This window comes from Mercenaria mercenaria, chromosome 1 (genome assembly GCF_021730395.1).
Source record: "Mercenaria mercenaria strain notata chromosome 1, MADL_Memer_1, whole genome shotgun sequence".
NCBI classification, from domain to species: Eukaryota; Metazoa; Mollusca; class Bivalvia; order Venerida; family Veneridae; genus Mercenaria; species Mercenaria mercenaria.
In genome coordinates, this window is record NC_069361.1 from 101,981,848 (window position 1) to 102,105,584 (window position 123,737).

General features: G+C 34.9%; 3 protein-coding genes across 4 annotated transcripts; 2 read left to right on the forward strand and 1 right to left on the reverse strand.

Moving 5' to 3' along the window:
• Positions 1–3,297: 3,297 nt before the first annotated feature.
• On the reverse strand, positions 3,298–79,548 carry LOC123528637 (rab3 GTPase-activating protein non-catalytic subunit-like). Its single transcript, XM_045308514.2, has 32 exons — positions 79,148–79,548; positions 76,048–76,260; positions 74,195–74,279; positions 73,332–73,455; positions 72,987–73,088; positions 70,743–70,842; positions 70,239–70,337; positions 68,615–68,760; positions 68,102–68,181; positions 67,610–67,699; positions 67,188–67,327; positions 64,968–65,089; positions 63,831–64,030; positions 63,170–63,252; positions 61,606–61,670; positions 60,761–60,851; positions 60,312–60,442; positions 59,697–59,955; positions 57,803–57,900; positions 56,981–57,077; positions 55,780–56,190; positions 55,002–55,148; positions 52,821–52,927; positions 48,381–48,447; positions 47,914–47,984; positions 46,371–46,406; positions 16,018–16,156; positions 12,996–13,144; positions 10,937–11,026; positions 9,537–9,773; positions 8,232–8,390; positions 3,298–7,183 (listed from the first exon to the last, which is right to left on the reverse strand). The coding sequence occupies exons 1-32, from the start codon at positions 79,266–79,268 to the stop codon at positions 7,040–7,042; spliced, it is 4,203 nt and encodes a 1,400-aa protein (XP_045164449.2). The 5' UTR covers positions 79,269–79,548; the 3' UTR covers positions 3,298–7,039.
• Positions 28,076–44,196, forward strand: LOC123528645 (carboxypeptidase D-like). Of its 2 annotated transcripts, none has more exons than XM_045308526.2 (9): positions 28,076–28,216; positions 29,463–29,649; positions 30,193–30,290; positions 30,557–30,729; positions 31,442–31,629; positions 34,960–35,136; positions 38,006–38,158; positions 38,340–38,485; positions 42,565–44,196. In XM_045308526.2, the coding sequence occupies exons 2-9, from the start codon at positions 29,487–29,489 to the stop codon at positions 42,748–42,750; spliced, it is 1,284 nt and encodes a 427-aa protein (XP_045164461.2). In that variant the 5' UTR covers positions 28,076–28,216; positions 29,463–29,486; the 3' UTR covers positions 42,751–44,196. The 2 variants fall into 2 exon arrangements, with proteins under 2 accessions (XP_045164461.2, XP_045164469.2); XM_045308534.2 differs by lacking the exon at positions 28,076–28,216 and adding an exon at positions 29,030–29,049.
• Positions 79,549–79,611: 63 nt separating the features above from the next.
• On the forward strand, positions 79,612–120,382 carry LOC123545350 (DNA repair protein XRCC3-like). The gene is made up of 7 exons (XM_045331675.2): positions 79,612–79,756; positions 84,773–84,898; positions 108,878–108,961; positions 110,101–110,223; positions 113,014–113,159; positions 114,760–114,972; positions 116,366–120,382. The coding sequence occupies exons 1-7, from the start codon at positions 79,699–79,701 to the stop codon at positions 116,609–116,611; spliced, it is 996 nt and encodes a 331-aa protein (XP_045187610.2). The 5' UTR covers positions 79,612–79,698; the 3' UTR covers positions 116,612–120,382.
• The last annotated feature ends 3,355 nt before the right edge of the window (positions 120,383–123,737 follow it).

Genomic DNA, 123,737 nt, shown 5'->3' on the forward strand with positions numbered 1-123,737 from the left:
GACTTAAACTCATCAAAGTTGCATGCAAACAAAATAATATTTTTTCAATATATAGACCCAAAACTGCACCAGAGGCCACCATTTCATGCCTGCATTTCAAAATTTCCAGGAGGGAGATGCTCCCGAGCCCATAACAGGAGGGAAGTATCCCTCTATACCTAAACATATAGACCGATGCAAATGCACTAGAGGCCATTATTATGTCTCCCACACCACTGTGTGGTGGGAGACATATTGATTAACTCCTGTCTGTCCATCCATCCGTCTATCACAGATCTTGTCCACACTCTTTAAGTCGAACAGTTCTCATCCAATTTTCCCCAAACTTGAAAAAATGTGTTTGCCAATAAGTCCTCATCCAAGTTTGATAACAAGCCAAATCAACCCAGGCACTTTGGAAGTATGGCCCTTGAAACATTGGTTTTTGATAAACAAAGCACTGAAAGTCTGATTGCATTGTATTTGATAATCAAAGTTCTGGAAGTCTGATTAGGTTGTATCAAAGCTCTGAAAGTCTGATTGGGGTGTTTTTGATAATCAAAGAACTGGAAGTCTGATTGGGAATTAAGAATATATAGGGAGAAAGGTTTACGCTTGAACATTTCCGTCCGATCTCATACTACTATTCTGATGACTTGGCAGCTGTGGGAGACATGTGCTTTTCTCAAAAGCAGCTCTAGTTTCATACCTAATTTTCAAAAACTTCCAGAGGAGACACATTCCCCCTCCCCAAATAGGAAGGAGGTATTATACCAAACAGGAAGGCGTTATCCCCTCCTGTACTTCGAAATTTAGGCCCAGAAATGCACAAGAGGCAACCATTTCATACCTAAATTACAGAAATTTCCAGGGGAGAGCCCTTCCCCTCTCTCCTCACTTTAGTCTTACTAACAGTAGGAAGGGCTAACCTCTTGTACCTCAAAATTCAGACCCAAAAATGCACAAGAAGCCAGTATTTCATAACTATGTTTAAAATATTTCTAGGGGGGAAACCCTCTGAACCCCTTCTATACCTTTACATTTAAACCCAATTGCACCTGAGGCCACCATTTCATACCTATGTTAAAAAAGAAAATCCAGGGAGAGAACCACCTGACCCCCTTAACAGGAGGGAGGTATCCCATCATGTACCTCAAAGTTGTGACCCAAAAAGGCACTAGAGGCTTCTATTTTATACCTATATTCCAGAGGGAGACCCCGCTGACCAACCTAATAGGAAGAGGGGACCCTCTTAATACCTGAAAATTTAGACAAAAATATGCATCAGAGGCTGCCACTTCATACATATATTACAAATTTTCCAGGAACAGACCATACTGACTTTCAAATTTTACATCAGGTGTATGGCATCATTTTTGATGTTAGTTTCATGTGACTGTGTTGTTGTGTTTATCATGTTCTTTAATTATAACATTTTCAGTTTTACTCAAGCTAAAGAACAAATTTATACCATTGATAATTGTTTAAGTGTAGATTTTTATGTAATAAAAAGACATTTAGACTTGTATCAAGAAGCATGCACATGTTTATTTGCAGAATAGTATTTTGCTCCTGGGGCATGCATTATTCATGCTGCAGAACCGGTGCATATTTCTTGTTGAAAATCTAATAACTAAACACAGACATATTCAAATACCTTAGACCTTAAAGGCTCATAATGCCTATATTCTGTAAAATATGCAAATATCTTGTACTTTAAAGACACTCAGTGTCTACATACTGTAAAATATTCAAGTACCTTGGACCAGTCAAGCACTTTTTGTCCATTTACTGTAAAATACTGAAATAACTTTGACCATAAAAGCTCTCAGAGCCTATATTCATTAAAAATGTAAATATTTTGGACCAGTCAAGCTTCTATTGTCCATTTACTGTAAAATAATGAAATAAGTTTGACCATAAAGGCTCCCAGTGCCTATATTCAGTAAAATATTCAAGTACCTTTGATCAGTCAAGCTCTTATATTATGTCCATTTACTGTAAAATACTGAAATAACTTTGAATATTAAAACTCTCAGAGCCTACATTCAGTAAAATATGCAAATATCTTGGACCAAGTCAAGCTCTTATTGTCTTTTTACTGTAAAATATTTTTAATAATTTAAAATGTGTTTTTGTAGTAGTACATTTTTATCTCTAAATATTATATGATTTTTTTTTGACATTTTTGCGAGTAAAACAAGTCAGTGAAAGTACAGAAAAAGATAAATGGATATGCTTAAAAATATTGAATTAATAGACTTTTGAATAAACATCTCTGTTATGAATTATCTCCAATAAATTATTTGTTATCATTTAGTTACGACCTTGTTGCACTAAGTTTTTGACAATATTTCCACACATTTCAGCGCAACATGGTCGTAACTGAAAAACTTTCAAATAACTCCTCAGTGAACATTTTTTTGACATTTTTTCCCATAGTATTGTAGTTATTATTGTTATTTGATAAAAATAATATAGATTGTATTGTTTTTCATTACATCATTTGAATACAAAAATGTTATTTGCTTCTCCTGTAAAGTTTTCAAAAAATGAGTTACGACCGTGTTGCACTGACCCATCGAATGTTTTTCTTTGATTTGACCTAGTGACCTAGTTTTTGACCCGAGATGACCCATTTTCGAACTCGGCGTAGATTTCATCAAGGTTATCATTCTGACCAATATTCATGAAGAAGAATTGAAAAATACAGCCTCTATTGCATACACAAGGTTTTTCTTTGATTTGACCTAGTGACCTAGTTTTTGACCCAAGATGACCAATTTTCGAACTCGGCTTAGATTTCATCAAGGTTATCATTCTGACCAATATTCATGAAGATTAATTGAAAAATACCACCTCTATCGCATACACAAGGTTTTTCTTTGATTTGACCTAGTGACCTAGTTTTTGACCCAAAATGACCCATTTTCGAACTCGGCCTAGATTTCATCAAGGTTATCATTCTGACCAATATTCATGAAGATTAATTGAAAAATACAGCCTCTATCGCATACACAAGCTAAATGTTGACAGACGCCGGACGACAGACGACGGACGCCGGACATCGAGCGATCAGAAAAACTCACCTGAGCATTGCTCAGGTGAGCTAAAAAATAAGTTAACAAATACGTGTATGTGCAAGTACGAAGGTGAGTGAAACAGGACCATAACAGACCTCTTGCTTTATATATGACCATTGGTTCTTTTCCTCGCTCTGGCCAACAGAAGTTTGTTCCTATATTATGTCTGATAGATAGCAATCAAGGATGTTATTTCCAAAGCTGCTGTGAATGCCAACAACAAGAAACACGAAAATTCAGTGGTATCATTTTTCTTTATTTTTCATTTCAAATAATGACACCCATGGCAATAAAAAGTTATGCAAAACATTATTACATGAACAGTAATTCGGACAAGTAAAGCTAACAACTTATTGCACATGAAAAAACTATGTCTTTAATCTCCTTGTCCAAAATAAAACAATACACAAATCACCTATAAATTAAATGTAAACAACATATTGTTTTTTTTTTTACAAAAAAACACACCTAACAATATCTAAATATATGCATATTTCTTTTAAAATGACATGTTACTTTAATACAATATTTGGTAGTGTTCTATACGTAAATATATTTTGGAAAACTGAATGTATTAAATTTCAATGAACAATTTGCCTATTTTTCACAATATATTCTAGCATAAACCTGCTGTTCTTGTCACTTTTCAATGGCATTTCAATAGAGTAAACGTATGTGCACAAAGGGATTCTCACGCTCGCATACTGTTAAAACACCTTTTTATACATGCATGTTTGGTGGCAAACGTAAATGGCAAAGCATAAAGGTATTACGGCCCCAAAATGGATAATTCAAAAGGAAAATGACCTCATCGTAATAAAACAACGCAAAAATTCCAACACATTTATTGGAAATATGACCAGTTTGATTGACCATATATTCATTTAATAGTTTTTACGTGTTTTGTGCAGTCCTGTGTTCAATCAGTCTCATTTTACAATTTAAAATCTTAATTTCATAATTAGTGTGAAACAGTATCTAACACATAGTTAGGTGTTTTCACTAGCTGTCTGAAACAAAACTACTATTAAATCAAGTTATCTAATGAAATATCTTATTCTACTGCAATAACAGATACTATTAATCCTTAGCCTGCTGGCGGCAAGTGATTCTGCCTTTGCGACCAGTGCAGACCAAGATCAGCCTGCACATCCGTGCAGTCTGATCATGGTCTGCACTGTTCGCTATTCAGTCAGTATCTTTTTGGTAAGCACCCCTTTCGATAGTTAATGGTACTGTCCAAATAGAAAGATGGACAAGTTCATTATAAAATTTAGCAGGGTAAGGGTTTAATGTATTTCAGTTTACTAAATATGATTTACACTTGTCTATGCAAGTCTAAAACGGTTTCACTTTTTTCTATGTGTGTAAAGCTAAAAGTATTTTTAAAAACAGCTGCATGTCTTCATGAGTTACACCATTCTGTAAAGGTAAAAAAACAACTGTTGTCACAATTTACAACATGTTGTAAACACAAATTTACACCATGCTGTAAAGAGGCTAAAATACCACGAAATGAATAGTCAGGTTCTTGTTTTAAAACAAGAATTAAAAATATTTCACTTAAGAATTGGTTATCTATGCTCTCAGATTTCTCAACTCCTACATGCAACTGTAAAATTTCACAAAAGAAACAGGGGTAGACAAAAAGAGAATGCAGACCCCAATTATGAATCTATGACTTTTCAATTAATTGTCAGAAATTAAACAGCACTACCTCAGCCACGTTAACACAACAACAAAATACATTTTGTTGAATATGTAAACTTAAAAATTTCTGTAGAAACAAAACAATATGACCTTTCAGTTCTCTTAAGTATTGGGTCAAACCAAAAGCCTGGAGGTGACTTCAAAAAGAACAGTCTATTAATTTTACAACAGAAAACAGCAGTTAATAGTCCTTATATATATTATATATGTGATTTGTAACTCACAAAAACAACAACTTTGAATGATATACAAATATATTAAGATATAAGCACCAACTCCATGTATGTAAATCACTATCAAGCTAGAAGTATGTAAGAAGCATGCATAAGATATTTGTAAAGATCTGTGTATACATATGGTCTTATAATGAATGACTGACTGGTATTACATTAGTTCGTTGTGTTGAGAGCTTAAAGTGGTTCTGCACATTCGGATCAAAATATCTTCTACATTGTATAATTTGACTGAACCTTCATTTTTCAAAATTTCAAAATATACTAAAAATGTCTTAGAAAATTCAGCAAATAAAAAAAAAAGGTTGTGTGCTTGATTTGTTGCTACAATGAGTTGAAAATTTTGGACCTCCGACAAGTTTCCATAAGGGTGTCTATGGAAATTTCACAATTTTGATAACATTTTCGAACTTAAATTTTTTTTCTAAAATGTAGATTTTAATGAAAAATTTCAAAGTTGTAAATAAACATACAGTCCACAATATGAAGAGATTAAATGTATAAGTCTGTGTGCTTGGTTTTTAGATATTTGCCCTTGATTAAAGAGGTCCACACATTACACGCCAATTTTAAAACATTATTATTGATTTATTCAACGAGTCGAACATTATAATGTGATATTTTGTCTTTGAAAAGGTAGTAACTTTGCTGTTCTAATGAATTTAGTCATGGATTGCCATCAATTCATAAAATGATATTCATTTCCGTATACGGAGTACAGGCTTTATTCTACTTTATCCCGATAAATGATGTTACGCCATTACTTCTGGTTTATCAAACATGCAGAACCATCTTTATATTATCCTGCATTTAAAAAGCTCAAAAATGAAATGTTTTATATATAACTGATGATTTTCCTGGTATATACATTAATCATATGAGCCATGCCATGAGAAAACCAACACTGACCAGTTTTGTTCAGCAGTTGTGAACTTCTGATATAAGAAGACCAAGCTGATAGAACTAACATTAAAATAACAATGTCCCCTTTAAGCAACTAGTTTTTTTTTGTACAATCGTAACTTCAGTTGGAGATGATAATTTACAAACATTTAAGCTTTGGTATAATCGGAGTCTCAACACAAAGCCAGATGTAATCAGGGTCAAAATCTTACCAGTATTCTAACCTTGAAAATTGTAAGTTTATTACATTCTTTTCAGTGAATTATCGAAATATTTTAAGAGTGAAATATATCTGGTATTATCAAATATATTTTCCACTGGTAAGAAACTGTAAAATAGGTAAATTTAGTCAAAACATGAAATAAAAAGAAAATTTGTTTGTTTTACAAAAAACATCAAAATATCTTTCACTCATGTACACCGTATCTCACGTTTTCACTCGTGAACATACTGCATCTGGTGTTCACCTGTGAAAGATATTTTAATAAAACACTGAAACAAACAAGTATCCTCTATATAGTATTGTGGATGGTTTCAAGACATTAAGTGTAGACAAGGTGTGAACATAGTTTCAACATCAACCATATAACATCTGCAAGACCATTTTGTATACGGTTCCCTAGAAGCTGATCCATGGCAATGTGAACACAGCCTCAACCTAGGCTTGTACACATTCCTTCAAAGAGTCTACAAGTTCATGTTGAGAATGGTTTTCTGACAAACAATCCAATGACAATGTAAATGGACCTTCAACCTACGACTTGTTCTACCACAGATGTTGCAAGTTCATGCTGAGGATGGTTTTCAGATACTTAATCGTTGATAGTGTGACCAGGACTAGTTTTCTTGTTTTTCGGCTTCAACCTAAAACCTGTAAAATTCTACTACAGAAGCTGCAAATTCACTTTGTAGATGGGTCCTATAACAGTGTGAACAGGGCTTCAACCTAACACTTGTGCACAGTCTACCAAAGAAAGCAAGTTCATGCTGTAAGTGGTTTTCTGACAGATAATGTAATGACAATGTGAACAGGGCTTCAACCTAACACTTCTGCACAGTCTACCAAAGAAAGCAAGTTCATGCTGTAAGTGGTTTTCTGACAAATAATCTAATGACAATGTGAACAGGGCTTCAACCCAAGACCTGTACAAGTTCAACTAGAGAAGCTGCAAGTTCTTGTTGAGGATGGTTCTCTGATAATTGATTTAATGTCTGTGTAACCAGGGCCTGTATATCACTACATGGTACATCTGGATAGACAAGTAACGCCGAGTTCTGAAATGATAATGGCATAGTATTACATCATCTTCATGACGAATCTGGACAAAATTCACTGTTAATACTTAACAAAAGTATTCTTACAATATGACATTATCAAGAAAACCAATGTGTTCAAAATCTTTGATTCTGTATGAAACAGATTATGCTACTACTCCGATAAATCAACCATCATTGTTGATAAGAAACTTTGAACTCTCAAATTTCAGTAAATTTCAACATTTAATATTTTTTTAAGATACATAAACATAAAAGTGAAAATTAAATATTAGAACCATTTTTAATATTTTGAAAAAATGACCCCTGACCAACAGGTAACAACAATTAAAATTTAAAGTATTTTGCCAATTTTTCTCTTGATCTGAAGTCTTTAAAATGTTACCAAAAAGTTAAATTTCTGATGAATGTGAGAGACTTACATCCTCCAAAAAGTTAGGCAGATTTCAAACAGAATTGTTTTAGGTCCTTTGTACTTCTGGTCATAAGAATATGAAACATTTAGTGTTAAATAAATGATTTAATATAATTAGCTTTTATCACTTCCCCTAACTTATGTAACAACAAGAAACGCGGCAATGCCACGAAACCAGGTTTTCAACACTTTTCATAAGAATAAAAAAGTATACTGAATCACAGTGCACCACTTTAAAGCACAACCCTAACCCTAACCCTATTTTTAGAAACAATGACCTTGACCTTGATCCCTGAAACCCCAAAATCAATCCCAAGCTACAACTTTATATAAGTTTTCTATACACCAAGTTTCATCATGATAGCTCATTCCTAAGTTAAGTTATTGACCGGAAACCTTTTTTCTATTTTAAGTAACAGTGATCTTGACCTTGACCCCAGAAACCCCAAAATCAATCCCAGCCTTTGTCTTGATATAAGCTACATACATACCAAGTTTTATTCAAATATCTTTACCGAAACAAAAGTTATTGACAGGAAACACCAGTTTGACGCCGCCGCCCGCCCATCCGCCCGCCCGACCAATGACATACCCCAATCTAATAACTCAGGTTTTCTTTGAATTAAAACTAACCATAGATTTCAGCCATGTTGATAGCGCTGGGTTCACATTTGACATAAGTTCCACAACCATTTGAGCATCTAACTTGCTCAGTTTCTGAGCTACACGTTGACCAACTATAGTAAGGAGATCTTGTCCCAGTGAGTCCCTGTCATTCACAGTCAGTAATACCTAAATACAGAATGGAAACACTTTCAACTGATTCTTAGGGAACTCTGTAAAATGAACTCTAATTTTACACAACTGTATATATACTGTGACAATATTTTAATTCTGTGGACAAGAAATTTTGCGGTTTCAGCCATAACAGCTGTTTCATTGAGATATGAAGTCAAAGACTTTGACTTTAAACATGAAACAAATGGGAATTTTACTTGACCTTTTTTTTTTCATGTATTGACCTAACAAGGAAATCCATGAAAATTAGTCTCCCGCAAATATTAACCTTTACCCTGCTAAATTTCTGTAATGAACTTATCCATCTTTCAATTTGGACAGTACCATTAACTGTTAAAATGGGTGCTTGTCAAAAAGATACTGACTGTATGGCGAACAGGATACGCAGGCTGATCATGATCTACACTGGTTGTAAAGGCAGAATCAATCAAGTCCAGCATGATAAGGGTTAATGATTTCACAGTATACTGACATAAACTTGTACACAGTCAAAATGACATAATTATATTTCGTAAATCGAAAACAGTAAACAAGCCGTTCTTTCTTAACCAAATCATTTTTCAATTTCAGCAGCTCAGACAATTGGGACACTACTGTAAAGTTTTTTGGGTACAACTATTTGAAGTATGAGTCATAATGATGTTAGAGCGGACACAGTGGTCCAGCCTGACTACAAAATGCACCTCCAATTAAAAATCACTAACACTGGGATAAGAGTCTGATGTATGAGTGCTTTACACCCAGCACATTAAAGAACCAGGGAAGCTTCCGGAATTGGAGCGTAATCTGTATCTTGCATTATCTTACTACTAACATTTATAGCATTCTTCTGGAGGAGCTGCCCATAATGGTTACTGGTGGAGACTATAAATCAGCTTACATACAAACAAACAAAACATAATCATTTGGCAAAGGTTTTCCCCATATCTCATACTTTTCTGGAGTTTAAGATCTTGATGAAGTTAGGAGGTAAAATATTGGAAAGTAGGTATCATGGGCAATAAAAATAATATTCTGATAAGGGAAACTATAAATGGATCTATTGTATACTGTCTTTAATGGCACAGCTGTGGAATCTTACATGTATCTTTTTTAATAATTTGCAAGCAAGAAAAATTGAAATATCTTTGAGAAATATACCTCTTCAGCAAGTTTATCAAAGCCAGCAGAGTATAGTGTACAAACATGATGTCTCTTAATGAGGTCAAGGTCAACACCAAACTCCTCTGCTAATTGTAGAACGGTTTCTGGCCATCGTCCAGCCTCTGTTGTACGTAATCTGCTTGTATTGGTGGCAGAAGCTGATTCTGCATCAGTTGTCATGGAAACCAAATCTCTCATCTTCATCACTGACAGACTTACAATACGTGTCAGGAACTAGGTGATGAAAGAGAAAAAATAAAATACAGAAGTTAAACAAGAGGAACATTTTAACAAGAGGGCAATGATGGACATAGCCTGCTCACCTGAGTTTTACAACTCGCTTGAACAATACTGGTGGAGGGTCTTGCAAGGAAAAGATACGAAATTTATTTGAAATAAAAATTTTGCATGGATGACCTAGATTTGAATGCAATTGGAAGATGGCCACACAAGGAACATTCCTGTGAAGATTTATTGATGAAAGTGCCTTGCTGGTTTAGGAGGAGATGTTCTTTAACCAAATTGTGGATGACATATAGAGAAAACATGGACATTCAACAATCCTAAAAGCTCACCATGAGCTCTTCACACTTAAGTGAGATAAAAATCTATTGCAACAAGAGAGGCAGACTGTGGTAGATCGGATGAAAACTGTTTGACTTAGAGATCAGACAAGGCTAAATTCGCAGTTTTTTGAGTAATTCAAGGGCCATAATCCAAGAGTGCCTGGGGCGATTTGGCTGGTTATCGAACTTGGCTGAGATATTATGCCCACAAACATTGTCAGCAAGTTTGGTGAAGATCAGATGAAAACTGTTTGACTAAGAGAGCGGAAATGCTTTTGGATGCCGACCGCCCGCCCGCCACGGGTGTTCACGATACGCCCCGCTCTTTCAGAGACGGGCGTATAACAAAATGGTTTAAGTTTCAAATAATGCTCAAGCTAAGACAAGTCTGACAGCAAATACCATTGTTTGGTTTTTGATATCACCATTGTTTTCTTTTACTTTTATTATAATCTATTCATGTTCCCTACAATATACTATGATAACCTGATAAAAGTACAGAAGACAAACAAGTGAACTATTCTCATACACATATACTAGACAATGTCCAGGTAAACGAAAACAATTTGCATGAGAACACCACATATGTTCAACAAAAGTGCAAAGATGACAGAAATATTACTAAACCTAAAACAAATACTGCAAGATTTTTCTATAACTCAATAAGGTTCACAGGTTCATTTAATATATACTAATTTATTTCTATGCCTTCTTTTCTTGCAATAAAACAGTACTTACTGGTACAACAAATACTCTTACTTATGTTTGCCCCTTGACAACAGTGATGAATTTACAAACTGATAAAAACAGATTAACAATAAATTTACATACTTGTCTTCTCTGAGTGCCTATTGAAGTGTCAACATTCTGTGTTGGTAACAATGGATGGGCATGCAGGTCTTGAAACAACCCATGCTTCCCCTGGATAGATAAGACAAATTTCAAAAATATATATTGTGAAATTGTTAGTATTAGTGGGGGATTTATTTTGTGGATCTTGTGGAAATTTAATTTTAATAAAGAAACAAACTTCCCATTCACTTCATCTACATAAGTTAACCTCTACCCTGCTAAATTTCTAAAATGGACTGGTCTATCACTCAATTTGGGCAGTGCCATTTATTATTCGAAGGAGTGTTCAGAGTTCACAGAAAACTTACTGAATAGCAAACAGTGCAGACCGTGATCAGCCTGCATGGACGTGCAGGCTGATCTTGGTCTGCACTGTTTGCAAAGACAGAATCACTTGCTGCCAGCAAGCTATAGATTAAAGTCCCAATAAAATAGCTGGTTGGCTAAAACAATAAAATTTAATGTTGATTACATGACATGAATTTACAGTATACATAATAAAGGTCTTGTCAGACATAGAAGTATTCATTAACTGCTCTTCAAGAGGCCAACAATATATGTACAGTATAGGTTTAGCAAATTTTGTAACAAATAAAAATATGAAATGTAAACATGCCAGAAAAGTTAAGTTTTTTTTATTGATTTAATACAACTTTACAGCAGTATTTCAGTTATGTAACAGTGGTCAGTAAACTAAATCAGTGCTCCTAAATTCTGTGCCAGTACTAACTTGTCCTCTACAAGCTGCAACTAAGTAACTGACCACTTTCCCTTATGATCCAAAGTTGAAAGACAAATGACTTTATACATGCTGTGGGCTCAGCGTTTAACTACTGTATCTTGTTCACTGTATCTGTCAAATTGAAATTCAGTGACTCTACCAATAATGCCTGAAGTGGTCTGCCCCCATCATTTACGCTTAAAGTCATCATATAATCTAAACATTGTTGCTGTGCCTTTAACTCCATCAAAACAAATAACTGCACATTAAAATTGGTCATAGAAAAGAGTTAACAAGAGCACCGCCTTGCGGGTGCTGACGCTCATCTGATTTTTTTTTTGTATAATAGAAAAATTGTCCTACCCATGATTTTTTAAGTCCAAAAAGGACCATAAATCTTGCAAAAAGCAGGATGGAGTTATGTCTCTTGATGTACAGAGTCAGCTTATGATGGTGAACAACTGTTGCAAGTTTCAAAGCAATAGCTTGAATAGTTCAGGAGAAAAGCTGACCTAAACATAAAACTTAACCAATAAATCTGATATTTTCTAAGTCCAAAAGGGGCCATAATTCTTGCAAAAAACAGGACAGAGTTATGTTTCTTGCTGTACATGGTCAGCTTATGATGGTGAACAAGTGTTGCAAGTTTTAAAGAAATAGCTTTGATAGTTTATGAGAAAAGCTGACCTAAACATAAAACTTAACCAAGAAATCTGATTTTCTAAGTCCAAAAGGGGCAATAATTCTTGAAAAAAGCAGGATGGAGTTACGTTTCTTGATGTACAGGGTCAGCTTATGATGGTGATCAAGTGTTGTAAGTTTCAAAGCAATAGCTTTGATAGTTTAGGAGAAAAGTTGACCTAAACATAAAACTTAACCAAGAAATCTGATCTTTTCTAAGTCTAAAAGGGGCCATAATTCTTGCAAAAGCAGGATGGAGTTATGTTTCTTGCTGTACAGGGTCAGCTACTGATGGTGAACAAGTGTTGCAAGTTTCAAAGCAATATCTTTGATAGTTTAGGAGAAAAGTTGACCTAAACATAAAACTTAACCAAGAAATCTGATCTTTTCTAAGTCCAAAAGGGGCCATAATTCTTGCAAAAAGCAGGATGGAGTTATGTTTCTTGCTGTACAGGGTCAGCTATTGATGGTGAACAAGTGTTCCAAGTTTCAAAGTAATACCTTTGATAGTTTAGGAGAAAAGCTGACCTAAACATAAAACTTAACCAGGCAACGCTGACGCCGTCACCGATCAAGTGATGACAATAACTCATTTTTTTAAAAAATCAGATGAGCTAAAAATGCAAAATGACTTACCTTAGAATCAAATAAGGAGAGTACTTTAATTGGTTTAATATTGAATGTTATCACAGCATTGATCACAACCGCTAGTTGATGGTGAAGTTTCAACAGCCCATAATTTGTAGCCTTCTGATCTATAGCTAGTTCTACCAACGATACAGTTCCTGAAGAAAACAGACAATAAGTAACTTGTAGCCTTAAATCTATAGCCAGGTCTATCAATAATACTGTTCCTGATGTAAACATACAAAAACGTAACTTTGATATTTGGCCACATCTACCAATGATACTGCTTCTGAAGTAAACAAACAACATTAAGCCTTCCGATCTATAGCCAGGTCTACCAATGATACTGTTCTGGAATTGAACATACATTAATAAGTCGCCTTCTGAACAGTTTCTGGCTCTACAAATGATACTTTTCCTAAAGTAAACATACAATAAATAATTTTTGGCCTTATGATCTATAGCCAGTTCTTGCCATGGTACTGTTCTGGCATTAAACACACAGTAACAAGTAGCCTTCAGATCTGTAGCCAGCTCTACCAATGATACTGAAATTAAACATATTATAACCTGTAGCTTTTGCTATCCTTAGTTAGCTCTACTAATAGTACTTTCCCTGAAGTAAACATGCAATTAATAAGTTGTGGGTTTGGATGTACAAGATCTGAAATGAATAAATCTATAATGTTGCCTTTTCATTTTTTTTTTTTGATGATCTGGTTTTCTGACTTTCCAATAGTCACAGTTGAAAATGGCTGTTGAAAACTGATGAATCACAGGTGGAGGACATATGATTTCAGTCACAATGACTTTTATCAATCATCATGGAGAACATCACCCAGGAATCAAACTCAGTACTCTGTGATCATCAAAACTCTCCACTCTCCCTACTTAGCAGGTGGACAAATAACACCAACAACTGGTACACTAACAACAGACTGTATTCCTATTCCAGAGTGGCTAAATACTGAAAATGGTTATGATGACTCACATTTTGCAAGTTTTCCAGTGTAGTTCAATGACTGGTTCACTGGTCTATCACTGACTGTATTCAAGACAGACTCAATACCAACACCTAGCACATTGTTTAACCTTTGACTATATTTTACATTCAGTAGTTGCATCGAAGACTGGCTCAATGGTTTATATTTGGTTATATTAGTTTACACATGACAGTATTTCACAGTGGTTCAATACCAAAACTGTTTCACTGGTTTTTAATACATTTCACTGTATTTCAGAGTGGCTAAATACTGAGAAAGATCAGTACACTGATTTACCTTTGAAAATGGTTCAATACTGAAGAATAATGTCAAGCCTTACCTAAGACTGTATTCCTGGACTTACCTTTGATTGTATTTTTGAGTGGCTCAACTATAGTGGCAAACTAGTGTCTTGACTTACCTTCGACTGTATTCAAGACTGGCTAAAAGTTGAAGACTAGTGCTGCTTGGTTGCGTTCTATGCATCCTAAGGATCTTTCCACAGATTTTATTAACAATCACAACAGCAGACTTTTTGTGCTGTGTGACAACTGTAAAAACCTCCACATAATTGGACTCAGTGTTATTAAATTTTCTGGCTCACTGTTATCATAAAGTACATTCATTTTAACTATAATAGAATTCCCCTTAATTAAGCCAGGGCCAGGGGGGAAGAGGGGTGCTGAACATTTCATTACCTCTCATGAACAGACTTGACAGACCACATCAGTCTGCTATTATGCTGCTTGATTGTGTTCTATGCTTCTTAAGGATCATTTCATACATCTTATTACCTTTGACTGTATTCTAGAGTGGCTCAATATTAAAGACTAGTACTTTGACTAACCTTTGACTGTATTCTAGAGTGGCTCAATATTAAAGACTAGTACTTTGACTAACCTTTGACTGTATTCCAGAGTGGCTCAATATTAAAGACTAGTACTTTGACTAACCTTTGACTGTATTCTAGGGTGGCTCAATATTAAAGACTAGTACTTTGACTAACCTTTGACTGTATTCTAGAGTGGCTCAATATTAAAGACTAGTACTTTGACTTACCTTTGACTGTATTCTAGGGTGGCTCAATATTAAAGACTAGTACTTTGACTATCCTTTGACTGCATTCTAGAGTGGCTCAATATTAAAGACTAGTACCTTGACTTACCTTTGACTGCATTCTAGAGTGGCTCAATATTAAAGACTTGTACCTTGACTTACCTTTGACTGTATTCTAGGGTGGCTCAATATTAAAGACTGGTACTTTGACTATCCTTTGACTGTATTCTAGAGTGGCCCAATGTTAAAGACTAGTACTTTGACTTACCTTTGACTGTATTCTAGAGTGGCCCAATATTAAAGACTAGTACTTTGACTAACCTTTGGTTGTATTCTAGAGTGGCTCAATATTAAAGACTGGTACTTTTGACTTACCTTTGACTGTATTCTAGAGTGGCTCAATATTAAAGACTGGTACTTTGACTAACCTTTGACTGTATTCTAGAGTGGCTCAATATTAAAGACTGGTACTTTGACTAACCTTTGACTGTATTCTAGAGTGGCTCAATATTAAAGACTGGTACTTTGACTGTCTTCTAGAGTGGCTCAATATTAAAGACTGGTACTTTGACTAACCTTTGACTGTATTCTAGAGTTGCTCAATATTAAAGACTGGTACTTTGACTGTCTTCTAGAGTGGCTCAATATTAAAGACTAGTACTCTGACTTACCTTTGACTGTATTCTAGAGTGGCTCAATATTAAAGACTAGTACTTTGACTAACCTTTGACTGTATTCTAGAGCGGCTCAATATTAAAGACTAGTGCCTTGACTTACCTTTGATTGTATTCCAGAGTGGCTCAATATTAAAGACTAGTACTTTTGACTAACTTATGACTGTATTCCAGAGTGGCTAAAAAACTAAAGACTAGTGCCTTGACTTACCTTTGACTGTATTCTAGAATGGCACAATATTAAAGACTAGTACTTTGACTACCTTTTGACTGTATTCCAGGGTGGCTAAAAAACTAAAGACTAGTGCCTTGACTTACCTTTGACTGTATTCCAGAGTGGCTCAATATTGAAGACTGGTACTTCGTTAGTCTCACAGTTTGCTTCCATGATGATGTTAAAAAAATCACAGATACAGCTTACAAACTGAGGGAGTCTTGTTTCTCCTATACCAATATCCTGTCAAACAAATATAAACAGGAATAAATAAAATATTACTATTAATGCAAAATACATATACTCAGTTCCAAAAGAAAGTGTGCACTTTTTAAGTTTAAATATTTCAAAAAAATCCCTGACGATTTTGTTTCATTTTTTCATACACTAACTCTCAGGTATTACTCAAAATCTAAAATGCACACCAATTTGTTTATGAACTGATTTAAATCTTGGTACCAAACATTATAAGTTTTCGAGAAACAAGAAGCTGCGTTCAATAAACGCTTGATGCCCCCGGTGGCATCCTTGTCGATACAAAGCAACCTAAGGTCAACGAGGTCAACTTCAAGGTCAAACTGAGATCAGGTGATGTCTGTAGATGAGGAATGTTCACAGGTTACACCTGTCATTAGCCATATCATTGCAAAATAGCTTGTGCCTGTATTTTTTTCAACATACTGCCTGAGCAGGGCAATGTTTCTCTTGTATTTGAAAAGGGATATAGAAAATTATCACTAACTAAAGTAAAATGTGCTCAATACACTACATCTGTTTAGAGACCATTTCCATAATGAGACCACTTTTTCAGTTCTTTTTTGTGTTGTTAAAGAGCAAAATAATGTTGTATTAAGAGACCATTTGTGTTAAAGAGACCACATTTTGCTCTTCCCTTAGATGGTCTTGTAATTGCAAGTTGTACAGTACTTTTTAAAGACAAGCTATATTTCTCTGACAACTTGAGCATTCTGCACATACTCTTGTGTCAATGGAGTGAAAAAGAATACTTTTCTGGAATATTTAGAATTCAAGCAAACTGTTCTAAACAGTAAAAGTGGAAAGGCAATGAAACCAGGTTTTCAATGTTTGATATCTGGCACTTTAATATGAATACAAATGTACATTATACTGTACACCTGTAATGTATATCACAATTTTGAGGACTAACTGGAGTTTATAACACTATCCAACCTTTGTCTCAGTATAAGCTATGTGCACACCAAGTTGGTGACAAAGGTGTACCCAGACTAAAGATATTCAGTGAAAACATTTTTCTTGTTTTAGGTCCAGTGACCTTGACCCAAGCAGCACCAAATGCAATTCCATCTGTCATCTCTATCTAAGCTACTAACAAAGCAAATGTCATCACTTTCAGTTTCTAGTGACAGTCACCGTGACCTTGACAAGAGTAACCCCAAATAAAATCAAAATCTTTATCTTGATAATTGTTATTTACAAACCATGTTTGGTGACAATTGGTGTACAAGAACTTAAAATACTGATCGGAAATTATTTTTTATTCTTTTACAAACAGTGACCTTGACCCTGATCCCAGTGGCTTCAAAGGCAATTCCAACAACTGTCATCTCCACCTTAACTACCTACATACCAAGTTTCACCATCAAAACACATTCTGAAGTTACTGAGGGAAAACAGCTTTTCTTTTTCTTTTTGGAATCGTCTTACATCTGTAGAACGACCCGTTTATTTTTTCAAATTAACATATACAATATAAAAAGCAGTATAAAAGAAGATATAAATGTATAGAATGTGTGACAAAGTATTATTCAACATTTGTTACATTACATGTATTTCAAAAAGGTTTTCAAAATAGGTAGTCTTGTATTTCTTTTTTCCAAATAGTCTATTAGAACAATAATATCATTGTACAGGACATTACTAATATTTAAATATTTAGTTCGTCTATCGCTAATAAAATAGGTTTTATATATGCAATACGAAATGGTATTTAATAATAAATTTACGCCTTGATACTCTTTAAGTTCAATTTTATAACCAATGACGATACTTTCTAAGTTTTTAAACGATCTCGAAAACCCACATTTTTGAAGACGTTAGAAATGATTGTCCAGAAATTTATTAGATATCTGCAGTCTAGGAAAAAATGCGAATAATCCTCAATACAGTTACAGTGTTTACAAAACGGATTATCAAATATATTCCAAGTAAATAAATTCAGATTTGTAGCAACAATACGATGGATAAGTTTGTACTTAAACTGTTTTACTTTGTTGTCTAAAGTGACTTTATTTAAAACATAATAGAAGGACCTCCACATAATGTGTTTACCAAACTGCTGTTCCCAGTATTTATGGATATATGGGCGTTCAAATTTTCTTTTAGAAGTATATCATATATGATTTTATTTGTCATATCTTTTAAAGGTTTATTAGGTTCAATAAATAAAGCTAATTCTGTCTTTACCCTTGTTGAGTACGAATCTTTTGATTTTAATTTCGTTTTCCATGAATTTGGTATTGCCTTCTTTATGATTTGAGTTTCAGCTATCCAGTTATGCTTAGATTTGAGAAGAGTTAATATTTTATTAACATCAATTTCTCCAGTATTTGAGATTATATCATTAACGAAAATGATCTTGGAGTCTATCCATGACTTAAATATAAGACATTTGCCGCTATATTTTATGAAACGATTGCCCCAGAGTAGTTGTTTACGTATTTCTTGAAAAGATTCTAATTTAGTTGTATCGATTTTGCTTTTATTGAATTCAATCCATACATCTATGAGTGTTTTATAAAAATTAGGAATAGTGTATTTAGTACGTGGTAGTGACTTATAGGAATCTAAGTTCATGAAAAATATCAGAAGATTCTCTCCATATTGATTTAAGAAAAACTGTGGTATAGCTTTCCAATTCGCGTTTTCATGTGATAAAAGATTGTGTACCCATTTTATTTTCATTGTTATTGAGAATATATTTATATCTATCATGTCGAGTCCCCCATCACATTTATGCCCAATAGTAATGTTTCGCCTGATTTTATCGTTTTTACCATCCCAAAGAAATTTGAAGAAGAGTGCATTTATCTTACTTAGAACATCTTTTGGAGTTTCTAAATTTTGTATTAGATATGTAAATTTTGGTAACGCTAGAGACTTGATTACAAGAATTTTGCCATAAATTGTCAAATTTCTTTTACTCCAGTTATTAAGAAGTGATTGACATTGCAATATTTTATTTTCCCAATTAAGTTTATCACATTCTTTTCTGTTATTTCCAAAGATTACACCTAGTGCTTTGACAGATTTATTTGTAAATTTGATGTCAAATTCTTTTGTATTTTCATTATTCTTCAGTTTTCCAATCCATAAACCTTCAGTTTTTATTTTATTCAGTTTTAAACCAGAATATACACCAAACTCATCGATAATTTGAACTGCAAAAGGAATTTCTGACTTGTCTTTCAAGAAAAGTGTAGTATCATCTGCTAGTTGAGTAATTTTCAAGTGCCTAATTTCTTTATCATTAATTGCAATTCCATTTATATCATGACTTTTACGGATTTTAACTGCCATGATTTCGGCTATAATAATGAAGAGTAAAGCTGATAATGGACATCCTTGTCGTATACCTCGTGAGATTTTAAAGAAATCAGATTTCCACCCATTATTAATTACGCATGAGGATATATTTTATATAATGTCTTTACCCAATTAATGAAGGATCCTTGAAAGCCAAATTTGTTTAAGACATTAAACATGAAGGCCCAATTTACTGTGTCAAAAGCTTTCTTAAAATCCAAAAATAGAATAGCACCATTAATTTCAATTAGGTCTGCGTAGTCGATAATATCTTGAATCTGACGAATGTTATAACCAATATATCGATTTTTTATGTATCCTTGCTGGTCAAGACTAATTATTTTTGGAAGGACATATTGAAGTCTTTTAGCTAAAACTCTAGCTGCTATTTTGTAGTCAATGTTTAATAACGAGATCGGTCGCCAGTTTTCAATATTTTCGGGATCGCCTTTTTTGTAAATTAAGGAAAAAACACTCTGTTTTTGAGATCTAGACATTTCGCCATTTTTAAAACCTTCGTTTAGGGCATCAACGACTAAATTACCAAACAAATTCCAAAACTTTACATAAAATTCAACGGATAAGCCATCTAACCCCGGACTTTTGTTTAGTTTCATTTCGTTAATAGCTAGAGTGCATTCTTCATGTGTTAATAAACCTTCACATTTGTTTGCAAGCTCATTAGTTAACTTGTTTTCTAAATAAATAGCATCAAGGTATGATTGTGAATTTATATCGCTTGTTTCAGAGCTATATAAGTTTTTATAAAATAACACTTCTTGATTTAAAATTTCACTTTTGTCTGTTATTATTTTATTATTGACAACAAGAGAGTTTATTACTTTTCTACATTGTCGCGACTTTTCTAAACTGAAAAAATATTTAGAGTTTCTTTCACCTTCTTCAAGAAAGGATACTCTAGAGCGAACCTGTGCTCCAATTGTTTTGAGATTATATATACTTTCAATTTCTTGTTCAAGTTCTTGTATTCTGTTTTTTTGATTAGTGTCAGGATTAGGTATTTGAATGCACTTTTTAAGTTCCTTTTCTAGTTTGAATAACTGGTTATGTCTTTCCCGTGATACTTTTTTTGAAAAATTAATAGAAGACTCACGAATTTCTAACTTGCAAATTTCCCATTTTATTTGCTCATTTTTAATATTTGAAGCTAATACGGAATTTATTACTTCTGAAATGTACGAAATATAATTTTCATCATTTAATAAGGAATTGTTAAATTTCCAGAAGCCTGGTCCACGTTTGTCAGGTACTCTTAATTTCAAAGAGATAGCTAAGTGATCAGTGTATTGTATTTGGGCTGGTCTAATATCAGTTGAAAGTATAAGGGGTACAATATTTTCATCAATTAACCAAAAGTCTATTCTACTCCTTTCCATGCTATTTTTTCTACGCCAAGTAAATTGTTCTATTTTTCCATTTGTTTGCCTCCATATATCTATCAAATTATGAACTTTAATCAATTTTGTCAGAGTTTCTACTGGAATATTCTTAATGTTATTTTCTTTTTGAGATCTACATACTCTGTCATTTGTTGTTAAAGTATCATTAAAATCTCCACCTATTAGTTTAAGTCCTTGACAGCTGTCTGAAATTAGATCACTTAAGTTATTGAAGAATGTATTTCTGAGTTTTTTATCATTTGGTGCATAAATATTTACGAGTGTATACGTATTATTATTCAGTTCAATGTTTAAAATTACGTATCTACCATATGCATCATAAAATTCATCAATGAGTTTATAATTAATGTGTTTTAGAATAAAGATAGAACATCCCCTACTGTTTGTTGCTCCAAACGAATGGAATACATCCCATTCAGAAGTTTGTAAAAGTAAATCTTTTCGAATAGTTGGTGAAAAATGAGTTTCTTGTAAAAAGACTATTTGTGCCTTTTGTTGCTTTAACCATTCCAGCATCCTTGACAATTTTTTTCTATCGTTTAAACCTTGTGCATTTAAAGAAATAAAGTGATTGTTTGAGAAACTTAGTTTTGATTCACTCATTAATATCAAGTACTAATTTTAAAAGGATGTCTTAAAGTATACAACAATACATATATAATAAATAATAGCCATCGTAAAGCATACATACGAAAAAAAAATACTTGTGACATTATTTACAGTTTCAGCAAGAACTATTAAACTGACGACCTGCCGAATACTATATGTTTAAATATTTCTAAATATATCCAATAATATAATGTAACGCACGAAAACTTCGTGGAAGGCGTAAATTGTTACTATTAATGTTACTATTTGTCCGACACAGGGGTACGTATACTTTATACTGTTACACATATACTGTATTCTTATATGTGTCATAAACGTAATTATAGAAAACAGCTTTTCTATTTTTAATAACAGTGACCTTATCCATGATCCTAGTGACCCTAAATGTAATCCCAATCTTTTTCTTGATTAAAGCTACCTTCAAACAAATTTTGCTAAGAAAAGGTTCATTCAAACTAAAGTTATCGAGCGGAAATGATCTGCCCAACACCTCCTGCCCCAACAATGACATGATACCCCCATTCTAATAACCAGGTTTTTTGTTAAAATATATACTCTCAATAGACCCAGGTACAAGAGCTGAACAGCAAACTATTTTATTCCTTTGGCAACAATTTTCAAAGTTAGAACACTGTTTGAATAGTAAAATCGACATATAATGAAAATGTGTCACCAGATGTGTATCAACTTAAAACAGTAGACAGTCTAAAAACATAAAGGGCAATAAGTATGGAAATAAAATATTAGTCCCTTCACTAGTCTAGAAATGTGAAACCTTTGACAAAAGATGCTTCAAAATGATGGACTAAGTAATGCTAGATAATTACCCTGATTTTTTAACAAGTATTACTTTCTGAACAAACATCACTGTGACATATAAATTTCAACTCTGAGAAATGTTTCTGAACAATGTTTTTTTTCTACCATTTTTTTGTGTTCTAAAACTAGGGAGTTTTGGAGTGGAGGGAGGGGACAACAGGTTACTTTTTTCCAAAGAAAAGGATCAACTGGTCTCCCCCCCCCCCCCACCCCACATATGAAAGGTCTAAAGCTTTTATGTGTTTTTAGCTCAGATGGCCTGAAAGGGGCTAAGCAGAACTACTTGAACAAACTCGAAAGAGGTTCATGCATGTGGATTATTTGAGGGTGGAGGGAAGTGAAATGTGTGTGTGTGTGTGGGTGGGGGGGGGGGGTGGCTAAGTGTGCCACTCCATCTTACGCCAAACAGAAATAAGACTGCTCCATACATGTCAATGCAAGTGAGCTTGACAAAAACAACAAAAGTTGTGACAATGTGTACTAGGTATTAAACTTCTGTTATATGTTAACAGCATATGCATATTAAGTTGGTTTTTTTTTTATATCAATTTCACACTAATGATTAAACAAAGTGCAACTAATTTACAATTGTTCATGGTGACAAACATTTGAAAAGCATTATGTGGACCAGTGTCATGTAAAGTTAAAATCTGTGTCACACACTTTTATTAATTTTGTCTTATTATTGATTGCATACTGGAAGTGTCACTGATTCCATCCAAATTATGTATATAAAGAAATGGTTTTTAGTTCAACTATTCAAAGAATAGGTAGAGCTATTAGACTCATCCATGCGTCGGCGTCCGCGTCAACATCTGTGTCGGCGTCCCAATTTGGTTAAGTTTTTGTATTAAAGCTGGTATCTCAGTAACCACTTGTGGGAATGGATTGAAACTTCACACACTTATTCACTGTGATAAACTAACTTACACTGCACAGGTTCCATATCTCTATTTTGCTTTTTTACAAAATTATGACCCTTTTTTCGACTTTAATATTCATTCGACGATTTAGGCTGTTGAATAGTTAAGTGTTGCTGTCCTCTAACAGCTCTTGTTTTTGATATTGTTTCTTTTTTTTTACATTTAGCATCTGCAACATACCACATTGATCCTTATAAGCACTTCTCCTCTATTCAATGCCCATGTATGTTTTCACAACAAAAAGTGCAACTTACTAATAAACTTTGATAATGTGGCAGTTGACCTCAATACAATCAACACTGTTTATTTTTTACAATACAGGTAAATCCAATAATTGCTTTACAATAGATCTGTGACGGATTATCTTTGAACACCCCTGGACTTATTGGACTCAACTGCCATATTATCAAAGCTTATTAGTAGATCTTTAATCCCTTTAAAATGTGAAACTTAGGGCAATAAATAAAATCAGAATTTATGAAACAACAAAAGTGTACACCGTGGGACCATTCAATTCTTAACTTTAACAGTTAAATTTCAAATTGTATAGATAATTCCTTTACAAAAGAAAATAACACCAGTGTGGAGTTAATTAGAATCAATACAGTTATCATTCGACAAAGTCCGTGGTACTTGTAGGTTTTACTGTGAAATCATTAATATTCGTGGGGGACTAATTTTCGTGGATTTCGTTGTTGAGTCAATCCACAAAATTTAATCCCAACAAACAAGTGAAATTCCAATGAATTTAATGCTCAAAATTTGAAATCCACAAATTCATATCCCCATGAAATTGCCGTTTTGACCAAAACCACGAAAATTCATGCCCACAAAATTAAATGATTTTACAGTATCTTTGTCATGCACTGCAAAAATGCATATCAGCATCCTACAAAATCTCACTACTAGAGTTGATTTTCCAGCAAAGCATGCATTCAATTCAATACAGATGTTGATGCAACTGTCATCCTGTGGTTGAAAAGGTGACAGCGGTGTTGTATTGCCCTTCTGTAGATAAGACAGTTAAATACCGTCATATTTAGGTATACCTTTCTTCAGGTAAGTAACTGACCATTATTAAGTTATCATGTACTTTTTGAACACTAGTTTTATACTATGACTTACTTCAATAAATCTTCTCTGTCAAGTATTTAACTAAGGTGTAAACAAGGACAAGTTGCTCTTGAGATATTTTAGTTATTGTAGGTACAAATAAAAGAGGATAATCCAAGTAATGATTTACAGGTAAGAAACTAATTATTTAGGAACAAGTGGCAGTGAGCAGTTACAACTAAACACAGTTTTTATTTATAAGTGATACCCATGAACATATTTATCATTTGTTCCTACAATGGCCTGGCACAACATGAAATTCTCTGATTGGTAGGAATACTTCCTGTAAAGTGTCTTGAACTTCAGCCAATGGATGATGAGAAAAAACTCTGACAAGAATGTCAGGACAGATTCTATATACATGTATGTCGACATTAGGTCTTAATAAAATCAAAAGGCATAACTCAGTGCATGAAAAACCATTCCATTGTGTAACCCATAATATATTTGCAAAAATACATATCACTCCTGTATTTCATTCAAATCTCATCAATAGTATAGCAGAACTAGTTCAGACAAAACATATTCAAAAAATTATCATTAAAGGGCCATAACTGAAGCTTCCTGTGAGTTTTTTTGAAATCCTGCAATGGCTTCTGAGAAACACCTTAGATAAGACTTTGGGACGGCCAGCAGAATGGAACCCTCACCCCTTTTAGTATAAAATATACTACTCTCAACAATAAAAATTATTGTCAGTAAATATCTACAGTGAAAATATATGTTTAACAGAAACAGTTATTTCTGCAATTTTTGGGGGACATTATAAGGTATGAATAATGAAAAAGAAAAAAAAACTGAATACATATCAAACCATTTTTCTCAAAAAGGACACAAAACATTTTATGATCCTTCGAAAAAAAAAAACCATAAAAAAAAAACCACTTTGGGAATTTCAAAAAGACCCACCACTTGCACATTTTCTTATCACTATTACTAGCATCACACTGCCACCCCACTTGAGGGTCCTGCAAAAAGTGTTCTGTCATTGCAGTGGGATTTCTTAAGTGATACGTTTTATCAAAATTATTTTTATTACAAACCTTCAAAATATTCCCCCTTTACCCAAACACATTTTTGTAACCTTTTGTAACCTTTTTACCCAGTCGAGAAATGCAGATAAATACTCTTCTTTTGGTATCTGTTTCAGACACTGACAAATAGCCCTGCCATGAGAACTTCTGGACTTACATGTCTTTCCAGAAAGCATTTTCTTAAGCCTTGGAAATAAACAAGAGGGCCAAAATGGCCCTAGGCCACTCACCTGAGTAACACACCATAAAGGTGTAAACATGTTTTACCCAGTGATTTCATGGAGACAAATATTCTGACCAATTTTCATTAAGATTGGAGCAAAAAAACGTGACCTCTTGAGTGTTAACAAACATTTTCTTTGATTTGACCTAGTGACCTAGTTTTTTCCTCACATGACCTCTAGATTTGAACATTTTGAAAACAAACATTCTGACAAAGTTACGGGAAGACTGGAGCAAAAAAGTGGCCTCTTAGTGTATACAAGCTTTTCCTTTGATTTGACCTAGTGACCTAGTTTTAGCCCCACGTGACCCAGATTTGAAATCATCCAAGAATTCATGACAACAAATATTCTGACCAAGTTTTATGAAGATTGAGTAAAAAATGTGCCCCTTAGAGTGTTCACAAGCTTATTCTTTGATTTGACCTGGTGACCTAGTTTTTGACTCCACATGACCCAGATTCAAATTTGAACTAGAGATCATCAAGACAAACATTCTGATCAAGTTTCATTAAGATTGGGTCACAACTGTGGCCACTAGTATATAGAGTGTTCACAAGCTTTTCCTCTGATTTGACCATGTGACCTAATTCTTGATCCCACATGACGCAGATTCAAACCTGACCTAGAGATCATCAAGACAAATATTCTGACTAAGCTTCATAAAGATTGGGTCACAACTGTGGCCTCTAGAGAGTTTTTCTTTTGATTTGACCTAGTTTTTAACCCACATAACCCAGATTCGAACTAGACCTAGAAATCATCATGACAAACATTCTGACTAAGTTTTATAAAGATTGGGTCAAAACTGTGGCCTCTAGAGTGTTCACAAGCTTTTCCCATGATCTGGCCTACTGACCTAGTTTTTGACTCCCCATGACCCAGTTTCATACTAGACCTAGAGATCTCATGACAAACATTCTGACCAAGTTTCATGAAGACTGAGTCACAACTGTGGCCTCTAGAGTGTTCACAAGCTTTTCCTCTGATTTGACCATGTGACCTAGTTTTTGACTCCACATGACCCAGATTCGAATTTGACCTAGAGATCATCAAAACAAACATTCTGATCAAGTTTCATAAAAACTGGGTCACAACTGTGGCCACTGGAGTGTTCACAAGCTTTTCCTTTGATTTGACTTAGTGACCTAGTTTTTGACTCCACATGACCCAGTTTCGAACTTGACCTAGAGACCATCAAGACAAACATTCTGACCAAGTTTCATATAGATTGGGTCACAATTGTGGCCTCTAGAGTGTTCACAAGGCAAATGTTGACAGACGACTGATGACGGACAATGACCAGTCACAATACCATACCTTGAGCACTTTGTGCTCAGGTGAGCTAAAAAAAGTCACAGGGACTGAGTCAGGTGAATACTTTTATGCAAATGGTTTACAACTTCCACCTTTTCAGAAGCCAAAAAAGACTTAACAACCTCGCACTTGTGCAAGGAAGCGTTGCCATGTATAAGATGAACTCCTGATCATCCTTTGCTTGGATGTTTCTTATTGTAAAACTTTTTCACTTTCTTCAGTACAGAGTTCTTGTAGAATCGTCCAGTGACTGTATGACCAGATGGACAAGGCACTTGAACGACTGGCCCACTAGAATTGAAGAAAATTGCGTACAACATCTTTTTCGAACTTAAGGTTCTCTTGGCAATATAGGGGCGTTTTTGATCTTTTCACTTCCATTGCTTATTATCAGCCCTTCTCTGTGGCTGAAACATGTGCATCCAGGTTTCGTCACCTCTTAGCAAGTTAGAAATAACCTGACTATCACAGACTTTGTTATATTGTTTTCAAAAGTTCCCGGGCACATTTAAGGCGTTGTTTCTTTTGCTCCTCAGTAAGCAAATGAGGTACCCATCTAGCGCAAATCTTTCTCAGGTCCGCTTTTTCATAATAATTTGCACACTGCCTTCTGATATGCCAGTACAACAGTTACTGGCTATACCTTTCACTGACAATCACACATCCTGTTCAACCACAGCTTTTACAGCAGCGATGTTTGCCTTGGTAACACAGGTTTTAGGCTTACCAGAACCGGTATTGTCTTCGACAGATAATTTCCCAGCTTTAAAAGCTTTAACCCACCTAAAAACTGTGCGCATTGAAATGGCCTGATGTCCATATATAGCACACAATTCATCAAATATCTGCTTTGAATTTATATCAAGCCTAATGCGGCATTTAATATAGCTAGAATTTCAGTCTTTTCATCCTTTTTACAATGTGACAAGTAAATTGGTCAGTGTATATGACTGCATATATTTCAATTTGAAATAACTCGGTCATTTGAAAAGCAATTTGAACTAAATAAATGGGTATCAGTAGCTATTGGACACACTATTCAAGTGCAATGAAGCGTTTTAAAAAATACCTTGGATAAAACTACGGAAGCCCATTAATGACAGAACTTTTTGCAGGACCCTCGTACTACCTGAATATTATAACCTATATTTATCCTAATTTTACAGGACACCTGCAGCTATCAGTTCAAGTGTTGTATGTACTGGTGACAGGTACTTCAAACTACTAATAAATAAATCAAGCTGAGTAAGGGATAGACCGGACAGGAGATTCAATTCATAAGGTAATTTCAATATTTTGGATAATATTTGCTACAAATTAATTGTTACTTCTAAATTTAATTTTCATCACTTTAACACAGTTATTCTATAAATGTCAGTATTAAATTCAAGCAAATTCTTTATTTATATGACGTTTTACCACAAATGTTTTTAATGAAAAGAAATTACAAATATTTTCCATTTCTCTTTATTTTCTTTAATATCTTTTCATGGTTTTTTAATCCTTTCAAAAAATCCTACCATTTTTTTAATAATTTCTTGAGAGTTATTTCATAATAAATATCTCAGTTTTCTTTTACCTATTTTCAAAGTTATAATTATCACAGCAAAAAAAACAACAACAGGAAAACAACAATTTTGTTACTTTCAATGTCACTGATCAGTGTTTTCTTAGAAATGTTTTTTTCTCCACTTAATTAACTATTTTGAGAAGAAGTTTGTCATCCCAAATATCTTTATGAAAAATTACAGTTACTAAGGTACATATCATAATTATTAGATAAGAACAGGAAATATCATATACACCTTAGGGTTTCAATCGACAAGCAAGATTCATGACCCACAAAAAACCTAGAATCTGCCCTAAGCAGTTTTGAATGTTTATTAATTGTCAATTAACTCCACAGCCATTAGTCACTCATCTATGACATTAAATTACTTTTCTGTTTCTGATACCAGTTTTATTATGTATCTAAGTTTTAAATTTTTATTTTTGAGATTTGCATATATTATGAGGCAATTAGCATAAACAACCTAACTGACAGATAAATCATCATATGATCTGCTTACCTCCCTTTTTAAGTATTTTCATGCTTTGAAATAAATTTCCGACACTGTAAGTATAAAATTATCTATTTTGGTTGTAGATTATTTTTCAGCTGTGTAATGAACATCAGATTTCTTATAACTTCTTAAATTATCTTTAAGTTAATGATATTATTTATTTCTTAATGTAGTGCACCAATAATGAGAATTAATTATTTCTGTACATCTACGTATTTGTATTTCCGCTTTGCAGCTCAATAAGCACACGGCTTCTTGTGAAAGGGCAGACTACAGAAAAAGCATACCAAGAATATGAATTGAATGGATACTGTCAATAAGTCATTATGAATGTACTACCTTGTAATAAAATTAATGATACTGGACATAGGCAATAAATCATAGAATCTGATATACAGTAGTTTGATATAGTATTAACCTAAGATAAAAGTTTATTCTAACACGGCGCATAAAATTTGACAAAAGTTTCAGTGCAGCCAGACAGCCAACATGATGAAAGTCTGCCTATATGTGATGCCATTTGTACTGGGTATAGTCTACGGCTTGGAGCATGTGCATCACAACAACACCATGATGGCGGAGTATCTTGTGCAAGTAAACACAACATATCCAAGCATCACCAATCTGTACAGTATTGGCAAATCTGTGAGAGGTTTGTCTTCTTATATTTCAATATTAGAACCAAACAGCTCCTTGAAAGAAACTATAAATTCAAACAAGTTTCACAAGTATACACACACTATGATGACTTTGAAACAAAATACTTAACCCAAGTCAAGTCCTGCAATGAGCTGAAATTAAGTTTGGTGTTACAGAGAAATGACATTTAATTTTTGTTACATCAAATTGTGAACTTAAAAGTACAACAAAATGAATGTACCGTAACTCCTATTTGAAACTTATTGAGCTTTTGATAGTGGTGGAAGGCCCCAGATGCCCCTCAGGGCTTTGTTTCAGGCAACAGTGGATCCCTAGGTAGAAGTGCCTACCTTCCAAAAGCAAGCTTACTGGCTTCCTCACATGAAGAATTCTACATTCCAAGAAAGGTTTCGAACCCAAATAGGTGAGGTGCTGGTGTTTAAAAGTCAGTGACCGCCGACCATTACAACTCAACAACATATGCCAAGAATATATAAAATATTTCAAAATAAGAAAGCATATACATTTTAAACCAAATTTCTGTAACCTTTCACAGGAGAAGACCTATGGGTTTTGGCAATTGGAAAGAATGTTCACAATCATGTATCGCTACAACCTCATGTTAAATACATAGGCAACATGCATGGAAATGAGGTATGTTCAGAGCACTGTCATAAAACTTAGAAATAATAGTTTTGCATTCCGCATAAGTTCCAAAAAAAGTATATTATCACTTTCAAATCAAACAAGCAGATTACTTTTCGAACAAAAACTACATAAAATCATTACAAGTATTCATAATTTAGATACAATCTAGTAATCAAAGATCACAGTACAATTTCCCCTTTAAGGTACCGCTGGAATTCAAGCTGAATCATGAATTTGCCTTGAACTATAGAAAAATTTAAAAATAACTACAGGTTGTCAGCAGAGAACTACTTTTACATTTGATTGACCTTTATGTGACCTCTTATGGAACTAACACGACCTTGACCTCTTTCCTGGATACAACTGTTGTGCATATAATGCCCTCAATGAACCCTGATGGATATGAAGACTCTGTGGAAGGTCAGTGTGGAGGAGTTACAGGCAGGTAAGGGAAACAATGTTAACAAAATATTAAAACTGAAAATTTTACTTAAAAAAAGCAATTAGGATGAGTAATCAGTAAAGAGCTGTACTGGTAATTGAACATATGCATGAATTCAAAGTTTCTTAAAGGCTCATAATGCCTTTGTTTAAAACGTGGCTGCCATATTATCTGTTATGAACATGAAATATATTGATTTCTTGTTAAATTCTATTGGTGATAATTGTTTTTTTGTTGTTGATTTTTTTACACTAAAATTTGGGAGCCAAGACCATACAGCGTTATAACGAATACCGCGGTATATCGAGTAGCGTTATAACGGGTTCCGAGTGTACTTGTCAAAGGTTTGACTGATGAACATCATAGAAAATTTATTGAAAGTATTGTTTTTGATAACCTCCCTTTATGGCACTAACTGTAAAGGTTCATGTGCAGTATTAAACATAGCACTTTTCTAACCATGTACAATGTAATTACACATAACATCTATTTGGAAAGATGTTTCATCTGTTTTTTAACATAAAATTTAAAGTCTTATGGAACTTTAATACAGCTGCAAGGCCCCAAAGCTATAATTGTTAATAGCTGATATGTTTGTAAATACTTTCCATACCGTCAGAAAAAAAAATTGCCATATATTCAGATCTATCCTTTTGAGACAAACTGTTTACTACATTGTATGATCTTTCCTAATGTATTTCAATTTCCTTTTAAGACAAAATGCAAATAACATTGACCTTAACCGGAATTTCCCGGACCTTATGCACAATGACAGCCAAGGTGTGATCCAACCAGAAACGCAAGCTGTTATTGACTGGTTGCCAATGTACAATTTTGTGCTCTCTGCTAACCTGCATGGTGGAGCATTGTTGGCTAACTACCCTTATGACAACTACCTGAACAGTAAGTAATCACATAATTTTGTATCTTTTCATAAAACACAATCTTTGACTACAGGGAAAACTGATCAAAGTTTTGACAGACTGAGATTTATTGTCTTAAAATGTTTAAAAAAGGTGAACAATTAGATGTATGCCTCCCAGGTCTTCAGCACTTGGGGTATAACAAGAGGGCCATAATGGCCCTATATCGCTCACCTGTTATCATGGCACTTAAGGACAAGTAGGTAAAAAAATCATAATCAAGATCAATCAAAAGAATTATGAGAAAATATAGTTGAAATTTTCTTAAAGTTACTTCAAATAAAACTATTTTCAAATCAGGCCAGTAGTTTCATACAAGACGTTTTTAACCAAAACCAAAACAAAAAATCTTACAAGGTACAGATATGTCAAAATACACCTAAAAATTGGAGGTACTATCCTTGTTGTACCACAGAAAAGTAGTCTCCGTTTTTCCCTATGGCCAATAATAAACAAGAGCACCGCCTTGCGGGTGCTGACGCTCATCTGATTTTTTTTGTGTAATAGAAATATTGTCCTACCCATGATTTTCTAAGTCTAAAATGGGCCATCATTCTTGCAAAAAGCAGGATAGAGTTATGTTTCTTGATGTACAGTGTCCACTTATGATGGTGAAAAACTGTTGCAAGTTTTAAAGCAATAGCTTTGATAGTTTATGAGAAAAGTTGACTTAAACATAATACTCAACCAAGAAAATGATTTTCTAAGTCCAAAAGGGGCAATAATTATTGCAAAAAGCAGGATGGAATTATGTTGCTTGCTTTACAGGGTCAGCTTATGATGGTGAACAAGTGTTGCAAGTTTCAAAGCAATAGCTTTGATAGTTTAAGAGAAAAAGTTGACCTAAACATAAAACTTAACCAAGAAATCTGATATTTTCTAAGTCCAAAAGGGGCCATAAATCTTGCAAAAAGCAGGACGGAGTTATGTTTCTTGCTGTACAGGGTCAACTTATGATGGTGAACAAGTGTTACAAGTTTTAAAGCAATAGCTTTGATAGTTTAGGATAAAAGCTGACCTAAACATAAAACTTAACCAAGAAAACTGATTTTCTAAGTCCAAAAGGGGCAATAAATCTCGCAAAAAGCAAGATGGAGTTATGTTTCTTGATGTACAGGGTCTGCTTATGATGGTGAACAAGTATTCCAAGTTTCAAAGCAATAGCTTTGATAGTTTAGGAGAAAAGTTGACCTAAACATAAAACTTAACCAAGAAATCTGATATTTTCTAAGTACAAAAGGGGCCATAAATCTCGCAAAAAGCAAGATGGAGTTATGTTTCTTGCTATACAGGGTCAGCTTATGATGGTGAACAAGTATTCCAAGTTTCAAAGCAATAGCTTTGATAGTTTAGGAGAAAAGCTGACCTAAACATAAAACTTAACCAGGCAACGCCGACGCAGACAACCGCTCAAGTGATGACAATAACTCATCATTTTTTTTCAAAAAATCAGATGAGCTAAAATTATTAAGATATGGTCATAAATGTGGCCTCAAGGGTGTTAACTAGCTTTTCCTTTGATTTGACCTGGTGACCTAGTTTTTGCCCCACATGACCCAGATTCGAACTTGACCTAAAGATTATCAAGGTTAACATTCTGACCAAGTTTCATGAAGATACAGTCATAAATACGGCCTCTAGAGTGTTAACAAGCTTTTCCTTTGATTTGACCTGGTGACCTAGTTTTGACCCCACCAGACCCAGATTTAAACATGACCTATTGAACATCAACATTAACATTCTGACCAAGTTTCATTAAGATATGGTCATAAATGCAGCTTACACAGTGTTAACTAGCTTTTCCTTTGATTTGACCTGGTGATGTAGTTTTTGACCCCATCTGACCCAGATTTAAGGCTGGCCTAAAGATCATCAAGATTAACATTCTGACCAAGTTTCATTAAGATACAGTCATAAATATGGCCTCTAAAGTGCTAACTAACTTTTCCTTTGATTTGACCCAGTGACCTAGTTTTTGACCCAGATTTGAACTTGACCTAAAGATCATCAAGATTAACATTCTGACTAAGTTTCATGAAAATAAAGTCATAAATGTGGCCTCAAGAGTGTTAACAAGCTTTTCCTTTGATTTGACCAAGTGACCTAGTTTTTGACCCAACCTGACCCAGATTGATCTAGACCTATAGATAGTCAAGATTGCCATTCTGACCAAGTTATATTAAGATACGGTCATAAATGTGACCTCTAGAGTGTTAACTAGCTTTTCTGTTGACTTGACCTGGTGACCTAGTTTTTGACCTACATGACCCAGATTCAAACTGGACCTAAAAATCATCAAGGTTAACATTCTGACCAAGTTTCATTAAGATTGGGCCAAAACTGTGGCCTCTAGAGTGTTAACAAGCTTTTCCTTTGATTTGACCTGGTGACCTAGTTTTTGACCCCAGATGACCCAATATTGAACTCGTCCAAGATTTTATTGACGGTAACATTCTGACAAAGTTTCATTAAGATTGGGCCAAAATTGTGACCTCTAGAGTGTTAACAACCTTTTCCTTTGGTTTGACCTGGTGACCTAGTTTTTGAACCCAGATGACCCAATATCAAACTCGTCCAAGATTTTATTAAGGGTAACATTCTGACCAAGTTGCATTAAGATTGGGCCAAAATTGTGACCTTCAGAGTGTTAACAAGCTTTTCCTTTGATTTGACCTGGTGACCTAGTTTTTGACCGCAGATGACCCAATATTGAACTCGTCCAAGATTTTATTGAGGGTCACATTCCGACCAAGTTTCATTAAGATTGGGCCAAAATTGTTACCTCTAGAGTGTTAACAGTCAAATTGTTGACGCCGACGGACGACGGACACGGGGCGATCACAAAAGCTCACCTTGAGCACTTTGTGCTCAGGTGAGCTAAAAAGACAGCTTTCACATTATTTGGCTTTTAAGCTTTCTAATTCCTCTTATGACCACTTCAAATTACAGTAACTACTAACTGCACCTTTCATGTTCTATAAGGGACATTCTAAGTATAATAGAATACTTTTCAGTGGATGAAAAGCTCTTGTCATAAATCATAAAATAATAATAAAGTGAAGTCACATTAAAATCCCTTAAATGGTTTAAATATAACTCTCATTTAGAAAGGGAGAGAATTATATACAAAAAAGCAGAGAGAGTTATGGGACATACTATGTCAACTCGCTTTGTGTAGACTGGTTTATATTATGTTCAAGAGAGATTTTAAATATATAATAGAACTAAAACTCTCATAACAGTTATTTTTACAATTTGTTGTTTGAACTTGGATGATTTTCTTTTCAATCATAAATTACTTTCCTTAAAGGTAGCTGGCCTGCTGGTTCAGGAGAGTCTGAATGTCCTGACCATGACACTTATAGACATATATGTCTTGTGTACTCAAGGTCACATCATACAATGGCTGCCACTAATGGCTCAGAATGTCCTGGTGACTTTTTCCTTGATGGGATTACTAATGGTGCTGACTGGTACCCAGTAGCAGGTAAGTCACACGATCCTGTTGGAATTACTAATGGAGCTGGCTTGCATCCTGTAGCAGATAAACCACACGGTCCTGTTTGAATTATTAATGATGCTTGTTGGTATCCTGTTGTAGGTAAGTCACAGGGTCCTTTTGGAATTACTTATGGTGCTGGTAGATATCCTGTAGTATATAAGTCACATAGTCCTGTTAGAATTACTAATGGTGTCGGCTGGTAACCTGTAGTATATAAGTCACATGGTCCTGTTAGAATTACTAATGGTGTCGGCTGGTAACCTGTAGTATATAAGTCACATGGTCCTGTTAGAATTACTAATGGTGTCGCCTGGTAACCTGTAGTATATAAGTCACATGGTCCTGTTAGAATTACTAATGGTGTCGGCTGGTAACCTGTAGTATATAAGTCACATGGCCCTGTTAGAATTACTAATGGTGTCGGCTGGTAACCTGTAGTATATAAGTCACATGGTCCTGTTAGAATTACTAATGGTGTCGTCTGGTAACCTGTAGTATATAAGTCACATGGTCCTGTTAGAATTACTAATAGTGTCTGCTGGTAACCTGTAGTATATAAGTCACATGTCCTGTTGGAATTATTAATGGTTACACTGATGGTAACAAGTAACAGGTAAGTCATATAATCCTGCGAAAATTCCTTATGGTGGTGCTGAAGGTACCCAGTAGCAGGTAAGTGACATGAAATTGAATTCCTCAAGGTTTTGATTGTTTGTTTGGGGTTTAACTCCATTTTTCAACAGTATTTCAGTTATGTAACGGCAGGCAGTTAACCTAACCAGTGTTCCTGGATTCTGCACCAGTACAAACCTGTTCTCCGGAAGTAACTGCCAACTTCCCCACATGAATCAGAGGTGGAGGACGATTGATTTCAGACACAATGTCTTTTATCAAATTGTCATGGAGAACATAAACCTCGCCCAGGGCTGGAACTCACGACCCCGAGATCTGTAGATCTGCTCTCTCTATTGAGCTAAGCGGGCGGGCTGGTGCTGAATGTATACTAATGGCGTTTGCTCGCATCCTGTTGCAGGTAAAGCACCTCATCATGATGAAACAACTACTTGTGCTGAATGGTATTCATTAGCAGTTAAGTCAAATTGTACTGTTGAAATTACTAATGGAGTTGACTTGTACCCAGTAGCACACAAGTCACATGATCCTCAGGGAATTCCTAACAGTGCTGAATAATATTCAGTAGCAGTTAAGTCACATGGGCTAAACATGGCATACTACCATCATTCTTACTTTCCTGTAACTTTGGACTTATACAAGCCAAAACTGGTCAGGAAATTCATGTGATATATTTGGTCTACTGAATTTTTGGGAAAAAAATTAGTAGAGTACTCTTTAATCTTAGAATTACAGTTACTAACTAGGTGTGTGTCCACGGGACACAGGTGCCCCCTACTCCTATCACAGTATATGGTTTCATGACTCTAGGTGAAATATTTTTAAGACACATGCAACACAAACTTTTAAGCACTTTACATGTATTTTTTATTAAGTGAAGGACCATAACTTTGGCCTAGCTGAGTGAAATCCCAAGGAGAACACCTGATGCACAACTGCACATGCTATAAAACAATCCTCTAATGTTATATGACTCTAGGTCAAGTACATTTTGAGATACACAGGACACAAACTTATTTTTTGACTAAGTCCAGGGCAATAACTCTGGTCTTGCAAAGTTAAATAAAAACAAAACTCAGGTGCACAAATTCACATGCTGGATACTATTCTTACATGGTTTCATGACTCAAAGTGAAATATCTTTTAAGATATATGCAACACAAACTTTTAAGCACTTTATGTGTATTTTTCACTAAGTTAAGGATCATAACTCTAGTCTGGTCGAGTGTAATCCCAAAGAGAACACCATGTTACATGCTATATAACAATCCCCTAATGTTTTATGATTCTAAGTCAAATACTTTCTGAGATACATGTGACACAAACTTGTATCCCATTTATGCATATTTCGGACAATCAAGGACTGAAAGAAATCTGGAAGCAAAAACAAGAGCACTGCCTTGCAGACGCTCATCAGATTTTTTTGTCTCTGCATAATAGAAATATTGTCCTACCCATGATTTTCTAATCGCGAATAACTGCTCTAAGTTTTAAAGCAATAGCTTTGATAGTTAAGGAGAAAAGTTGACCTAAACATAACACTTAACTAAGAATCTGATATTTTTTAAGTCCAAAAGGGGCCATAATTTTTGCAAAAAGCAGGATGGAGTTATATTTCTTGCTGTACAGAGTCAGATTTTGATGGTGAACAAGTGTTGCAAGTTTTAAAGCAATAGATTTGATACTTTAGGAGAAAAGCTGACCTAAACACAAAACTTAACCAAGAAATCTGATTTTCGAAGTTCAAAAGGGGCCATAATTCTTGCAAAAAGAAGGATAGAGTTATGTTTATTGTTGTACAGAGCCAGCTCCTGATGGTGAACAAGTGTCGCAAGTTTAAGAAGAAAAGTTGACCTAAACATAACAATTAACCAAGAAATCTGATATTTTCTAAGTCCAAAAAGGGGCCATAATTCTTGCAAAAAGCAGAATGGAGTTATTTTTCTTGCTGTATAGAGTCAGCTTTTGTAGGTGAACAAGTGTTGCAAGTTTTAAAGCAATAACTTTGATAGTTTAGGAGAAAAGCTGACCTAAAAATAAAACTTAACCAGGCAAAGTCAATGCCAACGCCGACGCCGACACCGGTCAAGTGATAATAACTCATCTTTTTTTCCCAAAAAATCAGATGAGCTAAAAACAAAATAAACTATTCCAAACTGCTACACCATGCTACTGTTTGTAATTATTGCCATAAATTAAGCCACTGCATTTTTCATTTCAGGTGGGATGCAGGATTACAATTACATGGCAGAAGGAATATTTGAAATCACCCTGGAGGTGTCTTGCTGCAAGTTCCCTAATGCTTCATACTTGGAGCAACACTGGACACACAACAAAGATGCACTCATCAACTATCTATTTGAAGTTCACAGAGGTAATCATATTTTAATTCACCAGCAATTTTTAGTGAACTTGAACAGATTGAATTATTCAAAGGTCTTCAGTTAAACACCACAAAATATGAAATGCTCATTTTCATGGCCATCTATTTACTAACTGTAAACCAGTTTCTCTAAAAGAACCTGGGTAATGATATTTGGATATTGATCTTATAGGTGTGAAGGGTGTATTGCGTGATGAGAACAATAACTATATAGTTGGGGCTGAACTGACCATTCAGGGGAGAGAATCTGTTCCATTTCATACCAAAGCAAATGGAGAGTTCTACAGAATCCTCATGCCAGGACAATACAGAATTGATGTAAGTATCTTTTACATGCCACAACACAACCTTGGTAACATGCTTTTTGCTTCCATCTGTGTGGATATTATATATACAATGTCTTATCCAAACTGATCTCAAGTGTATGTCTGGCTAGTGAAAAACAAGACTTGTAGGTGTGAAGGGTGTACTGCGTGATGAGAACAATAACTATATAGTCGGGCAGTGAAAAAGTAATGACAATCAGTAATTTCAGTGGACCCATAATGACAATTAGTTGGACCCACAATGACAATCAGTAATTTCAGAGGACCTGTAATGACAATCAGTACTTTCAGTGGACCCATAATGACAATCAGTACTTTTAGAGGACCCATAATGACAATCAGTACTTTCAGAGGACCCATAATGACAATCAGTACTTTCAGTGGACCCATAATGACAGTCAGTAATTTCAGTGGACAGGTAATGTTAACCAGTAATTTCAGTGGACAGGTAATGTTAACCAGTAATTTTAGTGGACCCATGACAAGCAGTAATTTCAGAGGACCTACAATGAAAATCAGTACTTTCAGAGGACCCATAATGACAATCAGTAATTTCAGAGGACCCATAATGACAATCAGTACTTTCAGAGGACCCATATTTACAATCAATACTTTCAGAGGACCTGTAATGACAATCAGTACTTTCAGAGGACCTGTAATGACAATCAGTACTTTCAGTGGACCCATAATGACAATCAGTAATTTCAGTGGACAGGTAATGTTAACCAGTAATTTCAGTGGACAGGTAAAAGTTAACCAGTAATTTCAGTGGACAGGTAATGTTAACCAGTAATTTTAGTGGACAGGTAATGTTAACCAGTAATTTCAGTGGACAGGTAATGTTAACCAGTAATTTCAGTGGACAGGTAAAAGTTAACCAGTAATTTCAGTGGACAGGTAATGTTTACTAGAGTTATCACAGGAGTGACGAATTTTACCCCCACAATATGGCCTTGTCACAGAACTAAGCCAATGTCAAAGCCGAACTTGCTTGACCTTTGACCTACTGACCACATAATCAATAGAGGTCATCTGCTAGTCATGATCAACCTCACTATGAAGTTTCATGATCCTCTGCCCAAGCGTTCTCAAGTTATCATCCGGAAACCGTTTAACTGTTCCTAGTCCCTGTGACCTTGACCTTTTCCCTACAGACCTCATAGTCAAACTTGACCTGCATTTCATGATGTTACACCCGTGTACCAAAATTTATGATCATAGGCCCAAGTGTTCTCAAGTTATCATCTGGAAACCGTTTAACTGTTCAGGGTCACTGTGACTTTGACCTACTGACCCCAAATTCGAATTTGACCTGTATTTTCTGATGTTACACCTGTGTACCAAAAATTATTTAAATTGGTCAAGCCTGTCTTGAGTTATCATTCGGAAACCATGCAAAACCAACAGACCGACCGACTGACCGCCAAGCTCACTCCTATATACCCCCCCAAACTTTGTTTTGTCGGGGTATAACTAGTAATTTGAGTGCATCAGTAATGACAAGCAGTAATTTCAGTGGACTCGTAATGAAAATCAGTAATTTCAGTGGACCCGTTATTAAAATCAGTAATAAGCATTCAATTATGTTATCCTTTAACACATAAATTATTCAGTAAATGAAAACATAAGTAATTTTGACATGTTGCAATAAAATGTCAGATTATTCCTGTATTTTTCATAGCTTGAGAATCAGTCAAATATTACACATAGTTACTGTTACCACCTGCCTCTGGGCAAAATCACAACAGGTAATTTATCTGTTAATCATAATAAATGTTATCACAACAGGTAATTATCTGTTAATCACAATAAATGTTATCACAACAGGTAATTATCTGTTAATCACAATAAATGTTATCACAACAGGTAATTATCTGTTAATCATAATAAATTTTATCACAACAGGTTATTATCAGTTAATCATAATAAATGTAATCATAACAGGTAATTATCATTAATCAAAACAAAAGCACCGCCTTGCGGGTGCAGACGCTCATCTGATTTTACCGTCTCTGTATAATAGAAATATTGTCCTACCCATGATTTTCTAAGTCCAAAAGGAGCCATATTTCATGCAAAAAGCAATGCAGAGTTACGGTACATGCTGTGCAGAGTAAGCTTTTAATGGAAAATAATTGCTCTAAGTTTTAAAGCAATGGCTTTGACTGTTAAGGAGAAAAGTTGACCTAAATGCAAAACTTAACCAAGAAATCCGATGTTTTCTAAGTCCAAAAGGGGCCATAATTCTTGCAAAAAGCAGGATGGAGTTATGTTTCTTACTGTACAGAGTCGGCTCCTGATGGTGAACAAGTGTTGCAAGTTTTAAAGCAATAGCTTTGACTGTTTCTAAACACAAAACTTAACCAAGAAATCTGATTTTCTAAGTCCAAAAGGGGCCATAATTCTTGCAAAAAGCAGGATGGAGTTAAGTATCTTGCTGTACAGAGTTAGCTATTGATGGTGAACAAGTGTTGCAAGTTTTATAGCAATAGCTTTGATAGTTTAGGAGAAAAGTTGACCTAAACATAAAACTTAATCAAGTAATCTGATATTTTCTAAGTCCAAAAGAGGCCATAATTCTTGCAAAAAGCAGGATGGAGTTATGCTTCTTGCTGTACAGAGTCAGCTATTGATGGTGAACAAGTGTTGCAAGTTTTAAAGCAATAGCTTTGATAGTTTAGGCGAAAAGCTGACCTAAACATAAAACTTAATCAGGCAACACCGACGCAGATGACGATCAAGTGATGACAATAAACTCATCATTTTAACAAGAGGACCACGATGGTCCTGAATCGCTCACCTGTCTCCACATAACCCAATTTTCATGAAGATCCATTGAAAAATATGTCTTCTAGAGGTGGTCACAAGGTTTTTCTATTATTTGACCTAATTACCTAGTTTTTGAAGGCACATGACCCAGTTTTGAACTTGACCTAGATATCATCAAGGTGAACATTCTCACCAATATTCATGAAGAATTCATGAAGAGTATGGCCCCTAGAGAGGTCACAAGGTTTTTCTATTTTTATACCTACTGACCTAGTTTTGACAACACGTGACTTAGTTTCAAACTTTAACTAGATATCATCAAGGTGAACATTCAGACCAATTTTCATGAAGATCCATTGAAAAATATGGCCTCTAGAGAGGTCACAAGTTTTTTCTATTTTTAGAGCTACTGACCTAGTTTTTGACCGCAGCTGACCCAGTTTCGAACTCGACCTAGATATCATCAAGATGAACATTCAGACTAACTTTCATACAGATCCCATGAAAAATATGGCCTCTAGAGAGGTCACAAGGTTTTTCTATTTTCAGACCTTCTGACCTAGTTTTTGACCGCAGCTGACCCAGTTTCGAACTTGATCTAGATATCATCAAGATGAACAATCAAACTAATTTTCATACAGATCCCATGAAAAATATGGCCTCTAGAGAGGTCACAAGGTTTTTCCATTATTTGACCTACTGACCTAGTTTTTAACTGTAAGTGGCCCAGTTTCGAACTTCACCTAGATATCATCAAGTTAAACATTCTGACCAATTTTCATGAAGATCAATTGAAAAGTATGGCCTCTAGAGAGGTCACAAGGTTTTTCTATTTTTAGACCTACTGACCTAGTTTTCGACCGCATGTGACCCAGGTTTGAATTTGACCTAGATATCATCAAGATAAACATTCTGACCAACTTTCATAAAGATCCCATGAAAAATGTGACCTCTAGAGTGGTCACAAGCAAAAGTTTATAGACGGATGACGGACGCCACGCAATCACCAAAGCTCACCTTGTCACTTTGTGAGCTAAAAAAAAAAAAGATGAGCTAATAAATCTTATCATAACAGGTAATTATCAGTTAATCATAATAAATGTTGCAGGTGGAAACACCTTGTACTTTAACATTATAAATTGAATATTTCTAACTGAACAGATCTACAAATTGTATAACAATTTGTATGTTAAGGTTTCGAAATTTGAAGATTTACCAAATTACTCATAACAGCTGACAGGTATGATTTTAAAAAATTTCCCATCACTTATTTATAATTTACATTTATGATTCTATTTATAGGTATCCTACAATGATGCAACAACATCTGGGACATTCACAGTCACTGAGGGTGAAGTGACAAGACACGATATCACTCTAAAGCTCAACCAAACTGACTCTTCAGACTGTACGACAATCAACTGTTACATGATGGCAGCCTTGTTGGCTATTTCTTCTATATTAAACAATTTATCTGGACAAAACTAACATATCATGTTAATATTTAAGAACTAAGGTAGTTCTGCATGTTTGATAAACTGGAAGTGATGGTTTAACGTCATTTATCTTGATAACAAAGAAGCCTGAACCAACATACAGAAACTACATTCACGATATGAATTAATGGCAAACTGTGATTAAGCTTATTAAAACGCCAATGTAACTATCTTTCTAAAGATAAAACATTATATAAAATTTTTTGACACATTAAATAATGCCTAAAAATCAATCTGAAATGTGCACAAGTGTCAAAAACAGACTATATATTTTATTTCACAATATTATAGACCACAGTCATGTTTATTTATCACTGCGGGAAGTTTCATTAAAATCTGCAGTATAGAAAAATGTCTATTAGTGAAGAATGTCACTACAACTGTGATTTTCCTACAGACTTCCATTATATAAAATTCATTAGGTCCATTTTTCTTTCAAGTAAGTCTAGCAAACTCAAGCACATGACCCTACATTTATTATTTGCCAAATTTTCTATGTATATTCATAAGTTTAAAAAGAATTAGGGATTGGGATTTTATCAAATTCTACATGATTGTAGATTAACTTGATCCAGATAAAATTATGCAGAACTACCTTTTATACAATTTTTTTTTTCTGTACTACTTTTTTTAAGCTGTGATATTAATGTAGTGGGTCTGTAATGACCATTAGCAATTTCTATTTGATTAAATATTCTCTGTAAACGATTTCAGCATTCCCTATTTTTTACACAGATCAAAAAAAGTAATTTTTGGGCACTAACGTCGCATCAACACAATCATAGGTCATATGGCAACCTTCCAGCTTTAATGGTAGAGGAAGACACCAGGTGCCCCTCTATGCATTATTTCATCATGGGCAGGCACCTTGGTAGAACCACCAACCTTCTGTAAGCCCGCTGGATGGCTTCCTCACACGAAGGAAGTCTCCTGGATACCTGAAGTGAGGTTCGAACCCATATTGGTAAGGGGCAAGTGATTTGAAGTCAGCGACCTTTATCACTCAGCCACAGAGCCCCTGCCCCCTACACAGAACCACAAGCTTGTTGAGATACATTGAGGGCTGAAGAAAACTTAGTTAGAAAACAAAAATAAATAATCAGTCTGAAACTGCCTAAAGTCCTTATTGGGACTTAACCTTCATAAAAGTTATATAATCCCAATTTTTACATCTATCTATATCTATGATAGCCAGTTTATTTACACACATATGTCCAAGCTAAGTAAAGAAATAATGGAAGTTTATTTATCTATGTTTATCAGGAAAACCATAAACTGACTTTGCTTTTTTCTGTCTACATACAACACATAAAAGAAAAGCATAATAAAACTAATACACAACAGATATGAAATTATTATCTATATTCACTTCATTAACTGTCAGTGCCTCAGTGATCTTTTTTATGTTTGTGATAAATTAAAAATACTACAAGTTCCATGCAAAACCATATTACTGTGCATGTGTTAGATGTGGATGTTAGAATCTGATAATAACTCTATTAAAGAAACGTAAATCTGTTATGTTTGAAATTGTGTTCATAATGTGAAGTTAACCTTGCTTTCACATTCTTTCAAAGTGTGATTTTTATATTTGAAAAGTAATCAGATTTTCTTGTGTAAGTATATTCGGGCTGATTTGCTGTAATACATTTTATATATGACTGTGATTTCGAATGGACATGGCCGAAAGTTGTGTTCTTCATATCATCTCATTATGGTTAACAGCAATTTAATATCTGAAAACAATTAAAGGGTCTTAAAAGATGAAGAGGGATCCTCATTTGACCTTAGACATCAATGTGTGACCTTGACCTTGAACAGACTTGATCAAAAGTTGTGTTCCACACATCTTATTATGGTTAACATCTGTGACAAGTTATTTGATTTATTTGTTTGCTTTGGGTTTAGCACTGTTTTTCAACAGTACTTCAGTTATGTAATGGTTATGTAATGGTGGGCATTTAACATAACCAGCATTTCTGGAGTCTGGACCAGTACAAAATTGTTCTCTGTAAGTAACTGCCAACTTCCCCTTATGAATCAGAGGTACAGGACAAATGATTTCAGACAAAATTTGAAAATACTACCAGGAGCTAAAAGAGTGGACACAAAGTAATCCTAGTCCTGACATTAGATCTCACAGTATAACCTTAAACAAACATGACCTTAAGTTGCATTCACACTGTCTCAAAGATACAGAGCTGACATCTGGGTTTTGCACATCATGACTGCGACTTCGGTTTAGTGCAGCTGGAACATGTGTTTTGTATATTATGACTGCAACCTTGGTTTAGTGCAGCTGGAAAATGGGTTTTGCACATCATTTATTTATTTTATTTATTTATTTGGGTTTTACGGCGCACCAACACAGTATAGGCTATATGGCGCCAAACAGGACTACAAATTTTTGTTCCACATCTCATTTACATCGAAATAAAAACGTGAGGTATGGAATCAAAATTTGCATTTGCACATTATGACTGTGGCCTTGGTCTAGTGCAGTTGGATCATGGATTTTACACACTATGAATGTGACCTTGGTCTAGTGCAGTTAGATCATGGATTTTACACATTATGAATGTGACCTTGGTCTAGTGCAGTTGGAAAATGGGTTTTGCACATTATGACTGTCACCAGGCCTTTGTCTAGTGCAGTTGGATCATGGATTTTACACATTGTGACCTTGGTCTAGTGCAGTTGGATCATGGGTTTTGCACATTATGACTGTGACCTTGGTCTTTTGCACATTATGACTGTGGCCTTGGTCTAGTGCAGTTGGATCATGGATTTTGAACATTATGACTGTGACCTTGGTCTAGTGCAGTTGGAAAATGGGTTTAGCACATTATGACTGTGACCTTGGTTTAGTGCAGTTGGAAAATGGGTTTTGCACATTGACTGTGACCTTGGTTTAGTGCAGTTAGAAAATGAGTTTTGCACATTATGACTGTGATCTTGGTTTAGTGTAGCTGGATCATGGGTTTTGCACTTTGACTGTAACCTTGGTTTAGTGCAGTTAGAAAATGAGTTTTGCACATTATGTGATCTTGGTTTAGTGTAGTTAGATCATGGGTTTTGCACATTATGACTGTGACTTTGGTTTAGTGCAGTTTGATCATGGGTTTTGTACATTATGACTGTGACCTTGGTTTAGTGCAGTTGGAAAATGGGTTTTGCACATTATGACTGTGACCTTGGTTTAGTGCAGTTGGAAAATGGGTTTTGCACATTATGACTGTGACCTTGGTTTAGTGCAGTTGGAAAATGGGTTTTGCACATTATGACTTTGACCTTGGGTTAGTGCAGTTGGAAAATGGGTTTTGCACATTATGACTGTGACCTTGGTTTAGTGCAGTTGGATCACGGGTTTTGCACGACTGTTACCTTGGTTTAGTGCAACTAGATCATGGGTTTTGCACAATATATTGATAAAGGTGAACATGAGATCCAAATTCATGCAAATCCTTCAGAGTTAATGAAATATGGACCATGCACCAATGCCAGACAGTTTGACCGACAAAATAAACACTAAATCTCTTCATATTCAGATAGAGCACATTAAAACTATAATGGCACACATATTAAGGAATTTATACTTAAATTTCTACTTACCTTTCTACATAATCTGTCTTTTGGAAACTTTCCAACCTACAAGCACCAATAAATCAAGGTGTAAATTTTGTAAACTAATTAAAGTGTTTCCACTTTTAAAAAAAATAAAACAAGATGAATGCCAGTAATAAATAAACTAAATAAATAAATTAAATTATGACATCTAACAAGATGAATGACTTTAACATTACTAGCTATATTTTTCTGTGTGAACAGGTTGTTTCTAGACTATGTTGCGAATGCAAGTAAAATGCATTACTATATTGTTGACCTCACCTCAAATACAACTTTTTGTATATTTTGCTAAGCATCATGCAGCCCTAAAAGTTTGAAATTTCATAATTAAAATAAACTTTACACCCTTGCCATAATGATAAATGATAAACAAGAGTGCCAGACTGTCACAAAATATGCCTGTCAACGAACTTGGCCTAATTCAAGAGGCATAATCCAAGAGTGCCTAAGGCGATTTGGGTGGTTATCGTACTTGGCCGAGATATTATGCCCACAAACATTGTCAGCAAGTTTGGTTAAGATCGGATGAAAATTGTTCGACTTATAGTGCGGACAAGGCTAAATTCACATTTTTTCGAGTAATTCAAGGGCCATAATCCAAGGGTGCCTGGGGCGATTTGGCTGGTTATCAAACTTGGTTAAGATATTATGCCCACAAACATTGTCAGCAAGTTTGGTGAAGATCGGATGAAAACTTTCGACTTAGAGGGCGGATATGCTTTGGACACTGACTGCCCGCCGCTGCCGCCGCCACCCACCCATGGCCACGGGTGTTCACATAATACGCCCCGCTCTTTCAGAGATGGGCACATAATAAGAAAACAAATTTGTGAAAATTTTACATGACATAAAATTCGTTAATTATCTTATTACCAGAATTAAAGTAGTGTCTCTCACTACTAGAAACAATTGTTTACATAGTTTTTAAGGGCTGTAATCAGCAAAGTGTTTATGTGTGTGTTCAAGTTTAGCATCTTTTTCAACAATTTTTCAGTCATGTAAACAAAAGCTTTTTTTTTTTAGTCTTGCCTCATTTGAAAATCACGCCATAGACACATGAAATGGTACCGCATTCAATCACATAATACTGAGACTGGGCTGACCAGTGCTAGAACTATCTCATAATGCTGAAAGCCAAGTGAGGGAGCTAGTAGAACCATTTTCTATTTGTCTTTGGCCAGGCAGCAAACCCACAACCCCCTGCACTGGAAGCGGCCACTCAACCACTAGGCTACATTGGTGGTCAATCAGTAAAGGTTTTTTATGCAAAGAAGTCTGTGTCATAGACAACATGACCATGAACAATATGTTGCCCCAATAATAAGGGGATACATAATTACGCAAATGGTAACAAGATACTCTTTCCGTAATGTTTCATGGAAATGTAAGCATCTTCAGATAACTGCTGGGAGAACAATTTACAAGTATGGAGCATATTCCCTGTATTATACAGGCTGAGTATCATGTAATGCTGTAAAAATTATCTTTGCATACTATAAAAAGAATAATGTGTATTGTATTTCTTTACCTTTTCCATCAAATGAGCTGCTGCATGAAACTTTTTAGACAAAAACATATGCCACATCATACTGCAGACCCCTTAAAGTAAAAATTTAATTACTTCAAACATATAATTTTTATAGAGGACAAAAATAAATGCTAACTCCACAATTACTGCAAACAAAATACTGCAAGCACTCTTACACCTTGTGAAAATAGGATTATAAAACTCTCCATCACTGAAGAACAAAATTTCTCCATAAAAAACTAAAGTGAAATGGTGTATTAGAAACTTTAAATCTGATGTGATGAAAAAGTGTTCACTGGGAAAGCAGGTAGCACGAAGAATCAAACAGTCTGACATCATAAGCTATATACAGTATTTATATTGAAAATATTAAAAATGTTGTAATAAGGCCATTAACAGTAGGCAAGAAAACTGATCTAACATGTAAAAAATCAAAGCAAATATATGTTAAAAGTCTGACAATTTACCTTGTCTCAACATGGCATTTTGTACCAGTCTTAGGAAATCTAGGGCTGACTTTAAATTGTCTACTTCCTGAAATAGATAAAAAGACATTTTACATAAATCTATCAAACAAGTCTTATTTTGGCAACTATGAAAAACAGAACACTTTGGAATACTTTTGCAAGGTCCAATTCTGGACTTTTTCACCAAAGATAGCTCTGTTTCATTTTTGCTCTAGTAAGTATTTAGCTTTTTATACATATTTTAATAAACTATTATTTATCATCCAGTACTACAATTAGTACTTTGTTAGAACCATTGACACACTGGTTGGATGAATTGGTTTTAATTATTTGATATGTTGTAGTTAAGGTATTCCCCCCCCCCCCTTTTACCTACCTTTACTGGTTTTACAGTGATTTTGTGTGTGTGTGGCGGGGGGGGGGGGGAATTTATAAAAATTATAAACAAAAACAATGTATTTCTTGAAGTGGCCTCTGAATAAATCATCCTTATAAATTACAGAAAAATAAAACATCAAGACACTTATTATTAATAAAACGTTAACAAATCAAATTTTAAATGTTTTCTTTTTATAATCAGTGATCCACCTATTTCATCATATATCAATGTCAGATACACATTATATATCAAACAATTGTAAATAAAGATAAGCTTGATAAGGCTGATAAACAAGAGCTGTCTTAATGACAGCACTCACTATTTGAAACCAGTCCACATAATACTAGCCTACATACAAAAGCTTTACCAAATTTTCTATGTTGTAAAAGAGGCATGATTTTGTAAACTGTAGGTGGAAGATATGAAACCATGCTCAGAATAGTCACTTCATCATGTAAACAAGGAGCTGCGTTCAATAAAAGCTTGATGCCCCCCATGGCATCCTTGTCGGTAGATTCAGCTCCTAAGTCCAAACGAGGTCAAGGTCAAGGTCAAACTGAGGTCAGGTGATGTCTGAAGATGAGGAATGGTCACAGGTTACATCTGCATTAGTATAAAGTCATTCTAGTAAGGGGTATTGATGCTAGACAAAACGGTCCCATTTGGTTAACCTCGTACGGACGGGCAGACGCACGGACGAACGAACGGACAAGACAATCGCTATATGCCTCCCATATCAGTAGATGCTGGGGGCATAAAAACTTATGAAGAGTTTGAAAGCACTCACTACAATAGTTCCTGAAACACTTCCTAACATGTGAAACTTTATTAACATTTGTGAACAATAGAGGCATAATTTTGCCAATATGTAATCAAGAATTCTAAGATTTGCCAAAAAAGGTCATCTCATAATGCCAAGTGTTTGTAGAGTTTCAGCACATTTAATAAAGTATTTTCTGAGAAACTGGCTTATATGCCAAACTTCCATGAAATTTCTATTTTAAGGTAGTACACCCATAATGAAAATCAACAATTTATCATGTGATATTTTGTAATCTAGTCTGTTATTTTGCATTCTTTGGCCGTAAATGTAAAAGCCTTGTTCGAAAAAGTTACAATGCAAACAAATAGTGTTCATTGTATCCTTCTGAATACTTCTCACTGTACCTTTTATGTTGATCTTTTATATCGATCTAGGAGATAATTTTATTTTTATTCAAGAAATAGTGATAATTGTTGCGCTTTTTAGTTCACTTGATTTTGATCTATCTCACTCACAGTGTATCAAATAATGTGGAATTCCCCTCATTGGATTGGATTTAAAATTCTAGATTTTACTTATAAAATGTAACAAGAGGGCCAAGATGGCCCTAGGTCGCTCACCTAAGAAACACTCTGTAACAGTGTAAAGCATGTTTGACCTAGTGATTTCATGGAAATAAATATTCTGACCAATTTTCATTAAGATTGGACCAAAAAACTGGTCTCTTGCGATAAAACAAGCATTTTCTTAGATATGACCTAGTTTTTGACCCTAGATGACCCATGTTCAAACTCGACCTAGATTTTATCAAGGCAATCATTCTGACCAAAATTCATGAAAATCAACTGAAAAATACAGCCTCTATCACATACATAAGTTTTTTCTTTGATTTGACCAAGTGACCTAGTTTTTGACCTCAGATGACCCATATTCAAATTTGACCTAGATTTCATTAAGGCAATCAACCTGACCGAATTTCATAAAAATCAATTGAAAAAAACAGTCTCTATCGCATACGCAAGATTTTTCTTTAATTTGACCTAGTGACCTAGTTTTTGACCTCAGATAACCCATATTCAAAATCGACCTAGATTTCATCAACGCAATCACTCTGACCAAATTTCATGAAGATCAATTGAAAAATACATCCTCTATTGCATACACAATGTTTTTCTTCGATTTGACCTAGTGACCTAGTTTTTGACCCCAGATGACCCATTTTCGAACTCGGACTAGATTTTATCAAGGTAATCATTCTGGCTAAATTTAATGAAGATCAATTGAAAAATACTGCCTCTATTGCATACACAAGGTTTTTCTTTGATTTGACCTAGTGACCTAGTTTTTGACCCCAGATGACCCATTTTCAAACTTGGTCTAAATTTCATCAAGGTAATCATTCTGACCAAAATTCATGAAGATCAATTGAAAAATACAGCCTCTATCGCATACACAAGGTTTTTACGTGATATGACCTAGTGACCTAGTTTTTGAACCCAGATGACCCATTTTTGAACTCGGCCTAGATTTCATCAAGGCAATCATTCTGACCATAATTCATGAAGATAAATTGAAAAATACCGCCTCTATCGCATACACAAGGTTTTTTTTTGATTTGACCTAGTGACCTAGTTTTTGACCCCAGATGACCCATTTTCGAACTCGGCCTAGATTTCATCAAGGTTATCATTCTGACCAATATTCATGAAGAAGAATTGAAAAATACAGCCTCTATCGCATACACAAGGTTTTTCTTTGATTTGACCTAGTGACCTAGTTTTTGACCCGAGATGACCCATTTTCGAACTCGGCTTAGATTTCATCAAGGTTATCGTTCTGACCAATATTCATGAAGATTAATTGAAAAATACCGCCTCTATCACATACACAAGGTTTTTCTTTGATTTGACCTAGTGACCTAGTTTTTGACCCGAGATGACCCATTTTCGAACTCTGCCTAGATTTCATCAAAGTTATCATTCTGACCAATATTAATGAAGATTAATTGAAAAATACAGCCTCTATCGCATACACAAGCTAAATGTTGACAGACGCCGGACGACAGAAGACAGACGCCAGACATTGAGCGATCAGAAAAACTCACCTGAGCATTGCTCAGGTGAGCTAAAAAAAAAAAGGTGAACAATTTTAGTATAAAAAGGGAGTTCATTTTATAAATGTGCAATCAGCATTATGGTACTTCTGCTCATTATTCGCATTCAATGTCATTTTTCACTGTGTAAAGTCACAATTAGTTTCCACCAGTGAAATGAAAGTTCCCACCTTAAATGTTAAGGAAGACAAACACAAAATATATGGACATCAAAGCAAATTACTTTTGATATCTTAAATATTCTACTTTTTGAGCAGACTAGTTGTCATTTTTTTCAATTTTGACTAATTCAGAGGCCATAACTCCAGAGCAACGAAGACTATCTATCTGGTTATGAAACTTGGCCAAACTAATATGCCCATAAACATTCTGACTAAGTTGGGTGACCATTGGATAAGAACTGCTAGTTATTAAGTGGACACTCAATTTTTGAATTTTTAAATAATTCAAAGGCCATTACTCAATAGTCCCACAAGTTATCAAACCTGTAAGAAATATTATGCTCAAAAAAATGGGAAATTGGAAATAAATTTGCAAAATTCAAGTCATAGTTAAGATACCTGGTATGCAATTTTGTCTTATGATCCTAAAAACCTCTTTTAAAGTGGAAATATGCGCATTTTTCAAGTAAAAATCCAGCAGAAATAGATGTGTGAATAAAAAGGGTTGGAGGGAATTATAGCTTTTAACCCAATATACCAAACTTTTCCTGTTACCAGTATGAAGTAATAACTTTCCAAATATGACTTTTCTTATTTTGACTGGGGCAGTCTTTTTAAGAAAAGTCGAACTGCATGCAGGAGTTGCTTCCCTTCAACTTCAGAAATCTCTACCTATAGGGAAGGGAGATCACTGCTTAGAAGATTGAAGAAAAGAACTATTATTTTGTTAGTCTGATTTCTTTATTTCTAAAGCATCAACTTCAAATACTTACGCTGCATTTTCGTTAATTTAACACATTTAAATGCACAGCAACCGAAAATTGTTTTTATAAAACATTCACCAAAAACACACTATGTGCAGTAAGATGCGCATAATGCCACTTTAAGTTTCAAAAAAATGCCTGTACTGGTTCCAGAGATATTCAAGGAAAACTAATCTGTATGGATGGAACTGGATAAAGTGATCCACCAAAAACAAAGGTTGGTGGTGGTATAATAATTGTACAAATTAAATTTCCTTCACCTCTGGTAGTTTATTCCATATAACTGTATATTCCCAACAACTGTTGCTAAACAACACATCATTCTCCATACTGTGTGGAAACCTCTTCCGCAACATGTCCACCTGGTCTGAAATAATGTCAGAAATTTAATACTAAGTCACATCAGGTATGATTTTAAGCAAAAACTAGGTGTGTACCAATAGAACCCTGGTGCCCCAACTTCCTGTGATTTTACCGTCCTATTTTATTTGTTGATGAAGCAAGACTTAGTAACTTTTATATTACCTTAGGTTGGAGGTATGCTTCATCAGTGGGGAGGGGTATAGAAAACATCATCAAGAAACACAAGATAAAAGAAACTGAAAGGGGATGCTGAACAACATTGTCCTACAATGTTTCATGACCCTTGGTCAAACTCTTTTTGAGATACACATCACAAAAACTTTTAGGCTTTTTTATGCATATTTTTGACAAATTCAGGAGCCATAACTCTGATCTGCCCAAGTGAAATCTCTAACAAAATCCCAAGTGCACAGCTTCACATGCTGATTAACAATCCTATAAAGTCTGATGCCTCTTTTAGAGCTATGCATGACACAAATTCAGAAGGATATATGGTCCTTCTGATGGACAGATGTACAGACAACGGCAAATCTAAGTGCACATCATGCCCCCCCACCCCACCCCCGAATGATACTGAATAGGAAATGTCTGAATTAAGGTTATATTTGAAAAAGAACCATATATTAATTAATTCTCTTTAAATAAAATTCTATCGGGAGCTCCAATGGAAGCACAGTACACCCAGTCAGACTGAGCCTGCCAATGAGAGGCAACAAGTATGCAACATTCCACATACTTCTCAGCATCAACCTAAGTGGAACTCTATTACACAGGTACACTAAACTGACCATATGATCTCAATGGACATGAAAATACATCAACACTGAGTCCAAGTATGCACCGACTTTAAACCTTACTCATGTTCATGTCAATTTAACTTAAGTCAAAATAAGACTGTAGCAGGAATTATACGGAAAACACATCATGTGACACATGACAACAGACAAATCAGACCAGACATAATCTCTACCCATTTTCAATAGGACAGAAGAGGAGGAACAAACTGAATTCATTGTACAAGTATGCATCCTGCAGAGAGGTCCTACATAAAACATAATCTAATAAACTGCAGGAATTTCACTTCTATATTTATTCTTGCATAAAAACTACTTTTTTCACTGGATCCGCCCATGTATTAACGGGAGAAAAATCGTGTGCAAACAAGGCAATTCACGTGCTGTTAATACCCGATTTTTATTTTTGAAATGCTTTCCCAGGGACGTATATGTAATTCTGCGTAGATTGACATCTGGTATCTGCGTCTTTTTCCTTTCATAAAAACCTCTTCTTGAAGCATTAAAGATGCAATCTAAACCATAGAATGTTTTACTATATCAGTAACTAACGCCAAATGTGCTGCCCCCAACATTATTCGTACTCGTTTCTTCCCTTGTTTACTCCCCTTTTAGAACTCTGCGTCAATTCAGATTTTGTAGACAACCGTGAATATTAAAGAATCGCATGTTTACCTGTGTGATTCTTTGTTTTTAGGTATCATATTTATGATTTTGGTAAGTATCTGTCAGTATGTTTTTATCTAATTTCTCGAAGAATTTATATAAACAGCTTGGAAACTTGACACTACGTTCGTACTCATCCGTACTCCAACTGCGTGTCCGTACTCAATATAACTCGAATGTAAAGTTATTATTCTTGAAATTGTGATCGAGTCTACCAAATTGTGAAATGATATGAACAATTATTGGTAATTTTATGTTTGTAATAATGAGAGATAAAAAAAATCGCTTAAAAACCTCCAGGATGTGCTTTTGATAGTGTTGTTTATTTCCGGGCCCTGGATACGGATATTTAAAACATGTTTACCGTTTCCAAGAACAACTGGAATGGTAAATAAAAAATGTACCGGAATCGTCAAGTCATCACATATGAAAACAACACATAAATCGTCGTGAAATATATTTTTATGCAAGAATAGCGACCTTCGGTCTCGGTCACAAACAATCCCGCGGGCTTCTGCAGATATTAATACACAAAAAAACGTGTATTATCCCTACAATCATACTAAATTTTTCTCAACTTTGGTTATTGTTTTGAAAACGAAGTTTAATGATTATTACCCCAGACTATATCTTGACTAGATGATGATGATGATGATGCCTGTATTTCCTCTGACATAGAGGTCTCATCCTGACGTGGTCGATACAAGTCCTCAGGCTGGAACCCTACTCTAGACACATGGCGAGCTATAACCTCTGTTATACATCCTGCAGTATAATACATGAATTCTAACTAGACACAAGTATCTCAGTTACATCAATAGTGTATCAAGGAGAAGAAAACTGTTTTGGAGATACATGTAACTTGATACCATTATATTTATAATAGTAAAATACTTAAATTAACCTTAACCCTTATCATGGTGGACACGATTTATTCTGCCTTTGTGACCAGTGCAGATCAAGATCAGCCTGCACATCCATGCAGTCTGATCATGACCTGCACTGTTCACCATTCAGTCAATATCTTTTTAGTAATCACCCCTTTTAACAATTAATGGTACTGTCGAAATTGAAAGATGGACAAGATCATTATAGAAATTTAGCAGGGTAAGGGTTAATCTAGAGGACCATGACAATCAGTAATTCCTGTATGATTATGTTTTCTCTTATGCTAAGGTAATTGTTTTTTCATGGAAAATTGTCAGTACCGATTTAAATTCACTTCTTTACTATAAACTGTGGATAGAAACAGAACTTAAATCTTAACTTGTCTGAGCATTAATATAATAATCATATCAGTAATAATGATTTATACAAACACATTTTGAAGCAACTCTCTACACAAATCTTTATGAATTCAACAACAATAGTGATAAAATCTGAATTTAAAACGAACCTTTTCCTCCTTCTAAGAGTGTAGATATGCTGACAGTTAGTTCATCTGAACTTGGAACCCTTCTAAGTTTGGTTGGTTTCAGTCGGAGTAAGGAGTCTATACATATCAAATCCTCTAACTGTCTAACAACAGTACTCCATAGTTCTATATCTAGGGGCACAGGTTCTGTGTCCACAATAGGGGACAGTGTCTCTGACGTTACACTTATTGTGTCAGCATCTGGGTCTTTGGCAGTGGTGTCAAGTGTTCCTCTTCTTTTTGGCATTGTGCCAGACATCTCCATGGCAACAGATCGAGAGACAATTGCAGCAAGGAATGCAGACTGGCAGTGACAGGAGTGTGTACAGAGGTCTCGTATACTTTGCCACCAGGGTGACTCTGAGGTCTTTTCTACAACAATCCTACTTTGATCTGAAAAATACAAACGTATGAAAATACATGAATCTAATATGTTTCATTATATTATTTAGAGCATAAGGCTATGAAAACGAAAGCTTTGGAATTTGACCATTGTGCTTATTTCTCAAGGCAATTTGACAGAAAACAGTATAAAGGCATTCCTCAAGCAACAAGAACACTTATTGCCATAGGTTAACTGAGCCATTTTGGACACTTTGGCATCATCATTTCCTTATATGGTCACAAAATATGATATCTATATAACAGCAAAATTATGTTATATACAATATTGAAATACTTAAATCATAATCATACAAAATGTTACTCGGTCTTAATCAATTTTTGATTTTTGTTTTATAGATGAAAGTGTTATATAACTTTGCTTTGTGGATAGTTTGATTTTATGTAATCAGACTAGTTTTTCTTTCTTAATACCTTTTCTCGAGCAGGATGCATCTTATTACTACAGCTACAATTTGGCTTAAATTATGAGAAGTATGAAGATTCCATTAAGGGGGACAACTTTCATACACCCAAGCTTTCAGACATGCTCATTATGCACATGATTTTGTGTCCAATGAACCAGAGAATTGCCCATTGCAGTATGATAAACATTAACCGTTATCATGCTGGACATGACTGATTCTGCCTTTGCAACCGTCAGTCTGATCATGATCTGCACCGTCTGCCATTCAGTCAGTATCTTTTTGGTAAGCATCCCTTTTAACAGTTAATGGTACTGTCCAAATCGAAAGATTGACAAGTTCAATATAGAAATTTAGCAGGGTAAGGGTTATCTTACCAATACTGGCTGTAAAGATTTTCAGCAAGTTGAATAGACCAGGAATACCATCTATTGACCTGGTAGAATCATTTATCCATGTCCATACCAGAAGTTGCTGAAAGAAAAAGTCAAATGATTTAGGAAAAAAATTAGTTTAACAACTCTTTTAGAAGGTTTCCTGGAAAGCCTTGATAAGTTGATTACATGACTTCAACATGCAGCTATTTAAAACTTATTTTTATCACATACGTTTCAATAAATTATTGAAATATCTGAGTGTTATCTAGTTATTTCTGGTACTATAAAAAATATAAAATTTGATTAAAACTATAAAACTATAAAAATATTTTTTACATGTACGAACAAATTATCTTTAACTTGTAAACCAGCTTATATTTTCACTCCTGGCTATGCCACTTTTTAACGTACTGCGTATGGTGATCACTTGGTCTGAGATATTCATTCAATTAAGACTATTAAAGTCAAAATGTCTTTTCCAAGTCAGTATCTTCTGATGGGCTTATACCAGAGTTAGAATGTACAGATCCAGATATTTAAATATTCACACCCTAAAATTTGTAGTCCAAACTATTCTCAACAATCAAATCAATTTTAAATTTGATCACAAAATTTTATTAAGATTCTTGTGTGTTTAATTTATGTCCTATATATCAAGGTAAATGATTTTTTTTGTCACAGACTGTATCACATTACAATTTATGAAGAGATTCTAATCATAAACGAATTTATTCTGATTCTACAAGTGAAGGTGTGTGATAATTTTCTAAAAACACAGGACTCAATACAGAAATGGTAGAATACAGAGGATTATGTACTTACAGCTAACTGCTCCATAGGAATGTTGCTTTTTCTCAACACAGCACCCAGATCTCCAGGAGAACTTTGATATTTGAAACAACATTCATACAAAAATGCACCTGAAATACATTAACTAAGGTAAATATGTGTATCATTACATGCCATAGTGTAGGAATATTCAAACTGCATTATGTAACAAGAGGGCCATGATGGCCCTATATCGCTCACTGGTTATCACTGCACTTGAGACAAGAAGGTCCTCAAAAAAAATATCTAAATCCAAAGGACAGGAACAACAAAGGGAAGAAATTTAACCAAAAAGAAGAAAAAAATTCTTACAAGGTATAGATATGTCAAAAAACACCTAAAAATTGGAGGTACCATCCATGTTGTACTACAGAAAAGTGGTCTCGGTTTTTCCCTATGGCCAATAATAAAAAAGTTACTAAAAATAAGCTATTTATAGTAACGTAAAAGGGAAGTAATTAAAAAAAATATTGTAAGTGAACAAAAGAAGGATCTGCCAAATAAATATGTTGGCATAAATGAAATTTCAGATCAGTATCTTCATTAGTTATGGAGATATACCCATTTTAATTTGAAATAAAGGGAGGTAATTTGACATAAAAGCAGTCCATAGTTATCTACCCTGATTGTCCAACTAATAACAATAATGAAATTTCAAATAAGTACTATAAGAACTTACTGATATAAATCCATTTTGATTACAATCAGGGGAGGTAATCAGATATAAAATAACTCTGGAACCTACAACTGGATCTGATTTGTCATGGAATCCAAGATTTATTGTTGTTGAAGATATTTTGGAAGTTTGTATCAAATAAAACCATAAATGAAGTCTCTATATGGCTGCAAAAGCCAAAATAGCCGATTTTGGACCTTTAAGGGGCCATAACTCTTGAACCCAAGATGGAATCTGGCCAGTTCAAGAAAGGAAGCAAGATCTTGTGGTGATACAAGTTGTGTGCAGGTTTGGTTAAAATCAAATCATAAATGAAGCTGCTATTGTACAGACAAGGTCGAAATAGCTAATTTTGGCCCTTTCAGGGGCCATAACTCTGGAACCCATTATGGGATCTCGCCAGTTCAAAAAAGGAACCAACATCTTATGGTGATACAAGTTGTGTGCAAGTTTGGATAAAATAAAATCATAAATGAAGCTGCTATTGTGCAGACAAGGTCAAAATAGCTAATTCTGGCCCTTTCAGGGGCCATAACTCTGAAACCCATAATGGGATCTGGCTAATTCAAAAAAGGAACCAAGATCTTATGGTGACACAAGTTTTGTGCAAGTTTGGTTAAAATCAAATCATAAATGAAGCTGCTATTGTGCAGACAAGGTCAAAATAGCTATTTTTGGCCCTTTCAGGGGCCATAACTCTGGAACCCATAATGGGATCTGGCCAGTTCAAGAAAGGAACCAAGATCTAATGGTGATACAAGTTGTGTGCAAGTTTGGTTAAAATAAAATCAATAATGAAACCACTATCGTGCAGACAAGAAATTGTTGACGCACGCACGGACGGACAGACTGACGACGGACGAAGGGTGATCAGAAAAGCTCACCTTGTCACTATGTGACAGGTGAGCTAAAAATGGAGCATCGATTTCCATCCAGTTGTTCTATAAGAATACAACTGTCCAAAAGGACTAATACTGTATCAAGTTTGTTGTAATGTTAGCTCATCTACTGCGGTTTACCAACGATAATCATGTATTCAGATTAAAAAAAAATTATATGTAGAGTTCATGACATTCAGCCTTTAATTCTTCATCCCTTCTCTTACCAGTATGTATTCAAGCAAACTCTCTAACTCCGTAAAACAATACAAAGTTTTTCAAAAGACAGCTAATGCTTAACGCACTAAATCTATTAAATCTCTCATTTCCTTACCCATCTGAAGTTTTTTCTCTTCTGGCAAGTCTCTGACTAGAGTTATAGTACCGCCTCCTTGCTGTGTGCCCTCTGTCTCTGCTACATGTGGCGAGCATGTGAAGCAGCCGAGGAATCCGGATACATGTGATACAGTGTCACATTCAAACCTGACCCTCCCTGGTGGCTGATCTGCATGCACAATCCTCTGGCTGTGCTCTACCTCACTGACTATGTGCTCTACCTCGCTTTCACTCAATCCGAGTAACAGGGACAGAGACTTTAAAAATATAAATGATGTTGTTCACTTTCTTTTCAATGATATAAGCCATAAAAATAACTCGCTAAATGGCTGGTAAAATTTTCAACCCTTGCACAGAATGAATAATAAAAAATATATATACCTGAGCTCAATAAATTTTAAATTTTCCCGAGTTTTCATGACAAATGAAGACTTCCATATATTTTTCATTTCAAACTGCTTTCCACATAAATAATCTGAATGAAAACTTCCTTTATGCAGAAGTTCTTTTATCACCAGTTTATATAAACTTTAAAATTTTAAACATCAAATGGGCATTTCAACAAACTTGTTTGCAAATAAAAAATTTAGAACAAGAAGAGCTAATATCTAACCTGAGAATCTAAATGAATGGGTGGGGTATTACACTGAAGCTGCTCTATCTCTATGTATGACTCTATCAGATGTTCCTGTAGGTGGCAGTACTGCATAAATAAACGACGCTCAATATCTAGGTGTTCTTCACCTGCAAAATATATGTTCATTAAAATTTAAATTTTATTGAATGCCATTAAAGTAATGTCATACAATGTCTCAAAAACATCTGAGTGTTGTTACAACACTAGCACGATTGTATTACACTAATTATAAAATCTTGGTGATGTCATAGTGATGATGATCAGTCAGTTCTAAGTTCTTGCCAAATATATTTGTTTTACAATCTGCTAAACCTGCCTAATGTTAACAACCATGTGATAACTATATCTACAACTGTGGATCAAGCTTGCAATACATTTATGCCCTAAATATCTTTGAAAAGTGAGAGGTTATAAATCAGCCTTACCCATGACAAGCAGTCTCTGGACACATGCCTTCAGTATTCCTATCATAAACTTTGCACTCAGATATCTTGTTGATAACACTCTGTCTACACCCTGTAATATCATCAACAACCACAAGTTTAACTTGTTAATGAAATACAAATTGCATGAAAACATTAAAGACAAATATGTTACACACTGAGAGTTAAACTGGGAAGAGCATGTAACTTTTTTGAAATCCATACCAGACAACATTACTGATCCCTTACTCTAGATGCAATCTTAACAGTAACACTAGAGATGCTTTTGACAAAAGCGCATGTCTCCCACAACTGCTTAATCATCTAAATAGTAAGTCAGTCTTTATATACTGTTTACTAAGAGCTCATGCACATGCGCTTTCTTGGACTCAAAACGTACCCTATACTACTTTCGCATGCACTTTCTTGCACCCAAAACGTACCCTATACTACTAGTAAAAGTAGTTTAGGGTACGTTTTGGGTGCACGAAGACGATTTTTTGGTAATTCAAGGGCCATAATTCCGAAGTGCCTGGGCCGATTTGGCTAGTTATCGAACTTGGCCAAGGTCTTATGGTCAGACACATTTTGTTCAAGTTTGGTGAAGATCAGGTGAGAAATGTTCGACTTAAGAGTGTGGACAAGCTTTGTGACAGACACACACACAGACAGACAGACAGACAGACAGACACACAGACAGGAGTAAATCAATATGTCTCCCACACCACTGTGTGGTGGGAGACATAATAATGGATTTCAAGCTTAGTTACAACAATTTTGGTATAAATTTAACTGATTAAGAAATTTTGTTACACCAAATAACTGTGGTATTCTAATCATGAACTTACTTGTTGAGCAATACTTGATATCTTGATATTAAGGAGTAGATCTCTGACTTGAGTATCTAACGATTCTGAAAACAAACAATGGTCACCCATTTATCAATAGAACAAGAGCTTGGCAAAAAAGGGGCAAAAAGTATTAGATCAAAGGAGTACCAGCATCATAATGAGGGCAAAGTCATATATCCAAGTTAAAATTAAATCATTAGCTTAAAATTTATTTGACTAATCCATTCAACACATAATGAGAAATAATATCACTCATGAAAAAAGTATTCATAGTGAATTTTACTGCACCTAATTACAAGTTAACCCAGAGCATCTTGCGGTCAGTATAATATGCACAAATAAGATTAAAAATGGAAACTGAGGTGTGTGGGGTGGGGGGGGGGTGTAGAGGAGAGTAATGAGTAATGTGGATTTTGCACTCTACACATTACCATCTGTATTACAAGTTTAAAGTCAATACCTTGAATAGTTTTTAAGGTTTTCTCCAGAAACAAAAAATGATGGAAGATTTGACCTTTGAGCTCAGTCTCTGACCTTAACCTCTGACCAAGTTCATGCGCTATGCATATCGTCTCATCGCCATCAATCTACATGCAGTTTAAAGTCAATATCTTGAATGGATTTTTAGATAAATCTATGCTTTGGACACGAAATAAGACAAGCAGACAGACAGATGCACATCAATCAAATAATACATCACATTTTTCCAAAACAAGCATATAAAAATAATAAGAAAGAAAATCAAATCTATTTTCAGAAGGGCTGAAAATGTCAGAAAGTGCAGTTTATACTGAAAGTACACAGAGAACTACAAAAGAAGAGCGGATGGGAATATCAAAACTAAGTTTGTTTAGTTTAGTCTATACTAATTTGTTTAGCTCGATTGTGATGAAAGCTTCAAGCTTATTGGAACCACTCTCAAGTCCGCTGCCTGGAAAAGCCAGTTTGTTGATTGCTTTTGGGTTTAGCATCATTTTTCATCAGTTTCAGATGGAGGGCACTTCATCGAACTAGTATTCCTGGATTCAGTACCAGTACTTATCTGTTCTCCACAAGTAGCTTCCTACTTCCCCACATGAATCAGTGGTAAAGGAAGAATGATTTCAGACACAATGTCTTCTATCAAATACTAACAGACTTACGCCTCGCCCTAAGATTCAACAAACATTCCTGTGATCGGTGTGATACTACGATCTCTATTCAAGTAAGCTGAATATCAATACTGAATCTCATTTATAACATTAGTGTTCTTCACAAAGAGATTTTTTAGTGTAAAGAAACTAACAAGAGCAGTTTTTTTTCACATTTGCAGTAATAACACACTGGGAAAACTTGTTTTTCCACAATTGTTCAATGTAAATTAATAACTGAGAGTGAGTTGGGTTTTACGGCGATTCGACACAAAATGGTCATATATCGCTGAGAGTAAATTAATAAAGATCATTGGTTTGATTTGCTGTATTACATAATGGTGAAAATTCTTCAGCTACAAAATCCTTTAAATTTATATGAGAAATTCTAAATCTTCAAGTAATAACAAAAACATCTTATAATACAAAACCTGATTCCTCTGTATTTTCCTTTAGCACCTGTTTTAGTTTCTTCAGTAAATGCATGTCTCTTACTCTCTTGTTATTCTTATCACTGAAATATAAACAAAGATAAAAGTGACTTTGTTTTACCTAAATTATTTCCTATAAAATGTGATGATTTTGCTGTGTAAGTAGAAACACACACAGGTTAGCTAGTTTCCAAACAAAAATAAACTGTAAAGAGACAAATCATAAATCAATTATTCCTTGCGAGTTAAGCTGCAGTATATATCAAAAGAGAACAAAATAGAAGTTCCACAAACACATCACTTATATGATTATATAATTCTGAAATTTAATAACCATTCAGCTTTTTTAAAATGCAAATTGCACACATTTTCTCCTGTGTACTGAATGTAATGACACAAAACTTTTTATTGTTACTCACAATTCTACATGTAGCAAAAAAAGATTGCCTGCATATTCCCTGTATTTCCCATTTTTTTAATCTAATCAATGAAGCCAAATAAAAGAACCTGCATATTTTCTATACCTGCAAATTGCATGGACTGACAGATGGACACAAGCAAAGCAAACCTACAGTCACCGGCCCATCCCCTTGTAGGGGACTGACAATTATAGAAAATGACTTACAAGTTAGTTCCTGATCATAGAAAGACATGTTCATACCTGAGTGCAAGATGGAATGGTACTTGTACAGCTTTCAGTACTCCTTCAGCATCCATCAGCCCCACCTGGAAGGCTTTTATCCTCACCCCACGGCAGGTCACATTGTTTAGACCCAGTATTCCATATGTCAGATGTACCAACTTACAATGTTTACTCACATTGAACGCTGCAATTCTTGGCCCATTTCCTGCTACCCACACCTGTCAGAAGATAAACATTTTTTGTAGGTTAAATGTCATACTGACACAAATATAGGGCACATGGAGACTTTCCAGCTTTTCATGGTGAAAACAGATGCCAGGTACCTCTCTGGACATTGCTTCTGGCATAGATGTGCATCTGGTAGGGCCACCCACCTTCCCTATTCCAACTGGATGAACCCGCGCAACAAGCAAAATCCACAGCAGTGAGGGATGAGGGATTAGAATTCAGCAAACTTAACTGCCTTATCATGTATAACAAGTGACCGAGTATTGCAGAAGCAATACAGAAGTCCCCTACCGGTGGAAAAACAATTTTAGTTGACCTTCAATAATGACCTTGACTTTTGATTGACAACCATGGGTCAAGTTCACGTCACAGTCTAACCATGGGGAAACATTTCTGTGTAATACTAAAGAAATCCTTGAATGCAATTAAAAGCAATGGAGCAGAAACAAATTTTTACTTGACCTTGAACAGTGATCGTGACCTTTAACCCGCAAGCATAAATCATGTGTTGACATATTTTCTCATCATGAGGAACTTTTGTGTGTAACACTAAGATAATCCATCGATGCATATAAAAGTTATGGAGCAGAAACAATTATTACTTGATCTTCAGTAGTGGCCTTGACCTTTGACCTACAAGCACAAGTCATGTATGTACATAATCTACATATTGCCCTCTATTCACATACAAAGTTTTATGAAACCCAGCTTGAATACTTTTGAGTTATCACAGGATCCAGATTTGTGGACGGAAAGACGGATGGACAGAGGGTTTTCCTATAGTCCACTCCGGTGATCCATCAGTAGGGGACTCATAATTAAAGCTAACTTCCCTTAAGTAAACTTAAGTCCACTAAATATCAGCTGAAGTAAAGATTAATATTGAATGAAATTCTTTCATCAATTTTGAAAATAGAATAAGAATACCTCTAGAATGCCTCTTCTGGCTGCATATATAACGAGAAACTGAGCTGATCTGCCCTGCTTGTTATGACCTGTACCCTCATCCTCTCTAACCTCCACCCAGCCAATCTGGGCATCTCTGTATCCTATAATATACAGAAACAATATAGCCCTCACTCTCTAATCTCCACCTAGCCAATCTAGGCATCTCTGTATCCTGTAATATACAGAAACAATATAGCCCTCACTCTCTAACCTCCTCCCAGCCAATCTAGGCATCTCTGTTTCCTGTAATATACAGAAACAATAGAGCCCGCACTCTCTAACCTCCACCTAGCCAATCTAGGCATCTCTGTATCCTGTAATATACAGAAACAATATAGCCCTCTCTCTCTAACCTCCACCCAGCCAATCTAGGCATCTCTGTGTCCTGTAATATACAGAAACAATAGAGCCCGCACTCTCTAACCTCCACCTAGACAATCTAGGCATCTCTGTTTCCTGTAATATACAGAAACAATAGAGCCCTCACTCTCTAACCTCCACCTAGACAATCTAGGCATCTCTGTTTCCTGTAATATACAGAAACAATAGAGCCCTCACTCTCTAACCTCCACCTAGCCAATCTAGGCATCTCTGTTTCCTGTAATATACAGAAACAATAGAGCCCTCACTCTCTAACCTCCACCTAGCCAATCTAGGCATCTCTGTATCCTGTAATATACAGAAACAATAGAGCCCTCACTCTCTAACCTCCACCCAGCCAATCTAGGCATCTCTGTATCCTGTAATATACAGAAACAATAGAGCCCTCACTCTCTAACCTCCACCCAGCCAATCTAGGCATCTCTGTATCCTGTAATATACAGAAACAATATAGCCCTCACTCTCTAACCTCCACCCAGCCAATCTAGGCATCTCTGTTTCCTGTAATATACAGAAACAATAGAGCCCTCACTCTCTAACCTCCACCCAGCCAATCTAGGCATCTCTGTATCCTGTAATATACAGAAACAATATAGCCCTCACTCTCTAACCTCCACCCAGCCAATCTAGGCATCTCTGTGTCCTGTAATATACAGAAACAATAGAGCCCTCACTCTCTAACCTCCACCTAGACAATCTAGGCATCTCTGTATCCTGTTATATACAGAAACAATATAGCCCTCACTCTCTAACCTCCACCCAGCCAATCTAGGCATCTCTGTTTCCTGTAATATACAGAAACAATAGAGCCCTCACTCTCTAACCTCCACCTAGCCAATCTAGGCATCTCTGTATCCTGTAATATACAGAAACAATATAGCCCTCACTCTCTAACCTCCACCCAGCCAATCTAGGCATCTCTGTATCCTGTAATACTAGTATACAGAAACAATAGAACCCTCACTCTCTAACCTCCACCTAGCCAATCTAGGCATCTCTGTATCCTGTAATATAGAAACAATATAGCCCTCACTCTCTAACTTCCACCCAGCTAATCTAGGCATCTCTGTATCCTGTAATATACAGAAACAATATAGCCCTCACTATTCATTTACTGTTCAAACTCGATATCCCAAACTCATTTATATCAAAATTTGGGCTATCTTAAAGACATTTTCAAATCACATCCCGAAAACATGTGCACAAAATATTATTTTACGTCACATTTCAGTTACCTGCAAGTAAAACACTTGATCCCTTGGAATTCGAGATAACAAGTTTCAGCTGCATATTTACTTTGTTTGCTCTGAGATCACCTTTAACATTTTAGTGATAAACCACACTGACACAATCTTATAAATAATCTTTAATAAAATTCTGTTCTGTTCTAAATATTTTTCATTCAAACTAGTGTTATCTTGTTGTAAAGAAAGCCACTAATTTCAAATGAATCAGAAACTGGAGCACAATAATATTTCAAAATTGCCATGTTTATCCAATTGTCACACTTGCATTGCAAAGTATTTAACCTCATGATTGACAACCTAAAAAGATTTTCTGCCAACACAGCTGTATCAATCAGAATCAGTTTCTGAAAATTTTAAAGCTCTGTTGGCTATACAATTGGAAATGCATATATGTACATGTTCTGACAGCTGTAGCAAATTAATGTAGAAATGATTATAATCCATTTTTTTGTTTTATCAAATATGTTGTCCTCAGATCTGCAAATAAGTTAAAACGCAAAATATCAGCTCTTGTTTTTTGCAAAAAAAATCACACACATATTATAAAAACTTCTTAAAAAGTTAAGTTTACCTTTCCACATCCTAAGGGCTATCCCTCTGTCAGTATCTATCAACATAATTCGACCAAAGCTGTCTGTGGTTGCTGCATATGTGTTGTTTGGTGATAAACTTACAGACAGTCCCTCACGTCTCATATCTGGTAATCCAAACCTACAAAATCAGCAGCAGAAAATGCATACAATTAAAGTCTCCAATATAACCCTCTCAGAAGGGTTAATCATTACAAAAAAAATCTAATGCAAAACATGTATTGTTGTTTATCAAGTTTAAAAGTTCCATTAAACCTTTCAGGATTTCTTGTATTTAACAAAGAAAAAATTGTGCAAAAACATCAGTATGTGAAATATTGCGATAACTTGTAAGTATCTGTTTACGATAATTAATAAATTGGGTGTATTAATTAAGAGCAAGAAATAAACTAATGGAAATTACCTCAGATTTAGAGGTGTAGCAGGTTCAATCTTTGTAGGTTTCTCAGCACTGACCTCTGGCCTATTCTTTGAACCAAAACTTAACCAACCACTGTAAAAAAAAGTTACAAATTACAGTTAGTTTCCTATTTCTTTTTGCATAACAATATGGCCAAATTTATTGTGTTTCATGTATGCTTTAAACAACTGAGATTTTTTTCTATTTTTTTTACACATACTTTTTATCATGTAATTATGTCTTTCCAAGTTTAATGGTTCAGGACAACACTGTATCCTCCTTTCAAATATGATTTCATTATTGGCACCTTAGTAGAATCACTGACCTTACACAAGCCAGATGAAGGGCTTCCTCACATGACAGTCTGAGCACGACTCTATCCAAGAGGTGAGGAGCAAGTGATTTAGAGTAGATGGCCTGAACCACTGAAGCCTCTGATGAAACTGACAAACTGAATTTACTTGCCATTAATACCACAGGTGGAAAACAGCTTACCTGGCTGCAGACATTATAGCTGATTTCAGTTTACTAGCAACAGCAAATGCTACTTCAGACAAAATTGGCTGGGTGCTGCCCTGTAATCAGATACAACTGTCAGTAGTAAAATCATTTCGCATGATTTACTACGATACTCTTTGAAATAAAACATCATTGTAAGTTTGCTTCATGTTTCAGAAACATGATTTTCTACTTGGAAGACATTTTCAAAATTTATGTTTTCCCTTTACATATGAAATATCTCTTCAAAAATAACATTTGCTCTGCACATATTTTTTTTTTTTCGAATATAAAAATATACCAAAGTATGCACTAATCAATTTGATGGGAACAAGCCTCATTCCATTTGATGAACAACATTTATAAAATATAGAACGACATCCATAAAATGTATTTCACTCCTACACCCTCTTTATCATGTTATCTTTCAAACCAACTGATCTACATGTACTTAAACTTAATACATGTACATCACTGAAACAGCTGCTATGTCAGTTTTATAAAGTTTACCTCTATTGCATAAAAGAATCCTAAATAGGGTCCCATGCCTGACATGAGGTACACAGATGCTGCTGGGGGTGAAGGACGTATAGTACTGGTATGGGATGTTAATGATGCTAGCACCATCTGATCGAAAGGGTTAGGGCTATGAACGCCTGCAAATTACAAAAGTAATATTTTATAGTTAACACAAAAATACTGCAAACAAAGTACCAAAAATGACAATTTTAAGAATTCTTGAACTAACTTTCTTTTAATTTCTATTTTTCGGTTAAGAAATTACAACAAATTACAGGCAAAGCCCAATTAATCGATAATTATTTTCTTTCCGCGTAAACATTTAAACATCATAAATGAAATCCTTTGATCCCAATTGTTGAAGTTTCACAACATGAACATTTTCTTAAAGACTTCACTTTTTCTCAACAGTATTTTCTCTGCAAAAGTAAATTATCATGTTACTAAACTAAAAACTCTTTTTGTACATCTTAAATTTCAATAGTAAAACATTATGTTAATTTCCAACTTTTACCAGCAGAAAACAGTCTATCCTGCAGCATTAAGGCATTAGATCACTAATAGAAAACCTCCTTTTTAAGAGTATTCAATTCCTACCATAAACCTACTTTGACAGCAATTCTTAGGGGGGCGTAGGTTCAAGCCCTACTGGGACCAAATTTTTTTCCCCTTATTTTCCTTTTTTTCTAGTAAGTTTTTACTTCTTTCAAGACTTATTATTGTTTCCTTGTACAAAAATGGAAAAAGATGGATCTTATAAGCGATTTCTTGGTGTTCAAAGTGTATTTACTACTTGAACAGAAGGGGTAGAGTTACACATCTTTAAAAATACTGAGTTACACACGGTAAAAGTTCTCTATTTTGCTTTCACTCTTAGATTATATATTGTGGAAGAAATTTAGGTAGATTTTACGTCTGCCCTAAGGTTATTTTTAAATGGAGTAAGCAAAATTCAAAACAGAAACACGGCATTCGACCTTGTTTTTTCAATGTTGAAGTATGAACTCTGTCTCATTAAATCCGTTTACTTGAGGCACCATAGAAAAAATGATATTGACAATTTTATTTTGTGTTTTATAATTGTTTACCAATAGTTTGATGTTTCTTTTATTAAAATTAATGGTAAAATGAGTTCTCTGCAAACATTTTGGATAGTGGCTATCACTTTAAAATTTGTCTGTACTTAAGCTTGAGGAGATACCATAAGTTATACAAAATTTATAAAAAACGGCACGGTAAAAGTTGTTTAAAAATTGCAAAATAGTGCAAAACATGGTGACCTTTCAGAATATACCAATCAAAGGCCATTTTGTAAACATTACTATTAGTGCTCTAATACCTTAATAAGGTAATATTGCTTAACATAACAAATCCAACAACTATACATGTTTTAACAAACATTAGAAAAGCCATCATTAACCTTTAGCCTGCTGCGCAAGTGATTCTGTCTTTGAGCCCAATGCAGACCAAGATCATGGTCTGCACTGTTAGCTATTCAGTCAGTAAATTTTCAGTGAACACTCCTTCAAAAAACAAATGGTATTGCCCAAATTGAATGATGTACCAGTCAATATTGGAAATTTAGCACACTAAAGGTTAATAATCTGAGTATTACCAGTTGTATGACAATCTACAATAGAGTCCATGTCTTGTGGTGCCCATTTCTTGTAAGCAAGTGGAGGAGGCTGCAAACTGGCTTCACCACTCGCTGTCGCTACATCATAATGGAAAAATAGAACATACACTTTCCAATACAGAATTAAACATTGACACTTCTTTCTTTACAAAATTATTACATCGCTAGTTTTATAAAACTATAACATTTTTGATTTTACAAAAGTAATATATTGCTGGCTGTACAAATCTATTTTATTGCTGGCATTACAAAATAATGATATTGCTGGCATTAAAAAACTTGTTGGCATTACAAAACTTGTTGGCATTACAAAACTATTACATTGCTGGCTTTACTATTTACCTGCTTCTGTATGTCAAATATTTTTATTTTATAATTCAGTGAAAAGAAAGTATTCAATTTGTAAATTAATTAAACAGGGTGTTACACAGACTTTATGTCTGCCTTGAAAAAGATGATTGTCATAAATAAGTTAGCATGTACCTCTGGCCACCTGGTTCCTGCATGCTTTCAGGGCCTGGTACAGACTAAAACCATCAATGGTAACCAGCGCTCTAGTATACAATATCAGCAGCTCTTCGTGCTGAAAACATAGCACAGATATATCCTGCAAATTACTGTATGAACTAGATGTGTGTCAACAGGACACAGGTGCCCCAAGACTCCTGTTACAGTACATGGTTTCATGACTATATGTGAATTATTTTTTAAGATGTTTGCAACACAAACTTTAAAGAACTTTGTGTATTTTTCACATAGTGACTCTGGCATAGCTGAGTGAAATCCAAAAGAGAACACCACGACTGGTGCACGACTTCAAATGCTACATAACAATCCACTGTATTTTATGACTCCAGGTCAAGTACATTTTCAGATACATAGGGCACAAACTTATATTTTTTTATTAAGTCAAGGGCCATAACTCTGGTCTTGCAAAGTGAAATAAAAACACTCAGGTGCACAAATTCACATGCTGGATAATATTTTGACATGGTTTCATGACTCTAGGAGAAATACCATAGATACCCATGTATAATGCGCACCCGTGTATAATGCGCACCCTCAGATTTTGGCCCAAAATCCTGGGAAAAAAAACATTTTTGGTCAATTTTGAGGTGGATGGAAAACGAAAGTAGAGTTTACATCGACACCGGTACTAAATTTTATTTCTCCGGCAGAGAGCAGCATCGGTCTCGCGGTACTATCGATTTTTGTTTTCTCAAAAATAAAACCAGTAAAATATTGTTTTATTTGTTGTTTTACCTTCTTAATTATCTATTTTGAATAAATAAACAGCAGCTGATTCAATATTTCAGAATGGTATCTTTCAAAATGACATGAGCTTTTCAATTCAAACCAATAACAAAAGGTGTCATAGTCTTTTTGTCATGATCAAATAGCCAGTAATTACCGGCAATTAACGTGCCACCTCGTGTCAATTATGTTGTTCAAATTTGATCTCGGTTAAAGACTATTCTCGATCTTTAATTAGTATCATAATTTTTGTGATTTATTAACATTTCTTTCGTCGAAATACTTTTAAATTTATATGAAATTAATTTTGTTTGAAAGAAAAATAAACAATTCGATCTTTTACGGAACGTAACGGCAATCTTAGATTTTAGTGATGACAGTAAGCGCGGGGAGTTGTTTCCCTTTACCAAAATGGTGAACATCGGTAACAAACTTGTTTTGAAGTTGGAAAATTGTCTATACCTGTGTATTATGCGCACCCACGATTTGGGGGTGGTGCCAGGGATCAAAAAACTGTGCATTATACATGGGTATCTACGGTATGTTTAAGATATATGCAACAGTAACCTTTAAGCACTTGTGCATTTTTCACTAAGTCAAAGACCATAACTCAAGTCTGGCTGAGTGAAATCCCAAACAGAACACTAGGTGCACAACTTGTATTCCATTTAAGCCTATTTTTGACAAACAAGGGCCATATCTCTGATTTGACTGATAGAAATCCAGAACAAAATTCCAGGTGCATAACTTCTCATGCTGAATAATATTCCTATGATGTTTCATTACCCTAGGTCAAATAATTTTTGAGATATATGCGACACAACTTTTATGCCTTTTTATGCATATTTTTGGCTAAGTCAAAGGTCATAACTTGGCTCTGGCAAAGTGTTATCTCTAATAAAACCCCATGTGCACATCTTCACATGCTGAATAGTATTCCTATAATGTTTCATAATACTGGGTCAAATACTTTATGAAATACATGCGACACAAACTTAGGCCCTTTTACGCATATTTTTGACTAAGTCAAAGGCCATAACTCTAGTCTGGCTGTGTGAAATCCAAATTAAAAAATCCTGGTGCACAACTTCATGTGCTAATTAACAATCAAGTGAGGTTTGATGACTCTGGGTAAAATACTTTTTGAGATATGAATGACTCAAATTCTGATAGATGGATGGATAGATGGATGGACAGATGGATGGACAAGGACAACTCTAAGTGCTCCCAGACCTAAAAAAAATTTGAGAAGCACAAAAAGGGAATGAAAATGTAATTAAAGTCCTAATTTAATAAGTAAAGTTTGATAAGTAAACAGATGCACGCAAGTACTGTAGGGAAATGAAACAAATATTCCACAGGTTATATAACAGAGAAATGTTAAAAAATCAAAACAAGTGCATTTTTTGTACAACATTCTAACATGACCCATTTGTTTTCCTAAATCACAAAAAAAAAACACATGCACTTCACCTGCTCTGCTATGCCGAGGTATCTGCGAGGTGTGTATGTATTACATTTCAGCTTTAAAACACCCCCTGTATGTAACTTCTGTGACAACAATAATGCCCCTGTCTGCAAAATAAAGGAACACTGATAGCAAGGAAATCAACAGCTTCATTCTGTTTATATGAGATTTACATCCCTTTACACAACTAATGCAAACAAAAATTACACACACTCTGAATGGCTACTTTTTTATCTCACTTTCATAAAACAGTAACATAAGAAAAGAATTAAAAACAATAAAATCCTTGAACAGAACTGAGCAGATAAGGATTAAACCACAAAAGATTTCAGCTAGGGCTTACTGCTTACCTCAGTATACATGCGTACAAATCCTGTATTGAACCCTACAAGAACACATGTCCAGTCTGGTGCACCCTGGGTACTCCTCTTCTGGGATGCAAGTGGAAGACTCAACAAGGCTGTTATATTTTCCCTAAAAAAATAATTCAATTTTTCAACAATTTCTTAGATGAAAAGTATTATAATAAATGTTCCACAATTCCATCCACTCAAGAACTAGTAACTAAGTCAATACCACATAATCAGGCACCATTTATATCCCTTTCAAATCACGAAACTTACCCAAGTACACCATTTAAACTTTTAAACTTAAAGGGATGGAATGACCATTAAAAAATGCTATGCCTTAAAAGCCTGGCTAGAAACATGGAACAGTTCCTACTGCCAAATGTTTCAATCTATACTAAGTCTTACATGTTATTTAGAGTTACAGAACAATTAAGGACGTATGCTAGAATTTGGTGCGAAAATTTTCCCAATAACAGAATTTCTTCAAACTTTGGATATTATAGGACAATCATCTAAGAAACAAAAAAATGCAATAAAAATCATAGGTCACCGGTATCGAAAAAATGACGTTTTCAAGGGCAGATAACTCTTTTTCGAATCCAGTGACCTATGATTTTTATTGCATTTTTTTGTTTCTTAGATGATTGTCCTTCAATATCCAAAGTTTAAAGAAATTCTGTTATTGGGAAAATTTTCGCCCATCTCATATACAGGGAATTCTAGCGTACGCCTTTAAGATGACAATAAGAAAGCATAGATCTGTTATGTCTTAGATGCAGTGTAATCTAATTCTGGAGTTCACAATGCATTCAATATACACTAATAAAAAGGTAACAGGTCAGAAAAGTCAAATGTGAACAAACCCAGCATCTTGAGCAACAGAACCAGACCATACAGTGCTGTAATATGATGTATCATCATCCTGTCCACTGTCACCATCAAACTTGGCTGCAAGTATAGTCATTCCTTGATTACTGTGAATGGGATATGTGAAGGATGTTGGGCTGATTCAAACTATATACATATAAAGTTTGGATGCTGTAATACACTGGAATTTTTTATGTAGTAGTACTACACAATTTAAATAAGCTCAAAATTATCTACACTGTGTACAGTGTGCCGACATAAAAAAAGATACGATTGGAAAGGCAACAAATGGATATTTACTGTTAAATCTAACTAATCTGTAACAACGCTTTAGTGGAATTGTGTGGTTTCATTTTGCAAGATCCAGACATATACTACACATCATTCTAACAATTTCTAAAAATGGTGGTAAGATCTTTTTTTTTTTTTAAATAGCTTTAATAATGTCATTTCTAAATGTATTTTTCCTATTGTAACAAGAGCTGTCCATAAGATAGCAAGCTGCTTGACCCTGAATTAGAGCTTTACCAGTAAAAACTTTATAAACTTTTACCAAAAACTTCTAAGTTAAAAGGGGGCATAACTTGGTCAGAATTTATCAGCGTTACGGGTATTGTTTCTCCTGGTGTAGACTTTGATAGTAAATAACTACCTTAAGTTTCAAGTCAAAAGCTTTGATAGTAACAGAGATATTTGACTTTATCAAAAACTTTAACCAAAAAATTCTAAGTTAAAAAGGAGCATAACTCTGTCAAAATTCAAATCAGAGTTATGGGGATTGTTTATCCTGTAGTAAATAACTAGTTTAAGTCAACAGCTTTGATAGTAACAGAGATATATGACTTTATCAAAAACTTTAACCAACGGCAAAACCGACGGTGACTTTGAAAAGTCGAGCTAAAAATGAACAAAATAACAATTTTGAAGCAAAAAATTTTTTTATAAATTTTTCAAATTGTTCTCATGGAAACACTATTATTATGCTAACTTGATGATGTCCTGAAAGTTTTATAGTAATCCATTCTTAAGTCCAAAATGGACTTAAAAAAACACACACCAAAAAATTACAACAAAAATGATTGAAATTTACAATGGAAAATACTTATCAGATGTGTTCTTTGATAATAAATTAAAAACTAATCAAGATGTTTTGAAAATCTGAAAAGTTTCCATTACCAACCTCCAAGTTGTTTAAAATTCGGTATAACAACAACAAATTTGTCTTTTTTTTTGACGAGAAATCAAGGAAAAACCTTGTTATTAATAAGGTCTTTAAAGGAAGTGGTAGATTAAACAGAAGTTATGACCATAGATTATATTCTGGCAGGAATACAATAATTTACTTTGTATGAAGCTTTTTTTCAAATAGTCTGTGATAGCACCATTAACCAGGGGATTTGAACCTCTATATGCAGCCCGTCTGGGCATACCATGCAAGGCTTTTAGCACTGGTATTCGCAACAGAGGTAAAATAACCTCAGAGGGAGGGGTGCGGTCATGACATTTTGTTTAAATAAGGCTGTTATGATTGTTATTATTATTATTGTCATTATTATTACTGTTATTATTATTATTATGTACAATGCCATTGAATATGTCACTGTATGGAAATAGGCATTTAATCAAATTATTCAGTGTCAGTCTTTTAGTAATTATGAAAAAGTACATATTAATAGAAAACTGAAGCAACAATGGCATGATGTCACGTGCATATTCAAATTGCATGTCTGGTCTATATTGCTATCAAAATATTAATGATGAAGTGAATGTTTTGTGGAGAATTTAAAACTTCTTCAGAAAAAATGAAATCTCATCATAATCTGACGTACCAGTAACTAAAAGAACTTACGAGTCATTAGGACAAGCCTGTCTTCATTTGCAAGTGCAATTAAATCTGCTGCAGGTGACACAGAGATAATACACTCTTGCATCCATTTCTTCCATCCATTGTTTCCCTCCCCTTCTGTCTCTTCTTCTGGCGTTGTTTCCCTTGATTCCTCCTGTTTGTCATCATTCCAGTCCCCCCAATCCTCATCCCATCCATCCGATGTTGGTGTCTCATCTGTTTATAATCATTGACAAATACATATTTTTCTTCTTGTTTCAAACAGTATTTTATATCACCTACAATCTGCAACATTAAGTTTACCCTATTTGTGTTTTTCAACCTTCACAAAACTGTCCAACGGACTGCCTGACATTCTGTCATACAATGTACTGTCTTAGGGGGTTGAACGTGATTAGTGTTGTTGTGGGAGTCAAAATGGTGGAAAGTGACATTTTTTTGTCAAGAATTTTCTAAAAACTTTGTATGTGTAAATTTGTTTGCAGTTTTCTCTTAATTTCAATATGGCCAGTCCAGAGAGCTATGTTTTGGCTTTAATCGGCATCAATCGATGGCTAATGGGGTAATATTTTGAAAGACCTTCACTTTTTTTAACCAATATGTGCATAACACTGCTTAATTTTGAATCAGCTTACACTTTTCAATGATACCCAGACCCATTCACGCCAGACCTGAACCCAGGACCTTCCCATCGATGTTTACCCACAACAAAAAATTGCAATAAAGTCATCCCCACAACAACATAACATGCATAAAGTGAAAAAAGTCAGCGATAAATGTATTAATGAGTGTGAAAATTGGACAAATTTCTTAATTAGCCAGTGATTAATCATAGTTAACAACATAAAGGTCTGAGTAGGGTTTAGATACGTTAAAATGGAGAAAAAGTGAAGGTCTTTCAAAATATTACCCCAATCAGCCAACTGGTGCCTTCAATAACTTTTTTGTTCTTAAATCTATTTAGCCAACGACTGATGCCGATTAAAGCCAAAACATAGCTCTCTGGACTGGCCATATTGAAATTAAGAGAAAACTGCAAACAAAGTTACACATACAAAGTTTCTGAAAATTCTCAACAAAAAAACATCATTTTCCGCCATTCTGACTCCCAAAACAACTCCTCACATAAAGACTCCCACAACAACACTTTACGTTCGACCCCCTGTAAATGTATTCCCAAGTTGAAAATGTATGTCAGTATTGTAAAACACATGCCATCTAAAACTGCATGCTGGAATAAAAATGTTTGTCCAAAAAATGGTGCTAACTAAAAAAAAAACAACATCTGACAAATTCTCATGTCCACTCTATGCTGATTATGTATAGTTACAAAGTTTCATTTGAACTGTACAGCAACTGTATGAGGAATTGAGTACACATCGTACAGCTGCAGTTGTAATATTGCTTAAAGTTTAACACGAGCTGTCAGAGGACAGCAACACTCACCTATTCGACACCTTTGTCACTTTTTTCACGTATACATAATTAGTTCATCATTATGTTTTGATTTATTATTGCACTTGCCATCGCTATTAGAAATCGTGAATACACACGAAACCCGTTATAACGCTACTCGATATACCGCGGTATTCATTAGAACGCGGTAAACTCTTGGCTCTGGAATTTTCGGGGGTTAAAAAAAACAAACAAAAAAAACGAGTCCGCGGATCTTATTTAATTTGATCATAACCAGCGTTAAAACTACATGTACCTGTGTACATTAACACCTTTGCCATAACAACTGGTAACAAAAATCAATAATTGTCTGCTTGCTTACTTGTTTTGCATATCGCCTTTGTTAAAGTTTGAATACATGTAGACATGTGACACTGACAATTAGGCAATCAGTACCGTGTCAAAATTAGATTGTTTGCATAACAAGCGTGTAACACTGGTCAGTCAACTATCAAACCGATAAGTTTGCACCAATTAAGCGGATGACATGAACACCTGAGTGAAAAAAAATTGAACAACAGGCCCAGTTTTGTAATAAAATGCAGCCGTTTTTCGTAATCATCACACTCAGTTAATCAGAACTAACGAAGATTCGACGCAATGAAAGCCATATTGAGAATTCTCCCTTTTTAATATCGTATATTAACGACGGTGATTTAACAATTTTCTATCTTATTTATCAATTTTCTTCATGTATTCAAAATTAAATTTTTTAAGACTGTCCGCGTTTTTTCTCTTTTAGTTACATTAATCCCCAGTGCAATTGCATTGCATATGTAATTCTCATGACCGCGCACTCCTCGTGACTCCTCACACAGCGTTATATATGTTTACTTCCGGGATACACAATTCCAACTTTCTTTTAGAATCACGACAAAATGAGAAGATGACACAGCGTTATAATTCTTTTAATGTATTTTTCAGTAGCATTTAAGGTAAATAAATGTCCCGTTTATACGATTCTCATTTCTTATTAACATAAAACAGCATCCAAAATACGTCTAATACATTACGGGTGGGTGGGGTATTGCATATACAGCTGATACGATCAACCCTCGTTATAAATTTAACCCCGCTAGATCCACGGGTCTCGAACCTTGGACCCCGATGACAGCATTATAACGGGGTCCCAACTTGTATATACACTGTAGTATACAATTAAATATATACAGCTAAGACATATTATTTATTGTCTTATCAGCCCTTTTGCTTGTAGTCTGAAAGGTAAGACCCTACACTAATACATACAAATTTGGTGCAATGCATAGACATATGTCAGCATTAAATAGCTCTACAAAAGCAACCAAAGACACAGGCAACTATCGAGACCCTGTTTGTGTTATCTAATGCATGTTTATTCAAAGTGCTGTAACTTTTCATTTTCCTGCCATTTTACCTGAGCTAGTGCTTACCCAAAAATCTGTGAATGTCCCCAATTCATTTCTCTACTAATTAGCTACTGTAAAGATATCATGCTAGGACTTCAAAAACGTGTGTAAGAAAAATTGCAGCTAGACTTTTAAACTGCTTGCAAATTGCTCTATGTCAGACTAACATTGCATATCTGCTTCTAAAGTATATATATTTTTGAAAGACCCAAACAAATTTATTTTGTCTTCCTATGTGTGTGATCAGATATGCTTGTTACCTTTGCTCGTCTCCTCAGCTTGTTTACAATTTACAGCAGCGTCCTTCAGCTCCGGGAATAAATAGTCCCGTACACCAAATACATCATTCAGACGAATACATGGTAAAAGATGACAAGACATAATTGTACACTGATATCTGGTCAGATGACAGCAAATAAGATACAAATATCAAAACAATTTCAAGAAAAATTAACTTGTCCCACCGTCAACATTTTTTTCGACTAGAAAAAAACATAAAAGTACTTCTGTTTCAGCAACTTCAAAATAATTGCAAAGAACATGTAACCACAGCTTCTAATGTTTGTGAAATTTGGATAAAAGTTATTTTTTGGATATTTTGCCAACTTTCAATTTCACCGGAAACGGAAATTCCTGGAACTTTATGAGCAACTTCGCGACAATTGCGCATTTTTGCGGATGATATTTTAAGTTTTTCATGCGTGCTATTATCACGCCACCGGTGTAGTTTGACACATGGCGGGAAATTTGTAAAATACACAACAACAAATAAAATAAATAACAGTCGTATCTATATACCTAGAACAGATAAATGTCATTTTTAGATACCCTTGACGTAGATGGCAGAATAAAAGCGGCGGCAAAGAAATGTAGGTTTGTTGTTTGGTTGGAATACCGCAGGGATCCGTCTAGTCTAAATAAATTATTATTTGACCTTTGGTTTATAATTTTGGACTAGGATCCGTCACATGCTTAGTCCAAATAATCGGTATATCGGCGGCCTGAAGATATTGGTAACACGCTTGGCTGTCAATCCAGAGGTCTGGGGTTTGAATCCCGGTCCAGACACTTGAAAATTTCGAGATGCTCTTGAGTGTCTCCATTCTCATCCATCAGAGGTCCGTCAAAATCCCCGAGACGAACCTCTGATTTATTTCCATCGTTTACTTGGTGAGCATGCGCACTCGTAATTACAATCGGGAGTGGTTTCAGCCAATCATTGTTCGCCATTATTTGGAACTCCGAATTGAAACTTCAAAAAATATGTAAACAGGATACTTGCTTAAGATGGATAAAGGCTGTATTCCATGATTGCGATAAATAAAGATTTATTCCTGTAATCCGACGTTAGGAGATTTACATCAAGAAATAATAATATTCGTCGTAAATGGACATCGTATTCCCTCGATGGTATGGAAAGGACGCGGTCACGCTTTTCACAGACAATTTTGATTGGTTTAGCTACGATTTGTCGCGAAACGACGCTGATTGGCTGAAACGTTTTACCTGTAATGTAACCAAATCATAAATATCGGCGAAATGTGCCAGAGGTTCATCCAGGGAACCACGGTAGACCTCTGGTATGCGAGAATGGAGTGTCTCCCACCTAACTTTGTGGCCTGTACTGGTTCTTCCCAGGAAAGACGGCTTCGCATTTATCGGTGCTGTACACCGGGCACTTTAAAGAACCAGACTGTCTATTCACAACAAAGAGCTAGTCTAAGTTAGACGGACAAGTCTGTATCTAAAACGGATTTCTCTCTATCTGTTCTGGGGGCTTTGTCTCACTCTTTCCCTCTGGTCAGATCGCGCTGTCTGTACTAGTAGAGGATGAATTTCGAGCCCTGTGTGGCTGCGTTTGCTATATGTAAAGCGCCTTTGAACGTGTTTATCATGAAAAGGGTGCTATGTAAATCTGGTATAATAATGATAATACTTAATAGGCTGTTTCGGGACAGCATGATACCTTTTGACTGTCGCTGATTAGAGGGATGACAACTATAAAATATCAGATCATAAAATAAGTCATCCCGATAAGCCAATGAGTAAGCTTGGCTATCACATGCTATGATAGATGGGAATAATTTCTTTTAAATATTTTTTTTAAATGAAATTCAAGAACTTGTCACAGGTGGCAGTAACGTACCTAGGATACTGTATGGGTCCATGAGCCATATGCACTTAAATTTATTACAATTATAATGTTTTCTTAGGAAAAAAATGACAAAAAAACATTTTGAAAAAAAAATGCACCTAGCTGTGACAATGAGCCATGAGAAAGGTAAGTAAGAACAGTTTGACATTGCTTCCAGGTCTGTATTTTTTTTTTTAAAAACAATATTTCCTTATCAATGATTGGCAGTCTTTTGGGCAAAAGAATAATCTTTCAGAAAAACCTTATTTCAATGCCCAGTTTCAAACCGTTCACACATCACGAGCGAGCAGCAGCATACAAAACGAGAGTGTTTTCTCTATTCGAATAAATTCCACACACTTTTTCGCACCAGAATCTCCCCCCTACAACAAATCAAGTACACCATGTCAGTAAAAAATAGTGCTATAAGCAGTCAGAATATGCTAAATGTAAACTAACAAGACTAAAAATAAGGTTCAATTCTACTTAGTTACTTACCAGTTGCTATTGAATTTGAATTTGGTAAATAATCTTCGTGAGCCATCGCTGCTTGCTTATAAAGGGTACTCTTCGGATTTTATCGCTAAGTTTGAAATAAGTAAACTGTCTCTGCCAGTGAAAATGTTCTTTACAACCACCATCTTGTCATCGTAAAATCATGGCAGGCGGAGGTAATTTGCGAAAGCGAAAAAGTTAAATAGCAAATTTGTAAGTAACAAAGTAGGATTGAACTTGATTTTCGGTCTTGTTAGTTTGCGTATAGCCTGTTCTGAATAGTAATAACGTTATTTTAAACTGGCACGGTGTGCTTGGTGTGTTTTAGGCGGGAGACTTCGGTGTGAAAAATGTGTGGGATTTATTCGGACAGAGAAAACACTACCGTTTCGTATGCCGTTGCTCATTCGTGATGCCTGAACGGTTTGGAGCTGGGCTTTGAAGTAAGGTTTTTCTGAAAGGTTATTCTTTTGCCTAAATGACGGCCAATCACTGATAAGGAAATATTGTTTTGAAAACAAAAATACGAACCTGGAAGCAATGCACATGTCAAACTGTTCTTACTTACCTTTCTCATGGCTCATTGTCACAGGTGCAAAAATTTTTCCAAAATGACTGTCATTTTTTTCCTAAGAAAACGTTATAATTGTAATAAATTTAAGTGCATATGGCTCATGGACCCATACTGTATCCTAGGTATGTTACTGCCACCTGTGGAACTTGTATGTAAAAAAAATTACACATAAACCGTATATAAAGAGACGATGGGGATAACATGGTGAATTTCAATATTGACCCCTATGTTTTTGTACCCCATGCTATCCCACAACATTTTGGCAATATCCGACTCTACCTACTGAACAATACAAGCACAGATAATGTATACTTTCCCCACCTTGAAATGTACCACAAAGTTGTAAATTATCATTTTCTGTATGCTGACACAGCCGTGTTTACAACCCGTACATGATCGCGTAAAGCATTGACACGGTCATGTCCAGGTGTAAACTGCATTAGAAAGCGATAGAATTTGGTGAAACAAGTTATGATTCATAAGAATGTTAATAAAGACACTAACTGCAAACATTTACACACCTCGGAAAGCTCTATCTGAGAAGAATACGTGTATTTTGTCTTTCTCGCTCTACATTCCTGCATTTCTCGCCATGTTGACAGTCATCTAACTGTTGATGAAACCAGTATTCTGATTGGATGAGTCATATTGACCGATACATAAAATGATCATGTGACCTTTCTTGTGTCGTGGCCGGAAAAGAAGAAATGTTTGTCAGTAAATAAATGATAAAGATACATCAATATGAATATGGCACAAAACAGATTGCTTATATGCATATTGTTTTGTTGAAATTTTGATGTTTTTCCTAGAAATACCAGCTAGGACAAAATTGCCGAGGTATTTTTCGTAACGTAGTCTGAGACATTTTAACAAATCAAAGATTTGTTATTGTGAGATATCAGAGTATCAAGTGACCAGTGTGAATATTTAATTTCTATTGATTGTGTAACTATTATGCAACTACACTTACATTTTGTTAAGTCCCCTTGTTATGTCAGGAATGTCAAGAAAATCATTGTAACTTTTTTTATGTCCAAATTACAAGCAATTATAAAGTAATTTGTGTAAGCTTCCTTGTAATGTGTACAAAGCAGTGTTCGTGTTTACAAGGTAAAAGTATCTTAATACGCAATAAAATTGGTTTGTACGCATATTTTTCAAGGCCATTGTGTACATGGGACGCAAAGTAAAAAGGGAATTCAACGTAACAAGTTTAAAGTCACGATGTCGGAATCCCATTTTCATTTTCAGCAGCATTATTTTCTAAAAATAGCACAGAATGATGTAGCCTTTTGCCATGCAGTGAAGTATTTAGACAGGTTTAGGATATTGATCAAAATCGCTACTTATTGATGTAAATTATATGGAAACAGCCTGGTTATTACAGATATTACTGAAAACAGCTGACTCACACATTGCAAACCAAAAGTAATATAGAGCCAATTTTTTAAAGTAACTATTAACTAGTCAAACCAATTGTATTTGATGAAACTTTGTAATTTCTTTATACCTGTGTTGTGTTTATCAGAACTGTAATACATTTATGAAGTTAAATAAGGTGTTATTTATTGTAAAACATGGACAATTGTCAATATTGTAGCCACAAAACCTGCGACTCAATCATATTTGGCTGGGACTCAACATTTTTGGGACACAAACACTGACAAAGTCATTGAATGCATATTCTTATAACCATTTTCTTGCTTGTTTACTGATGTTCCAATGTCATTTCAAAGTAACTGTTAACAGATGAAGTTTTATAGTAATAATTTCTCTGTTCATATGAATTATGTCTCCCCCAATAGGTGGGGAAGACATATTGTTTTTGCTTTCGCCGACAGACCCGTCCGTCTGTCTGCATTAAGCTTATCAGGCTTTCACAGGTCAAACTGCTGGCCAGATTTAGACGAAACTTCACAGAAGTGATCAGTACCAAGCCTAGTTGTGCATATTGCCAGTAGTTCCGCTTCGCTGCACAAAATGGCCACAATAGCTAAAAATAGAATAATCTTGTCTGGCTTTCACAGGTCAACCTGCTGGCCGGATTTCGACGAAACTTCTCAAGAGTGATCAGTACTAAGCCTAGTTATGCATATCGCTGACACGTTCCGCTTCGCTGCACAAAATGGCCGCCAGAGCTAAGGATAGAAAAATCTTGTCCAGCTTTCACAGGTTAAACTGCTGGTTGGATTTCAATGAAACTTTACAGGAGTAATCAGTACCAACCCTAGTTGAGCATATTGCTGGCATATTCAGCTTCACTGCACAAAATAGCCACCAGAGCTAAAAATGGAAACATTTTGTCCGGCTTTCACACTTCAAACTGCTGGAAAGATTTTGATGAAACTTCACAGGAGTAATCAGTACTAAGCCTAGATGTGCATATCACCGACACGTCCGCTTCGCTGCACAAAACGGCCGCCAGAGCTAAAGGTATACATAGGGGGGAGACATATGTTTTTGTGACAAAAACACCTTCTAGTTTTCTGTTGCATTTGAATAATCATGTCTTACACTGTTATTGAATTACCTTACCATTTAAAAAATAATTTTGAAATTTGGTCTTGTATTTAGTTGAGTGCTTCTTGAAAAAGGCAATTACATAATATTGATGAATTAAAAAGGGATCAATTACATTTATTAAATTTGTGTAAGTGATATCTTACATGTGTATTTCAGTGAAGTTGAATTCCTGTGAATCTGTTCTGTATCTGACCAATCCAGTGGGTGCTCTGTCAGCACAGGACATCTCAGCACTTAAAACAGCTGTATCAAAGCAGATATGGAATAAACCACATAAAACAGGTTAGTTGTATTGAAGCAGATCCGGAATAAACCACATCAAACAGGTTAGTTGTATCAAAGTTGATATGGAACACACCACATAAAACAGGTCAGTTGTATCAGCAGATACGGAATAAACCACATGAAACAGGTTAGTTGTTTCGGAGTAGATATGGAACAAACCACATGAAACAGGTTAGCTGTATCAAAGTTGATATGGAACACACCATATAAAACAGGTTAGTTGTATTAAAGCAGATATGGAACAAACCACATAAAACAGGTCAGCTGTATCAGCAGATATGGAATAAACCACATGAAACAGGTTAGTTGTTTCGGAGCAGATATGGAACAAACCACATATAACAGGTTAGTTGTATCAAAGCAGATATGGAACAAACAACATAAAACGGGTTATTTGTATCAGCAGATACGGAATAAACCAAATGAAACAGGTACTTTATATCAGAGCAGAAATGGAATAAACCACATAAATCAGGTTAGTTGTATCAAAGCAGATATGGAACAAACCACATAAAACAGGTTAGTTTTATCAGCAGATATGGAACAAACCACATAAAAAAGGTTAGTTGTATCACAGCAGATATGTGGAACAAACTTCATACAACAGGTTAGATTTATCAGAGCAGATATGGAATAAACCACATAAAACAGGTTAGATGTATCAAAGCAGATAAAGAACAAACCATATCAAACAGGTTAGTTCTATCAGAGCAGATATGGAACAAACCACATCAAACAGGTTAGTTTTATCAGCAGATATGGAACATACCACATAAAACAGGTTAGTTGTATCACAGCAGATATGGAACAAACCACATAAACAGGTTAGTTCTATCAGAGCAGATATGGAACAAACCACATAAAACAGGTTAGTTGTATCAGCAGATATGGAACATACCACATAAAACAGGTTAGTTCTATCAGAAGATATGGAACAAACCACATAAAACAGGTTAGTTGTATCAGCAGATACGGAATAAACCACATGAAACAGGTAATTTCTATGAGAACAGATATGGAATAAACCACATATTTTATTAAAACAGGTAAGTTATATCAAAGCAGATATGGAACAAACCACATAAAACAGGTTAGTTTTATCAGCAGATATGGAACAAACCACATAAAACAGGTAAGTTGTATCACAGTTGATATTGAACACAACATAAAACAGGTTAGTTCTATCAGAGCAGATATGGAGCAAACTACATAAAACAGGTTAGTTTTATCAGCAGATATGGAACAAACCACATAAAAAAGGTTAGTTGTATCACAGCAGATATGGAACAAACCACATGAATCAGGTTAGTTCTATCAGAGCAGATATGGAACAAACCACATAAAACAGGTTAGTTCTATCAGAGCAGATATGGACTAACCACATAAAACAGGTTAGTTCTATCAGAGCTGATATGGAACAAACCACATAAAACAGGTTAGTTCTATCAGAGCAGATGTGGAACATATCACATAAAACAGGTTAGTTGTATCAGCAGATATGGAACAAACCACATAAAACAGGTTAGTTCTATCAGAGCATATATGGAACAAACCACATAAAACAGGTTATTTTTATCAGCAGATATGGAACAAACTACATAAAAAGGTTATTTGTATCACAGCAGATATGGAACAAACCACATGAATCACGTTAGTTCTATCAGAGCAGATATGGAACAAACCACATAAAACAGGTTAGTTCTATCAGAGCAGATATGGAACAAACCACATCAAACAGGTTAGTTGTATAAGAGCTGATATGGAACAAACCACATAAAACCAGTTAGTTGTATCACAGTAGATATTGAACAAACAACAGGTTAGTTGTATCAGAGCAGATATGGAAAAAAACACATAAAACCAGTTAGTTGTATCTGAGCAGATATGGAAAAAAACACATAAAACAGGTTAGTTGTATCAAAGCAGATACTGAACAAACCACATAAAACTGTTAAGTTGTATCAGAGCTGATGTGGAACAAACCACATAAAACAGGTTAATTGTATCAAAGCAGATATGAAACAAACCACATAAAACAGGTTATTTGTATCACAGCAGATATGGAACAAACGACATAAACAGGTTAGTTGTATCAAAACAGATATGAAACAAACCAGATAAAACAGGTTAGTTGTATCAGCAGATACGGAATAAACCACATGAAACAGATAATTTGTGTGAGAACAGATATGGAATAAACCACATATTAAAACAGGTTAGTTGTATCAAAGCAGATATGGAACAAACCACATAAACAGGTTAGTTGTATCAAAGCAGATATGGAACAAACCACATAAAAAAGGTTAGTTGTATCACAGCACATATGGAACAAACCACATAAAACAGGTTAGTTCTTTAAGAGCAGATATGGAACAAACCACATCTAACAGGTAAGTTCTGTCAGAGCAGATATGGAACATACCACATAAAACAGGTTAGTTGTATCAGCAGGTATGGAACAGACCACATAAAACAGGCTAGTTCTATCAGAGCAGATATGGAACAAACCACATAAAACATGTTAGTTGTAACAAAGCAGATATGGAGCAAACTACATAAAACAGGTTAGTTTTATCAGCAGATATGGAACAAACCACATAAAAGAGGTTAGTTGTATCAAAGCAGATATGGAACAAAACACATAAAACAGGTTAGTTCTGTCAGAGCAGATATGGAACAAACCACATAAAACATGTTAGTTGTAACAAAGCAGATATGGAACAAACCACATAAAGAGGTTAGTGGTATCGAAGCAGATATGGAACAAACCACATAAAACAGTTTAGTTGTATCAAAGCAGATATGGAACAAACTACATAAAACAGGTTAGTTGTATCAGAGCAGATATGGAACAAACCACATAAAACAGGTTAGTTGTATCAAAGCAGATAAAGAACAAACCATATAAAACAGGTTAGTTGTGTCACAGCAGATATGGAACACACCACATAAAACAGGTTAGTTTTATGAGCAGATATGGAACAAACCATGAAAAACAGGTTAGTTTTATCAAAGCAGATATCCTTTCCTCTACCATAGCAGACTAATGCGTACCATAAAAACGGGGGTCGCTATTACCGCTATCATACACCGACTGACTACCGCAGATGCCTAAAACGTACCATCAAAACGAGGGTCAGCATTACCGACATTGTACAGCGTAGGACTTCCGGATATTTTCCGTTTTTCTTTCTATCTGGGTGAACTTTGAATGCTTTTTATTTTTTGCAGAATTTCATCTGAAGTGTAAACTTTCATTTATGTTATTAACAAAACGGTATGAAATCAGTTAAACTAATAAGTTAAGTCATTTATATGACATACTAAATATTATTACGCAACAAATCACAGGTGTTCAATAAATTTAAAAACAATATCAAACGTCTCGTGCACAATGATGTTCTAAAATCATTGTTATCGCAAACTGTTAATAAGATTTTCCTTTTCAGGCAATTAAGGGATCATTACTCGCCAAAAATACCAGTAAGTTCTGAATGTTGCTCGTCGCGGTAATTATCAAACTCAGTTTTTAAAACTTGGTTTTGGTTTTGGTTGCTTTGTTTTTGTAAATAAAATATGCGTAATAGAATATTTTATCGGAAAAATACATGAAAATGTACGGTTATATTGAATAAAATAATGATTTTTAAATCTAAACTCACACACAGCTCGTTTTAAAGCATGTTTGGTATGAAAAGAAACAAGTATATTCGTGATACGGAATCATGAAAGAATATTTTACTCCGCCATATGAAATCATGTAAAATAGGAATAAAACAAAAATGTTATAGCTTTAGAATGATTGTAATTTATTGAACAGACTACAAAATAGAAGATCTGCTTTTGTTGTTTTGCATATATTATTTATAAAAAAAAATACTAATTCAGTAGCTTATGTCTGTATAGAAGAGATATTATACTCTTTGGTTATCCACTGACTGATGTTTTATAAAAAGAAAGTTGATGTTATACTCAATATGTCTATGTTTTTTTTGCTATTGACAGTGAAAAAATTATAAAAATATAATACTGTAGTAAATCGAAGGAAGGGCACAGCATATAATTTTTATAGTATACTTGCTTTGCCGGGTTTTTTTTGCGTTTAGAAATGTTTGAATTTAGTGCTGTCATAGCTCTTAGTACTTAGACATTTGTATTGAAACTACACTTAAAATATATTATTAAACACTATTTAAACATAAACCCAGATCCTAAAGGTACCTTATTAATATTTTGTAGGAGCATTTGTTTGCTTTATTTTACCGAATTACACAAGAACATCCAATATTATTTCCTTTTTTTTCTTTATATGGTGAACTTTGAATGCTTTTTATTTTTTTGCAGAAAAATCTAATGTAATTTCATTTATGTTATAAAATACGGTATAAATCAGTTTACTAAAAGTTAGTCATCATTATATGACACTCACAATATACTACGCAACAAATCACAGTGTTCAATATATTGTGAAAACAAATCAACTCTCGAGCACATGATGTCTACAAATCATTTATCGCAAACTGGTTTATAAGAATTTTTCCTAGCAAGGCAATAAGGGTCATTACTAGCCAAATACCAGTAAGTCCTGAATTTGCTCGTCGCGGTAATATCAAACTCACGTAATTTTAAACAAGGCTTTGTTTATGAGAGGCTTAGTACTTTTGTAAATAAAATATGCGTAATAGAAATATTTTATCGGAAAAATACATGAATTTAACGGCTTATATTGAATAAAACAATATGAATTTTAAATCTAAACTCAGCACAAGCTCCTTTTAAAAGCATGCTTTGGTATGAAACGAGAAACAAGTATATCGCCGACGGAATCACGAAAGAATTTTTACTCCGCCATATAAATAGAGTAAAATATGAATAAAACAAAAATGAATTTATACATTTTAGAATCCATATGTAATTTATTGAACAACTTAAAAATAGAAGACTGCTTTTGTTGTTTTGCATATTATTTATAAAAAACAAATACTAATTCAGTCCTTATTCTAGTAAGAAGCGATTTGTCACTCTTTGGTTATCCACAACTGGCAGATTTTTAATAAAAAGAAAGTGATGTACATAAAATCAATAAGTCTAATTAATTTGCTATTGACATGAACAAAAAAATTATATAATACTGGTAGTAATCGAAGGAAGGGCACAGCATATAATATGATTAAACGTACCTGCCCTTTGCCGGTATTTTTTGCGATAGTAATATAGTTATGAATTTAGAGCTGTTCATAGCTCTTTGTACTTAGACATTTGTAATGATAACTCACTTAAAATATATTATTAAAAAACTATTTTAATTAACCAGATATAAAGACACTTTTTAAATGAATTTTTTTAGGGCATAATTGTTTTGCATTATTTTACTACCCGAAATTATACACAAGAAACAACTGCAATATTCACAGTTTACTACATGTTTATTTGTACATTTTAGATATGATGACACTCAATAGGCTATACTGATTATAGGTGTATATGATACTGCAAGCAACAAGTCTAATATGTAATTCACATTTATATATAAAAGTTATTATAAATAGTTTGGCAAAGTTTGGCCACTCCATTGTTTGTAGTAACCCTGTCGACCGGGAGGAAACCAGACGCGCCCGTAAAGCACCACATCATTACTCCACGGTTGGCTGTGGAAGCAACAATCAGCACCCACACGAACGCAATGGATACCACAGTACACCAAAGTAAATTAAACACCCCCCATAACTCGACGGTTGGCTGTCAAAGTAATGAGGAATATTTAGCGGACCAACGGAGCAAGGCAACGTACTGTGATTCTAAGCAAAGCGAGCAAGGCTACAGTACACCACAATATTTAGCGGACCAACGGAGCAAGGCAACGTACTGTAATTCTAAACAAGGCAAATACTATAATAGCAAGGCTACAGTACACCACAGTAAATTAAACATTCCCATAACTCGACGGTTGGCTGCCGAAGTAATGAAGGAATATTTAGCGGACCAACGGAGCAAGGCAACGTACTGTAATTCTAAGCAAGGCAACTATACTATAATGAGCAAGGCTATGACATAAGCAAGGCTATGACACATTTAAGCAAGGCTAGTCAGATATTGCCAAGGCACTAGAGCAATACCTTTTACACAGTAACATCCATACTATGACAACGTTCGAAAGCACGCCCGATCGCCCCCGCGGTCGACAGAATTTTTCCCGGCCCTTAATATATTAGGAGTGACATAAGTATGAAGATAAAAATGATTAACTGGATCACTATCTGTATAACTTAAAATGTCTATTAGTCCTCATCCATAACTTGGTAAATTATCATCTAGGTTTCTCATCATCAACCATCTGGAAAAATGTTAATACCAAAATGGATTTGTCTGTTTCATGATTGATTTGTAGCCCAGGAATCTGTTCAGTTCCGTATCTATGTAAGGTGCCTGCATTCTGTTCACTTCCGATGTTAGCATCCAAATGGCAGCATATCATCTGTAACATAAGAACTTCACAGAACAGTCAGATTGCCATAGCAGAATTTAAAATGCAATAATATAATTAATTTTAGCATAAAAACAGAAATTTTTATCATTGGGGTGTGGCGGGTGGGCAATTTAACATCGATCTGAAACGCTAGCCAGTACACCTTAAATTCAACTGTGAATATTGCACGTGATCTGAAGTTAATATAACGCTTGAGTGGTTCCCAGACGCTAAGGCGTTCATCATTACTCTATTGTGTTTAGACAGGTAACCAATAAATCACAAAACAAGATTACTTGACAACAACGATAGTTTTTAGTTTACACACCTAGCAACAAGATAGCTACCAATTTCGTGAGAAAATAAATGTAATTATTTTTAGGCAAAATAATTTTTATTATTTTACTACCCGAAATTATACACAAGAAACAACTGCAATATTCACAGTTTACTACATGTTTATTTGTACATTTTAGATATGATGACACTCAATAGGCTATACTGATTATAGGTGTATATGATACTGCAAGCAACAAGTCTAATATGTAATTCACATTTATATATAAAAGTTATTATAAATAGTTTGGCAAAGTTTGGCCACTCCATTGTTTGTAGTAACCCTGTCGACCGGGAGGAAACCAGACGCGCCCGTAAAGCACCACATCATTACTCCACGGTTGGCTGTGGAAGCAACAATCAGCACCACACGAACGCAATGGATACCACAGTACACCAAAGTAAATTAAAACACCCCCCATAACTCGACGGTTTGGCTGTCAAAGTAAATGAGGAATATTTAGCGGACCAAGGAGCAAGGCAACGTACTGTGATTCTAAGCAAAGCGAGCAAGGCTACAGTACACCACAATATTTAGCGGACCAACGGAGCAAGGCAACGTACTGTAATTCTAAACAAGGCAAATACTATAATGAGCAAGGCTACAGTACACCACAGTAAATTAAACATTCCCCATAACTCGACGGTTGGCTGCCGAAGTAATGAAGGAATATTTAGCGGACCAACGGAGCAAGGCAACGTACTGTAATTCTAAGCAAGGCAACTATACTATAATGAGCAAGGCTATGACATAAGCAAGGCTATGACACATTTAAGCAAGGCTAGTCAGATATTGCCAAGGCACTAGAGCAATACCTTTTACACAGTAACATCCATACTATGACAACGTTCGAAAGCACGCCCGATCGCCCCCGCGGTCGACAGAATTTTTCCCGGCCCTTAATATATTAGGAGTGACATAAGTATGAAGATAAAAATGATTAACTGGATCACTATCTGTATAACTTAAAATGTCTATTAGTCCTCAATCCATAACTTGGTAAATATCATCTAGGTTTCTCATCATCAACCATCTGGAAAAATGTTAATACCAAAATGGATTTGTCTGTTTCATGATTGATTTGTAGCCCAGGAATCTGTTCAGTTCCGTATCTATGTAAGGTGCCTGCATTCTGTTCACTTCCGATGTTAGCATCCAAATGGCAGCATATCATCTGTAACATAAGAACTTCACAGAACAGTCAGATTGCCATAGCAGAATTTAAAATGCAATAATATAATTAATTTTAGCATAAAAACAGAAATTTTTATCATTGGGGTGTGGCGGGTGGGCAATTTAACATCGATCTGAAACGCTAGCCAGTACACCTTAAATTCAACTGTGAATATTGCACGTGATCTGAAGTTAATATAACGCTTGAGTGGTTCCCAGACGCTAAGGCGTTCATCATTACTCTATTGTGTTTAGACAGGTAACCAATAAATCACAAAACAAGATTACTTGACAACAACGATAGTTTCTAGTTTACACACCTAGCAACAAGATAGCTACCAATTTCGTGAGAAAATAAATGTAATTATTTTTAGGCAAAATAATTTTTATTATTTTACTACCCGAAATTATACACAAGAAACAACTGCAATATTCACAGTTTTACTACATGTTTATTTGTACATTTTAGATATGATGACACTCAATAGGCTATACTGATTATAGGTGTATATGATACTGCAAGCAACAAGTCTAATATGTAATTCACATTTATATATAAAAGTTATTATAAATAGTTTGGCAAAGTTTGGCCACTCCATTGTTTGTAGTAACCCTGTCGACCGGGAGGAAACCAGACGCGCCCGTAAAGCACACATCATTACTCCACGGTTGGCTGTGGAAGCAACAATCAGCACCACACGAACGCAATGGATACCACAGTACACCAAAGTAAATTAAACACCCCCCATAACTCGACGGTTGGCTGTCAAAGTAATGAGGAATATTTAGCGGACCAACGGAGCAAGGCAACGTACTGTGATTCTAAGCAAAGCGAGCAAGGCTACAGTACACCACAATATTTAGCGGACCAACGGAGCAAGGCAACGTACTGTAATTCTAAACAAGGCAAATACTATAATGAGCAAGGCTACAGTACACCACAGTAAATTAAACATTCCCCATAACTCGATGGTTGGCTGCCGAAGTAATGAAGGAATATTTAGCGGACCAACGGAGCAAGGAAACGTACTGTAATTCTAAGCAAGGCAACTATACTATAATGAGCAAGGCTATGACATAAGCAAGGCTATGACACATTTAAGCAAGGCTAGTCAGATATTGCCAAGGCACTAGAGCAATACCTTTTACACAGTAACATCCATACTATGACAACGTTCGAAAGCACGCCCGATCGCCCCCGCGGTCGACAGAATTTTTCCCGGCCACAATAAATTTGCCAAAATTTATCCCCCAAAAATTCTGAGTAAGATTTCTTAATTCAAATATAGTACCTTTACCACAATTATATTTGTTCTATAAACGAACCTAATTCAACCATGTAACTATAAATATAAATAAATTGGCAACTTAACAGACATGCACAGCAAATCTTGCCAACATCATGTGCAGATTAAATGAAATCACGTTAAACCTGTGTATGAGACCTTTTTGTCTTGAAAAAAAAAAAAAAAAAAAAAAAAAAAAAACTTTCAACCAAAACGTTTGTTTTCGTGATAATAGTGTATAATACAACTCTGGTTCAACCTTTGAACGAAATAACTAATAGATTAGGTAATATTTATTTGCTTTGAATACAAATTTGAGTTAAAGAATTATGTCCCAATTAATCAATTTAAAAACTGAATCCAACCTTTTACCGCATCAATTAAGGCGATAAAAGCTGTTTTCGTATCAATATCTAGAGAGACGCTATGTTGTTTACGGCCTATCTTTTCTTTCAATGAGTTCAGAAATTAGTCGTATTAGGTATGACAATATAATACAGTACACTTCTATACAAATCTTAATAGTACATATAATAGATTTCCTCGGTCCAGTAGCATCAACAAACCATTCTATAAATAGATTGCACACTGTCGCACTGAAGTCCCATTACGAATAAATGGTCAAACAAGCACGTGTCTATTTCAATATTACACTTCGTTTCGGTTAGCGACGCACTTCTCTGAATGACATAATCTGACCTAATTTTAACCTTGTAATAGCGTTTGAATATCTATAAATAGTTTCCTCAATTAAAACAATGTCAATGTGTCGCCTTCGTATTTGCGTGACTAAATGAAATGTTTTCTTTGAAATCTTGTATTTATCTCGTGTTTTTGTATGTATATAAACTGAGAACTTATGGCGTTTCAAAATCTTCAACATGCACACGAACACAGACTCAATCCAACGCATTAACATATCTGTCTTTAGTAAAAGTATCAGTTAAGCTTGTCAATTCAAAGAAATATTTAATGTATTAGACTTAAATTGTTTATATAGCAAATTCGGTAATGATTATCTTAATCCAACAAATTTTACGCGATCCCAGGAATTATTGAGATAAGTTTACGTAATCGGGCAATATCCCTACTCGCTAAGATTGCCCCGTCACAAATATAAAAGAATCTGAACATCGAATAATTTTGACTAATTTAAAACTGATTTTAAAAACCATTTCCGAATTAATACTATTGTGACCCTGTCAGAACTTACACAATGTTGTGTCGCAGTTCTAAAAGAATTCCAGAAGTTTTAAACTGCGGCTACAATTGACATTTATTAAGCAGAAGCTTAAGACTGGTTTGCTCTTTTGATGTCTGATGTGACTTACAAACATCGAATACTGATTATCGTGATACAAATTTATATCGTTGACATGTGTTATATGCTCTATTCTAAAATGATTTGGTTTTGACAATTCGCCTACTCAGACCAGACGAAAAATAAGACAACGATTTTTTTTTTTGATTTTTTTTTTTTTAAACAGATATATAATAACTTAGCGGACAACTGGTATAGATCAACTAAATCCCGTATTACCCGGTTCCTGCGACAACCTTCTAAAATTTTGCTACACAAATGATAAACTTATCCTGAACAGCCAAGTATGTTGGAATAGAATTTGATAATTTCAAAGAATTGTTAAGAACAATATGATATGCGATGTTGGAATTGGCCTAAAACGTGCCAACTTATCTTATATTTACAAGTATGATGTTCTATTATAAACCTTTAATTACAACAAACAGTGACACTGTCAATGGGGAACAATTAAAAAACAGTTATATCTGCTGTTATCCCCCGTGAATGCCATCCAAAATACCATGTAACCCGACAAAAGTGCTCTTAGAAATAAATACGTAACAGCTGTATGTTAGAATTCGAAACAAATATCTATCAAGAATTAATGATGATCCTTAAAGTTTGTAGAAAGGCTAACTACATTATTAATTAATTTATTTATTTATTTTATTTTTACTCCAATATTCTCACGGTCATACCGATAGAATCCCAAACTATATTAATTAATATAATTAAGGTGATTTGACTTAATTCGATTTAACAATCCCTTCTTTTTTAATAACAAGTACATGTACTGTATATACAAAACAAAGCATTCTAAGAATAGTGAAATGGTTGGACCGGACCACAAGTTCATAACATTACTAACTCGGTCCGCCCCAGATTTTTTTTTTTTTTTTAAATCCAAGAAATGTTTAAGACCACTTGAGCGTTGTTTACTTTAAACTATATGTTTTCCAGGAAATGCAAAACAGCCTCTTAAATATTTAATGTAGCTAATGTGTACGGAAGTTTGAACTTTGACAAAAAATTCCTCTCCAACTCCAAAACAAAAACGCAGTAATGCAACATTCTCCGGTGTCGGATGGATCCAAAACTATCAATCCTGAACACCAAACAAAAGGGACTGTCAAATACATTTCAACTTATTTACACAAAATACCATTATTTTTTTGAACCGCTTGTGAGTATTAATTTTACGTCGATATGAATAAAAGATAAAATAAGATTATTTGTAACAATATCATTGATAAGAGGGGAATCGAATATTGAAACAATTATCCATTACAAAACAGTTGTACTACTTTTGAATCGTACTGACTGGAAAGAAAACCCTGATTTAACAAAGAAAAGAAAAGCATAATCAACTTTTCTAATAACGTTATCATTTTCTATTTATAACTATGTATTAAAGAACTGTATTCGTTTGTGTTCATTGACAGTAACTATACACGATTTGCATGAAAAATAAGAGATACACAAGAATTTAGTTTGAAATTGACAGTGACATATTCTAGGCTAAGACAATGTGTTTAATGTCTCAACATTTTATTGAATTAATATAGCAATATGTATACAGATCTACGTCCATGTATTTAGTTACATTTCAGTCACTCTTTGTTTCTGCAGTATAAAGCAATTATTCATCTATACCTTTAAAAACTATGCTGAAAAGATATTGTATAAACAAGTTTGCAGATAACGTTTTCGCAAACCAATTTATCCAGGAACAGCCTAAACTGTACACCTGACAACTTTTGTATAGCTGTATATTACCTGTATTACAAAAAAATTCAAAGGTCGTTCGGTATAAGACCTGCAACCCTAACAATTTCGACCTCTTTATTTATGTTAGATTTTATCCAATCTGAATTTAAACAGTGGTTCTTAAATTCTTATTCTCTGGATGCACGTGGACTGTTGTACATTAATGAAATCATTCAGGAGAAAATTTGTAAGTAGCCTACTTCTAAATCTTAAATTTTGACGAGTGATTTTGCTGATTTTAAGATCTCGATAGAACTTTGTTGTGTAACCTGGTCAGACTTTTAAAAGAAATGTTTGCCGTGAAAAAATACTATTTGTGCAGGTGCCTGCGTTTGCATGCCGGCAGATACTCCCGGTCCTGTGCGACTTACCGCAGGATGACGGCCGGTGATTGTAAGCGCATGTATGAGAAAAATTTACTTGAACATCAATTGACATAGAGCTACTAGTATAAATAATAAAATAAATAATAAAACTAATTTATCTACTATCAAAGACGCTAGTTTTTCCTTACAATCTTTCTGCCAGTTTCGATAAACTCGTCCAAACTCAACCCGCCTACTGGGCCATTCACTACTTAGACAATTCAACGACCCCTTTTAGCTTCTAGGCGAGATTAATGTAAGACCCTCTGCAAATTTGCTATTTTTAAAATTGCTAGAAATAACTGTGCAAAATTTCCTTGTCCTTAGCAATGTGACGTCACTAACTTGCTCTACGAGCACCTTGCGAATAGTTAGCGGAAATGCTGTTTGTGAATCTCGTGTTTTGGAAGTACGAGAAAACAAATTTTTACAGTTGTTAAACGAGAAACGCTAATGCTTTGGTTCGAATCTGCAAATTATGAGCATTAGGGCCGCCACACCCCATAAATAGATTCTCAACATAAAAACGGTAATTATTAGACTGCAAAATTATTTGCGTGTTTGAAATCAATAACAACAGACCTACCAGCATTTGTTTGATGCCTGGGATTTACTGGCAAATCCGCCGTCTTTGTTTGCTTTCCCTGGTCATCCTCTAGACAAGCTGGTTCGCCTCTACATTCCTGGCGCGCTCTGTATCGTCCACGTGGCGTGTAGATCTAGCTATTCAATTTAACATCGATCTGAAACGCTAGCCAGTACACCTTAAATTCAACTGTGAATATTGCACGTGATCTGAAGTTAATATAACGCTTGAGTGGTTCCCAGACGCTAAGGCGTTCATCATTACTCTATTGTGTTTAGACAGGTAACCAATAAATCACAAAACAAGATTACTTGACAACAACGATAGTTTTTAGTTTACACACCTAGCAACAAGATAGCTACCAATTTCGTGAGAAAATAAATGTAATTATTTTTAGGCAAAATAATTTTTATTATTTGTTAATAGAAAAGGGTATGAATTTTAGTGTGCTGCTATAGCTTCTCAGAATACATTTGTATCGATAACTTTTAGGACAGAGGTAAAGTACACTTAGCTAATATGTTGTTGTGGGTGTGCTATACTTTGTTTTCTTCCAGCTCTTTATTATTTATTTGTATTGAAAGCAATAACTTATTAAAGGTATACTCAATAAAACTCTCTAAAAATGAAAAGATGTAATAAAAACGTGCACTTATATAATATATCTTTAAAGGTGTACTAGACTTCAAAGTTTTTTGTTTGTTTCTTTTTTGCGAAAGAAAAGATTATGAATTTTAGTGTGCTATTACATGTATAGCTTTTCAGTATATACTTTTTGTATTTGTATTGATAACTATACTTATTAAGGGTATACTGATAAAAATAATATTCTCTAAAATATGGAGATATGTAAAGTATAAGTGTTAGTTAAACTTCTACTTTGTTTGATTTGTGATGGAAAAGAATATGAATCTGGAAAGTTGTTGTAGCTCTGCAGTATATATTTGTATTGATAGCTATACGTATTTAAAGTATAATGATCAAATTTCTCAAAATATGGTCAGATGCAGAGTGCATTTTTTTAAATATTTTCTGTAGGTATGCCATGCTTTGGATTTTGAAAGATTATGAGTTTAGTGGGCTGTTATAACTTTTCAGTTTATATTTGTAATTATTCTGATCAAAATATATTTTGTAAGGGCGCTATACTTTGCGTTTTTGTCTCTTCGATAAAAAAGGTTTATGAATTAGGTGTGCTATTATAGCTCTTCAGTATAATTTGTATTGATAACTATATTTATTCAAGGTATACTGATCAAAACTTTCTTAAAACAGAAACAGACGTAGAGTGCGCTTATTGAAAATGTTTTTTGTAGAGCACACTTTTTGAATATATTTTTTGTAGGTGAACATTGCTTTTGTTTGGTTTTGTGGTAAAGAAAAGGTTATAAATATAGAATGTTGTTACAGTTTTCAGTATATACTTGTATTGATAACTATACTTATTTAAATTATACTGATCAAAATCTCTAAGTTATTGATAGATAAAAAGTAAATCTATTTAATATTTTTTGTAGGTATACTATACTTTGCGATTTTTCGTTCTCTACTTTTCTTTAGAAAGGCAAACACAGGTATTTATCTTTTAGAGAAAACATACTTAGTGAAGACGTCTTTATTATGTAGATTTTCGCAAAGACAAGGATATCTATTATTATTCGATATATTAGGACTTTTATCCTATATTGACCTTACCATTTTCGCTCTTTTTTTCTGGTAAGGAAAAAAAATAGGGATAGAAGAAAAAAGGAAAAGAAATTACAGTATAGTAGCACTTTATTTTGAAACATGAAAAAACTATATATAGATATTGTAAAACACTGAAAAACAAAGTAATGTCATTAAATAACCAAGAACAAACAAAAAATATATTGATTCAGTTCATGAACATTAACCGTGGTACATATGGGTTAAACATGAATGGTTTTATCTTACAGCATATTTTTTATCATATTTAGCATTACGCTTTCTGTAACAAAAGTAAAGGTCACGAACGCACATGTATGTGTATGTATGTATGTATGTATGTATATATATATATAAATATGTATATGTATATATGTATGTTTATGTATGTGTATGGGTATATATATGTGTGCGTTCCTGTATGTAGTTGCTACATGTCTATTGCAATAAGATACAAATGAACAAAAACGAATAAGTTAATGTGTTCACCATTTCTTTGCGTTTTGTATCCATCTGTCGTGTTTCTGAATAGAGACTTTGTTTTTTATGTAAATGAGTATTAAGTTGTGTAGTCTCAATGTCAGAGGGATAGGAAATAAGTCGAAACGTAAAGAGTTATTCCATTGGCTAAAACGGCAAACATGTGATATATATCTTTTGCAAGAAATTCACTTAAGTAACGATAAAAGTAGTACTTGGCAATCAGACTGGGGGAAGGGGTCATATTTCAGCGGGGAAAAAAGTAACAGTGCAGGTACATGCATTTTGTTAAACAATTATTTTGCATTTGAAAACATTAGATTTACAGAAATAATCAGGGGTCATTTAATAGCAATTGAACTAGACATCGAAAAGAAATCTTTTCTGATAGTAAACATATATGGACCGAATAATGATGACATTTCAATTTTTAGTAAATTAGAAGAATTTCTTGCAGAACATGAAGGCAAAAATGTTATATTGGGAGGTGATGTAAATACAGTTTTAGATCCAGAATTAGATAAAAAGAACGGAAATTCAAATACTCATAAAAAATGCAGAAAATTATTAAAAGATGTAATGGAAAAATTTGGTATTTGCGACATCTGGAGAATAAAAAATCCTAAAAAATCACAATTTACTTGGCACTCTAGCGATAAACCGCCTATTTTTTGTAGATTAGAATATTTTCTGATATCTCAAAGTCTTGTCAATAATACAAACTCATGGGAAATAGATGTCGGGTATAAGTCAGATCATTCAAGAGTAGGTTTAACACTGAATATACAAAATCAACCGAAAGGAAAAGGATATTTTAAACTGAATAACAGTCTCTTATTAAAAGATGACTTTCAAAAAGAAATAAAGGATATAATCAAGGAAACAGCTAGATTAAACGAACAGGCAAATCCAAATACTCTTTGGGAAGTCATCAAGGGAAACATCAGGAATGTAACTATAAAATACGCTACAAAAGTAAAAAAAGAAGAGGAAAAAAAGGAAAAAGAATTACAGTTAAAAATACAAGACATAGAAAAACAAATTTCACATGACAAAAACAATATTGAGAACCTAACGGAGGAATATGATAAGTATACAACAGAATTAAATGAATTAAATGAGAAAAAGATACAAGGAATAATTATGAGGTCAAAAGCTCAGCAAGTTGAATATAATGACAAAAATAGTAAGTTCTTCTCAAACTTAGAAAAACAAAATTATGAGAAAAAATCTATGAAACAGATACATGTAAACGGAACTATTATAACTGATCAAAAGCAAATTTTGAAAGAGCAAAAACGTTTTTATCAAAATCTATACAAAAAAGAAGAGCAAAAAACATCACAATTCAATTTTATGGATCCACAAATAAACACCCTAAGTGAAATAGAAAATAAAACAATAAGTGAAGAATTAACAGAACATGAATTCAGCATTGCCTTGAGAAGCATGAAAAATAATAAAAGTCCAGGATCTGATGGGTTAACAACAGAGTTTTACAAAATATTTTGGAATGATTTAAAACAACATTATATAAAATCCGTTAAGTTCTCCTTTGAAACTAACTCTTTAACAGAGCTGCAAAAACAAAGTATAATAACGCTTTTACCGAAACCAAACAAGGATACAACATATATTGAAAACTGGCGACCCATTAGCCTGCTGAATACAGATTATAAAATAATGGCTAAAGTAATAGCTAATAGAATTAAAAATGTTTTACCATCGATAATAAATAATTGTCAATCAGGCTTTATGAAAGGGCGACACATAGGAGACAACATTCGTGTTATTTTTGAAGTTCTTGAACAAATGGAAAATTCAGAACAGGAAGCAGTCTTATTTTTCTCTGATTTCGAGAAGGCCTTTGACAGCCTTAATCATAATTTCATGTTTCAAACAATTGAATTCTTCAATTTTGGTAATTACATAACAAAATGGATAAAACTGTTTTACAAAGAAGCAAAAAGTTGCACTATAAATAACGGTCATATGTCAGAATTTTTTGAAGTCGAAAGAGGTGTACGACAAGGATGTCCCCTTTCCCCTTACTTGTTTATTATTTGTATAGAGTTATTATCAAACTGTATTCTAAAAAACAATGATGTAAAAGGAATACATATCAATGATGTTGAAGTTAAAAATGTGTTATTTGCTGACGATGCCACTTTTATAACTGATGGATCAAGAAAGTCTTTTGAAACGTTAATAAGTATATTAGACAATTTTAGAAATATTTCCGGTCTAAAACTAAATGAAAAAAAGTGTCAAGTATTAAAAGCTGGTTCAATACGTAATACAAATTTTAAATACTGTACAAATAAAAAATTTAGATGGACATCAGATTCTGTGCAATCTCTAGGAATTAGCTTTTACACAGATATACAAAAGTCACAATAAAAAAATTTAGAAACAAAAATTGAATCCTTTAAGAACTGCCTCAAACAGTGGGAGCATAGGAAACTGACGCTACTGGGAAAAGTCACAGTTATAAAAAGTTTTGCTTTACCAAAATTGATTTACTATTTATCTGTTTTACAAACCCCACCGAAACAAACAATAAACCAATTAGAAAAAAACATGTTTGAATTCATATGGGATAAGAAACCAGATAAAATTAAAAGGGAAACAATAAAGAAAAACTATTTAAATGGAGGTATAAAAATGATAGATCTTTCCAAGTTTAATAGAGCATTAAAGGCCTGTTGGGTTAAAAAGTTACTGGATAAAAATAACAAATCAATAATAAAAGCTATTTACATAAATAAACTAGAAAAAATAGGAGCAAACTTGATTTTTGAATGTAACTTAAATGAAAGAGAAATATTTAAAAGATATAAGACAAATCCATTTTTAAGAGATATCATTACAGCGTGGATTGAAATCGGTATTCTGTCCGAATGCACAAATGTAAACAAAGAGATAATATGGAACAACAGGAAAATAAAAGTAAACAATAAAACATTTTTCTATAGAACATGGTTCGACAAAGGTGTGTTATATCTCGAACATTTATATGATTTCCGAAAAAATCAATTCTATACATATGAAGACGTTAAAAATCTGTATAGTCTTCCTGAACATGACTACCTCAAATACATGTCTTTAATAAAAAGTATACCTACAGAACTAAAACAAAAAATCAAGATAGAAAATGTACCTTTAACTTCAAAAAGAAAAGCAATTTTGTAAAGGTTTACGGACACAAAAAGGACAAATAAATTCCTATATGAACATCAAATAAAAAAAGAAGCACTGAAAAATAAAGCTGAAACGAAATGGGAAAAAATTACTTCAAAAGTCAATTTAATATGGAAATCAATATATAGAAATATCTTTACAGCAACGATAGATAGTACATTTAGAAACTTCCAGTATAAATTTATACACAGAATAATAGCGACAAATAAACTTTTACTAAAACAAGGTCTTATCGAATCAAACCTGTGTGATTTCTGTCAGATGCATGTTGAATCCATTGAACATCTTTTCTGGGAATGCCCACATATACAAACTTTTTGGAGAGATTTGAGAAAATTTCTTCAACAAAATAACGTACATTTAGAACTCACATAATGAGACAGTGGCTTTTTTAATTACGGAACCAGTTCTACAAAGTAAAGCTAAAAATGGTATCATTTTAACAGCAAAATATTTTATTTATAAAAATAAAATAAATAAAACTATGCCAACTTTGGAACATTTCTTAAATTACTTGAAGACAAGATTGGAAACGGAAAAGTTAATAGCGCTACAACATGACAAAATAAATGAATATTACCATAAATGGAATGGATTCCCTCTACAAATAACTACATAATTTAAAAAAAAACTCTCTAAACATACTTTTAGATTGGAATATGGCAGTTGGATACAAAACGTAAATATACAACACTATATCTGCTGATATCACATATGTATATAAGGATATGTGTGAGTGTGTGTATGATTTGCGTGGGAGGTTGTTTTGTATGAAAATGTGTATGTTTGAGGGTGGGTGTTAGATGGATGTGAGATTTCAAGAAATTTCCTGATGTACATTAAACAAATGATAATATATGAGCATCATGGTATAAAAATGAAAAAAAAAATAGAAGCAGACATGTACTCGATATATAAAACTAATTGGTAAAATGTATATGTCTTATGTAATGTTATTATTATTGTCTGTATGATGTACATGAAGGGAAAACCATAAATAATAAAAAAAAAGATATGGAACAAACGACATAAACAGGTTAGTTGTATCAAAACAGATATGAAACAAACCAGATAAAACAGGTTAGTTGTATCAGCAGATACGGAATAAACCACATGAAACAGATAATTTGTGTGAGAACAGATATGGAATAAACCACATATTAAAACAGGTTAGTTGTATCAAAGCAGATATGGAACAAACCACATAAACAGGTTAGTTGTATCAAAGCAGATATGGAACAAACCACATAAAAAAGGTTAGTTGTATCACAGCACATATGGAACAAACCACATAAAACAGGTTAGTTCTTTAAGAGCAGATATGGAACAAACCACATCTAACAGGTAAGTTCTGTCAGAGCAGATATGGAACATACCACATAAAACAGGTTAGTTGTATCAGCAGGTATGGAACAGACCACATAAAACAGGTTAGTTCTATCAGAGCAGATATGGAACAAACCACATAAAACATGTTAGTTGTAACAAAGCAGATATGGAGCAAACTACATAAAACAGGTTAGTTTTATCAGCAGATATGGAACAAACCACATAAAAGAGGTTAGTTGTATCAAAGCAGATATGGAACAAAACACATAAAACAGGTTAGTTCTGTCAGAGCAGATATGGAACAAACCACATAAAACATGTTAGTTGTAACAAAGCAGATATGGAACAAACCACATAAAGAGGTTAGTGGTATCGAAGCAGATATGGAACAAACCACATAAAACAGTTTAGTTGTATCAAAGCAGATATGGAACAAACTACATAAAACAGGTTAGTTGTATCAGAGCAGATATGGAACAAACCACATAAAACAGGTTAGTTGTATCAAAGCAGATAAAGAACAAACCATATAAAACAGGTTAGTTGTGTCACAGCAGATATGGAACACACCACATAAAACAGGTTAGTTTTATCAGCAGATATGGAACAAACCATGAAAAACAGGTTAGTTTTATCAAAGCAGATATCCTTTCCTCTACCATAGCAGACTAATGCGTACCATAAAAACGGGGGTCGCTATTACCGCTATCATACACCGACTGACTACCGCAGATGCCTAAAACGTACCATCGAAACGAGGGTCAGCATTACCGACATCGTACAGCGTAGGACTACCGGATATTTTCCGTTTTTCTTTCTATCTGGGTGAACTTTGAATGCTTTTTATTTTTTGCAGAATTTCATCTGAAGTGTAAACTTTCATTTATGTTATTAACAAAACGGTATGAAATCAGTTAAATCTGAATGTTGCTCGTCGCGGTAATTATCAAACTCAGTTTTTAAAACTTAATTAATTACTCATTTCTATGCTATGGTATTTAAAGCTATTTCGCTACGTCTGCATTATGCGGCTTCGGCATTCTAGGAGTCTGAAAACCACAGATCTGCCACTGATGCGTTTTGTTGACTTTTCTCCAATTACTTTCACTGTTGAATTACGGTAATTCTGAACTTTTTCCAATAAAAAGCAAATATGCACTGTGGTAATCGATTGTGATGTGCAATCGCTATTTAGTACATACGATTTTTCTAGACTAAAATAGTGTCAGTTTATACACTACGGCAGTAATATGTTAAATTGTTATTGCACATGGAACATACATATATATACTGTGGTAATTCTCTAAAGAACGCTTTATCGTTTTTACGCCGCAACAGAAATATATATGCATACATCGCTTCTTCCAATTGCATATTAGACGTGTGTACATTTATTCACTATGGAAGTAATGAAGGTTTCAACTTTCAAACACAAACTTTATTGAAGAATGCATTTGAATTATTCAAAAGTACACAATGGTTATTTTGACTTTGAGCTCCATGCATTATGCTTGATAATGCATAGATACTCTGGAATGTTTATAAACGGTGCAGTATTCAGTATTTCACATGTGATTTTTGTATGCTCATTATATTCATTTAAAGCCAGGGTCCGTAGTGTAGGAGATACATTCTCTGAATCTCTGAAACCTCTCACTGATGGAGGGTCGTAGGTTCGAGCCCTGCTACCGACTAGAATTCTTTATGTGAGAAAGTAGGCAGTTGCTTACGGACTTTGGCGTCTAGCACTGGTCTTTCCCAGGAACGATGGTTAGGTGAACTGCCTGAATAATGTTGAAAACGACCGTAAATCTGATCAAAAAACAAACTAATCGTTTATATATTCTAGTACTATGGCAAATTGGCAATTTTCTTCAAGATGTAAAATCGTCATTGTGCGATTTTGGCAATTTAATCTGACAGTGACTCAATGCAGACTTGGAGCGCCGGTATAAATTACAGACTCTGGTACATACTGGATTAACTAAATTTGAACGAAAATATCTTAAATGTATATATTTTGTAACCATGGTGATACTAACCCTAACCTTTAGCCAGTATTTTATGCATATTGTACACTAAATGTATGCGGACCGCAAAAATATGCATATTTTTGCCGTGCGCTACAATTGATAATCACTTTCGGGCATGCGCAGAAGACCGCTCCAAGTCTGCAATGAGTTACATCGATTAAATCTACCCTATCGACACTATGTGTAGACAGAAATACTTAAAATATTAAAGCATAGTAATATATACATTTGCAATATGGCCTGGCGACATGTGTGATTCCACCGGGGTTCAACACTCAATCTCTTGATTAAGAGGAAGACATTCTAACCACCGAGCTACGGGCACCAGACAGAATAAAACTTTTAACTCTGGAACGGAGCCCAATTACCGGAAACCCCATAAATTATTCAGTTAAAACAGAACAAAGGATAACTTTTTAAAAATTAATTTTACGTTCCTTTTTCCAAAAGCCGATAATATTTCATATTAATTTCAATGAAGCCAGAGAATAATATAATCAGAAATTAATTTTTAAGTCTTGTTCCGAAAAGAAACAATCGGAATTTCTAAATTAACGCTCATAATCATTTAGGTCCTAAAAGTATTAGTATGAACTTTTTCCAAAACCGGACTGGTACATGAATGTGTTTTCGATGAAATGAGATCTTACAATTCTTCATTATATAAGCAGACAATTGATACCTAAATTTTGACTTTAAATAAAAGTATCAATGGAATACAGCTCGCGACTAGGCCACACTCTAATTTAAATACAATAATATTAATAAATTTAGTTATTTGAAAATCTGTTTGAAAGTCAATAAGGCATAACAAACTAAGAAAAAGACACTACTAGCTACTATTATAAGTTTTACAACGAAGTGTTATTCGACCTTTTTGAGTTTTGTTTTGGCACTTGCATCAGATACACCACAATAAAATGAATATGTATCAATTTAAATGAACCTAAATAATGTAGATTTGACGCATTTTCGTGATAGACAGTCAAACTTATGATTTTTTTGGGGAAAAAAGATGAGTTATTGTCATCACTAGATTGGCGTCTTCGGTGTTGGCATTGGCGTTGCCTGGTTAAGTTTTATGTTTAGGTCAGCTTTTCTCCTAAACTATCAAAGCTATTGCTTTGGAACTTGCAACACTTTTTTACCATCAATAGATGACTCTGTACAGCAAGAAAGGTAACTCCATCCTGCTTTTTGCAAGAATAACGGCCCCTTTTGGATTTAGGAAATATCAGATTTCTTGGTTAACTTTTATGTTTAGGTCAACTTTTCTCCTAAACTATCAAAGCTATCGCTTTGAAACTTGCAACACTTGTTCGCCATCAAAAGCTGACATTGTACAGCAAGAAACATAACTCCATCCTCATTTTTGCAAGAATTAAGGCCCCTTTTGGACTTAGAAAATCAGATTTCTTGGTTAAGTTTTGTGTTTAGGTCAGCTTTTCTCCTAAACTATCAAAGCTATTGCTTTAAAACTTGCAACCTTGTTCACCATTAAAAGCTGACTCTGTACAGCAAGAAACATAACTCCAGCCTGCTTTTTGCAAGAATTATGGCCCCTTTTGGACTAAGGAAATATCAGATTTCTTGGTTAAGTTTTGCTTTTAGGTAAACTTCTAATGGTCAAAGCTATTGCTTTAAATCTTGGAGCAGTTATTCGCCATTAAAAGCTGACTCTGCACAGCAAGTTCCGTAACTCTACATTGCTTTTTTGCAAGAGTTATGGCCCCTTTTGGACTTAGAAAATCATGGGTATGAGAATATTTCTATTATACAGATACAAAAAAATCAGATGAGCGTCTGCACCCGCAAGGCAGTGCTCTTGTTTGTCTTAACACTGTTGCCAACAACCACAAGGGACGAACACCAAGAAAGTTTTATACTGGTAGGGGACTTCTGTTCTGCTCTGCAATACTTGGTCACTTGTTTATGTTGCTAATATACTCTGATTCTATTTTAAGCCTTACAGTTGACTGAAGATGAAGGTGAGTCTGGACGATGTAGGCTAACAACTGGCTGCCAAGTACTGGACCAAGCTCTCAGGGGTAAATTTCAGGTTAATTTGTATAAATATGTGAAAAGCACGCTGCTGTAAGATGAAAAATCTACCTATGTGACACTTAAATTAATCAGACACCAAAAAGTTTAAAAGTACGGAATGCATAACAAATGTATCTTTCAAAACTTGTGGCATGATTAGTTTCCCACATGGTATTTCTAACAAGTCTTTGTTTTTGCTACCAAAACTTAACTGACGTTATTTTATTTTCTGATGGTCCTGTCCATTAAGTTATGGCGCTTGGATTTCCCGCAAACTTGTTCAAATGATTTTGCTTGGCCCTGTTTTGGAGTGGCTAGAGCGAAAAATAGAAAAAAAAGCTTAGAGTGTTTCTTCTGATGCAGCATTTGCACTGTGGCATGTGGAAAAAATGATCAAAAGTATGGGAAAAGATGGCGGTCATTTTGTCGTTTCATCTCGTTCCAGAGGACTTAATCAACAAGGTAAATCGGTCCTCTGGAATGGGTTGAACCAACAAAATGGCCACCATCTTTAATCCTATCCTTTTGATCATTTTTTGCACGCAACACAAATAGCTTCGCTACAGTGATTTGATTTGATCTTCATTAAACTAAATTGTTCTAGTTACCGGTAACAATGCAGTGTGTCATGATACATACTTCATGACAAAAGGTCAAGCTCAGATGAGTGTATTAAGGGCAATTATGGACCTCTTGCTGTGCAAGATTTTTAAAAGAAAGACACAAATTGGGTAATTTATGAACAATTTTGCAGATGTATTTATTGATAAACAAGGTATTATGTTGTTGCTTTTTTGTCTGATATACCATGGTGTTCAGATGAGCAGGAATTAACACATAGTCATTATGCAGAGTGGTAGAATATTACAGCATCTGCATGATTATTTGTGATATTTTAGATGATAATCCACAAGGTACGTACGTGGTCTTGATTATTTTTATTCTAAACCACTTGGAGGATTAATATGGAAAAAAATAATGCTGATTCAATGTGTAATGATGAACATATCATGCGGCAAAATTTTTACATCATATTGATCTCTCAATGGTCCATGCATCAAACGTATTATTTATTGCAGGCTATACAACACTTGATTTTTGACAAACAGAGCCATGTTAGAATTACTGATGTATCATGTTTCAGGAGGAATACTATGTGAGGGTATAACAGAAATATCAGGGGAGAGTGCTAGTGGAAAGACACAGTTTGGTCTACAGCTCAGTCTCACAGCCCAGCTGCCTAAGGAATATGGGGGACTTGATAATGGTATTTAATTGTTTATTTTGCTCCTCAAAGGGGAAGCATATAGTCGCCGCTTTGTCCGTCCTGCATTTCTTGTCTGGAGTATTTTGCAGCAACCACAGGTTGGAATTTAGAGAAACATCATACGAAGCTTCACTATTGTGAGGAGATGAGCATAATTATTATCTTCATGTTCAGGTCAGATGATTTTTCACAGAGTTATTTCCCTTTGATTAATCAATAGTAGTATAGTGGCTATAGTACAATTCTTGTCAGGAGTATTTCTCAGCAACCACCTGTTAGAATTAGCCATACTTAAAATTCAGCTTTACTATCGAAAGGAGATGCGCATATTATCTTCTAGTTTCGATCGGATGATTTTTCACCCAGTTATTGCCCTTGGATTATTCAACAATAGTATACTATAGTACAATTCTTAGTCTGGAGTATTTCTCAGCAACCACTGGTTTGAATTTAGGGAATCTTCATAGGAAGCTTCACTATCAAAAGGAGATGCACATACTTTTTTCGTGTTCCAGTTGAATGATATTTCACCTCATTATTCAGGGCTTTTCATCAGGAAATTGGGAAGAGGCCGTGGCCTTTCAAATTGGGAAATTCATACGCGGTAATTGCTCATTTTGGGAAAAGAGTATTTTATTGAAACAGGGCCTTTTTTTTCCTTCTGCAAAAGAGGTATGTAACAGAGGACACAATTTGGTGGTTTCCTAATCATAAATGAGCTCATTGCTTTCTATTTGTGATATCTAATTGCCAATCAAAAAAATATATATATATTTTTTTTTTCATTTTGGGAAGTTCCTCTGCCACAGTTGGGAAAAAATGACCTCATTTTCCAGTGGGAAGTGGCCGAATATCGAAGGTTTATCATCAAGAGGAGATGTGCATACTATCTTCATGTGGCAGTCTGATGATTTTACACCGAGTTATTGCCCTTTGATTATTCAACAGTAGTTTATTATTATAATACAATTCTTGTCCGCAGTATTTCTCAGCAACCACTGGTTGGAATTTAGCCATACTTCATAGGAAGCTTTACTATCAAGAGGTTATTTGCATGTTTTCTTTATGTTTTGGTTGGATAATTTTTCACTGATTTATTGCCCTTTGATTATTCAACATTAGTAAACTATGGCAAAGATTCATAGGATGCTTTACTCTCAAAAGGAGATGCACATATTTTCTTCATTATCTGTTTGAATGAAGTTTCAAGGAGATATTGCCCTTTGATCATTCAACATCGGTAAACTATATGTGCCCAGTCAGTAAATTCCACTATGCAAAGTTCATAGAAATAACATCAGATGCATTTTAGCTCACCTGATCACAAAGCGCTCATGATGAGCTTTTACTATTGTTTCATGTCAATCACCTGTCCTTTATCAGTCCATCTGTCAGCCACAGAACTTGACATCCATGATAAATTCTGGGTGCCATGGTAACCAAACGGAAAAGCTTTAGAAATCTATTGCTCAGAAACTGCTTGACGAACTTCTGGGCGATTCTCTAAAACATGGACACCAGTTGGTGGGACTAGTTTTCCCTATATTGTTACATGTATTTCGAAAACTTTGAAAACCTTAACTGCTGAAACTGCTGGTCCAATTTTAAAATAATTTCTGATTTTCAAAGCACTGTCCTTTGTTACAGAGTTATTCAATCCAGTTGTGAATGTCATGTGAGCAATCTAGAGCAATTATGGCCCTCTTGTTTTCACATATGGGAAGTGAAAATGCTGATCATACTCTAAGAATGTTATTTTAGTTTTGTTTCATTTCTTTTTCTAAGTTTCTATCCAGATTTTCCTTGTTTGCTAGTTATCCAGACTTTTTTTTTAAATGACAGGAAACCTTGAGGTAAACACTTCCAGGAGTTAAAACTTAAAAAATTTATTCTATAATCAACTTGAATAAGGTGGACCACTTGTACAATACTTGCTGCTACTTTCGCATTACATCCTGTCTCATGTGTTTTGTGAGAACAACAGTATGCAGCACTACCTACAGGAAACAAATCTGACCTACTTTAAAAGCTGATTCGCACATTCAGGAAAAAATATTTTCAAATTCAAGAGGGTCTGATAAATTTTACACTTTCACAGGAAGTGCTTTGTCATGTAATATGCCATGCCATGAAATTAAAATCAGCTCCCTTTGCAAAAGTGAAGAACACTGTGATGATGTCCCAGAAACATAACTGATTAAAACATGGACAAGGACTAGAAAAATGACTTTCTGTTTGAAATAATAATTACAAAGAAAAGGTTTAACCCTTATAATGCTGGCAACGACTGATTCTGCCTTTGCGACCAGCATAGATCATGATCAGCTTGCACATCCATGCAGTCTGATCAAGATCTGCACTGGTCCTCATTCAGTCAGTATCTTTTTGGTAGGCACCCCTTTTAACAGTTAATGGTACTGTCCGAATTGAAAGAGGGACAAGTTCATTATAGAAATTCAGCAGGGTGAGGGTTAATAATATTAGCAATCAGGAAATGGTGAAGTAAACTTGTTTTTCTTTCATGCTCTTAGTACTGCAAAAATAGCCTCATTCAGACTAATATTGCCATATTTGTAACTGAAGAATTGAGTTGAAACACCAGATTTTAGATAAATTGATCTGAATTTACATACAACATACAATGGCAGCTTTATTTCAAGTTTTCAAATAGTCAAAGATTTGTTTAGTAATGTCCAAAGAAATGAAAAGATTAACTATGGTTTATTTTCTAAAAAAAAAACCTCTTTCTCTTAGCAACTACATTTATGAATTTGATTTCTTAAATTATAGGAACTCTGTATATCTGCACAGAAGATGCTTTTCCAAGCAAAAGATTGTATCAGATGATTCAGAACTTCACTAGTCGTCATGGCAAAAAGATTTGTAACCATGGAAACCTTGGAGATAGAATATTTATTGAACATGTATCTGATTTTGTAAGTTTTATAAATAATAATCTCTGTTAGAAATATGAAAAGCCCTATTGAGCTAAGCGGGCGGGTTTTTTAGTGTTGTACAAGTATTGATAAAAACAACCTAACTAAAGGCTTGGCACTGTTTTACTCTCTTATAACACTGATATCATTTGTTTTGGGTTATGCGCCATTTTTCCGCCACCTTAGCTAAGTAGGGAGATTGCAGATCTACGTATCGCTGGGTCATGAGCTTGATATCTGTGCGAGGCGTATGCTCCCTGTGACAGTTTGATAAAAGACATTGTGTCTGAAATCATTCATCCTACACCTGTGATTCATGTGGGGAAGTTGGCAGTTACTTGCAGAGAACGGTTTTATACTGGTACAGAATCCAGGAACATCGGTTAGGTTAACTGCCCGCAGTTACGTTACTGAATTACTGTTGAAAAAGGCATTAAACCCAGAAACAAAAAGGAACAACAAAGTCAATTGTGTTTGAGTTACATAATGGTTGGCAGTTAAATTAACCAGTGTTTCTTGATTCTGTGGAGGATGAATGATTTCAGATATCAAATTGTAACCGAGAACAATGACCTCACCTGGGGATTGACCAGTTGATACTGCCATTTGTAGAAATGTACTCTGACTCCATTTTGAGCTAAAGTGGATTGGCTATGACAATACCCTGAAATCTCAGTCGATGTTTTTACTAAAAAGCAAAAAATATGACATCCGTATCTTTAGTATTTTGGTATTCGATAATATGCCGTTTTTTAAAGTAGAATTATGGGCATTTTTCAAGGAAAAATCCAGCTGAAATAGATGTGTGTGTGAAAAGGGTGGATGGAATTATAGCTTTTAACTCAATATACCAAACTCTTCCTGTTACCAGTAAATATAATTTTCCAAATATGACTTTTTAGCTCACTTGAGCACAAAGTGCTCAAAGATGAGCTTTTGTGATCGCCCTTTGTCCGTTGTCCGTCCGTCGTCAACAATTTGACTGTTAACACTCTAGAGGTCACAATTTTGGCCCAATCTTAATGAAACTTGGTCAGAATGTTACCCTCAATAAAATCTTGGACGAGTTCGATATTGGGTCATCTGGGGTCAAAAACTAGGTCACCAGATCAAATCAAAGGAAAAGCTTGTTAACACTCTAGAGGTCACAATTTTGGCCCAATCTTAAAGAAACTTGGTCAGAATGTTACTTTCAATAAAATCTTGAAAGTGTTTGATATTGGGTCATCCGGGGTCAAAAATAGGTCACCAGGTCAAATCTAATGCTTAAGTGGCCACCACAGTAGAAAAATTAACCTTCAAACCAACAGAGGTGATTCCAAGTCAGCATTTTTAACCACTTGGCAATACACTCAATTTAAAGACTTTAAAGTCTGTAATAAGTCAGAACCATTTGACTTGAATTAGACACTTGCCACAAAACCAGCTGATGGCTTCTTCATTTGTAATGACTTACTCTTGTTAAGGCTTTTACCTCATCAATAAATGCCAAGTGATTTGATACAACTCTCCAAAGCTTTGGAGGCCCCTTGCTGCTTTCCAGAATAATAATCAAGATAGTATGCCTAATTAATGCTTGCATATTTTCATTGTTTTCCAGGAAGGTCTGATGGAATGCTTGGAAAGGAAAGCAGATTTGTTGCTGAAATCAGCTACTGTCAAACTTATCGTTCTTGATTCAGTGGCGGCACATTTCAGAAGTGATTATGAAGGCCACGAGATGTATAAGAGAGCGCAACATATTAGTTCCCTTGGCTCATTGCTGTACAAATATAGCCACCAGTATCATATACCTGTTGTCTGTATTAATCAGGTAACTCATTTTGTCAATGTTTTTTTCTGAAAATTTATTTGGCTATCATGGTCTGTCTTGAGAGATTTTTGTTGTACTTCCACTTTCTCTTGTTTTCTCTGTCTTGTGGTCATCAGCACGAACTGCTTAAAAATTGAATTTATTCTGGATAGTTTGAGTTTTCAGCCAATGTAACAGATCTCCAATTAGTTCATTTAACATACATTGTTGTATACCTTACTATAAATAGTAACAAAACTGCATAGGACAAAATTTTCTAACCCAGGCCAAATAAATGGAAGCAGGCATTATAACCAAGTATTGGCCCACCACAGACGGGTGATATTATTTTGATGTCATTTTATCCCGTGTCTTAGCAATAAAACATTCACATGTATTTTACATGACTAACTGATTCAAGTAATCGAGTAACTGTTATTGTGTTTAAGTATATAATAAACAAATCCAGGGTGGCAACTTACCTTGAAAAGTCAGGGGAAAATGATTTTTTTCAAGGTCAGTGAATTGTAAGGGAAATCTTGATAATGGTCAGTGAAAAATGAAATTTTAGAAAAGTCTGGGTAAAATAAAATTCTTGGTCGATATTCAGTGGCTGTGGCAGTCTTCAAGCAGTATTATAAGTATTTCCAAACACATTTTGGTGTATTTGTGTATAAACCTGATTTATATGTGTTTGAATCAATTTCGTTTTATGTTAACTTTGGAATTTTGAAGACTGAAAGGCTTTGCAACCCTTGCCTCCAGAGCAGACTAATCCTATACTTTTCTTGCTTTATAGGGGTGTCAGGCATGTTTACACTCATATATTTTTGGTATTTGTTAAAGTTTGTTATATCTGAAGCAAAATAAATATAAAATGGTGGATTGGACAGCTGTAGGGGAGGAGGAGACTTTCTTTCGGCTTTGAAGCTAGTTTTTGACATGCCTATACAATGTTGTTATAAAAACCTAGTTCAGGCTTGGACACAGGTTCAGAGTATGCTTTTGATATTCTATAGGCTAATCTTTACTTTGGAAAAGGTATGATAAACTACAACCAGAAATTAGTATAAAGAAATGATTGAGGGCTTGAAACTGTGCTGAAGGTTTAAATAAGACTTTGTAAACGATATGTGACTGGGTTTTATATGCCAAATAAGCCTGGCGTTTTTCCTCAGTAGGGAGGTCATAGACCTATGGATTGCAAGTCGCTACCTGGTTGAAGCACATGTTCTTTATGATGATTTGACAGAAACATTGTGTCTGGAAAAATTGTCTTCCATCACTGAATCATGTGGAGAAGTTGGCAGCCTGCTGTTACTTACATGAAATACTGTTGAAAAACGGCGGTAAACCCAAAACATATTTCAAATGTCAGTGAACATCACTCAAATTCCTATTTGAATTCTTTCAGGTGACTAGTTCAATGAATCCAGAAGGAAGACAGCTTGTTCCATCTCTTGGTCTGGCCTGGTCTAATCATGTGACAACCCGCCTCATGCTGGCTCGGACCCAGCATACTGTTGTGATACAGCAGGATAGTGCAAGGGGTCCTCTAGAAACCGTAGTAAGGGAGATGGAAATTGTGTTTGCTCCCCATCTGCCTTCAATGACTGTACCTTATATAATAGACCATGAAGGAATGAAAGGATTTAGGTAGCACTTCAAGCTGCCAAGTTCTTACTACCTGTTTTTATTAGCTAACCTGTCACTATGTGACAGGGTGAGCTTTTGTGATCGCCCTTCTTCGTCCGTCCGTCCACTATTTTCTTGTGAACACGATAGAGACCACATTTTGTATTTCATTTTAATCAAACTTGCACACAACTTGTATGGGCATAATATCTCGGTTCCTTTCGAAAACTGGCCAGATCTCATCATGGGTTCCAGAGTTATGGCCCCTTAAAGGGCCAAAATTTGCCATTTTTGGCTTGTGAACATGATAGAGACCACATTTTGCAATCAACTTTAATAAAACTTGCACACAACTTGTATTGGCATATCTCAGTTCCTTTCAAAAACTGGCCAGATCCCATCATGTGTTCCAGAGTTATGGCCCCTTAAAGGGCCAAAATTTGCTATTTTTGGCTTGTGAACACAATAGATACCACATTTTGAAATCAACTTCAATCAAACTTGCACGCAACTTGTATTTGCATAATATCCCGGTTCCTTTCAAAAACCGGCCAGATCCCATCGTGTGTTCCAACCATATAGAGGTTTCATTTATGGTTTGATTTGATACAAACTTGCAAAATATCTTCAACAACAATAAATCTTGGATTCCATGATGAATCTATCAGATCCACTCATAGGTTCCGGAGTTAGGCCCTTGATTGACCCCTTAAAGAGCCAAACTTTGGTAATTTTTACCTTGTGAACACGATAGAAGTGACATTTTATATTTGATTTTAATCACACTTACACACAACAATAAGATCTTGGTTCCTTTCGAAAACCAGCTAGATTCCATCATGGGTTCTAGAGTTACTGTCCCTGAAAGGGGCAAAATTTTCTGTTTTGGACTTTTCAGCCATATAGAGGTTTCATTTATGCTTTGATTTGATACAAACTTGCACAGAATGATTATCTTAATGATCTCTAGGCCTGAATCATAACTAGGTCATATCGGGTCAAAAACTAGGTCATCAGATCAAATAAAAGGAAAAGCTTGTAAACAACCCAGAGGCCCGTTTTATGACCTATCTTCTTGAAACTTGGTCAGAATGTTTATCTTGATGGTTCCTAGGCCAAGTTTGAATCAGGGTCATATGTGGTCAGAAACTAGGTCACCCAGTCAAATCAAAGGAAAAGCGTGTTAACACTCTTGTTCGTTTGCATGAAACTTGGTCAGAATGTTTGTCTGCATGAAATATCGTATGAATTTTTATCTGGGTCATGTGGGGTCAAAAACTAGGTCACCAGGTCAAATCAAAGAATAAGCTTGTTTACACCCTATGGGGCACATTTTTAGCTCACCAATGCCAAAGGCTCAGGGTGAGCTATTAGGATCAGTCGCCGTCCGGTGTCCGTCGTCCGTCCGTAAACTTTTACTTTAAACGACATCTCCTCATAAACCGCTAGGCCAATTTCATCCAAACTTCATTGGAATGTTCTTTGGGTGAAGCTCTACAAAAGTTGTTCAAAGAATTGAATTCCATGCAGAACTCTGGTTGCCATGACAACCGAAAGGAAAAAACTTTAAAAATCTTCTTCTCAAAAACCAGAAGCCCTAGATCTCAGAGATTTGGTGTGAAGCATTGCCTAGTGGACCTCTACCAAATTTGTTCAAATCATGACCCCGGGGTCAAAATTGACCCCACCCCAGGGGTCACTTGATTTTACATAGGAAAATCTTTAAAAATCTTCTTCTCAAAAACCAGAAGCCCTAGAGCTTAGATATTTGACAGGTGAAATTGCCTAGTGGACCTCTACTAAAGTTGTTCAAATCATGACCCTCGGGTCAAAATTGGCCCCAGGGGTCAACTTGATTTTACATAGATTTCTATAGGAAAATCTTCAAAAAAAAAAAAAAAAAATAAACCAGAAGGCCTAGAGCTTAGATGTTTGACATGTAGCATTGCCTAGTGGACCTCTACAAAGTTTGTTCAAATCATGACACATGGGTCAAAATTGACCCCGCCCCAGGGGTCACTTGATTTTACATAGGAAAATCTTCAAAATTTTTCGAAAAATAAACCAGAAGGCCTAGAGCTTAGATATTTCACATGTAGCATTACCTAGTAGACCTTTACAAAATTTGTTTAAATCATGACCCCCGGGGTCAAATTGACCCCGCCCCATGGGGTTATTTGATTGTACATAGGCCCTATGTGGTTCTGGGACGATCTGTGTATGAAAAGAATTGGAACCACTGCCTTACCCTTGCATGATCGTAAGAGGCGACTAATAGGGGCTTAACACTTGGTTTTGCTGTAACTCTGCGATTCCAGCAGGTATGCAAATTTTGATTCCATACCTCATGTTTTTATTTCGATGTAAATGAGATGTGAAACCAAAATTTGTAGTCCTGTTTGGCACCATATTACCTATACTGTGTTGGTGCGCCGTAAAACCCAAATAAATAAATAAATAAAGATTGTACATAGAAAAATCTTCAAAATTTTCTAAAAATAAACCAGAAGGCCTAGAGCTTAGATATTTGACATTGAAAATTGGCCCAGCCCCAGGGGACACTTGATTTTACATAGGAAAATCTTCAAAAATTGTCTAAAAATAAACCAGAAGGCCTAGAGCTTAGATATTTCACATGTAGCATTGCCTAGTGGACCTCTACAATATTATTCAAATCATGACCTCCGTTGTCAAATTGACCCCACCCAATGGGGTTACTTGATTGTACATAGAAAAATTTTCTAAATTTTCTAAAAATAAACCAGAAGGCCTAGAGCTCTACAAAATTTGTTCAAATCATGACCCACGGGGTCAAAATTGACCGCGCCCCAGGGGTCACTTGATTTTACATAGGAAAATCTTCAAATATTTTCTGAAAATAAACCAGAAGGCCTAGAGCTTAGATGTTTGACATGTAGCATTGCCTAGTAGACCTCTACAAAATTTGTTCAAATCATGACCCCTGGGGTCAAAATTGACCCTGCCCTGTCCTTGATTTTACATAGGAAAATCTTCAAAATTTTTCTAAAAATAAACCCAGAAGGCCTAGATCTTAGATATTTGACATGTAGCCTTGCCTAGTGGACCTCTACAAAATTTGTTCAATCTTGACCCCCCCCCAGGGTCAAATTGACCCAGCCCCAGTGGTTACTTGATTGTACATGAGGAAAACTTCATAAATTTGCTAAAACAAAACCAGGAGGCCTGGATCTTAGATATTTGATATGTAAATTGCCTAGTAGACTTCTACAAACTGTATTCAGATCATGACCCCTGGGGTAAAATTGGCCCCGCCCCAGGGGTTACTTGATTGTACATCGGAAAATCTTTCAAAAATTTTCTAAAACTCATCAGTTTGACATTTGAAACATGTAGCTCATATTTCTCAGGTGAGCGATCCAGGGTCATCATGACCCTCTTGTTTATTCTGTCTTCATTAAGTTTTGGTCAGAATGTTTGTTATCATGAAGTTCGTATCTGGGTCATGTGGGGTAAAAAACTAGGTCACTAGGTCAAATCAAAGAAAGTGCTTGTTTACACTCAAGATGCCACATTTTTTGGTCAAGTCTTACTGAAAATTGGTCAGAATATTTGTTTCCATGTAATTACTAGGTAAAACATGTTTACACTGTTATGGTATGTTACACAGGTGAGCAACCTAGGCCATCTTGGCCCTCTTGTTTGATTTACTATCCAACAGTGATAAAATTGTTCATTGATTAATTTTACTTTATTGCTGAATTCCTGTAATTATTAATTGGTAATTTAATGTATAATACAAAAATTTTCAAAGGCAGGGTTATTGAAATCCATTAAATCATGTCTGAGATAGGACTCCTTATGGACAGAAAATAGACTATATAAATACAATTGGCATTAAATCTTGTCTTCCTCGAGCAATCCAACTGAACCGCATTTCTTTATACCAGTTTACTTTTTATGCCCCCGAAGGGAGGCATATAGTTTTTGAACCGTCTGTCGGTCTGTCAGTCTGTCCGCAATTTTCGTGTCCGGTCCATATCTTTGTCATCTATGGATGGATTTTCAAATAACTTGGCACGAATGTGTACCACAGTAAGACGACGTGTCGCGCGCAAGACCCAGGTCCGTAGCTCAAAGGTCAAGGTCAAACTTAGACATTAAAGGAGAGTGCATTGATGGGCGTGTCCGGTCCATATCTTTGTCATCGATGGATGGATTTTCAAATAACTTGGCATGAATGTGTACCACAGTAAGACGACGTGTCGCACGCAAGACCCAGGTCCGTAGCTCAAAGGTCAAGGTCACACTTAGATATAAAAGGATAGTGCATTGATGGGCGTGTCCGGTCCATATCTTTGTCATCGATGGATGGATTTTCAAATAACTTGGCATGAATGTGTACCACAGTAAGACGACGTGTCGCGCGCAAGACCCAGGTCCGTAGCTCAAAGGTCAAGGTCACACTTAGACATTAAAGGATAGTGCATTGATGGGCGTGTCCGGTCATATCTTTGTCACCATGATGGATTTTCAATAACTTGGCATGAATGTGTACCACAGTAAGACGATGTGTCGCGCGCAAGACCCAGGTCCGTAGCTCAAAGGTCAAGGTCACACTTAGACGTTAAAGGTCATTTTTCATGATAGTGCATTGATGGGCGTGTCCGGTCAATATCTTTGTCATTCATGCATGGATTTTAAAATAACTACGCATGAATGTGTGGCACAGTAAGACGACGTGTCGCGCGCAAAACCCAGCTCCGTAGGTCAAAGGTCCTAAACTCTAACATCGGCCATAACTACTCATTCAAAGTGCCATCGGGGGCATATGTCATCCTATGGAGACAGCTCTTGTTTTATCATGTTTATTGAAATCCTGCAAACCGAATTAGATAAGATCCGGACCGCAAAGACTAACAATGAAAATAACTTTAAGCGACTTCTGACCCTCTTCATGGATGTTCATCAAACTTGTTCCATAGCATTACTATAAGGTCCTCTCCCAATTTTGTTCATGTGGAAGCCAAGGCCTCTTAGGTGCTGCTAGAGCTAAAGATAGGAATACAATAAATGACTTCTTCTCATGAACTTGATTTGTAGCATCATTATAAGGTCCTCTCCAAAATGTATTCAAATAAGGGCCTTTGGCCCCTTTAAGGGGCTGTTAGAGCTGCATATAGAAATAACTTTAAACTTCTCATAATCACTTGATGGATCTTCATCAAACTTGATCTCTAGCATTATTGTAAGATCCTCACCAAATGTTGTTCAAATGGGACACTTGGCCATTTTCAGTGGCCATTAAAACTAAAACAAGTAATACTGTTAAACAACTTATTTGTTATTTGATGGATCTTCATCAAACATGGTCTTGAGGAACACTGAGGTCCTAAAGACCACTAGAGCTGAAAAAAGAAATACCTTTAAACAACTTCTTCATATGAACTCCTTGATAGATTTACGTCAAACTTTGTAGCATTATTTCAAGGTCCTCTCCCATTTTTATTCGTATGGGTGACTTCTTATGAACTGTTCGATGGATCTTTATCAAACATGGTCTGTTATGTCATTGTACAGTTCTTTTCCAGATGTGTTAAAATGAGGGCACTTTGGCCCTTTTAGGAGCAGCTATAGCTAACAAGAGCTGTCCTTAAGACAGCCAGTGCTTGGCTATTCGAATTGTTGTCCCAGAAACAGGAATACTATCCTAAATGTTAAAATATCTGTTGAGTTTCAATCCAGTATCTGCATTAGTGTTTGTGATAGTAACTTGCATACAAAACTAACCAGGATTTTTTAAGTCCAAATGGCAACATAATTTTGCAAAATACATGCCAAAGTTATTGGACTTGATGCTATGACCTAATTTTATAAACCTGAAGAAACATCTTAAGTTTCAATTCAATATTTGCATTAGTTTTTGAGATAGTAACTTGCATGCAAATCTTTAACCTGGATTTTTTAAGTCCAAAATGGGGGCACAAGTATGGGGCTTGATCCTGTGAGGTAGGCTATTGACCTAAAAAAAGAACCAAAAGGGGGCATAATTTGGCCAAAATACATGTCAGGGTTATGGAACTTGACCCAATGAGGTTGGTAATTCACCCAAAAAAGAAAAAATAAGTTTCAAGGCTATATGCTTTTAAATGATAGCTATAGGTACTTGCATGCAAAACTTTAAGGTGTGACCCTTTTAAGGGGCTCTAGAGGTAGAAATAGAAAATTCTTTAAATGACTGTTTCTCAAACTGCTTGGTTGATCTTTATGAAACTTGGTATGTTGCATCATTGTACATTCCTCTCACAAATATGTCCAAATGGTGGCACCTGGCCCCTTTTAGGGGCTACTAGTTCATACTTGATGGAAGTTGTTACCAGCCATGATTCAGTGTGTCGTACATATACTCAGGTCAAACAGGCAAGGTCGGGTAAGTGACTTGAGCCCTCTTGTTTAACGTATTGGCATATGAAGTGCATATCTGTGCTTGAAAGATGCTTATGGGATTTGCCATTGATTTACACAACAACTCTGAAGAATCCTATGTCCAAATTTAAAATTCTAAGTTTTATCTAAAGCATGTAATTGCCTATATCCAAGGAAAATCATATTGACCAATGACAAGGCAGCATATTGAGACTAGTCTCCAACTTTGGTTTTATAATCTCTGACCCTGAAGTATTTCATGAAAAATCATAGACAAATTACAAGTTTTACTTGTTTATTTTCATAACTGAATTAAACAAGAGCTGTTTGTAAAACACATATGCCTCCCATGATGGCCAGTTGGTATGTAATTTTGTATGCTGTGACTTGGACAATAATGGGTCATCTACCAATTACTACTTAAATCATCTTGCTAGGGCTGACAGCCAGTGCTTTCTTTGATTATAGAAAGGAAACAGTTTTCAGTCTTGTGGTCACTGTGACCTTGACCTTTGACCACAAAAAAAAAATTGGGTTTGTCTACGGACCACAGGCAATAGTCCTATGAAGTGTTGTGATTGAAGGCTAAAATGTTCTTTTATTTTTAACCATTTTCAGTATGCAGGTCACCATGACATTGACCAGTTGACCCCCAAAACAAAAGGGTTATCTACTGATCATAGGTAATCATCCTATGAAGTATGATAAATGTAGGCCAAAGCAATCTGCAGTGATTGGGCAGAAAC

What these genes read in the sequence shown, in the direction of transcription:
- LOC123528637 (XM_045308514.2), bottom strand. Translation starts at nt 79,268, where the DNA reads ATGTCTTGTCATCTTTTACCATGTATTCGTCTGAATGATGTATTTGGT. An exon ending in TGTAGATTGTCATACAACTG is followed by an intron (nt 68,761 to 70,238) that starts GTAATACTCAGA and finishes TGTAATTTGCAG; the next exon opens with GCGTTCATAGCCCTAACCCT. An exon ending in CCATTCCATCTTGCACTCAG is followed by an intron (nt 63,253 to 63,830) that starts GTATGAACATGT and finishes TTTATATTTCAG; the next exon opens with TGATAAGAATAACAAGAGAG.
- LOC123528645 (XM_045308526.2), top strand. Translation starts at nt 29,487, where the DNA reads ATGATGAAAGTCTGCCTATATGTGATGCCATTTGTACTGGGTATAGTC. An exon ending in TGTGGAGGAGTTACAGGCAG is followed by an intron (nt 30,730 to 31,441) that starts GTAAGGGAAACA and finishes TTTCCTTTTAAG; the next exon opens with ACAAAATGCAAATAACATTG. An exon ending in CAGGACAATACAGAATTGAT is followed by an intron (nt 38,486 to 42,564) that starts GTAAGTATCTTT and finishes TTCTATTTATAG; the next exon opens with GTATCCTACAATGATGCAAC.
- LOC123545350 (XM_045331675.2), top strand. Translation starts at nt 79,699, where the DNA reads ATGTCATTTTTAGATACCCTTGACGTAGATGGCAGAATAAAAGCGGCG. An exon ending in ATATGGGGGACTTGATAATG is followed by an intron (nt 110,224 to 113,013) that starts GTATTTAATTGT and finishes CTTAAATTATAG; the next exon opens with GAACTCTGTATATCTGCACA. An exon ending in CTGTTGTCTGTATTAATCAG is followed by an intron (nt 114,973 to 116,365) that starts GTAACTCATTTT and finishes GAATTCTTTCAG; the next exon opens with GTGACTAGTTCAATGAATCC.